Source organism: Oenanthe melanoleuca, chromosome 15 (genome assembly GCF_029582105.1).
Source record: "Oenanthe melanoleuca isolate GR-GAL-2019-014 chromosome 15, OMel1.0, whole genome shotgun sequence".
Classification (NCBI taxonomy): Eukaryota; Metazoa; Chordata; class Aves; order Passeriformes; family Muscicapidae; genus Oenanthe; species Oenanthe melanoleuca.
The window spans coordinates 12,883,736-13,024,876 of NC_079349.1; the positions used below are offsets into that span (position 1 = coordinate 12,883,736).

General features: G+C 53.0%; 1 protein-coding gene and 1 non-coding gene across 2 annotated transcripts; one reads left to right on the forward strand and one right to left on the reverse strand.

The window, feature by feature from the left end:
* The first annotated feature begins 29,899 nt into the window (after positions 1–29,899).
* Positions 29,900–29,972, forward strand: TRNAK-CUU (transfer RNA lysine (anticodon CUU)). The gene has a single exon. It is a non-coding gene; the product is annotated as a tRNA-Lys (tRNA).
* A 22,595-nt stretch (positions 29,973–52,567) lies between these two features.
* RTN4R (reticulon 4 receptor) lies at positions 52,568–109,341 on the reverse strand. The gene is made up of 2 exons (XM_056504598.1): positions 109,070–109,341; positions 52,568–54,614 (listed from the first exon to the last, which is right to left on the reverse strand). Exons 1-2 carry the CDS (start codon positions 109,089–109,091, stop codon positions 53,188–53,190), a joined length of 1,449 nt encoding a protein of 482 aa, XP_056360573.1. The 5' UTR covers positions 109,092–109,341; the 3' UTR covers positions 52,568–53,187.
* Between the last annotated feature and the right edge of the window lie 31,800 nt (positions 109,342–141,141).

Sequence of the window (141,141 nt, forward strand, 5' to 3'; positions counted from 1 at the left end):
AAGGGCTTATCCCTGGGGAATGACCAGGAATTCATCCCTGGAGAATGACCAAGGGTTCATCCCTGGGGAATGAGCAAGGGTTCATCCCAGAGCTCTCTGGACCTGAGCATCCTCCCCTGAAGGGAAAGTCACTGCAGCCATCCTGTCAGTGCTCCCAAACAGGACAGCTCCAGACTCCTTCAGTCCTGTGGTGCTCTGAGCACCTGAGCCAAGCCTGTCCCTGTGCTTTTTCCTGCTCCCATCACAGACCTGGCTGAGGGGAGGCTGCACCCTCCTCTGCTGGGAGCAGCTTCCCAATCTCCATCCATCCGGAGGAGGGGAAGCAGCAGTGAGTCAGGAAGTGTTGAAGAGGATGGGACCAGCAGTAGGTGGAGCTGCTGAAAATTTTTTTTTTTAAAAAGAGCTAAATTTTATTATGAGAAATGAGGCTTTATTGAGATTTAAAAAAAAAATAAAACAAAAACCCAAACATAAAAGAAAGTGTTGATCCAGAGAAAATGTCACAATCTGAGGGAATTATGGATTAAATTAGTCCAATTTTTAATTCTTAAACTCACCCATCCAACATCACAACCTCGGCAGCACCTCCTGCAAAGTCCCACCCCTCAAACTGGCTCTTCAGTAAAACCTGGCCCTGAATGTCCTGCAGAGCTCAGCAGAGAAGATTTTCCAGCACCCCAACTGCTCCCAGGAGCTGCAGACCAAGCTGAAAACGCTCCTCATCTCTTCAAACGCTGCTGATTTTTTTTTTTCCCCCTATTATTATTTTTACACTTCCTCTTTACAAACCTGTCTCAGCACTCAGAGGAGCTGCCACCCACTTCCAACAGACTGAATCCTGCCTCTGATGTTCCCAGGACTCCCCATTCAGCTCCAAACTAATTGATGTGCTTCCTTCACATCCTCACAGTCACTTCTGCTGCTGCCCAGGGGGGGTTTCCTGGTGGCAGACACACGAGGAAATTCCACATTTAATTGGTGTTTCTTGGCTCTGTGGGCCCTTCCTTGATGGAATGTCCAGTGGGATCTCCCAGCCTGGCACCTGCACCCCAGGCAGGAATCCACAGTATGCTCAGGGTGGCCTGGGCTTGATTTTTTAGCTCAAAATTACAAATTCCCACTCCATAAAATGCCAGGAAAGAGCTTTTAGAGAAAGAGGACATTTGGGATGGGTTTTCAGGGCAGGAGGGATCTCAGCACTGCCAGCATTAGGAATTGCACTGGGAGTTTAAGAATTAAAAATTGGATTAATTTAATCCATAACTCCCTCAGATTGTGACGTTTTCTCTGGATCAACACTCTTAAAAAAAAAAAAATCTCAATAAATCCTCGTTTCTTCCTCAAGTCTTTTGGAGTTTGGGCTCTGTATGCAGTGAGCACCTCTTTGCTCCAGAGGATCCTTCACCAGTTCTCTCCTCTCCCACCTCTCCTTTGAAGGATTTTCCTGTGGGCAAGAAGCTTCCCCATGCTCCAGGAAAAGCAGTTCTCAGCATCATTTTAATTTGTCATAAAAACTCCTGTAAAACATGGAGGATTCTAACAGAATAACAGAAAAAAAAATGAGTTTTGTGGAGGTTTTTTGGCAATTCTGGGGTTGCCAATGATTCCAGCAGCCCTCTGCTTGCTGTGCTTCATCATGGAGTGATATTCCCTCATGGCAAAGCTGCTGGAACCTTGGATCAGGCATGTGAGGGTGGAAGTGGCTCCAAAGACAAAGAGCTGACCTGGCCCTGGAGCTCCTGGTTTCACTCACACCGAGGGAAATGTGACATGCACAAGTGGCTGAGGATCCACAGTGCCTGCCAAAGAAAAATGAAATATTTACAAGCTGAGAGGGCTTCAAATGCCCCTTCAAAGCCTGTTCCTCTTGAGAAGTGACACTGTCACTGTCCTGAGGGCTGGAAAAGGAGGGGTGCACCTACCTGGGGCTGTCCAGCTGGAGAACAATTTGGGAACACCTTGGTAAACCAAAGTTTCTGCACTTTAAACTAAGCCCTGTCCTTTGAGCCATCACTGAAGTCACCTTGATTAAGCACATCTGTGAGAAATCCCAAGGGCTCTGTGGGGTGTTTAGGAGTACAGCTGGACAGTTTTTCAGGTAAAGAAGCAATGGGGAAAAAAATTTCCAGGAAAATGGTTTGGCTGAAGAGCCAGGGCCCAGCATCACTAAGATTGTGAAAATTATCCTTGCTCCTGGAAATACACAGTTAAAATACAACATCCTCGTCAGGGAGGATAAAGTCAATGGCTTTAAACCAAAAAAGAGCAGGTTTAGATGGGATGTTGGGAAGGAATTGTTCCCTGGGAGGGTGGGGATGGAATTCCCAGAGCAGCTGTGGCTGCCCCTGGATCCCTGGAATGTCCAAGGCCAGGCTGGACACTGGGGCTGGAGCAGCCTGGGATGGTGGAACAGGACTGGTTCAATAGTCAGGATTAAAACAAGCAGTGCCACTTGCTGGGCATCAGCAAAGACATGAACCCAGGAGAAATGGCCTCAGGGGATGCCCAGGGTGGATAGCAGGAGAAATTTGTGTAAATGGCCTTTTCTGTCCCTTCCAAGCACAACCATTCCCTGAGTTCAATCCCAGCATCACTAAGGTTGGAAAAGCCATCTAAGATCCTCCACATCCACAGAGCTATTGAACATTTCCAGGGATGGCCCATCCTCAATTCCCAATGTTTGCAGCCCTTTCAGTGAGGAAATTTTCCCCCCCATCCAACCTGTTGCTGTGGAAGTTCTTCTGGAAATAAATCATTTTAGGGCAAAGCCTGACATGAAAGGAGTCATCCAAACACCAGTTCCTTTTTCTGAAGGAAAGTAAGTGGAAGCTGGATAAACAATTCATATTGTTCCTCATTAGTTCACACTAATCAGTAGAGTGTCTCAAATAAGCATTTAATTAAGAATTAATGTGGCGGCTGTTATAAAATGAACTATTAATTGGAAAAGGGAAGTTTCAGGTTTGTTTAGGTGCAGGGAACCTGCCCACCCCACGCTTAACTTGATTACACAAGTGCCTTCCAATTTGTGAATTGTTTAATGTATACAAGTCATAAGGACCTGACATTTAACGAGGGAACACTGGCAAATTAATTCCATTCAGGGCTAAAAATGCAGCTTGACATTTGGTGGCTGGGCTGGGGAGCAGGGCCTCCTCACCACAGTTCTGTGTCTCCTGTCCCTACCCCAGAGACTGGAGCTGCCCCTCAGAAGGATGCTGAAGAACCCAATGAGTCTCCCCTGTCTCCTCTTCTTCAGCCTGAAAAAAAAAAAAAAAAAAAAGAAGTGACTTCACATTTTTAGATCTGAAATATGAGCTCCACAGCTGAGCCAAAAACAATTATCCACAGGCTGGAAGTTTCAGGGGCTGAAACTTTCCTGCATTGTTGCCACCTGGATTTGCCAAATGCTTTCAGCAGAGAAGGCAGTAAAAGAGAATTTTTTGGACACGTCAAAACACCTCATTTTCACATTTTCTAGAAGGAAATATTTTGGTTTGGGAATGAGAAAATGCTCTGTGTCAATATTCCCCATGTGACAGCGCTCAGACTCCTTTCCCTCTAAATGGCAGAGTTTTGTTGTCTCAAATTGACAGAGACTTTCCCTGTTAGGGAACCTGTTATTTTAAAAGCCCTGACTAAAAAAGGAAAAATATTCTCTCATCATTCGAGTGAAAGAACTTGAGTGAGCTCAGAAGATTCTAGTGCTCTTCCTTCACTGAGCTCTCTTGGTTTGCATCACCCAAAGCAGTTTCCTTACTCTGCCACTCCCCTCCATTAGCACTTCCCAATGTCACAGCAGCAGCAGGAGGAAGGGGAATGATCTGAAGGTGATTCCTTAGGACCATTTTTAATCTGTTTTTTTTTGGGAGAGGGGCAGGGGCAGTGCCTGGCTCTGCAGCTCCCTTGCTGTGTCTGGTGAGGAGTAGCTGCAGCAGGGGAGAGGGTGTGAATCACCAGGAAATGCAGAGCTGTAAACCCTGGAACAGCCTTACAGCAGCTCCATCTCCCCAGGCTCTGTCCTGACCTTCCAGGTGTCACTGGCTCTGCTCTGGCCTTGTTTATCTCTGGGTTTCTTGGTTTTACACAGGTAATTGTCCAAGCTGCCACTGTTCAGGGTGAGTGCTTGGGCACACTTTGTTCTGCTCCGAGATTCAGCGTTTTCCCTCTGGCTCCTCAGCTGTCTCAGCTCCTTCTGGCACCTCCTGACAGCTCCTGTGCTGCTCCATCCCAGCAGGAGCAGAGCCAGTGGGGACTAAAACCCTCCCTGACAACCTGTGGCAGGAATCTCCTGACTGCAGGTGGGCAGAGCTTTGGCTCCAGCCTCCCCAACACTTCCCTCCAAATGTTCTCAGCTGAGATCACAGCTCTGTGATGCCTCCACACAGCACAGACACGCCTCAAAAAAGGGGTCAAATCTCAGGAGGTTTGGGGCAAAATGCATCAAACCCAGAACTGCAGAGATGTCAAAGCCAAAACTGGGACATCCCACGTAGCTGGTTCTGGTTTGTGCAGAGAGCTCCCAGCTCAGCTCCTTTGGGATTCTCCCTCCTCACTCAGGGCTGGCTTGAGCATCTCCCCCTGGCCGAGGCTCCTGGGGCTGGTTTCCCTCATTATTTGTGGGTGTGTCACCACCAAAGCCAGGGCTGCAGGCTGAGCTCCCAGCATGTCAGCCCCTCCTGGCTGCCCCAGCTGGAGGTGAGAGCCAAGGGTGGACCATGTGTCCCACTGCGAGGAGAGAAGTGGCAGGTGAGTGCTAAAAGTGGTGGTTTCTCACCCAAACAGAGGAGTTGGCAGCAGGGCTCCAACTGCTGCATCCTGCCCATCCACACAAGCCCAGCCTGACAAGGACAGGATGGTTCCTCTGAAGGAGCATCACATAATCCCTGGGCTCCTGCAGGGGCTGAAACTGCTGAAAATGAAGTGCTGGCAAAGCTTTGAGGGTGCAGAACCTTCCTCACCTGAGCTAAAGTGCCCTTTGCCCTCAGAATCCCAGATTTACCAGGTTTTATCTCCTGGATCTTTCCTCCTGGGTTTGGATCTTTTCCAGCTCGTCTGCACAGCAGCTTTTGCCCCAAGATTTGAGTGACCCTCAAGCCCTGAGCTGTCCCCCTGCTCATGCATTAATTCAGCTCAGCTCTGAATGCCTTTTCTCCTTTAGGGGTAACTGCTCTCCCGTTCTTCCTGGCATTCCAGAGCTGCTTCTTCCTGGCTCTGACAGGACTGAGTGAAAGGAGAAGTTTGTAATGTGCTTTCCAGTCAATTGCTTTTAGGAGCTGGATGTGGTGGAAGTGCTGCCTGTGAGCTCCGTGGCTGTGCCCAGCACATCCCGGCTGTCCCGTGCCCAGGGAATTGGGGAACACTCTCCTCATTCACCAGAGAGCACGGAGAAGTTCATGGGCCAATGATTGAGTGCATTCCACTGCTCAGAATTTAATTTCCTCTTGGCTTTCTCCTTGAACGAGGCAGCACATTGCTGCTGCACAGAGTCCAGCTCAGCCTGAGCTCAGCCTGGCTCCCCGAGCAGCCCTCAATCCACAGTCTGTTATTTATCTGGATGTTATTTAGGGAAAACCTCCCTCTTCAGCCTGTGCTCTAGTACAGCCACATTGGATATTGGGAAGGAATTGTTCCCTGGCACAGGGTGCCCAGAGCAGCTGTGGCTGCCCCTGGATCCCTGGAAATGTCCAAGGTTGGACATTGGGGCTGGAGCAGCCTGGGATGGTGGAAGGTGTCCCTGCAGGGGGTGGCACTGCAGGGGCTTTAAGATCCCTTCCACCCAACCCATTCCATCATTCTGTGGTCCTGTGACCCTCACAGGCTCATATTTCAGATCTAAAAATGTGAAGTCACTTCTTTTTTTTTTTTTTTTTTTTTTTTTCAGGCTGAAGAAGAGGAGACAGGGGAGACTCACTGGGTTCTTCAGCATCCTCCTGAGGGGCAGCTCCAGTCTCTGGGGTAGGGACAGGACCAGGGAATGGCTGGAGCTGGGCCAGGGCAGGCTCAGGCTGGAGCTCAGGGAAAGGTTCTTCCCTCCCCCAGAGGTGCTGGCACTGCCCAGGGCACAAACTGTGCCTCCTGTGCAGGGGCAGCTCCTGGGCTCAGCCCTGCCCGTGGCTCTGCTGCCATTGCTGGGCCTGGAGCAGAGCCTGGGACTGCTCTGAGCCCCTGCACACAGAGACAGACAGACAGGGACAGACAGACAGACAGGCACAGGCAGACCCAGGGCTGAGCCCCTCTCTCTGGGCTCCTCTCCAGGCTGAGCCCCCCCAGCTCCCTCAGCCTTTCCTGGGCACCCAGATGCTCCAGCCCTTGCTCAGCTCCAGGAGCTCCTCTCCCTGTCCCTGTCCCTGTTCCTGTCCCTCTCCCAATCCCTGTCCCTGTCCCTGCCCCTGTCCCTGTCCCTCTCCCAATCCCTGTCCCTGCCCCTGTCCCACTGGAGCTCTCCCCATTCCAGGCTTTTCATATCTTGGCTGTTTCTTCAGCACTGAGAGCTCTGTGACAGGGAATGTGCCCTGGATAAACTTCTGGGAAATCAGGCTCTGAAATATGTGCAGGAAAATGGGCACATTAATAAATTTTATTTGAGATTTCAATTTCCTGAGCAGGAAGGGGATGAATTTGATCGTGAATATTAATAATGTGAGGGCAGCAGATGAAGAGAAAGTCTGAGGCTGCCCATGGGAAGCCAGAGGCTTTATCCTGGCAGAGGCAGGAGGAGGCCAGTGCTGCCATCCTGGATTTCTCATCACCTACCCCATCCTGGAGGGTCAGGATGAATCCTGATTTCCTGCCCAGCTCCTCCAGGCTGTGGAATCCCTCCCAGCACGATTTGCCGTTGCTGGAATCCAATCCAGGTGTGGTTATTTGATCCCTGTGCTGAAGGTGATTTGTGCCAACACTCCCATTATTTTCCTAGCAACCAGGGCCATGCCAGGCCAGGCCAACCCATCCACCTTCCACCAATGCTGCTGGAAAAGTTCATCTCCTGGAGCATCCCCATTCACATTAACATAATCTCATTAAAATGAAAATGAAAGTGAACATCAGCAGCGCCAAGGCTGCCTCAGTGGGATCTCAGCAGCTTCTGGAACAGGTAACCTGGGCCTTGTCCTCAGTTACAATGTAAAGATGTGCCCTAAGGGATGGATTCTATCACCATCTGCTGAAACCAGGTGGGGCAGGGATCCTTATCTCTGTGGGAGATATCCTCTGCTAATGGGCAGCTGTTAAACCACATGGGGCAATGTTCTTTATCTTCCCACAGCCCATCCTCCCTCCAGGAGATATCTCCTGTTAATGGCCAGTGAGTCCCAGGGCATGACTGATAAAATTCCATCATCCCACTGGGAGATGCTCCAGCTAGGGGAGGAGCCAAGCCTTTCCTACCCAGATAAAAACTGACATTTGGAACACCAGAGCAGCCCTTACCCACTGGTTTCCAGAGGACAAGAGCTACCAGGATCACTGCCAGGATTTCTACAGGATCACTGCTTTGAGAAGAACATTTCACCCAGACTGCTGACACCACCCTGACCAGCAGGGTGTCAGGTTGTGTTCTGACTCTGTCAGTGGTTTTTCTTTTGTACTATTGCATGTGTTTTATTTTTCTCTTTTTTTCCTATTAAATTGTATTTCTGACTTGGAGTCTCTCACTGGTTTTGATTTCAAAACCATTACAGCCCCCAGGGGATGTCCCACCTTTCCCTGCTGCTGTGGGACAGGGTGACAGCCCTCCCACCTCCTCCCAGCCTCCACTCACTCCATGTTTGCCACCTTCTGCTCCATCTCTGCAGATTCCATCCCTGCTGCTGCTGGAGTTGGTTCATTGCCAGACCTGCTTTGGTCCTGAGGCATTTTTGAATCTTCCATGGGTTGTCAGCCTGGGAGTTCCTGCTATCTGAGAACCATCCTTAGAGCCAGATCCTGCATCTTTATTCCTCACACTTAATCTCAGCGTCCTTCTTTGTGTTTGATAAGGGGTTATTAACAATAACAGAATATCATTGATGATTATTAGGTTTAAATATTGCTTTTTATCCCCCAGCTTTATGACGAGGATTTGCAGAGTTCAGGTTTCTAGGAGGAGTTTATCTTGTGACTCACATTTAAAGAAAATGTAGGGGCTGAAGTGGCCAAATTTTCTCACTTTCAAATGTCAAAAAATATTTTGAAATAATGTTAAACCTTCCTTTTGCTCCTCAGAGTGACCAAGGGCTCCCTGAAGACTTAATTCTGATGCTTTAGTAATATAATTTCCATGTTCTTTTTTGTTGTCTTTTTCCCCTAAGAACCCACAAACTTAAAAAATTATTCTTTTTCTTTTCTCATGGTAGCATTTTATGTTAAATTTCTTGGAGAAGTGCAAACAAACAAACAAAATCTTGTGTAAATAATGAAGGCAAACCTTATTAACCTACATAGAGAGCAGCAGCCAGTGCAGAGATAAAACATCTGCCCTACTTTAGGTGGGAAATCAGGAGAGAACATTAAACCTGCTAAAAACCAAGTGGGTTTTTACATATGCAAATGTGGTGGTGAAAGGGAAAGCTGGAGAATAAATCAAGGAGCAGTTTATGGATGGATAAAGGGGTTGAAGAGGGGTTCAGCCACTGGGATTTGGAGTTGAGGTGTTTGGGGATAGTTGTTGCTGTCCATTACTGCACCATTCTCTGGAAACCTCCCAGAGAGCCCAAATCTCCATGAAATGCCCTTAGGCAGGAATTCCCAGCCCCATTTCCCATTTGCAGACACTGCACAGGGGCTGGGCCAGAGCTTGTACTTTCCAGAGGAAGATTCTGCAAATCACACCATTCCCAGGGAAAGCAGAAATTGTTATAAACAGCAGCAGCTGCATCAATCTCCAAGGCTCCAAATGTCACTCTTACTGTGGATTTTTCCATCAAACTTCCCAGAGAATGCCCTTCTCCCAGATGGATACCACCCCACCCCTCTCCAATGGAGGAAGCAGAGTGATTTCTCAGTGTTTTCCTTGTCTTTTTTTTTTTTTTTTTTTTTTTTTTTCTTCCATGGATTTTGTGTCCACCCCCCACAAACAGAATTTTAGAATGAAGCTCTTCCACGAAGGCTCTTTGATCCATATTCATAGCAGCTCCCTGGCTTATCTCTGAGCACCACTCACACATGCAGCTCACTTGAGCTGTTGCTTTTTTTTTTTTTATGTTTAACATATAAAAGTTGAATCACAAAGTTTCCCAGTGTTTGTTTCTTATGGAAAGCATTATTATTGCTGAAGACACTCCTCCAGAGGTTTTTGGTGTCTGTGTTGTGCTGGATCCGTGCTGAATTTAGATGGAGTGGGATGCAGTGGTGGAGCTGCTCCTCGGGTTAAAGACTGGGTGGGAAACTATGGATGGGACAACCCAGCTCAGCTGTGTTCATCCTCTGGGAGCATTTGGGGAGATGCTGGAAGGAAAGGTCCCAAGTTCAACCAGGTGCTGCACCTGGGGAGGAACAACCAGCAGAGGCTGGGAGGTGGCACCAGTGTCCCTCTGTGCTCCCTCCAACCTCACCCATCCTGGGATCCTGTGATATTTCATTCTTGATAATTCTGACTGGGATGTTGGACCAAACAAAGCTCTTCTGAAGGCAGACTGGGTGCTAAGTCCCCTTATGGAGCCTGAACAACAGATCATCCAGGAAATCAGTCCCTGGGGTGGCTGGGAAGGAGGGGATAAGAGCAGGAGGAGCCTGCTGGGAGGCACTTTGTCATTAGGCTGTGCCTGGAGCCCGTGCAGGCTCGGCTCAGGAATATTCATCCCTTTCACAGGCTTTTACATATGCAGAACCTGTTCTGGTATTTCCAGGGAAATACAGCAGCCTTGTGGCTGCTGCCTGAACTGCTGCGGTGGCCCCAGGGCAGGTGGAGGCAGCAGCAGGAGGAGGAGGAGGAGGCAAGGAGAGCCAGGGCGGTCACAGGGAGCCATGCAGGAGGAGCTGGGATCAGAGAAACGCAGGAAAGGGACATGTCCTTGTCGGGCTTAATGTGGGAATGGGAGTTATGGCCACAGTGGAGAGAAACCAGATTACTCTGAATGGCTCCCAGAGGGTGCCTGGCTCTGTGTGACCTCATCCTCTTCAGCTGCCTAAAACAAGCTGCTCTTGCAGCAGGAGGGATGGTTCCAGAGCATTGCTGACAGGAACAAAGGGCTTTCACCTCCTCTTACCCAGCCAGGAAGGGATGGACACAAAACCCAGCCAGGCCTGTCCTGAGGCTCCCCATGGGATCCAAAGGCAGAAGATTATTCATGCTGCACTTGTCAGGATGCTCAGTGGTCCAGGATGAAAAGAACCAACTGAGGGTCAACAGAGAGAAAATGCAGAGCAGGGAGGATCCTCCAGGAGCACTGACACTTGTCCATGTCTGCCTGGAGCAGTGCTGGGCTGGAGACACCAAAGTGCTCCACCCATGCTCCAAGGGCGCTTACAGTGCCCATGGAGGGTCTGGCTAAACCTTCCTGGAGAAGTGCTGGCCCCATGGAGAGGGACATGGACACATGAGGACAGACTGGAAGTGGCTGGGCCTGGCAAAAACAGGAGGATAAGGGGGGGTCTGAGAGCTGCCTGTGCTTGGAAAGGAGTTTTGTACTGGTTTGAAAGCAAAAACAGTGAGAGACTCCAAGTCAGAAATACAATTTAATAGGAAAAAAGAGAAAAATGAAATACATGCAATAGTACAAAAGAAAAACCACTGACAGAGTCAGAACAGAACCTGACACCCTGCTGGTCAGGGTGTTGTCAGCAGTCTGGATGAAATGTTCTTCTCAAAGCAGTGATCCTGTAGAAATCCTGGCAGTGATCCTGGTAGCTCTTGTCCTCTGGAAACCAGTGGGTAAGGGCTGCTCTGGTGTTCCAAATCTCTGTTTTTATCCAGGAAGGTAAAGCTTGGCTCCTCCCCTGGCTGGAGCATCTCCCAGTGGGATGATGGAATTTTATCAGTCATGCCCTGGGACTCACTGGCCATGAACAGGAGATATCTCCTGGAGGGAGGATGGGCTGTGGGAAGATAAAGAACATTGCCTCATGTGGTTTAACAGCTGCCCATTAGCAGAGGATATCTCCCACAGAGATAAGGATCCCTGCCCCAGCTGGTTTCAGCAGATGGTACAAGCTTAAAGGGTGATGCAGCCAGTTTCTGTGGCAGCAGGGCAAGGGAGAGTTGCCACAGCTTGAAGTAGAGGAGGCTCAGATTGGGAATTGGGAAAATATTGTTCCCTGGGATGGGGGTGGAGCCCTGGGACAGGCCATAAGAGAGGTGAGGAAAGTCTTGGAACAGCTGAATTGGCCAAGATTTATCAAGCTGGACTTGGATGATCCTTGTGGGTCCCTTCCAGCTCAGAATATTCTGGGAGTGTAGATCCAGAAGCAGAGACCTGGTGGGAACAAACCCTCAGGGCTCTATTCCAGCACAGACCTTTGGGACAAAGAGGTCCTGAAGTGGCTCCTAAAGCTAAGGGGCTTCTTGTGAGGAAAGGAGGTGTCAGGGATAGAAAACATCATTGGAGGGGTGTGGACATCTCATTTCTCCTCCCGGCTCTGGAATAATTTGTGACTTTGCCCCTCCACTGCCGTGGGGAAGGAAGGTTGCTGAGGCAAGTTCCCAGCAGCTCTGGTTCTGCAGAACATCCTGGGACACGAGAAGGATGAACAACCTGCAGAAAAAAATCTCATTTTTGGTGCTGCTGCCAGCCCAGTGCCTAAACCCCATCTATAAACCCCTGGTCTGAGGGGTGTTCACATCCTGGTTTCTTCTCCTTTCTTCCCACTGTGCATAGGCTGGAGTTCTCCCAGGGACTGGGCTGTTCCTTCTGTCCAGGAAGGACATTTTATGTCATTTTATCCCTGCCTGCATGACCCCCAGCCCCTCCTTGTTGGCCCCTGCAGACAACAAAACCAGCTGAGTTAAACTGGCCCTGACAGACGTGCTCTGAGATCTTAAATTGTCATTTACAAACGTGCTCTGAGATCTTCAGAAAGTGGTTGGAGGACCTAATTTTAATAATGAAGCTAGAGATACAAATAATTAACCAGCTGTTTCCTGCAGGGTGCTGCTCTCTCATTGCCATGGACCAGCCTTCACAAAAATCCCCCTTCAAAGGGAATGTGCAAATTGTCCAATGGCCATTCAGAGTCCCCCCAGACCTCCAAAACTGAGAGAGCAAGTAAGGAAATCCCAGAGTGGAGCAGCTGTCAGACAGAGCCCTGTGCTGGCTGCACTGTAATTCCAAGGCCAAGGGGAGCAGGGAATGGATGGGGAGAGGATCTGGGAGCACTGCACCCCCTGGGCCTTCATGGACACCCCACCACAGAGCCCTGTGTTTCAGACACTGCTTTGCAGAATCCTTTAAAGTCTGTTGCTTTAAATGTCCTTTAAAGAGATATAAAAATCCTTTAAGAATCAACAAAGGTGTGGTACCAAGAGGACAATGAATCATGGAATGTCCTGAGCTGGAAGCAAACTGTGACCAGAGAAGGGAACCTCCAGCCCTTCTCCTTGTGGGGGAGGAAAGAAACCATATTCTGCTCTCTTTTCCAGCTGCTGGGAGCCAAGTATACCTCCCTCCTCCTCCTCACTGTCAACACCTTGGAAATGTCTCGGTGCCAGGCAGTGCTGGGATGCCTTTTTTATCTGTCACTTGCTCCTCTGAGCTGATCTCTCTTAAATCACTTGGTTTTCTTGGCTGAAGACAAAACTCAGGGGTGCTGGAAAGAAGGGGAGCCAAGGTGCTCTGAGGATTTCTCTGTGGCACAGGGGTCCCACAGGGGCTGGGACGTTCCTCCTGCAAAGGCAGAGAGGTCAGAAAGTGGCACAAAGTGACAAGTGCTGAGTCCCCAGGGACAGGGCTCCTGCTGGGGGGGTTCAGGTGCCACATCCTCTGTCCCAGTCCTTCCTTTTCTTTAAGGAACATCTGCCTCCATGACAAAAATCACGGATAGCTGACAACTTCCTCCCAGAGATCACCCAGTGCTCTGGAATCTTGGAGCTCCGAGGATGGCTGAATCCAAATTCTTGAAGCCAAGCCCCTCTCACAAATTCAATGTTAGCTCTTTGCTCCAGTGCTAAAATCCCAAAAATCTGCCCTTGGAATTCTTGTTCCTGAACAATCTCAAGCCAAGACCTCGGAGGCAGTGTAGGGAAAAGCCCTCAGTTATCTGGAAATGACCCTTCTGCTCCTTCCAGCCTTTTTTTCCCCCTTCCCTTTGCTCCTCCTGCCAGGTGAACCCATTTTATTAATAGCTCTTCATGAAGCCTGGCAGTGTTTGAAAGACTGCAAGGTTTGCATTGGAATATCAATCAGCAGCTGCCTTTCCAGCAGAGGGAAGGTGTGAGGGAAGAAAGAGGGGAGCTCTGAGGATCAGTGATCAATGCCAGCTCCACAGGGAGCTCGAGTTGAGATTTGTTAGTGAAATATTAACTCAGTTCCTGTTCAGAGTGGCTGAGCAGGAGCTGTGCTGAGGGATTGAGGAGCCTCCAGCCACGAGGTGACCTCCAGCACCAGGAGCATCCCTGGAGAATCCCTCCATCCACCCCAGTGCCATCAGCTCATCCATGGCCAGGAGAGAAACTTCCAGGGCTCTTCTTCCAACAGAGATTTTTTGTGTTTTCTGGTGGTTTTTGGTTTGGTTTTTTTTCCAGGTGAAATGTTAAAATCATGCCCTGAGCTGGAGGGACCCCAGGATCATGAATCCCAGCCCTGTCCCTGCCCAGACACCCCAAAATCTCACCCTGTCCATCCCTGGGGAGCCTGGGCAGTGCCAGCACCTCTGGGGGAGGGAAGAACCTTTCCCTGAGCTCCAGCCTGAGCTGGGCAGTGCCAGCACCTCTGGGGAGGGAAGAACCTTTCCCTGAGCTCCAGCCTGACCCAGCTCCATCCTTTCCCTGCTCCTGTCCCTGTCCCAGAGCTGCTCCAATCCTTGCTGAATTCACCCCTCAGTCTCCTCCTGCCAGAATTCCCTTCCTCCTGCCATGGAGGGTCAGGGATATCAATCCAGCCAGTTTAGTTCCAGGCTCTCCTGGCAGGACCCAGGAGGGCACTGCTGGATGGGGGTGGGCAGCACAGAATTGCTTTGGATGCAGTGTGTGTTTGTTTTGTAGAAAACACCATTTCATCAATTTGTTTTTGCCTTTTTTTTATTTCCCCATCCGAACACATCAGTTTTGATGAAATATTCATGGGAAAATTGTTTCTCTGGTCCAGGAGCAAACTTTTAATAAGTGAGTGACAGACTCCAAGAACAGTTTGCCCCATGTTTGGGGCACTGACATCCAAGAAAATCTTTATCCCCCAGAAGGGACTGGAGCACTGAGCTCCCACTCCATGGCAAATCCCTTGCCTTGTTTTTAAGGTTGGCTCCCTAGAACATTTTTGACCTGAGATCTCATCCCAGATCTTGGCAGCTTTCCCAGTTCAGCTTTAACAGAGACTTTCCAGCAAGACATTTCACTTTTGACAAAAAAAAAAAAAAAATATAAGCAAACAAGCAAAGGGTGGCAAAAAAAAATATTGTATTTAGCAAATTCCCTGCTCAGCCTCTTGGCTGTCTCCATCCCAACCCAAAATCTGCTTCTGCTCCTGCAAATAAAGCCTGTTGTGACTGGATACAGAGCTGCTCCTGGCCATCCTTCCAGATGGATGAGCCACAGCCATTGAGAATCTGGTTCTTCACAGCTGCTGGTGCCTCACAGCTCTGCAGGTTTGGGGTCCCTGCAGAGGAATGAGCTGAGCTTGGTCCTGCACTTCACAATCCACTTGGCCCAGGGGCAACAGCACCTCAGAGGGGATGGAGAGGGAGCAGACCCTGCCTGGGGGAGCCAACCAGGCTGTCCTGGATCCTCTCCCTGGCTCTCATGGACTGCAGGAGCTGCTCTCTGGCAGGAGAAAGCAGCACCTACAGGGGGACAAAGGAGGAGAAAAGGAGGCTCAGGGGCTCTTGTGGCTCTGCACAACTCCCTGCCAGGAGGGGACAGCCGGGGGGGTCGGGCTGTGCTCCAGGGAGGAGAGGAAATGGCCTCTAGGGGATGCTCAGGTTGGACATCAGGAATTTCTCAGTGAAAAGGGCAGTCAGGCCTTGGAAGGGGCTGCCCAGGGCAGTGGGACAGTCCCCATCCCTGGAGGTGCCCAAGGGAGGCTGGATGTGGCACTCAGGGCTCTGGGCTGGGCACAAGGTGGAGATTTGGCACAGCTTGGACTCGACCTTGGAGGGCTTTCCCAGCCTCAGGGATTCTGGGGTTCTGTAAGTCCTTAAGGAGCCACCAGTACCAGGCTGATTTAATCCTCCCTGCACACAAATTTTACCTGGATATTGTGGAGCCGTTTCCTGACATCCAAAGGGGAAAAATAAAGATACTGAGAGCAATTTGATGACACCTCAATGCACTGGGTTGGAAAGGGTGAGGAGCCAAAGCACTGCAATTTAAAATTGCAAAATGCCTCAGGAAGGGTCAAGAAATGGAGGGGAAGATAGACATGGAAATATCCAGGGAGCTACATGGAGAACACAGACTGAAAAGCAGAAAATACAGAGAGAAGAATCCTCAAACATGGTGCAGGAGTCTCCAGGATTCTTTGTGTCGGGGTGGACGGTGTGGGACAAAATTCAAACGCTCTGTTGAAGCTAAAGGTTACAGTTTATTATAAAAGAGCCTGTTAGGGGCTGCCCAGCACAGCCCCAGAGCAGGATAAAGAGATAAAAGGGGAGAGAGAGAGAGAGAGAGAAGAGGGAGAGTAAAAGAGAGTAAAAAGGGACCAATTTCCCGTTTGCAATACAATAAATCTTCTTCCATGATGAATATTCTAATTTCCACTAACCAATCTAATACAAAATACAAATCTTACAGCATTTACATGCAGCCTATAGGAATTCTTATATTAGCATAGTGTGTTATATTCTAAACTCTAAGATATAATTTTTTGACCCTGACAAGTCTTTTGTGCCCTTTGGAGTTGCTCTCTGGCCGAGGGCATTGTTTAATCAAGATGGGATTACCTTCAGGGGCCATCCTGTTGTTTCATGTTTATTTAGTAACTCAAGCTTTCCTGTTTTACCTTCCCCAGCACACGGTTAACGTGCTTATGCTGGGAAACATTTTGGGTTCCAGTGCATCCCCTGCCCCACCCTGGATAAACCAGCCTGATCAGCGCTGGCACGGAGGCTCCTCCCTGCCCAACGTGGTTCCCGTGGATTTTGGAGAGTCCTGCTCCCCCTGTCCCCAAGGACAGCAAACATCAAAGGGGACCTGGAGCAGCACAGCACCGAGCAGCAGCAGCTGGGAGCTGAGTTATTAAACATGCCCAGCCTGGCAGATCACACTCTAGCACTTAGCTGGGCTCTAATTAAGAGGCAGCTGCTTGCTCATCCAGGGGATAAACCTGCTAGAAGACCCTGGGATTTCCCTGTGATGGCTGGTTAATGAGGAGCCCTGGAGCCAGAGGGACCCTTCAGCCTCCCTGAGCTGCTCAAGACACTCCCAGCCAGGCAGGGGGTTGGGATCCCACTTCAGCTGAGCTGGAGCTGCAAAGGTTAATGCTGGGAACAGTGGAAGGACTTTTGGAGGTCCTTGCCAACTCCGGAGCTGCTTCCTGCATGGAAGAGCTTGGAATGGATAAAAGAAATCTTGCTGCTCAGAATCAGCCCCTCCAGCCACGAGCTCTGCCTCCCCACTGGTTCTTCTCATTAATTAGTTAAATTTGTATTCGTGGAACACACAAGTTTCCCAACCATGGGCCAAAATCCCACCCTGCTGGAGCAAACAAACAAAACCAGATCCTTCCTTCTCCAAAGAGCTCCAAGTCTGGAAAAAACTGCAGCCAGCCAGCCATGGAGTGTGGTGGGATTATCCTGCCCTGAAGGTATTTTGGGGAAATGCTGGGGCATTTCATGGCACTGGGATGCCAAAGGTGCCTTTTGTATGATTCCCAGAATCCTGGTATGTGGCAAACCCAACTGGCTGCTCAAAGGGATGCTCCTTCTGGAAGGCATGGCATCCATGGACTCAGCTGGGACAGACGGGGTCAGCGTCCCCTTTTCCATCAGCCAGGTGGGATGGAGGATTGCAGGAGCATCCAGGAACTTCATCCATGGTCAACATCCCCTTTTCCATCAGCCAGGTGGGGATGGAGGATTGCAGGAGCTCCACACAGGGTTAGCACCCACTTTTCCCTCAGTCAGATGGGGATGGAGGCTTCCAGGATATTCCAGAACTCCACACAGGGTCAGCACCCACTTTTCCATCAGCCAGTGGGGAAAGACACTTCCAGAATCTTCCAGGAGCTTCACCCATGGTCAACATCCCCTTTTCCATCAGCCAGGTGAGGATGGAGGACTACAGAAGCTTCCAGGAGCTTCCAGGAGCTCCACACATGGCCAGCATTCCTTTTTCCATCAGCCAGGTGGGGATGGAGTCTTCCAGGAGCTTCCAGGAACTCCACACATGGTCAGCATCCCCTTTTCCATCAGCCAGGCGAGGATGGAGTCTTCCAGGAGCTTCCAGGAACTCCACACATGGTCAGCATCCCCTTTTCCCTTAGCCAGGTGAGGATGGAGGCTTCCAGGAAATTCCAGGAGCTCCACACAGGGTCAGCACCCACTTTTCCATCAGCCAGGTGGGGAAAGACACTTCCAGGAGCTTCACCCATGGTCAGCATCCCCTTTTCCATCAGCCAGGTGATAATGGAGACTTCCAGGAGCTCCATACACGGTCAGCATCCCCTTTTTCCTCAGCCAGGTGGGGATGGAGGATTGAAGAAGCTTCCAGGAACCTTCACCCATGGTCAGCATCCCCTTTTTCCTCAGCCAGGTGAGGATGGAGCTGCCAGAGCTCCCCCTTAATGAGAGCAGGGTCGTTAGGGACGAGCAGGTTATTTGTGCTCTGGGAGAGCAGAGCCAGTGCCGAGGGCAGGCTGGCAGGTGCTTCCCATCCCCTCAATAATGAATCACAGCCTCGCCCTGCTGCCCACATTTTTGCCCCAATTCCCAGCCCTTGCTGAGAACTGGGTGCCCAGTGAAGCCAAATTGCCACTCAGCCTCTTCCTCAAATCCAGGCATGGGAGGAGATGGATAAGGAAAAAAAAATCCCTCTTGAATCCCATGTTTATTTATATGCCTAATGTGAAAAATTAAACAGCAAACAAACCCTGCGTCTCTATCAAAGCAAATGGGATGAAGAGGATTTGCAGTGGTTTTGCTCACTGGTCTATTTATGGTATTTCAATGAAATCCATGGATAAATTCTTCCCAGTGTTCCCCATGGGAAAACACAGGCACCCAGGTGTGCAGGCAAAGCACAGCTCTGGGCAGGTAAAGCACAGCTTAAGGACTTCCAGAGCTGGGCTCAGGCTGGCAGCACATCCCAGATCCTGGCTGGGAGGTGGAGGGACCACGGGGATTTTTGTGTAATCCCTCCCGAGGATCTGAGCTCTGGAACCTGCAAATATTTGTCCAAGGTAAGCAAAGAGAAGGGGTTTGCTTGTTTTTCCACAAGCCCATAAAATTCCAGTGTCATAGACATGGTAAGAACTGTTATTTATATTTTTATTTATTTATTTATTTAGATTTATTTATTTATTTATATATGTATGTATATTTATTTATATATATATGTATGTATATTTATTTTATATATATATATATATATATATATATACACATGGCATAGAGTTATCAGCTCAAAAAATAAGCTTTAAAAGAATGAAAACCAATCACAGGTCACAAGTTCTGGCTTTTCCTCAGTGATCCAGAGGACTCAGGGCTAGGGCCAGTTGGATGTGGAAAAATAGCTCAGTAGGAAGAAGAGAAAGTGGTTTTGAGGCTGGGACATGGCTCAGGAGCTGAGGAGAGGAAGAAAAACCTGCAGAGCTGCCCCAGGGGTACTGAGCAGGTTCCTTGGGATGGGAAGGTCTTTGGCTCTGTCACCACATAGAAAGGATGGATGAGAAGTTGAGGAGACTTTGGGAATCAGAAGCTTCAGGAAAATGTTCACAGGGGTGAAATTTTCCCAGATTTCCATGGGAAGAGACATAAATCCAGGTGAGAGGGAGGAGGATTGGACACAATGCTTGTTTCAAAAGGAAGAGAGGTTTGAGTGGACAGCCCCTCTGCAAGGGGCATCCAAGCCTGGGAAGAATTCCTGGTAAAACATCTCATGGCCCACATCCTTCCCTGGGAGGGTGGGCAGGGCTGGCACAGGGTGCCCAGAGCAGCTGTGGCTGCCCCTGGATCCCTGGCAGTGCCCAAGGCCAGGCTGGACACTGGGGCTGGAGCAGCCTGGGACAGTGGAATGTGATGAGCTTTGATGTCCCTCCCCACCCAAACCATTCCATGATTCTAAGGATCAGTGGTTGTCACTGAGGTGCCAACACCAGGGGCTCTGGTTCTGGGTTGGCTTTTCCCTGGGGCTGGCAGAGCTGTTTGGAGTCAGGAAGGGCTCAGAAAGTGCTGAGGATTTTCAGGTATTTCTGTGCTCATTTGGGAATTAAATCTTTGCCATCCCCTGGAAATGGAAGCCCCTTTGGTGCTGAGGGCAGCACGGATCCTCTGCCTCATTAAAACCTTGCACAAGCCTCCCCTTCCCAACCCCACCAGGATCTGAGGATTAGAGCAGAATAAAGGGCTGGGGAGACACAAGAGGAGGAGTTATATTCTGTCCCTCATCTGCCCCTCCAACATCCAGCAGGCAACGCTGCCTTAAAAGGCAGAATTTCTGACGCACTGGGGAGGGGAAAGGTTTATTTTGGGGTTTCCAGCACTGGTGTGAAATTCAAATCTCATTCAGCAGCAGCTGACTGGCTCATTAATTGATTCTGCTGCAAGGCTCCCTCGTTATCCCCCGCTGCCTTTCCCTCCTCTGCAGGATGTGTCCCTACTGGAGTTTGCCACCATTTCCAAGCAGAAAAGCTCTGTCCTGGCACCCCGGAGTGTTCCCTGCTCCCTTCTCCATGCTCCTTCCTCAGCACATCAGATAAATCCCTCAAACCCTCCTGGCTGCCCTGCACTGGGAGTTTAACAGTACTGGTAGGTCAAAGAGCAGGTAAGACAGGAGAGGCAATAACCTGAATCATTGTCTGGCATCTCATAAACCCAGTTTATTTTGATCTGTACTGCCCTGAAATGCTTCATTTTGTCCCTCCCTTGCTCACTGACTTGTGTATTAAACCAGCTCCCCAGGGATGGAGCTCCAGAGGAGCTGGAGTGATGCTGAATCCCAGAACCCCAGAGTGGTTTGGGTGGGAAGGGTCCTTAAACATCATCTCTGCCATCCTCAGGGTTATCCAGGGCCCCATCCCATTCCTTAGGAAAAGCCCTGGGACACCCAGCACCATGTGTGTGTCCATCAGGACTTGCCTGATCCCAGGATTTTGGGAGCTTGGGGAGCACCAGCTGTACAAAAAAAAAAAAAAAAAAATCTGAGTCTGAAGAGGCATCAGCAGCCAGGAAAATTTTGCTTTTAGGGCTGGGTTTTGTCAGAATGAAAATGTCTCTAGAAAATGATTTTAATATTTCCCTCAGCATTTTCTATTATTCATTAAAAAATTAAAGCTGCGGGTTTATCTGAAGTGGTTTTATGAGAAGTTCAACAGCCTGTACAGGAAAAACTTGAGGGAAAAAAGGAGTAGTTTAGGAAAAAAATATTCAATTCTTCATCAAAATAGGGCTTAACTGGGGAAATATTAAGCAGCTGTAACAATATTGGATCAGGAGGGAAATCGCTGCAGACAGGAGCTCATTTCTCTGAGCTGACTTTTCATCAAAGCTCTCCCTTTTCTTCTGCCTCAAAATTTCAGTTGAAAATATGATTTCCTATCCCTACAGGAATCAGGAACTTTCTGAAATCAGTTTGGTTCAGCCAAGGATCCAACTTTCCATCCAGGAAGGGTTTGGGCAGGAACTCCTTGCTCATCTCCCCACACTGCAAGTGACACTGTCCCCATCCCCCAGGTCCCTCTCCTGCACATCCCAGGAGCTGCTGGTGAATTTGTTCAGAAATACTTGCAGTCCCTGAAGAGATCATTAAGCACTTTTTGGATTTTATTCCCTCCTTGCTGTTTTCCTCTTTTTTTTTTCCTTGATTTTTTTTTTTTTTCTGTCGTGAGCATGATGAAAGTCTCACCTGGCACCTGGAATTCCTGTTTTTATTGGGATTTGGGACTCTAATGAGCATAACAGCCTCCCTCAAATATTGATCCTTATCCAATGAGCTGCACATTCATGGGGGGGGGCCCAAAGGTTTTGCCATAAATCCCTGAGCGCTGTGCTGTACACAGAATAATTGATAGCACCTCATCAGTTCTGCATTGGTGTGGCTTTGGGATGGTGCACAGGGACACAGGGAATGCCTGGGAGCAGCACCATGGACATGCTGGGACAGCTGTGCATGAGTGGGTTTAGATCTTTCCCTGCATTTTCCTTGAACACTCAGGATGAATTCCCAGCACATGGGGGAAGTGGATGGAGAAGCCCTCAGCAGTCACTGGGAAGAATCCCCATGGATTCTCCACGTGCAGCATTCCAGCTTTCCCCAACATCAAAGGGCCTCTTTGCTCCGTTCCTAATCTGGCTTTTTCCAAGAGCAAAACCATCCCTATTTTCTGCTAAAAAGGCAGGCAGGTGCTGCTGAGGAAAATGCTGACACTTCCCCTGCTGAAGCAAGAGGTTTTTCATGGAAGCTGTGCCAAAGGCAAGGATTTGGTCAGCTGGGAACCCCTCCCCTGCCTGGCACAGCTGGGTTTGGCCTCGGGCTCTGTGCACGAGGGGGCTCCCAAGGAATTCCTAATTGGAGAATTCAGTGCTGCCTGAGCAAAAAGCAAACAGCAGCTGCCAGTTTCTCCAGGTCTTAAAAGCACTGGAGAGGGAGATTCCTCCCAAGGATAAATGAGCCGTGGAATATTTGTCACAGAGCTGAGCAGCTGATGTGACACTGCCGGGGCTGGGGCTGCTGCAGGGCCAGGCAATGTCCCCTTTTGTTAATGGGATCCTGCAGCCAGGGCTCCCCCAGCTCGGGAGGGCTTGGAATGAGTGCCCAGAGCCCAGCTCCTCCCAGGAGGAGCCCCTGGGGATGTGTTGTGGTGCTGTGTGCCCCATGGACTTGGGGCAGTGGTGTCCTGGTTGGAAGGACAGGTGTCTGCCAATAAAGGCAGGAGCTTCTCTTTGAAATGGAGAATGGAAACCCCCTCCCTCCAAATTGTTATAATTTTGAAATTAAGGGGCTCTCAGGCAAAGATATGGGAATAGGAATAACAGCTCTTTACTAGGAAAATTAAAATAGAAATGCAGTATTACACAGAACAATCCCAAACCCTGCCAGAGTCAGAATCCAAGCTGACACCCGTCAGTCAGTCAGGGTGTTGGCACAGTCCCATTCAATGGTGGCTGCATCCTCCTGCAGGGGCAGATGTGGTTCAGCTGGAGCAGTGCTCCTGGAGAAGGTGCAGTTTCCTCTGAAGCTCCAGGGATGATGTGCAAAGGTCTGGCTTTCCTCTGGGATCCAGTGGAAAGAAGGTGCCTTGGTGTCCAAAATGTCAGTTTTTATCTGGGTAGGAAAGGCTTGGCTGCTCCCCTGGCTGGAGCATCTCCCATGGGATCATGGAATTTTATCAGTCATGCCCTGGGACTCACTGGCCATGAACAGGAGATATCTCCTGGAGGGAGGATGGGCTGTGGGAAGATAAAGAACATTGCCCCATGTGGTTTAACAGCTGCCCATTAGCAGAGGATATCTCCCACAGGGATAAGGATCCCTGCCCCACCTGGTTTCAGCAGATAGAATCCATCCCTTTGGGCACAGTTTACATTGTAACCGAGACAACAGGGAATGCAGATGAGCTTCCCTGTGCTGGGAAAGTAATTTTATCAGTCATGCCCTGGGACTCACTGGCCATGAACAGGAGATATCTCCTGGAGGGAGGATGGGCTGTGGGAAGATAAAGATGATTGCCCAGCTGGTTTAAAGATGGCCCATGAGCAGATAATGTGTGCCAGGAGATCAGGGTCACTGCCCCAGCTGGGTTAACAGATGGGACAGAATCCACATTTCTGATCACACCCTGCACTGCAACCCAAGACAAGTAGGAATGTCACAGCAGGAACATCTCATCACCTCCAGGCTGGGTTTGCCCAAGCCCTCAGGTTTGGGTTGTTTTGGCTCCCAGAGCTGCCTTGGGGCTTGGAAAGAAGTGCTTGGAAAGTTGTTCCTCGGACTGAGGGATTGGCCACGGCCTTTGGGAAACAGGACAGCTGCCACTGCCAGGGGATGTGATGGGTGGATGCTGCTGGGAACCAGGGAGGAAGAAGCCTTGAGGCCCTGCCTTTCTCAGGCCTTTACAAGGCCAACAAATCATAGCAATGATTATGCACCTGCAGGGTGCATGGGAGATGTGATGTTTTGTTAAAGGTGTTGCTTTCTTGGACCTAGGAGTCTTTTCTACTTTGTTTTGCACAAACTCTTTTATTTAAAGCCATGGCTTTGTTCAATAAATTGCTCTTGCTGCATGCAAAAGGGGTCACCTTACTGTGCACAGCCCCACACAGTAACAGTGATTGCACCAGGTCCAGGAGGTGAACACACCTGGAAGAGCTGCTGGGGGTGGAGCTGAAGGGAGAACATGTCTAAAAAATACTCCAGAAAAATTGGAATTTGCCTGCTTTGCCTTCAAGCAGCACAGCCACATGCAGGAGAAAGGTCAGGAAGAGAATCCAGGGCTGCATCCTCATCCTGCTTGGAGGAAGAACTGGGACTCACTGGCTCAAGGGTTTCCTTGGCTCTGAGGGGTGGTCCTGGATGATTCACGCACAGGTGTCAGTACTGGAGCCAGGTAGGGAACTGGAGCCCACTTTGGTGATCCGTCTCAGGGAAGGTTTGGATTTGTCAGACTGGCTGATTCTCTGCTGATCTCATGGCTGGGTGACCAGTGCCTTCCTCCTCCAGACTCAGACTTTTCCTCCTCCCACCTCCATTTATTTGTGGGCTCATCTTCCCTTCCTGAGCCGTCCCCCCCACCCCACACCTTCCCCCACAGCTTTTATTCCTCTGGACAAACCTGCCCCAAGAAAAAGCCTTGAGCTCAGCCCTGGCAGCGGGAGAAGCTCCACACGAATTCCAAAATGTCACTTTGGAAGTTCACACTTCATCTTTTTTAGCTGTGGAGGGGAAAGATCCTCCTCAATGCAAATTAGCACTGCAGCAAAGATGCCAAAGCTTCTTTGCCTCCCCCAGTCGTGGTGAGATTCAAGATTGCTGCATGATTAAGCCCTGGCAGCTTTGCCTCCCCTCCTTTTTCTAAAACAAACATTAAATTATGAAAATAAATGTAAAAAGTCCCTTCTGCTCCTGCAATCTGGATGTTATGGATCCAATGGACCGGAGTCAGAATATAGAAATTCAAAAGGTTACAGAGAAATATCAGCTCTTCATCCTTCATTTCACAGCCTTTAAATCAGGATTAAATGATTGCATTAAGGCAGCTGAATATTAGAGAGGGAATTGGCTGGAATTTTGCAGGAATACTTCTAGTCAGGGAAAGTGGAAATGTGGGGAAAACAAAATGTTTTGCAAATCCACATTTGTTTTGCAGCTTGTGCATTTATTAGACACTCGGGCAATGTCACATTCCTTGGGTTCCCATCATTGTGCTTTTGAGAGTTTGAGGTTAATTAAAAAAGGAGAGAGAGAAAAGAGGATGCCCCAGTTTTCAATTGAAATGTTTGTGGTTTGTCAAACTAATTTTCACTTTAGCTGTAAGAAATTCTTCTTTGAGTTTCTGCTTTTCTGAAAATTTCAGTTTGGCTCTAGCTTGGAATTGAGTTCTGTGAAAAATCTGGGTTTGTACAGAATTCAAGTTGCCACCAGATCCTCTCCTTTTGTTTTTTTCCAGCTCCTCCATTTGCATCCCAACTTTGGGGAGCTTTTGCCTTCAATTACTCCAGTCTATTTTAATAAATACTCAGTCAGCAAATCAGTCTGAGGCTCCTCTCCTTCCTTCCTTCCTCCTTTCATCTGCAAAACCCAGATGAGATCTGCATCAGGGCTGGGAGCTGAAGGACAGGGAAGGGATGTTTTCCACTCCCAGCTAATTTTTCCTGATAGAAGCCTTGGCACACGGTCGTGTTTGGCGTTTTGCTGGGGGTGGGCCATGTGTGGGTGGTTGTCCTCCCTCCCCAGAGGTGCTGAGCATCTCCCTGTGCTGGGAATGCTGCCCAGGGATGGAGCAGAGCTCCAGGGGGACACCTTCCTCAGAGAGACACGGGTTTGAAGGGAAATCCCAGCAGAAATGGGAGAAATCCCAGGTTTTGGAGGAGGGGGGCCACAGGGATGGACACCAGTGCTCCCAGGAGGGTTTTTCCACACCACAACAAATCCATGGGACCATGGCACTGCATCCCTGGGGTGTCCAGGAAGGAGGGAGAGAGCCCAGACTGTGGAGCAGAGCAGGTGCCTCCCATCTCTTCTCAGAACATTTCCATCACCCAGGAAGGCAGCAGAGCGTTTCCATTTCCTGGGCAGATCATAACGGGAAAGGAAAAAAACAGTGGAAAAAAGAAGGAAGAAGTGTGCAATGCCTGACTGAGTGAGCAAAGCTTGTGGGGCTTATCCTACATTTATGGTAGGAATAAAGTAAATATTTCTCTTTCCCAGGAGCAGAAAACCTTCACTCATGCTCCCAACCCTCCTGACAAAGCTGGAAACCCAACAGCCATGGCTGGGATTTGGTGAATCAGCCACCAAGGGGTGAGTAAAGACAAGGAGCCCCAAAATCCTGGCTCCAGGTGGGAATTGCCAAACCCTGGCTCCTGGTGGGAATTCCCAAGCCCTGGCTCCTGGTGGGAATTCCCAAGCCCTGGCTCCAGGTGGGAATTCCCAAACCCTGGCTCCAAATGGGAATTCCCAAGCCCTGGCTCCAGGTGGGAATTGCCAAACCCTGGCTCCAGGTGGGAATTGCCAAACCCTGGCTCCAAATGGGAATTGCCAAACCCTGGCTCCAGGTGGGAATTGCCAAACCCTGGCTCCAGGTGGGAATTCCCAAACCCTGCTCCAGGTGGGATTGTTTTGGCACCAGAGCTGTTCAGTGCCTTTGCTTTGTGCTCCCCACTCCTCTCTCAGCCCCAGCTTCACTTTGGGACCAAGGACAGCCTGGGAGGGAGGGTGGGTTTGTGACCTGGACACCAAGGTCTTGGTCCAGTGCAGGTATTGCCCTTCCCAAAGGAGATTCCCAGGGTGTTCCTCCAGTCCTGCACCTGCTCCTCCAGGGGGAACTGGAAACTGGGGGAGCAGAAATTTATCAGCCCAAATTTATACTTGAACAGCCTCAGCAAATGGAGCCAAGTGGAGAAAGATCCAGGGTTCAGCAGGAAAATCACTGTTGCTGCCTGCTTAGGGATCTCCCTCCTGGCAGGGATCCCTGAAGGGCCCCAGGCCAGGCTGGACATTGGGGTTGGGACAGTGAGAGGTGTCCCTGCCATGGCAGGGGTGCCACTGGATGAGCTGTGACATCCCTCCCCACCCAAACCATCCCATGAATTTTGTGTCTCTTCCCCACATCTCAGTGCAGGTTGTGTCCATGCAGCCTCTGGGTTCCCCTCCCAACACAAGCCAGGTGAGCAGCTGGGGATTTAAATCCCCCTTTTCCTACAAATCATATTAAAAATAACTCCCCTGACATAAAACAACTCGTCAGTGAAAATGTTTCATTTGGCATTTTACCCCAAAAGGAGCAGTTTGACTTCACCAAAATCTCTGTAGAGTTGTAGTTTTGGGTGAGCCTCACACTATTATTTTTTTCTGCATCACTGGTCAAACCCAGGGAACAATTCCTTGCAGGTTCCCTGCTCCTGACAATCCAACAGAGCAGCCTTGGCCCCTGTTTGCAAAGAAGGAGGTGGAAGATGTGAGCTGTCACCACCACACCCAAACTGCTGCCAGCTTCTGCTCCCAGGGCCACAAAAACAAGGGATTTCACAGGAAAGTGAATTATTTTCTGAGCTCCCTTGCCCGGAGCAGTGAGGGTGTGATTCAGAGCATGGATGAGGTTTGGAGATTCGTGGAAAAGGGAAGGGAAATGAGATGCAGGCAGAGCCCACGTCAGAGGCAGCATTGATGTTTCCAGGAAAGGCAGAGCAGCCCTCAATGAGAGCCCAGCACCTCCATTCAGGGCTGCTCCCAATTAGACTGATTACTGAGGGGATCTAATCATGACGGATCCTGGCCCTGAGCTATCGATAATTAAATATTTGCAGTTTCTTAGCGACATCCTGGGGATTTTTTTCCACTGCAGGACAGCTCTGTGCTTGTTGCTGCCACCGTTTCAGCCAACAAGAGCACATAAATCTGAGAAATCTAGAAAATGGAAAGAAATCACATTGTGAGTTCAACATAACAGGGATCTTAGCTGCAGGTCCCATATTTCTTTCTAGCAAATCCCACATCCCTCCTTGCATGGGGGGATCCCAAGTGCAGAGAGCACAGAGCTCTGTGTCTGTTCAGGCACTGTCAGGTGTGCAGTGATGATGGGGATGCAGATTCCAGGCAGGATGGATGGAAGGTGGCTTTTCCTTTTCACTGGTCGTTCTTGGATGGATTTCCAGTGGTTTCCACTGTGTCCCCTGGGGTTTTTAATGTCATTTCCATCTCCTTGGGAAGGGACTGTCTGAGCAACCAAATCACACCTTGGAAGGAGGGAGTGACACCAGCATCTTCTTATTTTTATATCCATGATCAGGAGCTAATTCCTCCTGGTTTGTGGGATGCTGACAGCAGGATGCCCCCAGCAAGCACAGAATATTTGGGATTCAGAGTCGGGGAAGCAGCCTGGCATCTGACACAGCACAACCTTGCTCCTTCTGCGTGAAATGGGAATTTATGGCAGAATTCCCTCCTTCCTTGAGAAAACTGAAGGATTGGGGTCCACCAAGTCAACACCCAGGAACACGTGGGTGGCTCTGCCTCGGGCTGTAATTCAGGAATATCCTAAATTTCCTAAAATGCCTTCTCAGGTTGCTGCCTAAAAAAATCTCTCACTTTGGGCTCTTTGTAGCCCCGGGGCTCTGGGTTTCTCTGCAGGATCCAGCCCTTCCTGCCTGGACTCCCGGGTGCAGAGTGTGTCGAGTTTTCAGAGGTTCTAACAACAGATCGGGAGCTTTTTAAAGAGCTCCTGTTATCAGGAATGGAGTCCCTGCGTCATTCCCAGCCTCAGCCTCCCATGCCTGCAATTTCCTACCCCTGGATCTTGATCTGTGCTTATCTGCGAAATTAGACATTGTTTTGCTATCAGGAATCTGCACCCTCTGGGGGGATTTTTGTGCTGTGCTATTATTCACAAACTTCACTTTAATAAACTGAAGGATGGAGCTGCTTCTGTTTGGCACACTCAGGTTTTCCAAGCCTTGACTCATCCTTGCGAGGCTTTGTCTCCCTTTTGCAGCACAACAAGGTGTTTGAACAATGTGGATATCAGCTCCAGGGGCACAGTTTATCTCTCCCCATTGTTGGATGTAGAAATCACAGCACCTCTTTCTCTCCACTTGGCATTTCCCTATGAATAAATTCCTGGCTCCTGTTCACCATCCCTGTTTCCTTATCTCGGAGTGAGCTCCCATTAAGTTGTTATCTCTGCTCATCTCCCAGTCATTTGTGGGGTCATGGCTTTATCATTTCTCCTATCACCAGTCCAATCTGTGCTGTCTGTGCCTTGATTGAGGCTCCTGTGTGTCTGGTGGGTTCCATGCATATCGATCATGGAATCACAGAATATTCTGAGCTGGGACCCCCAGGATAATCCAGCCCAGCTTTACCCTGCACAGACACCCCAAAATCCCACCCTATCCATCCCTGGCAGCTCCTGGAGCTCTGGCAGTGCCCATTCCCTGGGGAGCCTGGGCAGAGCCAGCACCTCTGGGGGAGGGAAGAACCTTTCCCTGAGCTCCAGCCTGAGCTTGCCCTGGCCCAGCTCCAGCTGCTCCCTGTCCCTGTCCCAGAGATCAGAGCTGCCCCTCAGGAGGAGCTGCAGCCCCTCTGAAGTCACCCCTCAGTGGTCTCCAGCTGAACATTCCAAGTGCCCTCAGCTGCTCCATAAGGAATTCACCGTTCCCAGCTGACCTGGATCTCTCAGTTTTCTTCCTGTAGCTTCCTCCAGCTCAGCTGGGAAGGAGTTAAAAGGTTTTGGGCTGGAAACATCCCCAAGGCAGCAGAGGGTGGGGGGCAGCTCCCAGCTGGGGCTGGACAGCTCCGTGGGGATTTGCTTCACCAGACTTCCCATGTGGAATGACACCACGGGGAAGGAAGTGACTCCTCACCCTCTTCCTCAGTGAGAGGAGGATTTTAAATGATTCCTGTGTGCATTGAGAAGAAGCTGCCAGTTACTCATATCACACCTTTCTCCTGCTCTGCTCTGTATTTTCCATAACGGCTTTTGCCAGGATGTTCCATTTTCCCCTTGCCAATGGAAAAGAGCAAGTCCCAGAGCACCTGGCCACTTTTCCTACAGCATCCCAGGCTTCTGGAGGAGGAATGAGCTACCTGACAGCTCAAAAGAGCCACCCAGACCCTGGAGCTGCAATCTGGTGCCTGTGGGGCTCACAGGGAGCTGCTCTTTTCCAAGGATGGAGCCATGGGAGCCCCTGTGTGGGCTCTGCTCCTCACCCAGACCAGGCATGGCCCTGTGGGCACCACAGCCCTGTGAGTGCTGCAGAGGAAATCAATCCAGCAGCTGCAGAAATCCCAGAGGAATGCCCAGCTGTGCTCCAGGTGGGATATCAAGACAGGCTGTGCAGCTTTGCTAGGAGGTTGGATCCCTGCAGACTCAGGTGTGCTGGGACACACAAGGGGCTCACTCAGGTGGGCACAAAAACACCCCAGCAGCACCAGGAACTCTCACAAAAAATGCAATTAAGAGCCTGGTTAGCTCAGTCAGTAGAGCATGAGACTCTTAATCTCAGGGTCGTGGGTTTGAGCCCCACGTTGGGCGCCAGAGCCCCACGTTGGGCGCCAGTCTGTGGGAGTGTTTGTATGGGATGGACGCTCCTCAGGGACAAACCTGAGCTCTGTACAAGCTGGTGGTACAGCTGCAGTTTATTGTAAGGGTGTGGGTGACAGAGTCCTGCTAAGAGCTGCCAGCCTCAGCCCAGAGTAGGACAAAGAGAGAATGGGGGGAAGAGAAAGAAGTAAGAGAATAAAAGGGTGAGGGGGTGAGGGAGTAAGATAAGAGAGGGGTGGTAGCAGTGAGAGAGAGAAGAGCAAGAGGGGTAAGAGAGCAATTTCCCGTTTACAATACAACAAATCTTCTTCTATGTTGAATATTCTAATTTCCACTAACCAATCTAACACAAGATACAAATTCTACAGCATTTACATACAGCCTATAGGAATCCTTATATTACCATAGTGTGTGTTATACTTTAAACTCTAAAAACTGCTCTTTGGACCCTAGCAGGGTCTTCTCTGACCTTTGGAGCAGAAGACATTGTTCTATCAAGAGGGGATTACTTTCAGCTGGCCATTCTGTTGTCTTTAAGTTATTCAGTAACTGAGGTTTGGTATCTCAAAAGTGGCTTTCATTTCAATCTGGCTCATGGTTTCCATATCCTCAAAATCTAAGCATTCATATTTGTAAGGTCTTCCTGGTTCATCCTTTCCAACACACAGGGGTTTGTCCCTGATCCCTTGGCACAATCCCAGGGGTTTGTCCCTCATCCCTTGGCACAATCCCAGGGGTTTGTCCCTCATCTCAAGGTCAATCCCAGGAGTTTTTCCCTCATCCCAATTCACAATCCCAGGAGTTTTTCCCTCATCCCAAAGCACAATCCCAGGAGTTTGTCCCTCATCCCAAAGAACAATCCTCATTTCCCATGATTTCCAAGTGCTCTTCCTCCAAAGAACCCAAACCAAGAAGTTTCTGCTCCCCATCCCTCCCCACATAAATGAGCATGTCTAATTCCCATGAATAATTTATGCAAAGGAATAAGTTGCTGATAGCAATAAACAGGATAAATACAACTCCCAGAGACCGCATTACCGAGCAGAATTCATTTTTACACAGATATAAAACTGTTATGATCGAGTAAGGGGAGAAATAATGTCCATCAATAACATTCCCTTATTTCCTCATTGTTTTATTTGCACAAAGCTCTGTCTCTGTGGAGTGCCCCATCCATCCAGCTGTCCTGGGGATGCCTAAGAAGCTGTTCCAGCCAGTAGTGGATTAATCATTTCTTATCAGCACCCAGACAGTGGTGGAGGCTGCTCTTGTTTCCTTCTCAACATTAGATCACTTTGAGAACAAGCAGGGTGAGACCTAAACTTATTTCCCAGGTGCTGAAAGCCAGCCTTATTTATAAAATCTGTATTTTCCCGGTTAATAACACACTGGCACTCGGTGCACAAGAAATAAAACGTCATTATTGGACACCAGGAGTGTTTGAATTCCGAGCTAAAAGTCACTGGAAATGCTCAGTGTCACTGGTGGCTTGATTAGATTTTTGTAGATGGGTTTTTCCATTTGGGTCCAGATTATCTTTCCCCATTATTTCCCAGTTTTTCCATTTTGTCATTCACTAAAGGGTTTGAGAGGCTCCACAGACACCTTTTGAGGCAGCATTTATTTACTTAGCTCTGGCTGCATCCTGTGGACTACTCTAATACTCTCCCTTTCCACAACAACCGTTCCCTTCCAATGGACGTGGGGAAAGAGGCCTTGCCTGGGTAACTGCTGCTTTTCCTCATTGTTCACCTGCTTTTCTGGGCTCTGAGCAGCAATCACCTGAAATTTCTGTGCTTTTCTGTTTTGACAGTGGTTTGGGACTGGCAGTAGATTAAAAAAAAACCAACAAAACAAAACAAAACCAATTTGATACTTTGCAACTTTTTAGCCTGATCTCAGATTCCAGCGAGGACAGCATTTGCTAATCAGCACAAATAAGCTCCCTCAGCGGGAATCTCTCTGCTGCTCAGCATGGGGAACATCAGGTCCCTTCGGAGGGGAAACACCTACTCCGGCAGCTCCTAATTGCCGCTGTTAATTGCGGGCTGGAAGCGCCGCCGGCTGCGGTGGTAACGGAGAGATGAAAGGAGAACAAAGGCAGCGGCAAAGTGCAGGGGAGGGGACACTGGGGACGGTGGGGACACAGCTGGGGACAGAAATTGGGGACACAGCTGGGGACACTGGGGACGGTGGGGACACAGCTGGGGATGGTGGGGACACTGGGGACGGTGGGGACAGAACTGGGGACAGAAATTGGGGACACAGGTGGGGACACTGGGGACGGTGGGGACACAGCTTGGGATGGTGGGGACACAGCTGGGGACACTGGGGACAGAGCTGGGGATGGGGACAGAGCCTGGCGACACAGCTGGGGACAGAACTGGGGACAGAGATTGGGGACAGAACTGGGGACAGAGAGGGAAGGGAAGGGAAGGGAAGGGAAGGGAAGGGAAGGGAAGGGAAGGGAAGGGAAGGGAAGGGAAGGGAAGGGAAGGGAAGGGAAGGGAAGGGAAGGGAAGGGAAGGGAAGGGAAGGGAAGGGAAGGGAAGGGAAGGGAAGGGAAGGGAAGGGAAGGGAAGGGAAGGGAAGGGAAGGGAAGGGAAGGGAAGGGAAGGGAAGGGAAGGGAAGGGAAGGGAAGGGAATTGCCCAGCTCTGCTCCCAGGGTTATTCCCAGACCGCCCTTCCCAGGATTTAATCCCACGGGGAGAGAGAAATGTGATTTTACGCCCAAAGTGGTGATGCTAAAACCGAGGTGGCCTCTGATTGGTTTGGTTTTTTGGTTTGTTTGTTTTTTTTTGTTTTTTTTTTTTTTTTGTTTTTTTGGTTGTTGTTGTTGTTGTTGGTTTTGTTTTTGTTTTCCAATTACAGCATTTTCAGGAAGCAAAGAAATCTTTTTACAGTTCTTTTCACAGGAGGATTTCTTTTTCCCCACGTGGAGTGTCCTTCTCATTTGAACTTTGCTCATTTCAAAACCATGGGCAAGCAGAGGAGAGCTCCTCGTGTTTAAAAAGTGAAGTTTTGGGTTTAAATATTCATGGTTTCATAAAGCTACCTTTGAAAAAAGCTGAATTTATCAGGTGGGAGCCAATATCCACATGGGAGAAGCTGTTTTCTCCATTCTCATGGGGTTTTCAGTGGCCAAAGAGAAGAAAAAACCCCCCACTCAACAAAATGCACTTTCAAAGTCTTGTGAAGTTTTCTTTTTGTTTGCTTAAAATAGAAGCAGAGAATAAAAAAAAAAAAAATTGAAAATTAGTGTCAGTCCCTCAAAGCAATTTCCTTCAGAGAAACACTGACTCTTCAATTAAGAAAGACATTTATTTTGGGAATTTTTTCATGCTCCTCCAATTAGCACCATCTAAACAAACACTTGTTTCTGAGTGCAGGACAAAGCAGGCAAATCCACCAATACTGGGTTTTTTACATTCCCACTGGATCTGGCTTCTCTCTGTCCTCAGCCACTCTTTAAAAATCCCAAGGGCATTTTCCTGGGGGAAGGGTGTTGATGACCCACTCCAAACCCAAGTTCTGTTCTTCTGGGACATTTCCTGATGCCACAGCTTTTCCATGCAGAGCAGGGGTGGATTTAACAGCTCCTGCCAGGAATCTGTTCCCAGCCATTTGTTTTCCCATCCCTCCCATTTCGAGGAGCTCATCTGGGCACTGGTTTTACCACCAAGGAGGCCACTTTGACCTTGGGTTGGATTCTGGGTGGTTTTATCTCAAAATAAGGCCTGAGGTGGTTGGTCTGTTGTTAGAGTCAGTGAGTTGGGGGTCTCTGAATTCTTAAGAGAGAAATCAGAGTGCAGGGATTGAATTGAAGCCTTTGGATGGACTGAAGCATATGAAACCACTCACAGATAAAGTAGAGGTGCAAGTTTAAGTTTTAGGATAAGGAAGTAAGTCAGTAAGTAAGTTTTAATATGAGCTCTAGTGTTGTCTTTTGGAGGCCCCAGTGCTCAGGTTCCTCTCAAGGAGCAGCTCAGGTTTGTGGCACCTTTAGTTCCACCTTAGCAGCACTGTGAGGGTGAGCCAGGCTGGGAGAGCTGGGGGTGCTCACCTGGAGAGGAGAAGGATCCAGGGAGAGCTCAGAGCCCCTGGCAGGGCCTGAAGGGGCTCCAGGAGAGCTGGAGAGGGACTGGGGACAAGGACTGGAGGGACAGGACACAGGGAATGGCTCCCACTGCCAGAGGGCAGGGCTGGGTGGGATATTGGGCAGGAATTGTTCCCTGGGAGGGTGGGGATGGAATTCCCAGAGCAGCTGTGGCTGCCCCTGGATCCCTGGCAGTGCCCAAGGCCAGGCTGGACATGGGGTTGGAGCAGCCTGGGACAGTGGGAGGGGTGGAATGGGATGGCCCTTCCATCCCAAATAATTCCATAATTCTGTGCTCTCAGGGCTCCTCTGCCCCTGCAGGTCTGTCTGAAGGGCAGGATGGGCACAGGGGACGCTCCCTGTCCCCAGACAGTCCCACACCTGCCCAGGGGCTGTGCCCCAGGGGGAGCATCCCTCCCACAGCCCCTCCTGGGACCTGCTTTGCAGCAGATTTCAAAGCAGCTTTTTCACTCTCCGAAAGGATGATCAAAGCCTCTCTCCCCTGAGCTGATTCCAGCAATATTCCTCATCAAAAAGCAAGGCAAGAAAAAAGAACATATTTGCCTGTGGTTGTCTTCTAAATAAATCCCCTTCTCTCAGGAGGCTTGGGGCTGCTATCTCACCCCCAATCAGCTCCGGGGCTGATGCTAAAATTCTTATTTTCTCTTCAGCACCTCCAGAAAAAGAATCCCCCTATTGTAGGAATTTGAGATGTTTACATCTGCTTATCTTCCCTCTGATCTCAGGATCCTGTAAGGTTCCAGCTCCCTCTTTACAAGTATCATTAGTTCTGCACAGATGAGTGAGAAAAGCCTCCTTGCAGAGCTGAAACCAGCCCGGCATCCCTGAGCACTCCCACCCTCCTCTCTGCCTTTATTTATTTCTCTGGACAGGCTGGTGGGGCTGAGCAGCCCTTGTGGCAGTGGCTGCAGCCAGACCCTGCCCCTCCTCTGTAACCCCTAAGATCCTGCAAAACGTGATATTCCTACTGAACTTCCCCTTCCACAGGCACTTGGCTGTTTATTGCAGGCACCTGCCTGTGCTGCAGCCCTGCACCATGAAAATGGGAGTTTCCTTCCACCCTGTGCTGGGCAGGCAGAGGGAAGGTCCAGCTCTGGCTTGTCCAGCTCATTCCTGATGTCACCTAACTGCTCTAACAGGACATTTGTGACCTGCCACGGAGCAGGAACTGAAATACAGAACTGCAGGAGCCCCTGGGACACAGCTTCAGCCAGGCTTGTTCTTACTCAGGTGTAAAATTGAAATGTTTTAAATGAAATAGATCATCCCAAAGCCTCGTTCAGGTCCCTTGGACACAAAGCCTTTCCAAGATTCTGTGATGCAGAGGGGATATTTTTAGAGTCATCTGCATCCACACCACCAGGCTGGAGCGTTCCCTACTCCTGCTGCTCCTCAGAGATCCACTGGGGTCCAGCCTGGCACACATCCCTGGGGAAAAGGAGCTGGAAAATTGTGTTTGACTCTTTCCTCTGCTGGCCCAGGAGGAGCAGAGGGAGCCCAGAGCTGGGTGCCATCCAGGGCTCTGTGTCACCTGTGTGGGCTCTGGGAGAGGTGTCCTGGTGGGAACACCTGCAGTGATCTGTGTGGGGCACCTGAACCCTGTGCCCTGGCACCTGCCCAGCCCCAAACAGGACAGCAGGGAGAGCCTGCAGGTGTTGGGGAAGGAACAGAAAAATCTTATGAGTGCCCAGCAAGTAGTTCTGAAACAATAAATGAAATAGAGATGTTGGCACACTTTGACATAGATGCTGAAAACAGCCATGTGAAGGTTTGAGGCCTCTCCCTTTGTTTAGATGATGCCAAATGGCACAAACACCAAAGAACCAACAGACATCCTGTCCCAAGGCTGGCAGGAAAGGTCTGAAGATAAGGGTTACAGATAAGAAAGCCAGAAAACATGGGAATTGAGTAGTTCCTATAGGTTGCATGCAAATATTAGGAAATATTGTATTAGATTGGTTATTGGAAATTAGAATATTCATTATAGAAGAATACTTATTGTATTGTGAATGGGAAATCTCTCTAACCTCTCTCTTTTACCCCTTGCTTTTATCTCTTACTCTCTTACTCTCCATGCTCTGCACTCTCTCTTACACCCACACCTTTATAATAAACTACAAACCTGAAGAATAGAAAATAGAGAGCTCCTGAGTCTGTCCTGACTGTCCAGCCAACAATACAACCCCCACATGCAGGAATTGGGGGATGGATCCTCCCTGTGGTTCCTGCAGCCCAAAGCAGTGCCCCAGCTTGGCTGTGAGCTGACAGCACACTGCCCACCAGTAACACCAGTCACACCAGTCACACCACCAGTTAGCCCCACAGCATCAATATTCCTTGGAACTTACTAAGCAGAGAGTGTCAAAGGAAAAACATCTTTCTACCAGTCCCACCAGTGCCTTGTATAAAACCAAAATCATGTTTCTTCCCCTGTCCTGGATGCTGTGAAATCCCACCCCAAGGTGCTGGCCTGGCAGTGACATCCAGCACTGCCCCCTTCCCCTGCTCCCTGCTGGAGCTGGAGCCTCCAGCAGCTCCAGGTGCCCTGCCCCAAACCATGCCACACTCATCTGCTGGTGAGAAAACACATTTTAATGGAGCAGCCCTGCTCCTGGGAATTATCTCAGGCTGCAGAGCTGCCTGCTTTTATCTGTACATCCATCCTGCCAGGCCCGATGTTATCTGCAAATTTCGCATTTATTTTTAGAGAAGTGATAGAAAAGTTGAAAAGTACAAAGGCTTCAGTGTTTCCTTGCCATCCCGGCAGAAATGTCCCCGTTCAGTGACAGTTTTGTGTTGGCTACTCGTGCTCAGGAGTCTGTTGTCACTTCCCAGCCCATTTCACGTGGATTAGGCAATGCCCAATGTTAATGTTTCAAGCAGAGGATGATGTCAGGTCCCTTTCATGGTTATATCTGTCAGCTGCAGGCTGAGAGGGACTTCAGAGACCTGGAGCCCAGTATTGCATCACTGTGTCCTGCTTTAGTCACATCACACACGGAGGTCCCTGACCCTCAGCAGCTCAGAACCCAAACTGAGGTGCTGGAGAAGTGTCCAAGGCCAGGCTTGGAGCAGCCTGGGCTGGTGGAAGGTGTCCCTGCCCATGACAGAGCTGGAGATGATGAGGTTTATGTCCTCTCCCAACCCAAACCATTTGGGGATCCTCTGATCCAAGTCCAGGAATTCTCTCTGCCCCGAGGACAGGAGCCCAGCAGCTGCACCCCTGCTGCTCCTCCTGAGGAACTCCTGTGCTCCCCCAGCAGCAGCACAACCTTTCTGCCAGACCCTCTGCTTTTTCCTTCACATGAGTGGATTACCCACGGGGAACAGGGAATGGAGTCCTGCAGGGGTTGTGCTCAGCAGCTCTGCTCCTGCCCTGTCCCCAGAGCCCCCCAGGATCCTGCCCTGTCCCCAAAGCCCCCCTGGCTGTTTCCTTGTCCCCAAAGCCCCCCTGGCTGTTTCCCTGTCCCCAGAGTCCCCCTGGCTCCTGCCCTGTCCCCAGAGCCCCCCTGGCTGTCTCCCTGTCCTCAAATTCCTCTGGCTCTTTCCTTGTCCCCAAATTCCCCCAGGCTCCTGCCCTGTCCCCAAAGTCCCCCTGCCTCTTTTCTTGTCCCCAGAGTCCCCCAGGCTCCTGCCCTGTCCCCAGAGCCCCCCTGGCTGTTTCCCTGTCCCCAGAGCCCCCCTGTCCCTGTCCCTGTCCCTGCCCTGCCCCATCCCTGTCCCTGTCCCTGTCCCTGCCCTGTCCCTGTCCCTGTCCCTGCCCTGTCCCATCCCTGTCCCTATCCTGTCCCTGTCCCTGTCCCATCCCTGTCCCTGTCCCTGCCCTGTCCCTGCCCTGTCCCTATCCCTGTCCCTGTCCCATCCCTGTCCCATCCCTGTCCCTGTCCCTGTCCCTGCCCTGTCCCTGTCCCTGTCCCTGTCCCTGTCCCTGTCCCTGTCCCATCCCTGTCCCATCCCTGTCCCTGTCCCTGTCCCATCCCTGTCCCATCCCTGTCCCTGTCCCATCCCTGTCCCATCCCTGTCCCATCCCTGTCCCTGTCCCTGTCCCTGTCCCATCCCTGTCCCATCCCTGTCCCATCCCTGTCCCTGTCCCTGTCCCTGTCACCATCCCTGTCCCATCCCTGTCCCTGTCCCATCCCTGTCCCTGTCCCTGTCCCTGTCCCATCCCTGTCCCATCCCTGTCCCTGCCCTGTCCCGTCCCTGTCCCATCCCTGTCCCTGTCCTGTCCCTGTCCCTGTCCCTGTCCCTGTCCCTGTCCCTGTGCCCCATCCCTGTCCCTGTCCCTGTGCCCTGTCCCTGTCCCTGTCCCTGCCCTGTCCCCTGTCCCATCCCTGTCCCATCCCTGTCCCTCTGGCCCTGTCCCTGTCCTGTCCCTGTCCTGTCCCTGTCCCTGTCCCTGCCCTGTCCCGTCCCTGTCCCATCCCTGTCCCTGTCCCTGCCCTGTCCCGTCCCTGTCCCGTCCCTGTCCCTGTCCCTGTCCCTGTGTACCCATCCCTGTCCCGCTCCCTGTTCCCTGTCCCATCCCTGTCCCTGTCCCATCCCTGTCCCTGTCCCTGCCCTGTCCCCGCAGGCGCTGCAGCTCCGGGCGATGCCCGGCACGTCTCATCCTCCCCGGGCCGATCCCCTCCTGCTGGGCTCCCTCTCGCCGTCCTGCCCACCCAGCAGGGAGCGAGGATGAGGCAGCTCTGCCTCTGACAGCCTCGTCTGCTCCCTGCAATTAACGCTGCCTGCTGTCCACCGGCTCTGGAGGTGTAAACAGGGGCTGTGCCAGCGCCTGGCAGCGCTCCAGGACCGGCTCCCAGTGTCAGCATGCAACAGGGGATTTTCAGTTTTTTATCCTTTATCTCCAAGCTCAGCTCCAAACAAACCTTTAATTAATTCCTCCACAAAGTTCTGCTGAGCTCGTGGCCCCCAGTTCCTCCGGGCTGCTAATTAACCTGATCTTCTCCTTCCCTGCTCCTTCCTCGTGATTGTCAGTTTGCACTTGTTGAATCCTAATGCCTTTGCCTGGTGCAACAATCTGCTCCTGTTCCCCAGACACCTTCGCCCCCAGAGCACAGGCTCCACTTCTATTTTGCTTCTATGAGCTCATGCTCCAGCTGCCTGAGGAGCAGCAACAGCTCCCACTCCTTCACAGCAAAATTCCACTTTTTTCAACATTTCCCCTTAGCTTTGGGAAAGGAAATCACCCAGGGATTGCAGTTTTCCACTAAAATTTTCATTTTCTAAAGCTGTTGTCTTCTGATTTTTCTCAGTGACAGCTAAAGTGCTGTGGATTCATGGAATCATGGGGTGGTTTGGGTTGGAAAAGGCCTTAAAGCTCATTTAGTGCCACCCCTGCCCTGGCAGGGACACCTCCCACCATCCCAGGCTGCTCCAGCCCCAGTGTCCAGCCTGGCCTTGGGCACTGCCAGGGATCCAGGGGCACCTGTGCCAGCCCTGCCCACCCTCCCTGGGTATTTTCCCCAATATCCAATTTAAATCTCCTCTCTTCCAGCTTAAATCCATTCCCTCTGTCCTGTCACTCCATCCCATTGTGAGAAATCCACCAGCATGTTCCTGTTGCAAATGTTTCCTGCAAAAACTTGAGGAAAAGGAATTCAGACTCTTATCAGGTTCACAGATGTCCACAGGCATTTTGGGCATTGGATTTTTTTCCCTCAGCTCCATCTTGACCAAAAGCCCATTGATTTCAGGCAGGAGGCACCCAGGCTGTTCTCAACATGCAAAACAAGAAAAAAAAGAAGCTCCTGAAAGGGATTGAGATGTTTTGGAGACATTTGATTCTTTGTGTGACTCAGTTCCCTGAGACTGATGTGGGAGCACTGAGTCTTCCAAGCTTCTATGCGTGGTGACACGAGGCACAAAAATGTTTGTGAAGCTTCCAGCCTTCAGAGGAGGTTCAGGCTGGATATTTGGAAAATTTTTTCCCTGAAAGAATGGTCAGGCATTGGCACAGGCTGGCAGGGCAGTGGTGGGGCCACCATCCTGGGAAGAGTTCAGACAATGAGCAGAGCTGGACTGCTGGGCATGGCTGGAGGTTGGACCCGATGGTCTTGGAGGTGTTTTCCAGCCTCAGCGACTCTGTGGTTGTTTCCATGATCCTACAACACCCACGGGCACCATGGAAATGCTGAGGGTGGGGCTGGGTGTGCGCCCCAGGGAGCCCAGCAGCACAGGGACACTGAAAAAAAACCCAGAAAAAAAAAAGCCAAGGGGCTGCAGTGGGTGCAGGGGCAGGTGGCACTGCTCACCTGCACCCCTGGGAAGATGCAGGATGCTGCAGCTCAGGCAGTGCAGGAGGGAGGAGAGGGGTTTCTCACCAAGCCCAACCTGCACCACCAGAAGAAGCAAAGGGGATGCCCTGGGACCCCCCTCACCTCCAGGTCCCTCTCCCCTCCTGGCCACTGCTGGCAGAGCTCTCAGAGGGGCAGGAGCAGGGCAGGGAGCAGGCAGAGCTCCCAGGGCTGGCTGGGGACAGGAGCTGCCCTCCACCCACCCCTCTCAGGGACTCTGCAGGCTGCTGTCACCCAGCTCCTGCTCCCACTGCCAAACCAGAAATAGAACCAATCCCACAGCTTTTTTTTTTTTTTTTTTTTTTTTTTTTTTTTTTTTTTTTTTCTGTTGAACACACAGTTTTTGTCCTTCAGTCCTCCTGAGGCGAAAAAAATTAAATTTGGAAAAATGCTGATTTTTCCACTGGGTCCAACTCTTCTGGCCTCAAGGGTTACTGGGATGTTGGGTGGCTCAGCTCCCTGCTGTGACTGAGGCAGGAGCACTGAGACTTCCAGACCACCCTGGGAAGTGGCACTGGGAGCAAAAAAAATGCTGGAAAAGCATCAAGACACTGATGTGGCCATGGGAATGCTGAGGGTTGGTGTGGGGTCCAAATTCAGGGAATGAACCTGCAACCAAAACACTCTCATTAGAGAAATTTGGGGAATTTGCAGCTGTGGCTGCCCTGGATCCCTGGAAGTGTCCTGGGAGGGCTTGGAGCAACCTGGGACAGTGGGAAATGTTCCCTGCCCAGGGCAGGGGTGGGAGCAGATGGCCTTTAAAGCCCTCTCCCAACACAAACCATTCCATGATTTTATAAATGCTGCCTGTTAGCTGGATGCTTGGGATTGAAAGAATAGAAACGCTGCAATTTCGAGAGGTTTTTTTTTGTTATTCTTGTGGGTTTTGTTTGGGTTTGTTTTTTTTTTTTTTAACTTGTATGTCATCCTCAGGGCAGTCCAATCACGAATATTTTGTTTGGTGAAAAGGAGGAGTTTGGGAGCAGCTTCCTGCTCTGACAACCCAACAACCCAGGTGCATTTTGGGCAGATGAAAGGTCACCAACCCCAATCCTGTTCAACAAGCGCCTGGAAAAAAAAACCAAAAACCCACTGGCTACAAAGCTGACAAAAGCACCTCCCTATTTCCCAAGGTTTGAAAGCCTTCCTGGCTGGCAGGGAAGTGCCTGGGCACTGCAGCAAGGAGCAGCAGCCCATTTTTAGTGCTGGGGAATGAGGCCACGCATGAAACGGTGGCTGTGGGAAGAGAACAGAGCTGCTCTGCCACCCCCGGGCTGGGTGAGGTGAGGCCACGGCAGAAAAGGCTGAGATCATTCCCTTTCCCATCTGAAGGGAGGTGTGCCAGGAGCCTGACCCCGTGCAGGGCAGCCCTGGAGTTCCTGCCTCGTTCCCCAAGCCAGGCTTTCCACCTCCAGCTGCCCATCCCGAGGGGAGAAATGCCTCCAAAATCCATTCTGTGAGAGCCCAGAGTGTTCCTCTGGCTTCCCTGGGAGGTTTAACACCCCCCAAAGACCCTCAAGTGAGACCCAGGTGTCTCAGGGGCTGGATTTAGGTCCTTGGAACAATTTTCAAGCTGCAAAAATAAATATAGTGTAAATTAGACTGTAGAATTAGCAGATTTCTAGAATGTTTATATTAAGGGACACATGGCCAAGATGGAGAATTTGGGGTGTGGATGCCTCTTCCTCCTTCTTCTCTGTGCCATCCATGCTGGGTGACATGCTGGCACTTTCAGATTGGATGGGGACAGAGCTGGACAGTTTAACAAAGTTGTGTTGTACTGGAAAATAATTGTAAATACCTAGTAGGTAATTTAGAGTATACAAGGTAAGTCCTGCCTCTGCCAGGCAGATTCTGCCTGTCCAAAGAGCCCCAAAGGAACAAATTTCTTGGGGTGCAAACACCTTCCAGGGACTGACCCCTTTCCCTGGGGAACCCCCCGAGTCCAGCACAGCACCTGGGCTCCATCCCCACCCCGGGCACAGCTGTGGCATCTCTATGGGCCAACACCAGGCAGAGCAGGCCTGGAGCAGGGGAGAGGGGGAGGACAGCCTTAGAATAAGATTATTGGGGAAAGAAAAAAAAAAAAGAAAAAAAAAAAAAAAAGGCAAAAAAAAAAAAACCAAACCACCATGCCCCCTCTCTAACTGAAATGCTTTGGAAATGTGAGAGTTTCTCTGAGGCTGAGAGAGGACAAAGAAAGAGCAGGGCCAGGGTAGTGCAGGGGTGCTGGCTGTCCCCCCACAGCACACCGTGCCCTTTGTTGTGTTGCTGTCCTGCTGGTGCTCAGCCATGGAGCCAGCCCCTAACAGCTGCCGTGGTGATTTCCTAATTGAGTTAACTCGCTGCCTGTGCTGCTGGAGGATGTGCCTGCTGATTAGATAAGAGCCTTGCCCCTTGCAAAACCACATTAAGGGGTTTTTCTGGGTCAGGCTGGGCTGCTCAGCACAGCTCTGGCAGAGCCCAGCCCAAGACAGACACTCATTACAGCTAATGAAGGGGCTGTGCTCTCCTTCCCCCGGGGAGCCAGGGTGGAAAACAGCAGCAACTTCCAGCTGGAAAAGTCTCCTCTGCCATGGAGTCCAGGGTGGCCACCTAAGGGTGCTCAGACTGGCCAGGTCCTGCTGGGCAGGCAGTGAGTGAGGGGTCCCTGAGCTCTGAATTCCCCCAGGACCAATCCCTGGTCCTGCCCAGTGAGTGAGGGGTCCCTGAGATCTGAATTCCCCCAGGATCAATCCCTGGTCCTGCCCAGTGAGTGAGGGGTCCCTGAGCTCTGAATTCCCCCAGGATCAATCCCAGGTCCTGCCCAGTGAGTGAGGGGTCCCTGAGATCTGAATTCCCCCAGGATCAATCCCAGGTCCTGCCCAGTGAGTGAGGGGTCCCTGAGCTCTGAATTCCCCCAGGATCAATCCCAGGTCCTGCCCAGTGAGTGAGGGGTCCCTGAGCTCTGAATTCCCCCAGGATCAATCCCAGGTCCTGCCCAGTGAGTGAGGGGTCCCTGAGCTATGAATTCCCCACAGGATCAATCCCAGGTCCTGCCCAGTGAGTGAGGGGTCCCTGAGCTATGAATTCCCCACAGGATCAATCCCAGGTCCTGCCCAGTGAGTGAGGGGTCCCTGAGCTCTGAATTCCCCCAGGATCAATCCCAGGTCCTGCTGGGCAGACAGTGAGCTCCCAGGAGCTCTGAATTCCCCCAGGATCAATCCCTGGTCCTGCCCAGTGACTGAGGGGTCCCTGAGCTCCCAGGGGCTCTGAATTCCCCCAGGATCAATCCCCAGTCATGGAGCTCAGTGCAGGGCACAACTCTGGAGTGTGATGCTCCCCCAGGGCAAGCCCCACTGGTGCTTTTCTGCTGATCCTCTCTGTTTCTCCCCAGAGGTGCCAGTCCCACCCTGACCCTGGCCCAACCTAAGCCCAGGAGCAGCAAACTCTGGGTCAGATTGTTCCTCCCTGAGTCACATCTCAGATGCATCTCCAAGGTTGCTGAGAGCCAAATTCTCACCAGGACCCAAAGCTCCAGGTGCAGGGCTTGGTGCCTGGATTCCCTGGGATGCCCACAGCAGAGCTGATGGAGTTGGTGGATCATGGAATCACAGAATCATGGAATGTTTTGGGTTGGAAGGGACCTTGAAGCTCATCCAGTCCCTTCACACACCTCCCACTGTCCCAGGCTGCTCCAAGCCTGGTCCAGCCCGGCCTTGGGCACTGCCAGGGATCCAGGGGCAGCCTGTGCCAGGGCCCCTCCACCTTCACAGCCAGGAATTTCTTCCCCAGATCCCGTCCAGCCCTGGGCTCAGTCACAGCACCAGCAGCCCAGGCTGGACACAAAGTGGGTGATGCTGAGGTGCCACCGACCCCCAAGAGTCAGCCCAGCAGGACATTGGGGTGCCAGCAAGCCCAGCTCAGTCCCTCATGTCCTCCAGCTCAGGGTGAATTGGAGGCAAACCCTCCATTTGTGATGGCACAGAACTCAGAAGAAAGGGGTTGTTGTTCCCTTGGTGGTGCTAAACCTGCACCATAACCCAAAGGAGTGGCCAAGGGAACAGCAGGGCTGGGGACAAGCCACAGGGACAGACTGCCACAGCCTCACTCCTGGACTGACTCCTCCACCAAAGCCCTCCCAGCCTGGAGGAGATGTGCCCCAACACCTGCATTGCTCCAGGGCTCAATCCAGAGCCTGGTTCTGCCTGCTTGAAAGCACAGGAGGAGCTGCAGGACATCTCAGCTCTCCCTGGATCCTTCTCCTCTCCAGGTGAGCACCCCCAGCTCTCCCAGCCTGGCTCCAGCCCTTGGAGTGTCTCTGTGGCCTCCTCTGGACTCTCTCCAGCAGCTCCAGGTCCCTCCTGTGCTGGGCCCAGGGCTGGGGCAGCTCTGCAGGTGGGGCAGAGGGGCAGAATCCCCCCCTCCCCTGCTGCTCACACTGGGGGCTCAGCCCAGGGCATGGGGGGTTTCAGGGTTGGGGCAGAGCTGCTTCCCTCACGCTCAAACATTAAACAAACCCCTTTCAACAAGAAATGAAAGTTTGAAAGAGTGAAATCGTGCTTTCCCTGTCAGCCCAGAGCTGGAATTGGCAGCACACGAGCACCTGCCAGGGCTGGGCTGGAGTCATTAGCAGGATCAGAGCCCTGGCAGAGCAGCAGGAGCCTGGACTCGCTGACCTAATTTGCGTCCCTTCCAGCTCCGAGAGGCCTGTGATGTATTTTTAATGAAGCACACACAATAAACTGCTAACATAATATTAGAGGCTCACTTCAAAGCTCCACCAGGCAGGGAAATCAAGGTGAAAGTTTCTGGATTCATCATTATTATGTGTCACTCATCTTCACTCTGACAACCCCTGGGCACACCAGATGCTTCCTTTCCAGCCTTTGGAGCCCACTCTCCTCCTCATTTTCTTTTTTTTTTTTTTTTCCAAGCAAACCAAAAATAACCTGGAAAGTAGAAATCTTGCCTAGATTCCCCTTATACACACATGCATTGTTCCAGCACCACAAAAGGTTTTGCAAGCAGCAAAATTTAGCAGCTCTGGAGAAAGCTAAGGACACTTTAGTCCAGTTTTTGGCCACCTGGGTGGCTTTTAGTTCTGCTCCTTCCCTGAACTCTTGGGACACTTCTTCTCCTCAGGATTTTCTCCCAGGGTGGGCTTGTTGGGGTGTCTGTGCAGGGCCAGGATTGATGATCCTTGTGGGCCCCTTCCCAATCAGGATATTCCATGGTTCTACAAAACCTCTGTTCCTTCTGGGATGGCTCTGGTTCCCACAGTGGCTGGAAATCATCTCTTAGGTTGTTTAAAGCCCACAAATCTGCTGGAAATAAAGAACAGATTGCAAGGGAGGGAGCAAATAAAAAACTGAAGGGTTCTCTGGCATCACCTAAATGTTCCTGACCCCTCCAGCTGACAAGAGCTGGCCAAGAGCAATGTGGTCAAAGCCCAAAAGCACCTCTCAGGTTCTATCAAACCAACAATTTAGAACTTACCAACGTGTAGCATGGAGAAAGCTGGCACTGAACACCTCTGGCAAGCTGGAATTGTTGGGAAATTCCTAAAAGTGACACATAAAGTAAAGCATACAGAGAAAAGTTAAACATCCTGGGTTTTTCCACTCTCACCCCTCATTTAGAGATCAGGTGTGTGTGGGAACGCATTCCCAGACTCCAAGTTGCTTCTCCTTTGTCCCCACATCCCAGCAAGGTCAGTCTGGCAGCAAGGCAGGAAAAGAGCAAAGAAAAGGCATTGAGTGAAATACAGAATGTACCAGCCTGGCTGGGAAACCTCGTTACAATTCCAGCTCTTACTGCCCAAAGCCAACGGGAACATTTAGTCCCGAGGCCTTGAAGTGAACCTGGGATTGTGTGAGTGCCTGGCAGGGGAGAGGAGCTGCTGCTGCCCAGGCTCCTGCCCCTGCTGGGACCCTCCCTGGCAGGCAGAGCCCCCAGCACGAGCTGCAGGCTAGGGGTGATCGATTCCTGCCTGGTGTCAGGACAGGGCAATGTCACAGGGGTTGGTAAAGCCCTTGCAGCTGTGAAACACACTCAGAGTGAGAATCACACGGGATAACCGTGTCAGCAGCTGCTCCGAGAGGTGATCCTACAACCGCTGGCTCCTCGTGACATTTCTGCAAACAGCTCATAAATATTCCATTGTTGCTGTGGCTTGAATGGGAGCACCGGGGAGGAAAGAGCAGCTCTGCCCTTATTGAGCAGAGTGCAGCTCAATCCCAGCCTCAGGCAGCCACTGCAGGGCTGGGCTCCCGTGAGAGCAGCAAGCAGCTGAGCATCCTGCCCTTCTCCTGCTGCAGGAGAAACTTGGGTGTGTCTGATAACCACAGCTGAGCATCCTGCCCCTCTCCTGCTGCAGGAGAAACTTGGGTGTGCCTGATAACCACAGCTGAGCATCCTGCCCCTCTCCTGCTGCAGGAGAAACTTGGATGTGCCTGATAACCACAGCTGAGCATCCTGCCCCTCTCCTGCTGCAGGAGAAACTTGGATGTGCCTGATAACCACAGCTGAGCATCCTGCCCCTCTCCTGCTGCAGGAGAAACTTGGATGTGCCTGATAACCACAGCTGAGCATCCTGCCCCTCTCCTGCTGCAGGAGAAGAGTGGATGTGTCTGATAACCACAGCTGAGCATCCTGCCCCTCTCCTGCTGCAGGAGAAACTTGGATGTGCCTGATAACCACAGCTGAGCATCCTGCCCCTCTCCTGCTGCATGGACAAGTCCAACACTCCCTCCTCACACCAGACTTTGCAGTTGTTCCCTTCCTAGTTGAAATTCCAGGGGCAACACTCCAGAGCAGCCACAGAACAGCAAATGCCAGCGGGACCCAGCCCCAAGCACAGCAGCAGAGAGGAGCTGAGCAGGCAGCAAAGCACTGCCCAGAACAAACAAAGCACTGGCCCTGGCCCAGAACAAACCTCTGCAGGTGGGTCCTGACACAAATAAATCCTGAGGGTGGGCCCTGGCACCAGTAAGGCCCCACAGCAGGACCCTGACACCAGTAAATCAGTGCAGATGGACACTGACACCAGTAAACCAGTGCAGATGGACACTGGCACCAGTAAGACCTGCTGCAGGCCCCTGACACCAGTAAATCAGTGCAGATGGACACTGACACCAGTAAATCAGTTCTGCAGGACACTAACACCAGTAAGGCCTGCTGCAGGCCCCTGACACCAGTAAACCAGTGCAGATGGACACTGGCACCAGTAAGGCCTGCTGCAGGCCCCTGACACCAGTAAGGCCCCACAGCAGGACACTAACACCAGTAATGCCCCACAGCAGGACACTAACACCAGTAAGGCCTGCTGCAGGCCCCTGACACCAGTAAACCAGTGCAGATGGACATTGACACCAGTAAACCAGTGCAGATGGACACTGACACCAGTAAATCAGTGCAGATGGACACTGGCACCAGTAAACCAGTGCAGATGGACACTAACACCAGTAAGGCCTGCTGCAGGCCCCTCACACCAGTACATCAGCGCAGATGGAGCCGCCCACCAGCGAGAGGCTGCCGAGGAGCCCAGCCCGTGAGTCATGCGAGCGGCGCCCGTGTCGCTGCCATGTGGAGTGCAGCAGGCTATCAAAAGCGATGATTTCATCCCAAAAAACGGCCCTGTTTTTGTGCTCGATGACAGCTGGGCCTTTTTGGTACCTGCTGACCTAGAACAAGTCTCTCCACCGGCACAGAAGGTGGGTCACTCTGAGATTTGAAGTGCCTCATCCTTCAGTGAGTGGGCAGGGTGCACTGTTATTTCCATTGTGCCTCTTTTTGCCAAGCCTCTGTTATCCCTATTTATAGGTACCCAGGGATGCAATTCCAATAAGTCTCACCTGCCTCAGCAGTTCCCCCTGCAGTGTCCTACTTATGGCACAAATCAAGGGGGTTCTAATTAGAGTTTCTGGCCCAAGCCGGACTCAAATGTTTGACTTTGGATTTATAAGAAAGGTTTTCACAGATTCCTTGCCCTCACCGTGGTTGTAGGCAGAGTTCCTGCTGTCTCCAGAGCTTCCCACCACCAATCATGAGCTGTGGTCCAATATCATCCCTAAAAAAACTCCTGTCTCTCCTGCCTCTTCTCTGCTCTCCTGCCCACCCCCAGCCCTCAATGACTCTGGATTTTTTTATCCTTTCCTGATTTTGAGAAGGAGGCAGAGCAGCAATAACTCTACTCCCTGACTGCCTAATGATGGGGAACTAATCCAGAAACACAGCTTGGAATTAAAAACCTTTCCAGCCTTCATTATTTCTATGCCTCGTGTTTGTTTGGAGCAAAACTCAGCAGCTCGGATAATCTGCTCTGTGTCAGAGCAGAGATGTGGAAACACAGCTTGCTCACAGGGTTCTGGGGAATCTCTTTAAGAGCAGAGAGCTCATCCCTGTGGAGTCACAGACAGCTGGGAATTTGCCCCAGGATCTTCTTTTGGGGCAGGATGGAGCAGAGTGAGGACAGGTGAGGACAGGAGGTCCCTGACACAACTCTTACTGGTCTCCTTCTTGTGGGATTTGAGGGTTTTCCTTTGGTTCCTCAACTGCAAGGAGTGGGGAGACTCCAGATGATAAATCCTGGGAAAAGGGTCTCCAGACCTAAGCAGGACTCAGGTGAGCTTCACTAAGGAGCTGAATTCAGGTCAGGAAGCTGAGCAGGGGGAGAGCCCCAGTGCTGCTGTCGGGGGGAACAGCTCGGAAATGGGAGCTCCCTGTCCCAGGGGAAGGGCAGGAGAGGCAAAGGCAGCTCCTCCCACATCCAGTGAAAGAGAGGGAAGTGGGGAAACACACACATTTGAGGTAACAGTGGATTCCTCAAGGCTGAAGCCAACAGATACCAGCAGAGCAGGCACTGAGGGGAGCAGGACAGGACCAGGGAATGGCTGGAGCTGGGCCAGGCTGGAGCTCAGGGAAAGGTTCTTCCCTCCTCAGAGGTGCTGGCACTGCCCAGGCTCAGGCTGGTCATATTCCAAAGGCTTGCAGGGGCTCTAGACAGGAACAGGGATGAATCTTCAGGAGAACACAGCTGTACTTGAACTGCCTGAGCCACAGGTGTCAGAGCAGCTCAGTCCTTCCTGGTCCATGGCCAGGATATTTTCCTAATGTTCCAGGACATCTGCAGAACCAGGCCATCAGCAGGGCTTCTTCCACATTGCATTACCCTTCTCTTGCCTCCAGCTTTGATGGGAAAGGTCTCACTGATGGAAATTACATCAGAGCCACAGCATCCCTCCATGAACTTTTCAGCCCGGTGAATCACAATTATCCATTAGCAAAGGAAAAAAAAAAAATCCTTCAAAACCAGTTGGATGAAATTCCACTTCCATAAAATCTGTCCACATCAGGTGTTGTAGCTTGGCAGCAGAGATGGGGTCCCCTGGAGTGTGTGCCAGGGACCCCATCCAGGATGCTGCACATCCTTTGGCATCCACCTCCCCGTGCACAGGCAGAGGAACAGCCCCATCCCCTGTGCAGGATGGGCAGGGGGAGGGAGAGCAGGGCAAACAAACACCTTTCCATGTGACCACGACAAGGAGGGGCACAATCCTCTAGTGGCCAGCTTGGGTTGTTCTTCCAGATGGGCTTGAAAACCTGGGAGGAGGGTTTCTCTCTTGGTTCTGTTCCTGCTTGGAACTACCAGCCAGCAATCCATGGGGACAGATTCTGGAGAATGAAGGATGAGCACAGTGTGTTCCCATCACTGCTGGAGGGTGGTGTGGGGACAGTGCCAGGACAGGGGTGCTGAGTACTGCAGCTCTCTGTGATGATGGGGAGCCCACTCTTCCCAGGGATCCCATCCCTCATCCCTCCTTGTCTCTTGGATTTCATTGCTGGCATCAGTGACAGGAGCAGAAAGTTGAGTGTGACTTGCATGGTGAGAAAGGAAGGAAGAGGAAGGATCCTGAGATGGGGAGCAGCCAAGAAGGTCCTGAGCCCTGCTGGGTGAGTCCCACCCAACTCAGTGACATCTGAGCGTAAAATAAATCTGGGAATATCCAGAAGAGTTGCAGCAACCCCAGCAAAGCACAAAGCAGGAGTGAAACTCCATCTGAAGTCCTTTCCTACCTCACCAATACCAGCACCCAGCCTTTGGAAGACCAAGCTTCTACAGTAATTCCTACTGCCCACTGCATCCCCTTCTTCAATATTTGTCATTCCAATGGCCTCCTAATGGCTGTAAACACAGGAATTGGCATCTGGACAGCAGGAAATCTAGGAAATTAGCACGAGGGACTCTTCTGGGCTTGTGGCCAAGGTATAGTCCTAGGAGCCACTGAAAGCACAGCAGAGCCAAGCTCTAGAAAGCAGGAATGGTGTCACTGGGTTGGCAGAGTGCAGCTCCTGTTCCATTCAGGGTGAGTGACAGGAATTCCTTGTCTGCTTTGCATTGTCCACAGGGAGCCAAACTCCCCGAGATCCTGCTTTGAGCAGGGCAAGCCCAGCTCCCAGCTCTGCCCTTCAGCTGCTGAGGGAAACGCCACCATGTTCTCTTTTTTCTCATTTTTTTTTCCTTTCAGGTTCATCCTGCACGTTTGCCACCTGGTCTTGCTTCCATGGAGCAGGAATTTGGACTACAAGACTCACTAATTGCTGTACAAGGGAGTCACACTGAGCCTGTGACCCAAACAGCAGGTTTCATGGGAGCCAATTACAGCATCCAAAAAATCTTCCAGCTTTTCCATGGGCTTTGGGGCAGTGCTGACCCTGTGATCATGCTGCTCTCTATTCCTGAGCTTCAGATCCAGTGAAGGTTTGAATCCTCCAAGAGTCTCAATGATGCTTTTTGAGGTGAGACAGAGAATGCAGGACCTTGGGAAATCCTTCAGCACTGGCATGGTGGGACAGATGTGAGCAGGAGAGGTAGGAGGTGGCTGGTAAGGTCCCACTGGCTGTCCCAGCACAGGCACTCATTTCCTGCTCCATCCTTCTGGCAGGACAATGAATTCGCACCCAAACACACCTGGAGCCCCTGCAGAGGCTGGATCATGGAGCTGGGCTGGTAGGAATGGGATCTGCAGGTGTCCCAGGGCTGCTCTGCACAGCAGCTCCTGCCCAGCTGGGAGACAGGCCTGTCCCTATCACCGTGACACCAGGGACATGTGCATTCCCAGGGGTCTGTGCCACACCTTTTTGGCAGCCCCAGGGATGGATTTGGAGGCAAATCACAAATGCAGCACTTTGGTCACTCCCTGTCACTGGCCCAGGTGGGAACTGGCTGTGGCAGAGGTGAGAAGAGGCAGCAGCACTCAGGTGGGGCACAGACCCTGCCCCACAGCATCCCAGGGTGGGGCATCCAAGCATCCTCCTGCCTCTCCCCGTGGTCTCTGCTCCCTCCTCATGAGCCATCAGGTCTAGGAGAAGCCTGGAAGGAAGCTCAGCACCAGCCCCAGTGCTGGGAACCCCAAGGGATGCAGCTCCCAATCTGACTTCCACACATAATCCTGGAGCTCCCTTGGGCCTTTCTCTGGCCCCCATGCCCTGCCAGCCGTGTGTGACAGGCTGCTCCTGCCTTCAGAGCCCTCCAAACCCAGCAGGAGAGATGGCTTAAGGACAAGCAGCCTCCTGAAAAGCTGTGTGCCAGCCCTGGGGGTGGCTGCAGTGCCAGGAGGGCACAGCCAGCTCCACCCTATGGCCACTGGCTCCCAGGGGGTGGCATCCACCACCTGTGGACAGCAATGGTTTATTTTCTCAGCATCCCAAGGTCACCCTGGAGATGAAGCCACTGGCATGGTGACCCCAGGGATGGGCATCTGAGCTGCCAGGCACTGTTTGTGGGGAGATCCCCCCCCTGTTTCCTAAATCCCAGCGCTGCTTCACAGGGCTGAGCCCATCTGTGCAGAGCAGGTGAAAAACGGCCCTGCCCAAATCTTGGGATTGTTTCTGACATTCCTCTAGCCCAGCTCTGAGGGGCTGGGCCAGCATTTCCTGCCCTTCTGATCACCCTGGGACCAGAAGGAAGCCAGGAGAAGGTGAGACAGCTTGAAGGGAAGCAGGAGCATGAGCAGGGCATGTTTCACACAACCAAACCCTTTGCTGGCACCACTTAAAGGTTGCATAACCATCTAAAAATGCCTTATTTATCACCGTGGTGTTAAATGCTCAGATCACACTCCACATCCTTTTAAATTTTCAGCTTTTTAGCTGCTCTGAGTCCTTCACCCCTCGCAGACGACAACCGCTTAGGAAAAAGAAATCTTTATTTTATAGTTTTTTTTTTTTGTATACTTGTACACAAGTAAAATAAAATGCATATCTATATATACTGCAATCTTGTGAAAGGGAAGGCAGCATTCTTTAACAAATGTTGCCCATAAACGTGGTGTGAAGGATGGAATGGAGATGGAAAAACTGCAAGAGTCATCAACATAGGATTAAAACAGCATCAAATCCATTACCTCTGCAAATGGGAACCTGCAACACTGTTCAGTGTGATGGCGAGTTACAAACAGATTTTAGACATTCTTTTCAGAGCATTTCTTACACTTTTTTTTTTTTTTTTCCCCTGTAAATAAACCATATTTCTTTACCATCTGCTGTAGCAAAAGCTGCTTTGTGGGCAAGTGCAGTTCCGAAGACCAAAGGTATAATTCACAGGTTTCAGGACAAATAAATTATGTACATCTCAGTATTTGTCTTTTGTTTTGTTTGATTGTTTGTTTGTTTTAATAAAGGCATCCAGTTAAGTTTTGTGTAACAAAGCTTTCTCACGGCGGATGGGAGTCCTGCTTTTGTTCGCAACATTTATGGAGGTCAGCAAAAGTCGAGTATTAAAGTGTGATCAACCCAGGAAAAGAGTTAATTTTAGCAGAACAACAGTAAGCTCCACACCAAGGGGGGGATCAAAAGGCTTAGGCTGAGCTGTAACGTGGAGCTGTTCCCCTGCTGGGTGAGGCGGCACTGGGCCTTTGATCTGTTCTTTTTAGAGCAGCCCTGCCTCTTTTTGGTGGGGACTGTGGAAGGTTCAATGGGCTCTAGAAATTCGGGTCTCAACTTGGTCAAAGGAGGGTCTACAATGCTGGGGAAGGTCCCAAAGGGGGAATCATTTATCTGCTTGTTGCTGCCATTTTTGGAAGGGTCTGTCTCCATGTACTTGGGCCTGGACATGTTCTCCTTCTCCTTGAGGTGGTTGTTGGAGGAGCGGCTGCTGTGGGAGGAGGGCCCCCCCTTGCCCTTGGCCTCGTAGATGAAGGACTTGTCCATCTCTGGCTGGCAGCACTTGGAGGAGCCGTCGCGGGAGCCCAGCGGGGGCAGCCCCGTGGGCAGCTTGCCCGCCCTGGTTTTGGTGCTGAAGACGCTGGTGCGGATCTGGTTGAAGGACTCCACGCAGCCGTCCAGCTCGGAGCTCTGCAGCCGCTTCAGGTCGCGGCCGGCCAGGCGCGGGGGCAGGTGGCACTCCAGCTGCGAGGAGGAGCCCTTGAACTGCCTGAACCAGTTCCAGAGCGAGCGCGCCTGGCAGTCGCAGACCCACTGGTTGCCGTTGAGGCGCAGGTACTGCAGGGACACCAGCGGGGCCATGGTGTCCCCCGTCAGCACCGTCAGGTTGTTGTTGAACAGGTACAAGGTCAGCACCTTGCCCAGGTCGTGGAAGGCGCGCCGGTGCACCAGGCTCACCCGGTTCTGGTGCAGCAGCAGCCGGTCCAGGTTGACCAGCCCGCGGAAGACGTTCTCCGACAAGCTCTTGATTTTGTTCCCGTGCAAAAACAGGTAGGTGAGGTTCGCCAGGTCAATGAAGGTGTCGTCCAGCAGGATCTGGAGGTTGTTGTCCTGCAGGTAGAGGTACTGCAAGGAGAAGAGCCCTCGGAAAAGCCCCGTGGAGAGCTCCAGGAGCCCGCAGCGGTCCAGGTGAAGCGTGTGGAGGTGCACGAGCCCCCGGAAGGTGACGGGGTTGATGGATTTCAGGTTCGTGTTGTCGCTGAGGTCCAGCTCCTCCAGCTTGGTGAGCCCGTAGAAGGCCCCGGGCTCGATGAGGCTGATGTTGTTGGAGTGGAGCCACAGGATGCTCATGTTGCGGCAGGAGGTGAAGCTGGTGGCCCTCACCAGCGTTATCCGGTTGTTGTGCAGGAAGATGCGCTGGCTCTGGATGGGGATCTCCGTGGGGATGGCTGTCAGCCCCTGCTGCTGGCAGCTGATGGTGATCTTGGGCTCACTGTAGCATACGCACGCCCCGGGGCAGGACTCCGCTTCTGACGGGATGTTCAAGCAAAGCACCAAAATCAGCAGTTTGCTTCCTGAGGAAGGACAGAAACAGGGTGGGAATTAAGCAGGGTCATGGAGAGCGCTTCTCTTTGCAGAGGAGCCTGAAATTCCCCCTCCGGGTGTGGCACCACCAACCACAAACAGATGCCAGGGCAGCCGGAGTTTAGAATGTAGGATTAAAAATGGGATTCAACTCAAGAGCTTAAATCAATGTGCACTTGCAGAGCTCCAGAGGAGTCCCAGCACCTCCTCTGCCCTGCACCCTCGGGAGGTGAAAGAGACGGATCAACGCTTTGGATTTGCACGTCCAACGCCAGCCCTGCTCCCAGGATCCGACCTGTGAGAAAAGGGACCGATCTGTGGGGCATTTCCCTCTGCCAGGGCATGCCTGGCCCGGCTCAGCCACTGGAAGAGCACCTGGGATGCATCAGGAAACTCCAGATCCCATCCCAGCAGTGCTACCAGCTCCTTGCTTCGCAGGGTCACGGAACAACTCTGCTACACGTCCCTACACTGCTCTCAAAACATAGCTGTGACTTTCCACAAATAATTTTGGACTGATTTGATCTCCTGGGAGAAATAACTGTGAGACATTCCCAGAATAACTTTCAGGTCAGACCTGCCTGGAGAAGTCTCAGGGCCAAGAAGATCCTTTCCTTCACCTGCTCAAAACAGCCACATGCTCCTGCTTCCTCTCTCCCCATATTTTTTTCCTTTGACCCTGTGCAGCCACCGAGGAAGAGGAGGAAACAGCAGAATTTTCCATCGTGCTGTTGTAGGAGAAAGTCACGTGCAAGGCTTCAGTCAGGGATCCCACCAAGATTCCATCTGTCCCAAGCATGCTGGCAGTCCCATGGGGCTGGGAAACCCCCAGGAGGAACACTATTTTTTTCCTGGAGATGCCCACCCACTTCCCCAGGAGCTGAGCTGCACTGGAGTCCCACGGAAGCATTTTGGTTCCCCAGATTGGCCAGCTGGGGAGCTGGGAATGAGTCTGGAGGGAGGGAGGGGATGGACAGAGCAGCACCTGGTCCAAAGGGACCTGGAGGGTCCCTGAAGGTCCTGCTGAGAAGAGCCAGGCTGCTCCTGCTCTGGTGGGAAGGGAGGCAGTGCCAGCAGTGCTTTCCCAGCAATTAGCAGCCAGTAATTAGTCTGATTCCTCCAAACAGGAGATGAAATGAATGGACAGCAGCCAGAGCAGTGGGAGGCTCTGTTTGGGAATGCCACAAGTGAGCAGGGACACTGTGACTCTTTCCCAGCTTGTCACAGCACCTCTGGCCACAGGACACGTCCTCCCCACTGCTGGGAACCTCGAGCCTAGGGACAAAAGCAGCTTTGCCTCTCTTGCCGTTGTGGGAGGATTTTTCATTTGAAAAACTCAAAACATCCTTCTAGAGTGTTGGTGCCTCATTACGAAGTAAGGAGGGAAGGCAATTTGCAAAAAGCCAGACAGGAAAGCCCAGCAATGCAGAACAGGATGAACTGGGGAGACTGGAGCCACATCCAGCCTTGCAAATCCCTGGGGGGAATCTGAAGGCAGTAGCTGCACCTCCCTTAGAGCATGGCAGGTGGTCACACGGCCAATGAAACCACATCAAACACCAAGAAAAACCAATTAAATCACACAGAAACCTCACCAGATCTTTCCTGAAGGAATAAAAATCAGAAAAGCCAAGGTGGGAAAGCCTCTTTCCTGCAGGAACAGGCCGAGATCCCAGGTTTGGGTGTCAGTGTGGTCAGAACAATTTACAGCGTGTGGTTAATAAATCTGATGTGATCCAATAGTCCAATACAGGCAGGAGAGTCCCATATATCATATTCTACAAGGGATAAAAACCCCAGCTCAGCATGCAGAGATAATTGGAGCCTGATGCTATCAGCTGCTGAGCAGCCCTGCAAGGCAGAGTTTGAGTGCAGTGTTGTGACACATTTTGGCTGCCTTGTCATGTTTTGACGTGTCACGTCCCATTGCACGAAGCACGGTGAATTGAGACAAGTGAAACTCCCTGCTGCAGCTGTGGCACACCAAGAGCAGCCTCCTGGGAAATTAAAACAGTGCTGGCGACTCTCTGGCCATCCCCCTGCAGCTGATAATGAAACCCTGTGGGCAGAGAAAAGGGGCTGTCTGCAGCCCCTCTCATCTGCTCCGTGGTGTGAGTGATGGGGCTGGGGGTGGCACTGGGGCACTGGGAGCCACCTCCTTATGCAACAGCTCCCACTCCAGCAGAACAGCTCAGCCTGGGACACTGGGGCTGTCCCCAGGCTGCTCCTCCCTGCCACGGCCTGGGGACAATCCAGCCACAGCCTGGCTGCATCCCTCAGGCCTGAGGAATAAATGGGAAACAGCAGAGGGATCGCAGTGACACCACTGCTGTCCCAGCTCCAGCCAAGGACATGAAAAATCCATGGAAATCCGTGGAGGGGAGGGGAGGGGAGGGGAGGGGAGGGGAGGAGAGGAGAGGAGAGGAGAGGAGAGGAGAGGAGAGGAGAGGAGAGGAGAGGAGAGGAGAGGAGAGGAGAGGAGAGGAGAGGAGAGGAGAGGAGAGGAGAGGAGAGGAGAGGAGAGGAGAGGAGAGGAGAGGAGAGGAGAGGAGAGGAGAGGAGAGGAGAGGAGAGGAGAGGAGAGGAGAGGAGAGGAGAGGAGAGGAGAGGAGAGGAGAGGGAAGCAGCTGGCAGAGAATGAGCCATGAGCATCACCGTCCCTGTGCCACCACCCCTCCTGGCAGCTGAGCTGGCACAGATCAGCCACACTAGCCCCAGGATCTCTCTTCCCGTGGGAAGCCCCCAGGCCAGCAGGGTCCTGGCTCAGCTCCTGGCCGTGCCAGGGCTGCAGCACCGTGGCTCCAGGAGGGAAGGGGCACATCCTGCTCCGCTCTCCCTGTCCCACCCCGATGCCCCCAGGCTGCCAGCAGCGCTGAGTCAGTGGCACTGCGAGCCAGCAGCACCGGGGAAATTAATTACAGCAGGGCCAGGCTGTGTGCTTTAATTAGGGACCTGGTGTTCATGAGCTGCTCGGATTAGCTCTTTCCACTGAGACAGTTCCTGTCAATCATCCCCCGAAGCCTTTTTCCAGCAGCTTTCCTGCCGTGCAGCTCAGCTGTGTCCTGGCTGATCCATGACACAGCCCAGCCGCTGTCAGTGCCCAGGGGAAGGGCAGCAGTGGATGAAGCCCTGGCAAGCCAAGGTGACACTTTTGTCCCCAGCCAGGCTGGGTGTGCCGTGACAGAGACCCCAGGGAACCTGCCGTGGCTTTTCCTGCTCCTTCAAAATCCCTCTCCAGGGGCTGGTGTCCAACCAGCAGCTGTGCCTGGTCTCGAGTGTGTCCCAGACCCCAGTGGCCACCAAGTGCCAGGAGCCACCCAGACCTTGCACTGGCACATTTTACTTTGTTTTCCTAGAGCACTGGGTTCAGTTCTCTCCTTTCTTTCCAGGAGAAACACCCCCTGCTCTTGGACCAGCAGGACAGGAGACATTCAAGCCAGCTTGGGCAGGTCTTGGGTCAACCTGGGGTAGTGGAAGGTGTCAGGGGGTGGAATGAGATGAGCTTAAAGCTTCTTCCCAACCCAAAGCACTCCAGGATTCTGTGATTCACAGCTGTCACAAGGAGGAGGGAGGTCAGAAGATTCCCTTTCTGCCCATTCCCACAACATGCCGTGCTCAGCTCCCACTGGGGAACAGGATCCTCCCTTCACCTTCCAGATAAATCCATCCCAACTCTCCTCTGCAGCGAGCTCCCACCACCTCCAGCTGGACTCACCCAGCTCAGGACCCATATCCGTGCCCATCCCTGAGGAAAAGGCTCTTGGAATGATACCCATCCCCTCCTCTCAGCTGAGAAACCATCCCTCCCTCTTTCAGAACATCATTAAAACTTAACCCAAGAGTTCCTGTCAAAAGCAAAACATGAAAGAAATTCCAAAACCTGGGACCTTCAGTCCCTCCAAGACTTTGGCTTTGACTTTAGCATTTGCTCCTCCAGAGCCTTCTTAAAAGCCAGAAAGCTCCTTCAGTGAAGAGGCAGCACTTCCCCTTTGCCATCCCCGAGTGTTCTGATTCACGGAACTGGAAGCAATTAAAGTGGGTCCATTATCTGCTCCTCCGCCGCTCCCCCGGGCCATCGCCTTGGCAAACGTGGCCATTAGAAAGAAAAGGCTCCGGGGGCCTCCGACAGATGCTTTGCAAACTCTTTTTTTCAGGAGGCCAAAGCAAGCTGCAGTGTGGTGCCCTTTCCCCGCTGCTCTGGTCTGGATTGATTTGGAGATATTCTAATGTGGCTTTCCTGCAGCAGAGGGTCAATAATCATCTGAGTTCCCCCCTGCTCGGACATAAAGGGAGCACTTTACAATACAAAGCCTTTTGCTGATGCACACGGCATAGCAGGGGCACACTGGAGCTGCCAATTCCCGCTCAGAGAGGGCATTGTCCGAAATATCGCGGGCATCGTTCGAAATTCCGTGGGCATAGCTCGAAATTCCATGGGCATCGTCAGAAATTCCACTGGCATCGTTAGGAATTCCGTGGGCATCGATAGAAATTCCGCGATCATGGTTAGAAATTCCGTGGGCATCGTTAGAAATTCCGTGGGCATCGTTTGAAATTGCGCGTGCATCGTAAGAAATTCCATGTGCATCGCTCGAAATTCCGTGGGCATCATTAGAAATTCCGCTGGCATTGTCAGGAATTTTGTGGGCATCGTTAGAAATTCCGCTGGCATTGTTAGAAATTCCGTGGGCATCGTTAGAAATTCCACGGGCATTGGTAGAAATTCCGCGGGCATTGCCTGAAATTCCGTGGGCATCGTTCGAAATTCCATGGGCACTGTTAGAAATTCCGCGGGCATCGTTTGGAATTCCGGGGGCATCATTAGAAATTCCGCGGGCACCGTTAGAAATTCCATGGGCATCGTTAGGAATTCTGCGGGCATTGTTAGAAATTCCGTGGGCATCGTTAGAAATCCCGCAGGCACCGTTAGAAATTCCGTGGGCATCGTTAGGAATTCTGCGATCATCGTTAGAAATTCCGCGATCATTGTTAGAAATTCTGTGGGCACCGTTCGAAATTCCAAAGGCATCGTTAGGAATTCCGCGGGCATCAATAGAAATTCCTTGGGCATCGTTTGAAATCCCGCGGGCATTGATCAAAATCCCGCGGGCATCATTAGAAATTCCATGAGCATTGTTCGAAATTCCACGGGCATCCTTAGAAATTCCTTGGGCATCGTTAGAAATTCCATGGGCATTGTTCGGAATTCTGTGGGCATCGTTCGAAATCCTGCGGAAATCGTTAGAAATTCCGTGGGCATCGTCAGAAATTCCATGGGCATCGTTCGAAATTCCGTGGACATCGTTAGGAATCCTGCGGGCATTGTTAGAAATTCCGTGGGCGTCATTAGAAATCCCGTGGGCATCAATCGAAATTCCGCCGGCATCGTTAGGAATTCCATGGGCATCGTTAGGAATTCCGCAGGCGCCATTAGAAATTCCGCAGGCATCGATAGAAATTCCGCGGGCATCGTTCGAAATCCCGTGGGCATTGATCGGAATTCCGTGGGCATCGTCAGAAATTCCATGGGCATAGTTCGAAATTCCGCGGACATCGTTAGGAATTCCGCGGGCATCGTTAGGAATTCTGCGGGCATTGTTCGGAATTCCGTGGGCATCGTTCGAAATTCCGCGGGCATCGTTAGGAATTCCGCGGACATCGATTGGAATTCTGCAGGCACCATTAGGAATTCCGTGGGCATCGTGCAAAATTCTGCAGGCATCATTCGAAATCCCACGTGCATCATTCGGAATCCCGCGGGCATCGTTAGAAATTTCGTGGGCATTGTTAGAAATTCCGTGGGCATCGTTAGAAATTCCATGGGCATCGTTGGAAATTCCATGGACATCATTGGAGATCCCACCCCTGGCTGCTCCTGGTGCCTCCCGCCCTCTCCTGTGGCCGCAGGTGGGGCTGTGCCCGTGCCACAGGGAGCTGGGCAGCGCTCTGATGCATTGCAGGTGGAGGTGAATGGAGAGAGGAAGGACAATTGGCTCGGAGCAGTCTGGAGCTTCCCTCCCTTCTGCTGCGGAGAGGATGGAGCACGATGGAGAGGATGGGGAAGCTTTGCAACACCTGGGACAGTCACAGCTGATGGGCAGAGCAGGTCCCTGCCACCCTCAGGCAGCTGCAGCACAACATTCTGGGGCTGAAGCAGGTCCTGGGGCACCTCTGCATCTCCATGGGGATTTTGGAATGTCAAATTCCATCTAACAATGTGCCAGTGTTCCTTTGAATTCTCCTAGTCTGCAGAATTCGCCCAGCTCCAAGGACAGACCCTTCACCAGCCACTTTCAGGAACTCCCAAACCAGAGAGCGTGGTTATCTATTAATGGTGTTTCTCATCAGAACCGAGCTACCCAGTGTCAGTTATACCTTCAGCTACTGGCTCCAAGGACATAACATCCCCCTACACCCGAGCCCAACTTGCTCTTTTGTGCCACTGGTTCCCATTTCAGGGCCATAACTTGATCCAATCCTTCTCTCTTGCTCTTCACAGATACAAGGGGTTGGATGAATACTCCTCCCTCTCTCTCTGTGGCATTCCAACCATTTCTGTGCTTTTTTCTTTCAGGGGTCTCCTCAATGAACCCTTCAAGTGTGCAGCAGGTGACATCTCCCTCTTGACGTGTCCATCACATGTCCATTCTCTCAGGTGGGACAGTCAGTGAGGTCACTGGGGTGAGTGAGCTCTGGGGTTCTGATGGCTCCCCATGTCCAGGAGCTGGAGCTCGAGCCCCAGCTCACACCAAAACACCAACAATGAATCCCAGCAGCCTAAAAAGAGGGAGCTAATTCCCTTTTGGACTCCCCTGAGGGCCTGAGGCAGCAGGAATGGTGTGGGCAGGTTTGGCACAGCTCTGTGTGAGACCTGTGCCAGCCGTGCTGGAGCTGCTGGGGGCACCTGAACCCCACCCCTGACTTGTCCCTGATCCCACACCTTATGGGACTGAATCCAGACCCATTAACCTTTGGGACTGAGGTGCTTGGCAGGGTGTGAGCAGGAAAAACTCCAGCTAGGGTCAGGCTGAAAGGTCATTTTTGTAATCCCAGCAGGGAGGCAGGCAGTGCATGAGCCATCTCCTCACTTCTGTGTTCATCTTTCCCTCTTAAATCACACTCCCTTAATGTGATTTTTGGACTTAATATTGCAGGGACATTTGGAAGGGAAGAAGGTTAAAAATGAGTTATCTGATGTGCAATTCTTCCACTCCATCCTCCCAAACCTCCAGGGGGGTTTGAATGCTGAATCTTCAGCATGGCTCGGGGCTGAGCTCCACAGCTCATTCCAGGAGCACAAACCTCCCCTGGGACAGCTCCATCCTTTCCTGGGATGTGCCAAAGCAGCTCCCACCTGTGGGGCTTCCCATCCCTGCCAGTGGTTCTCCCTCACTCCCAAAATTTTGGCAGCAGCCTGGATTTAGCCTAAGAACATTGGTCAGGGTTATGCTCCTGGTGCTTTGCCAGCATTTCCCTTGGCAGCAGTAGGGAGAGGAAGGAGAAGGGGAGAGTGAATGGTTTGTATTTCAGCCCATTTGAATGAGAACTTGACAAATAGCAGAAAAATTAAAGTTTCTTCTGTGGCCAGAGAGTTTTCATCCTGCTGAATTCCCGAGGGGAATTTCTGAGGGGAAATATCAAGGGAGTCATCAGGTCCCTGGTTAACAATAACAATTATCAATTATTACAGCCCAGGAGTGCCCTGGGAGGCCAGGGAACGGGAAAAGTCCTGATTCCAATAAAAGAAGGTGAAGCTGCAGGGAGCCAGGCCAGGACATTGAGGATCCAGGAGCAGACAGGGGTGGGAATGCAGCTCCAAATAGTGGGAGCCTTTCCCTGGCACCTTCTCCTGGGCAGACACTGGACTGGGGCAGAGCTTCCCTGGCTCCCTACCAGGCACAAAACCTTCTTTCCCCTCCTCAGCATCCTGCCAAGCCCTAGATCCCTGTAGGAATGCTGCTCCAGAGGGTTTTGCTCTACCCCACAGAGTTTCCTCTTGGCTGCAGGGGTGGGAGTTCAATACTCAGACCATGGAAAGGTGCAGGTGGAACTGGGCAGAAATTGAGATGGGATTTTGCAGAAGTTCAGGTGGAAAATTGCAGAGCTTCAGGTGGACAATTGCAGAAGTTCAGGTGGGGTTTTGCAGAAGTTCAGGTGGAGTTTTGCAGAAGTTCAGATGGAGTTTGCTGAGGTTCAGATGGAGTTTTGCAGAGGTTCAGATGGGGTTTTGCAGAGGTTCAGATGGAGTTTTGCAGAAGTTCAGATGGAGTTTTGCAGAGGTTCAGGTGGGGTTTTGCAGAAGTTCAGATGACATCTGCAGAGACCTGGATGGACTTTGCAGAGGTTTGGATGGAGATGGAAGAGATTCAGAAGGAATTTTGCACAGATTGAGATGAAAGGCTGCAGAGGTTTAAACCAGGGGTTCAGATGGACTTTTACAGAAGTTCCCCAGCTTCTCTGGAAATTCCATTTTAGTACCTCCCTTCCCTCACAGGGAACAACAAATAAGGACTTGGCCAACCCACACAGGTTAAAGATGGTATTTAAAATTATTTCCATGAAATCAGGAATAATCTTTGAGGTTCTTAAGCACTGAAAACCTGACCTAGTGATTTCCCATGGATGGGCACAGGAAAATGCTGAGGATACACCAGCCCATTTTGCAGTGAGTGCTCCTTGTGGGGCTCCCTCTGCCAGCTCAGTCAGCACGAGCAGAATTTTCACTCCTCTCACACAATACAGGATAAATCTGCATGGTTGCCACCTGTCCTCTCCCCATTTGTCACACATCTGGAAGGGGAAATCTCTTCACCCTTTAAAGGGAGAAGTTTATGAGGCTAAAGTAAAACATGGAGAATTCCCATGGAAAAGGCCTTTTAGGTGGGTTTGTTCCAGCCCTTGGCTGGACACAGTTCAGCTCTGGTCCTTTCTGTGCAGACAGTGCAGGTCTCAGATGCTGCTGAGACCAAAGCCCCAGAATTCCCTTTTCCTTCCTCAGAACTGTGGGCCTGTTCAGGATGTGATCATGTCTGGAGCTGGAACAACCATGGATCTGTCCAGCTCTCATTACACACAATGCCAACCTTGTCCTGGGATCCTCCCCTCCAGTGTGGCACCACAGAGCCCCTGCACCACACCAGCAGCCTCTGGGAGCACGTGGGGTTTGTGGGGATTTGGCTCAGAGCAGGTGAGATTGACTTGATCAGGTACCAAATCCCACAATGGCAGCAGGAGGAGAGGACAAATTCTCCTGGAGATGCACAGAGCAGGGGCCAGCTGTGCCAAAGGCAGGGACCCGGGGCTGTGGGAGCTGGATGAGAGGCAGAAACAGCCCAGTGCCCACAGGGAAGGGGAAAGCACATGGCCTGGAATGTGCATTTGGAAAGCTTGAGGCACTGCTGGGCAGGAAAAGGGGAAGAGAATGGGCAGGAAGGCTGCAGGGCAGGGGGAGATCCCTGAAAGCTGCTTCCCATTCCAGCTGCAGCTCCACGTGAGAACCACCATCTCATGTTTGCTCCTGAAGGGATTTGGGAAGCCCCAGAGCTCAGAGTCCCAGACTGGTGTGGACTGGGAGGGACCTTAAAGTCCATCCAGTGCCACCCCAGCCATGGCAGGGACACCTGCCACCACCCCAGGTGCTCCAGCCCCAGTGTCCAGCCTGGCCTTGGGCACTGCCAGGGATCCAGGGACACCCTGTGCCAGCCCTGCCCACCCTCCCAGAGAAGGATTTTCCCCCAAATCTGTCCCTGTCACGCTGCCTTTTGCCAAGAGTCCCGTGGCCAAAACCCACGCCCAGCCCAGTAAAGCCAAACCCAGCAAATCCCTAAGAACAAGACCAGAAAAGCAGCTCCTGGTTCCAGCAGTGTGCTGGAGTGGTCCCCATGCTCAGTCCCCTCCTGTCCAGGTGGGATGCATCCAGCACACAGGATCATGTGTGATCCTGCCTCCATTCCATCCCCACCCTGGGAAGAGCAAAGTGACAAAATATTCACTGTGAACCACAAGCAGCTCCTCCAGAAATCAGGATTATCTCTGCCATATCTGCAAAACATCAGGAACAAACAGGTGTCCAAAGGAAGGAAACTCTGAGATGATTTAGGTCTGCCATGGGGCACAAAGTACCTCAGGGATGTTTCAAAACCTTCTCAGGAGGGAGAGTCTCCTGCAGCTCCAGAGCTGGCGTTGGTGGCTGCTCTGTGAGTGACTCAGGGAGAGGAGAGGTGAAGCTCCAGATGGAATTACACCTGCTCCCCAGAGCCATCTGGGACTGCACCCCTGCCAGCTGCAAATCCACCCCCACAGCTTCTGCAAGAGCCCCCTTGCCCAAGGCAGCACTTTCCTCAGCTTTCCTCTCAAATAACATTATCTCAGTTTTTGCTGGCAGCCCCAGCATCTGCATCATGTGGAGTGCAGGGATGAAGTTTAGGAAAGATCCTGGAAGGGAAAAAATTGTTGCCAACATCCCCCATGGCCTGAGTTTGGTCTGTTGTGGGTGCAGAGTGAGCAAAGAGCCCCAGGACAGGGAGGGGGAGAACATTCCCACCCCAGCCTTAGACAAATGACCACAGGACAGAGCAGAATTCTCTCCCCCTTTCCCCTCAGCACCTCTCCCAGCTCCTGGCACACATCCCTGGCTGGTCCTTTCATTCCCAGGTAAAGCTGGGACTGGTTTTTGCTGAGTGTGTGTGTCTCAGGTGAGTTTATCCAACTCCCTGTTTTCCTGGAAACAGGGAAGTGAGCAATGGGGAGAGGATCCCACACCCACCCTGAGATCCCACAGAATTCCAGCAGGGATTCACACCAGGTCTCCATGCCCTGAGTGTGGGAGGAATATTGTTGGTTGGACAGTCAGGACAGGCTCAGGAGCTCTCTATTTTCTGTTCTTCAGGTCTGTAGTTTATTATAAAGGTGTGGGTGTAAGAGAGAGTGCAGAGCATGGAGAGTAAGAGAGTAAAAGATGAGAGCAAGGGGGTGAAAGAGAGCAAGAGAGCAATTTCCCATTTACAATACAATAAGAATTCTTCTGCAATGAATATTCTAATTTCCAATAACCAATCTAATACAATATTTCCTAATATTTGCATGCAACCTATAGGAACTACTCAATTCCCATGTTTTCTGGCTTTCTTATCTGTAACCCTTATCTTCAGACCTTTCCTGCCAGCCTTGGGACAGGATGTCTGTTGGTTCTTTGGTGTTTGTGGCATTTGGTGTCATCTAAACAAAGGGAGAGGCCTCAAACCTTCACATGGCTGTTTTCAGCATTTATATCAAAATGTGCCAACATCTCCCAGGCACGCTCTGCCTCCAGCTTTACCTACCAGGGCAAAATCCCAGTCAGGGCCAGCTGCAGGGCCAGTAATTTATGGATGTTTTCCGGATCATTCATGAAAACAGGGAGATACAGCAGGGTGGATGCTGGATCCTGCAAAGCTCCTGTGCAAGCAGCTTGTTCTGCACTGATCCTCCAGCAACAAGGGCTTTAAGCTGCCTGTTTCCTAATCCATTTAATAACTGTCCATTGATTCCACAGACAGGATATTCTCCACCGTGGAAATCAAGCCTCTGACATAAATCTGAATTTATTATTATAATCCAGATCCATGAGCAGAGGCTGGGGGAATTTGTGCACATCTCATCCACCAGGACATTGGTCCAAGCCAGGGGCTTGCTGGCATTGAGGTGATGCCATCAATAAATAATTGTGACATATAATAATTATATCAGGGAAAAAAAAAAGAAAAAAAAGAAAAAAAAAAAAGAGACAACTGAGTTTAGAAAAAAATCTGGGAAACATAGCAGTGGAAATATTGGTATTTCATGAAACTGTAGAATCAAGAAGGTTGGAAAAGCCCCCTAAGATTTCCAAGCCCAAGTGCCAGCCCAGTGCCATTGAGGCACATCCCAGTGCCAGGGCACAGGTTCTGGAGCACTCCAGGGATGGTGGCTCCCTGGCCAGCCTGTCCCAGGACTTCCCCAGGTCATTTTTCTCTGGATTTCAACACCTTTGATCCTTAGCTCTGTTAACATCTCCTCTTTCTCCCCAGCACAGATCCCGAGCTCAGCAGCCTCTCCTCACCTCCAGGGCTCTCACACTTGTTGCTTCCAACCTTCCCTGCCCCTGGGAATCCTCTGGTTTTGGGTTTGTAAGGAATTAGAAGCAGCAAGTTCTGGCCCTGCTCCCACAGAGCCCTTAGGAAGGGGCTGGAGCCTCCATCCCCTGGGATTACTGTCCACAAACCATCCTGGTTTGTGGAATTTCTTTCCATTTCATTTGCCACCTTTGTTTAATTCACCTCCTTCAAGCACGGAAAGGAGACCAAGGACCAACTGATGTGGGGGGAAATATGAATCATCTCCTCAAAGGAATGAACTGGAGTGAAAATAGGAAGAAATTGGTTCAAATTATGAGTAGAAATTACAGAAGAATCACAGAAATGCCACTGGAAAGCTCAAACCTGCAGGAGCAATAACATCAGGCACCCAAATGGCACCTCATGGGTAATTTATTCATTTCCAAGCAGAATATCCCAGCTGTTCCAGCCTGGAAAAACCTCATCCCAGCAATCTCACAGGGTTTTTTTGGGGGGGATTTCTCATATAATGAAAGCCAAGGAAGAAGAAGAGTAAATCTTGTGGATTTGAAGACAGGAAAAAAACCCATCTCCTTGTGTTCTCCTGCTCTTTTTTTTTTTTTTTTTTTTTTTTTTTTCTGGCAAAGTGAGAGCCAACTCTCCTTTCCCTGGGGAAATCATTTGTGGAGCTTCTGACAGGAGCAAGGACAAGGAGCACAAACACAGCAGGAGCTCTCCAGACATCACTTCCCAAAATGTTCTTGGTGCCAGCCTTGGCTCCCAACCCCAGAACTCCAAAAAACTGCCCAGCCCATCCCCTCCCAGCCTCACCTACAGAGCTGTGTGCCCAGCACAGGAGGGACCTGGAGCTGCTGGAGAGAGTCCAGAGGAGGCCACAGAGACACTCCAAGGGCTGGAGCCAGGCTGGGAGAGCTGGGGGTGCTCACCTGGAGAGGAGAAGGATCCAGGGAGAGCTCAGAGCCACTGCCAGGGCCTGAAGGGGCTCCAGGAGAGCTGGAGAGGGACTGGGGACAAGGGATGGAGGGACAGGACACAGGGAATGGCTCCCAGTGCCAGAGGGCAGGGCTGGGTGGGATATTGGGCAGGAATTGTTCCCTGGGAGGGTGGGGATGGAATTCTCAGAGCAGCTGTGGCTGCCCCTGGATCCCTGGCAGTGCCCAAGGCCAGGCTGGACACTGGGGCTGGAGCAGCCTGGGGCAGTGGGAGGTGTCCCTGCCATGGCTGGGGTGGCACTGGGTGACATTTAAAGGTCCCTTCCAAGCCAGGCCGCTCTGCCTGGGTGACTGTCCTTGGGACAAGGGGCCCCTTGCAGTGGCAAATGTCCCCAGGAGCTGCCACTGCACTTCTCAAACTCACCCCAGCTCCCTGGGAGGTTCAGGTGTGAAATTCAGAAGGAGTTTCAGGCATTTTTCTGGCACGTGAATTCTGCTGCCAGCCAGCAGTGCCAGGGTGCAGATTTCCATCCCAGCACGCAGGATTTGCTCTGCTGAGTGTCCAGGGGTGTGTCACCATTCCTTAACCATTCCCAGCACTCCCAGGAGCACAGTTTGTTTAATCCTGCCAAAGCCCTGCAGTCCATGGAGGAATCCCTGCTTCTGGGAGATCCCAACTCAGTGCTGTGCCAGGCCACTGGGACCCCCATCACACCCAGGCTCATTAGAACTCTCATTAATGATCTAATGAGAAGGGCAGAAAATAGCAGGTTAATTAAATAATAATAAATAAATCTGCCCCTCCTGAGCTGGGGAAGGTTTCAGCTGTATTGGGGATGAGGAAATGTCAGGGAGGGCTGTGGCAGGAGCTGGCAGATGGTTCCAGGCTGGAAAAGTGCTCCTGGTGGGGAAAATGAGCCTCCTTCCACCTCATCAGGAAGGGGAAAGATGAAAGAGCTGTGTGAGAGGAGCTGCCAGGAGCTGAGAGGTGATGCCTGATAATGAGGGAGGGAAGGGGGGGTCTGGGAGGGAATTTTTGCTCTGAGCTTGCGTTGGCAAATGTTACTCATTGCCTGGGGCTGCTGGAGCCGATCAGAAAGAATCCAATTGTTATTGATCCCTGCTCCAGCAGCTCTTAGGGGCTGATGTTCTTCCTCAACCAGGAAACTCAGAGAAAGGGGGAGAGAAGGAGCTTTATCCACAGGAGAACCTGGAGCAGCACGGGTGGAAATGTCTCAATTGTGCCCAAAGAGCTGGAGGATCCTGAAACACAGAGGAAGCAGTGTGGGACAGTGAATTAACCAAGCTGGAGGAGATCCAGGAATTCCAGGGCTCACCAGCAAGGAGATGTGCAAAGAGAGCAGAGAAAAATGTTGTGTGACCTCTGCAGCTCAAATTTACCTCCTAACTGAGCCCTGCCAGGACAGAGAGCCCTGTGTGGGATGGCACACAGCAAAGGCACACCAGGACAACACCTGGCAGCTTGAAAAGAGCTGGGAAAAAAGAAAAAAAAAACAGTAAATTGTGGGCAAAACAGCCTAAAGTCTGTGTCTCAGTGGGACACAATAACTGGCAGTGCCCAAGGACAGGCTTGGAGCAGCCTGGGACAGTGAGGGTGTCCCTGCCCGTGGCAGGCAGTGGAATTCCAGGATCTTCAAGGTCCCTTCCTGCAGGAGTCTTTGTGTCAGGATAGACAAGGACAAAACTCATTCAGTCTGTGCTAAAAGTTCCAGCTGCAGTTTATTGTAGAGCCCTGCTGAGAGCTGCCAGTGCAGCCCAGAGTAGCACAAAGAGATAAAAGGGGGAAGAGAAAGAGCAATGGGGAGGTGAGAGAGGGGTAAGAAGAGAGAGTAAAGAGAGTAAAAGAGTAATTTCCTGTTTATAATACAATAAATCTCCTTCCATGATGAATATTCTAATTTCCACTAATCAATGTAATACAAGATACAAAATCTACAGGATTTACATGCAGCCTGTAGGAATCCTTACATTACATTTAAACTCTAAAAACTGCTCTTTGGGCCTTTGGAGATGCTCTCTGGCCAAGGGCATTGTTCTATCAAGAGAGGATTAACTTCAGCATTCCTATTTTCTTCTAGTTATTCAGTAACTAAGGCTTGGCACCTCAAACATGGCTTTTATTTCAATCTTGTTCATGGTTTCCATATTCCCAGAATCTGAGCATTCATATCTGTAAGATTTTCCTGTTTCATCTTTCCCAACACCTTCCCACCCAGATCACTCTGGGATTCTGGGGTTTGGCTGTGAAATCATCCCTCAGACCAGCACAGCACCACAGCTCAGCTTTATCTGGCCTCCTTTTTGTCATCCCTGCCCGAGGAAAAGGAAGGAAAGGACACTCAGTGCTCCACAAAAAGAAATATTTCAGGAGAAAATGCTTTGAGAAAAAGGGGACAATAAAATGTCACCTTTCCAAGGCAGAGTGTGTCTGTCCAAAATTCTGCTCTCCCCAGAGCCAGAACTTCCCTGGAATCCTCCAAGTTAACCAGCTGCAGTCCAAGTGCTCTCTGAAACCACAGCAGTGAAAGACTAAATGACTTAAACCCTTTTCTAAAGGCAGAGACTTCAAACAAGAGGGAGAAGATATTCAAGGCAAATGTGGAAGTCTGACTACTTAAAGCAGCTCCTGAAGAGCAGAGAGGCAACAAAGCAAGCCCTGAAAAGCAAAAAAAAAAAAAAAAAAAAAAAAAACCAAAGAAAAAAAAAAAGGTGTTAAGGCTTGAGAGCAGCATTAATGCACAAAATCAAAGCAATTTCTCCAAGCTGTCAAAATAATCCCTGGATGTTGGGAGGAGCAGCTCCTCAGCTGGAGAAGGGAGGGATCCCTCCTGCCTGGGGGTGGGAATTCAACCATTCCTGACAATCTCAGTGGGAGCAAAGCCCATGGCTGAGTGGCATTTACAGGGGACTGAGGAGAAAATCTAAACGAGAAAGAGAGAATTGAAAAGCCCAGGCAAGCAGGGACACAAAAGGTTTCTGTTGAGATGCTTGTAAGCCTCGGTGCATCTGAGACGTGCAGAAATTAATAAATCAGTTGTGTGGGGCTCTGATTAAAAAAATCACCCCCTGTATAAAGAAGGGGCTGTCAGCTCCCCAGCACTCATTTGAATCCGGGTTTTGTCACCAGCGAATCTCACCCAGCACCAGCAGCTCAGCACCAGAGTGAAGTTAAAGACAAAAGTGAAATTAGAGACAAAAGGCAGGAAATCAGCGTTTCTGACTCAGGAGCTTTCTCTAAACTCCCTAATCTGAGAAGAGAAACCCTCCAGGTGAGAGGGACAGACACAAGGGCTTCAGCTGAGCTCTGGGCTGGGCTGGAGCATCTGGGTGCCCAGGAAGGCTGAGGGGGCTGGGGGGGCTCAGCCTGGAGAGGAGCCCAGAGAGAGGGGCTCAGCCTGGGTGTGCCTGTCTGTCTGTCTGTCCCTGTCTGTGTGTCCCTGAGTGTCCCTGTCTGTCCCTGTCTATCCATGTCTGTCTATCCCTGTCTGTCCCATGTCTGTCTGTCTCTCCCTGTCTGTCCCTGTCTCTCTGTCCCTGTTTGTCCCTATGTGTCCCTGTCTATCCCTGTCTGTCTGTCTGTTCCTGTGTGTCTGTCTGTCCCTGTCTGTCTGTCTGTCCCTCCCTGTCTGTCCCTGTCTGTCTCTATGTGTCCCTGTCTGTCTATTTGGCTGTCTGTCCCTGTCTGTCCCATGTCTGTCTGTCTGTTCCTGTCTGTCCCTGTCTGTCTGTCTCTGTCTGTCTGTCCCTGTCTGTCTATGTGTCCCTGTCTGTCTGTCTGTCCCTGTGTCTGTCTGTCCCTGTTTGGCTGTCTGTCCCTGTCTGTCTGTCCCTGAATCTCTGTCTGTCTGTCTGTCCGTCTGTCTGTCCCTGTGCAGGGGCTCAGAGCAGTCCCAGGCTCTGCTCCAGGCCCAGCAATGGCAGCAGAGCCACGGGCAGGGCTGAGCCCAGGAGCTGCCCCTGCACAGGAGGCACAGCTTGTGCCCTGGGCAGTGCCAGCCCTGGGCAGAGCCCAGAGAGGCTGTGGGGTCTCCTCTGGGGATATCCCAGAGCTGTGTGCACACAGAGCTGTGTCCTGAGCTCTGGGATGGCCCTGCTGGAGCAGGGAGGTGGCACCAGGGACCCTCTGTGCTCCCTCCAGCCTGACCCACCCTGGGGTCCTGTAACTGTGATTTTGGGGATTGTGAGAATGTGTGGGGCTATAAAGAACAGGGCTCTGATGAAGCAGAGGATGCCACCCATCTTTCCAGAGAGTGGGATATGGATGTCAGCTGAAAGGGCAAATCCCACCTCTGCTCCTCCCCATTTCCCTGGAGCCCAGGGTGAGATTTCCATCCCTGCCCCAGGGAAGGGTGTGGAGGGACTGGGATGGTGTGGAAGGACTGGGATGGTGTGGAAGGAATGGGATGGTGTGGAGGGACTGGGATGGTGTGGAAGGAATGGGATGGTGTGGAAGGAAGGGGATGGTGTGGAAGGACTGGGATGGTGTGGAAGGACTGGGATGGTGTGGAAGGACTGGGATGGTGTGGAAGGACTGGGGAGGGTGTGGAAGGACTGGGATGGTGTGGAAGGACTGGGATGGTGTGGAAGGACTGGGATGGTGTGGAAGGAATGGGATGGTGTGGAAGGAAGGGGATGGTGTGGAAGGACTGGGATGGTGTGGAAGGACTGGGGAGGGTATGGAAGGACTGGAATGGTGTGGAAGGGGAGAGGATGGTGTGGAAGGACTGGGATGGTGTGGAAGGACTGGGGATGGTGTGGAAGGACTGGGATGGTGTGGAAGGACTGGGGAGGGTATGGAAGGACTGGGATGGTGTGAAAAGGCAGCAGGGAGGAGGGACAATGCTGACAATCCTCCAGCACAGGCTGATCTCGAGGCTCAGCTCTCAGTTTTCAGGGCTGTGCCTTGTGCAGTGCCGATGACCAGCAAGTGCTTGTCGCTTTGAGGAAAGCCCTTGTGCCCGCAGTAACTCAGCGCTGATTGCCCGCATTTCCCTAACAGGGCTCGTTTAGGGGTGATTTAACACCCTGGGGAGGTGATTTACAGAGCGGGTGGAGCTGCAGAGGCAGCTCAGGAGCTCCTGCCTGGAACGTGGCACTGGCTGGAGAGCCCGGGACTCCCCAGAAAGGTCCTGGAGCTGATCCATGGCGAGGATAAATCCTTTTCTCCCTCTTCAAGGGCCAGCTCTGGTTCAGGCAGGGTTTGCTGTGCCCCACAGATGCCAGGGGCCGGGTGTGTTTCACTCGGATTTGGGAGGGCACCACTCTGGGCTCCAGCCTGTGGGAAACTGCTGCTCAGGAGGAAACACCTCCCTGGGTCCCCTGAGTGCCAGGGTGACCTGCAGGGGCTTTCAGATGATCCAATAAATGCCACTGAACAAGGAGATGGGATGTGCACATCCCCATGGGGCTGATCCCTCTTTTTTTCTTTTCTCTTTTTTTCTTTTTTTTTTTTCTTTTCTTTTTTTTTTTTTTTGTTTGTTTGTTTGTTTGTTTGCTTGTTTTTTGTTTGTTTGTTTTTGTGCTGACACCCTGGCAAGATGCTCAGTGAGGCCCTGATGGGAGGAGGTTTTGCCCCTGTTTTACAAATCCTCCTTCCCATCCTCTCCTGTCCCACTCAGGACAGCTCTGGCAGCAGAGGATGGGCTCCCCCATTCCTGCCACGGCAGAGGTGCCTGAAAATGACAGGAAAATGATCCCCAGCACTGCCCAGCTCCTCCTGCCCAGCCACATCTTCTCTGACATCCCCAGGAGCAGGTCCCTGCCACGCTGCTGGCAAGAGAAAAGCAGCAAGAATCCAAACTTTCCATGACACATCTCCTAGTCTGTAAGTGTGCTGCCTCTTTAAAACACTCCTGTGCATCCCTGTCTGGAGGGGCTGGAAAGCACAGGGAAGAGAAATAATGAGGAGAAAAGGATCCTGTTAGGAATGAGCAGAACGGGGAGGTTTCTGCTGTGCCACCCTCCCTTTGCTGAGTCCCCTCTCTCCTCCTGCCCTCCCAAACTGGAGCCAGGAGCTGCCCAGGCTCACAGCATCTCTCCTGCCCACCCAGGAGCCTGCTCCTGGCTCCTGGCTGGGGCTGGCAGAGCAGGACCTGGTTTCCATAGCAAACACTGGCAGCCTGAGCTCAGCAGAGCTGAGAGGAAAAGCCTTTGTTCCCCCAGGAAGGGCACAGAGAGCTCTGGGTGGTTCAGATTCCATGGGCTGCCTCCCAGCAGGACCAGCCTGTGGGGCTGGGTTGTTGTTGGACAGTCAGGACAGACTCAGGAGATCTCTATTTTCTGTTCTTCAGGTTTGTAGTTTATTATAAAGGTGTGGGTGTAAGACAGAGTGTGGAGCATGGAGAGTAAGAGCAAGGGGTTAAGAGAGATTAGAGAGGTAAGAGGTAAGAGAGATTTCCCATTTACAATACAATAAGAATTCTTCTATGATGAATATTCTAATTTCCAATAACCAATCTAATACAATATACTCATTTCCTAATATTTGCATGCAACCTATAGGAACTACTAAATTCCCATGTTTTCTGGCTTTCTTACCTGTAACCCTTATCTTCAGACCTTTCCTGCCAGCCTTGGGACAGGATGTCTGTTGGTTCTTTGGTGTTTGTGGCATTTGGCATCATCTAAACAAAGGGAGAGGCCTCAAACCTTCACATGGCTGTTTTCAGCATTTATGTCAAAGTGTGCCAACATCTCTATTTCATTTATTATTTCAGAACTACTTGCTGGGCACTCATAAGATTTTTCTGTTCCCTCCCCAACACCAGCCTGTCAGCCAGGGCCTGCTGGCAGCTTTTTCAGAGGCTGAACTCTGTGGCTCTGAGCTGAGTTTTGCTCCCATTTTATGGATTTGTTGCTCTCCCCAAGGAGCTGAGGCTGTGCCCAGGGGAGGATGGGCTGCCCCACAAAGCACAAACCTGGCACTGAGGGGAGGTGGAGATGGCCACAAGTCCTGTGGGAGGGAAAAACAAGGCACAGGCTGTTTCAGGCAGGCTCTGCAGTGTCCCCTGTGAGGTTTTTGGGGGGCTGGAGGGTGGTGGGGACGTCTCTGGGGTTCCATCCTGGGCTGGTCCTTGGCAGTGCCCCGGGATTGCCCAGCCAGCCCTGCCCTGGGACAGCTGTGACAATCCTGCCCTGCCCCCTGGGCACACCTGGGGGCTGTGTCTGTGTCTCTGGTGGCCCTGGGGTGCCCAGGAGGGGACCCAGGTGACCTCTGGGAGGCCTCACCTGTCCCACAGCTCCCCAAGGGTGGGACAAGCATCCCGTTCTTCCCGTGCAGGACTGGCACAGATCCCTCAGCCCCAGCCAGCCCAGGGCAGTTCCCTGGCTCTGCAATGGCCAGGCACATGGGGCTGGGCACCCTGCAGGTGGAGGAACACTCTGTTTCCCAGCTGGATGCTGCACACAGGCTCTTCCTGCTGGGAACAGCCCCCCAGCACAAGGAGAACTCCAAACTCGCTTCCCAATGGTTGGCTGAAGAAAGGCAGTCAAGGAGGGGAGATGCTCTTTTATGTATTAATTACACATTAACTGATTTCCTCCAGAGCTACACCGGGAGCACATGAAGAATGACTGCATTAATTAGGGAATAAATGACCCTGTGCTCATCCCTGGCAGTTTGTTGGCAGCAAGGAAAAGCCCCAGATTTCACTGCAGAGCAGAACAAGGGGTGACCACACACTCAGCACTGCAGCACTCTCCTGCCAGAGCCCAGGGAACTTGTCTGTCCTCTGGGACCAGCCAGAACCACTCCACAGAATGCTCCCAGCATCCCCCACCTTTGATTTTGGGACCAAGAGATTTTTTTTTTTTTCCTCCAGCTGAATATCTCTGCAGCAGCACATCAGAGCAATGACCAGGGGCAGCTTTCACTCCTGCACAGCTCATCCCCTGCCAGAGCCCCAGCAGCCCGTGCATTCTTAATTGACAGAATTAGGAAGCTTATTTGAAGAATACTTGAGTCCTCAGAGTCTAATTTCCTGCTGTATAAATAATACATCAGCAACAGCAGGCTCCGGGAAAACCAAATAAATAAATAAATAAACAGAACCAAAGGAGCCCAGATGAGAATTCCAGCTTCCATCCCGCTGTGAGAAATCCTTTGCAGAGGCTTTTCACAATGGCCCCCAACTGCATTGTACCATTTCTCGCCTTGTCTGCTGGAAAACCAAGGGGATGGGAGCTGAAAATTATTCTTGGGGGCCTCTCCCTGCAGGCGTGATCACACCTAGTGATGAGCTGGGCTGGCCAAAATAAACATTGCAGCCTCCCAGAGCCCAGCCTGGGGAAACCTGCACCAGCATCCCCAGGAGACAAAAAAAAAAAAAAAAAAAAAAAAAAAAAAAAAAAAAAAAAATCCAAGAGAGGCTCTTGGTCTGTCTCAGGGATCTCGGTTGTTGCATGGTGAACAGGGAACAAAGAGGATTGGGGTCTCAGGAACTTTTCCAGGGAAAAGCTCAGGGAGGGGACCTGGAAAGAAGCCAGTAGGATGTGGACACAGAGTTAGGGTAACACATCCCTTATACCTCTTTAGGTATTGGGTTACAGCAACCTCCCAGTGCTCCCAGTTCAGCCAGAGAATCCCAGACTGGTTTGGATGGGAAGAGAATTAAAGCTCATCTCGTTTCACCTGCTTGCCCTGGGCAGGGTCACCTCTCACCCAGTGTCCAGCCTGGCCTTGGGCACCCCCAGGGATCCAGGGGCAGCCACAGCTGCTCTGGGCACCCTGTGCCAGGGAACAATTCCTTCTTAACATCTTTCCATCTTAACATCTACATCTCTCCTATTTAAATTCAAAACCATTTCCTCCCCTTTCCCAGCTGCACGTCCCACAGCTGGGGAAGCACAACAGGGCTCTGAGAGGCTGGGAGGAATTGAGCAGGGGAGCTCCAGGGGTTGGTGGAAAGTGTTTCTGCAGCACAAATATTTGTGTTCCTGGGCTGTGGGATTTCCAGCACGCACTCGACTCCAGCAGGGAGAGCCTGCAAACACAGGCGTGGTTCCTGCCCTCACCACTGGCTCTGCCTTCCTCCCTCCCTCTGGCTTCTCCCTCACGTCATCTCCATTTTTTCCTGTGCCTGACCCAGGGAATTGTGGTTTCTGGAGGGAGAAAGTCAGCACCAGGTGCAGGCAAAGCAGCCCCTGAGATTGGGAGCACCCAAGGGTGTGTGAGTGACCACTCAGGCTGTGCCTTCCCTTCCTGGAATCATGGAATCACTGGGTCCATGAGCCCATTTCCAGTTGTTAAATTGAAATTTAGGCTTGTCCCAAGGGCTGGCACCTGCCAGGCATGGTGGAGATGGAGGCAAAGCTGGACAGGGTTTTGTTTTTTTTGGGGGCAGTTTGTGTGGTGAGGAGAGCCCCTGCTCAGGAATTGGGTCCCTCCAAGTGTCCCCCAAAGATCTGAGCCCATTTCCCGCTGTTAAACCATATTATATTACAATATAATTATTTTTGCATTATATATGATATTATTTAGCACCCCAGGTTTTTCCTTCTGAGCTGGGACACGAGCTCCAGGCACTTTGGTGATAAATATCAACCTCCTCACCCTGCTCCTGGATCTGCCCCTGCTCAGGAATTGGGTCCCTGCCTGTTTGAGGCCTCTCCCTTTGTTTAGATGACGCCAAATGCCACAAACACCAAAGAACCAACAGACATCCTGTCCCAAGGCTGGCAGGAAAGGTCTGAAGATAAGGGTTACAGGTAAGAAAGCCAGAAAACATGGGAATTTAGTAGTTCCTATGGGTTGCATGCAAATATTAGGAAATATTGCATTAGATTGGTTATTGAGAAAGTATATTTATTAAAAGAAGCCATTGCCTTAAATAAGGCAGTTTGTGCAAAACAAAACACAGACAGATCATTGGTCAGAGAAAGAGACACCTCTTGTCCCAGGCTTCCCCATGGACCTTGAAGTGTTTATCTCTGGTACGGTTTTTTTTTTTATGTTTACATTAAAGGAAAAGGCTCTAGCCTGGGAAAAATCCTGGCTGGAGCTGAGAAAGTTCCATGGCCTGAGAAAAAATACTTAGAACTTGAGGAAAAGGGCTGGCAGGTTTTGCCCAGCAGTGCCCACAGTTCCCAGCCAGCAGAGTGGAAGGCAGGGTTGGGGACAGGAGCTGGGAAATGTGGAGCAAATGGCTCAGACAAAGGGCCCTGTTAGAACCAGCACTGCTGATAAATAATTCATGGCAGAGAAGAGGGGAGTCTCCAGGGAGCCAGGCAGGGATCTGTGAATCTGGATGAGTTTGCAGCGCTTTAATTATGCAAATTGACAAATGTCTCTACACTGGGAAATTCTGCTAGCCCTGCAAAAGAGCAAGAGCTGGGAAATAGCAAGAGTTTCCCAAGGCTGCATGCCCAGCCAGCTGCAGCCACAGCTGGCAGGGGGAGCCTCCCCCAGGCCCCTCTGGAGCTGCTGTGCCCCTTGGGAGGGAGGCAGGAGCATCCCAGCCTGGGCAGTGCCAGCACCTCTGGGGAGGGAAGAACCTTTCCCTGAGCTCCAGCCTGAGCCTGGGCAGTGCCAGCACCTCTGGGGAGGGAAGAACCTTTCCCTGAGCTCCAGCCTGGGCTGGGCAGTGCCCATGTGAGACCTGTGGGCATCTCCTCCCTCAGTGTCCCCAGGGACCCCAAGGTGACTCTTCCCTCCTGGGCCCAACACCTTCTGCCACCAGGGTGGGTTAATTAGGTGCCTTAATTAGGCATCCAGCCTAATTAGGATGAAACCAAGGGCTGGGCAGAGAGCAGGAGATGGGCACTGGGAATCCTGGCTGGTGAGGAAGAGGAGGGACCCGAGGGCAGGGACTCTGCTGTCCCCTCCCTGTGCTCAGGGCTGTGGGCACAGCATCTCTGCAAACCCTTCCCCACATTGTTCTGATACCCCCCACTCCATGGCCAGCTGACGGTTTCATTTCTGAAAACTGATTTTTGCTCAGTATGGAGAGAAAATATTTGATTTTTCTCTCAAAATATGCAGTCCTCTCTTACCCAAAGCCAGACACTGTCACTGAAAAATTAAAACTGCCTCTGAATTATTTTTGGGCTTGTCTCTTTGGAAGAAAGTGGGAGAAGGAAGGAAGGGAAGTGTATCATTGAAGAAAAAAAATGGGGAAATGTCAATGCAAACAGTATTTCATGCAGAAACGCCTGCTTTGATTGAAAATCCATTTTCTTGCAGAATAAATTTTTCATGGAAACTGTGTCAGTGCCAGCTCCAAAGAGGGACAACCTGGAGTGGAGACAAGTCACCTTGTTCCTCTGCTGCTGATTTATGGCAGGCTGGGAGCAGGAGCCTTGACCTGCCACATGCTGGAAAAGGGGTTGAGCCTCCCAGTGCCAGGCTCTGGATTCTGTTCAGATTCTTCCCAGCACCTTGGCATCACATTGCTGGCTGCACTGGTGCCTCCTCAGCAGCTCATCCTCTTCCCTCACATTTTTGGGATGCTGCTGGAGGAGCAGGGTGAGGAAAGGTCTTGAGAGCAATGTCGGATTTGTCTTTACAAACGAGCTGTGGGTCTGCTGGTGGATAAAATAGATATTGAGAGATAAAAGAAACAGTGGGATGGATTCCACTGATTGATGGATGGAAAAGAGATTTGCCTTTACAAACAAACTGCAGGTTTGCTGATAAATGAAATTGGGTATTGGAAGATGAAAGAAGCAATGAGGAAAACCCATGAATTCCATAAGAATCAAAAATTAAAAGGGAGGGTTGTGCATTAGAGGGGAATCTCAGGTATCAGGTGTTTGGGAAGTCTGGACCTCTCAAGTACCTCAGCAATGGGGAAAGAGAGAAGGAAATTGGGATGAAAAGGAGGCTGAGTCCTCCAAAAATCTGAGAGACCCCAGGGGAATGCCCCATGGCCCCTCCCTTTATTTGAATAAAGCAAAGAGAGCTCCTCTGTCTCCTTTTTGGACATAAACCTCTGGTGGATTTTTTTTGTGGATTAATTTTCCCGACAGTCTGTTCAGGGTGCTCTGTTCTGGGCTGGGGGTCACAGCCCTGTCCCTCAGTGGGACACATGGGGAAGGTGGCACCCCAAAATGACCGTGCTCCACATGGAAGGGAATCCTCAGGGACCCCTGCCCGGCCCTGGGGTGGGCACAGCCTCGTTCTGCAGCTTTCCTTGGGGGGCATCAGGGCTGGGGCACTGCTGGAGGTTTTGTATTGGGGTAGAGGGAAAAACAGCCCCAGAGCAGGATTAAAGAGATAAAAGGGGAGAGAGAGAGAGAGAGAGAAGAGAGAGAGTAAAAAAAGGAGTAAAAGAGACCAACTTCCCATTTGCAATACAATAAATCTCCTTCCGTAATGAATATTCTAATTTCCACTAACCAATCTAATACAAAATACAAATTATACACCATTTACATGCAGCCTATAGGAATCCTTATATTAGCATAGTGTGTTACATTTTAAACTCTAAGATCTGATTTTTAGACCCTGGCAAGTCTTTTGTGCCCTTTGGAGTTGCTCTCTGGCTGAGGGCATTGTTTAATCAAGAGGGGATTTCCTTCAGGGGCCATCCCGTTGTTTCATGGTTATTTAATAAATAAAGCTTTCCTGTTTTACCTTCCCCAACAGGGCACCCTGCCCTGTTGGCCAAAGAGGAGAAGACCTCCTTATTTTCTGCCTCAGCACTGCAGACAGGCAGCAGCACCTTCAAACAGGATCCTCTCATCAATCATTTATTGGATTTATGCAGCTCCACTTAGGAACCTGATTTATATTTCCCCTCAATTTACTGCATTTGAATTGTTTGCAAATAGGCACGTGAATCATCTCCTGGAGAAGGGGGGGAAAAAAGCTATTTTCAAGCTTCATTTAGGCCTTTCCAAGCATTAATTTTTAGTTGCAAAGGCTATTTTTTGCTAAATTGGTTTTTAGATCTTGTCTTCCTTGTGCTGGCTTATAAATTTAGTGCTGCTGAAGCAAAAATGAGCAGAATTTGATCTTTTTCAGCTTTCTGAGGCAGGTGCAAGGGCCCAGCCCCGTGCTGGGTTGTGCTGTGGGACTAAGAGGAGAGAATTTGACAGAAGTGCCCCCAGCACAATCCAGCTCAAGAGCTTCAGGACGAGCCCTGTGCTGGATCTTTCCTCCAAGGAGATTACAAATCCTTCAGCTGCACTCCAAGGGTGCTCCTGGAGCATCACCTGGGAGTGCAGCAGGAGAAAAGCCTCCAGCTCAGCTGTTTTAAAGGTGAACTCCTTCCAGGGCCACAGCTTTTGTGGGAGGCTGGTGGCTGATGTTTTATTTAAACACAAAGCCACGAGGTTCCAGCTCAGTTAAACAAATCCTTTGCTGGGAAAATATGCACATATTTTTGACACAAATCTGTGCGTGGCTCCATTAATTCTCCAGCAAAGTGCTTTACCTGCTGGAGCAGATGATAATTCAGCAGTGTAAACACAGCCTTTTAATTTCATTTTGGGATCGCGGAGGGAAACAAACTGATTAACAAAAGCAGGATAAACAATGGTTGTGCCTCCTCCTGTTGGGATTAATGTTCTCCTGGCATTGATGCTGCTCTCCATGCTGATGCCATGCAGGGCTCAGCACACACAAGGACATGGGGCAGGGCCAGCAGGGTGGGTTTGGCTGCCTGGACACAGGGACAGCCTTGGAATGCAAATCAAGCTGTGACAAAGGAGCACACAGGTGGGTGCTCTGCTCCCACACAATTCCTGAATCACCTTCCTGGAGCCCTGCTTTTCCATGCTTTCCTTGCTCTGGAGGTGCCTGGGAGCTCTGCACTTCACACTCTGGGGATTTCCTTCCATCCCTGTGCTCGAGTCCTTCAGCAGCACTGGGAGGTGTCCCCCCTAACCTGGACTTGCCAGGATGGAATCATGGAGTGGTTTGGGTGGGAAGGGACCCAGATCATCCTGTCCCACCCTTCCATGGGCAGGGACACCTCCCACTGTCCCATTGCTCCAACCCCAGTGTCCAGCCTTGGGCACTGCCAGGGATCCAGGGGCAGCCACAGCTGCTCTGGGAATTCCATCTCCACCCTGCCAGGGAACAATTCCCACATGTGCCCCTGGCAGGGAGAAGCACAGAGCTGCTGTGCAGGATCCAGAGATGCCCTGGGGCCTCTGGAATCACTTCCATGTCCATCCCAGCCACCACCTCAAGGAACTTTTCATTCCACTGCTCTTGGAGCTCCCTTACATTGGCATTCTGCTGCTGCCCCTTGAGCAGCTGGGAGGAAATCTCTTCAGTGGCTTTGAGAAGGAATCTCTTGGATAAGAAATGAGACCCTCAGTTGCTGTTTCCTGCCCGTTTGCCTCTTCCAGCAAGAGGCAGTTGAACTGCAGTGGGAAGGAGGTTTAGCAGCACATTGCAGCTCACACTCTACACCAGGCCCTCAGTGCCCCCACTCATCTGAGCTCATTTTTCTCCTCCTTCCCCTTCCACAGGAACCTTTTACTCCTTCACAAAGAACGTGCAATAAGAGCATTCCTGAAATCATTGTTTATTCAATATTTATGACAGCCTTGGAATGCAAATCAAGCTGTGACAAAGGAGCACACAGGTGGGTGCTCTGCTCCTACACAATTCCTGAATCACCTTCCTGGAGCCCTGCTTTTCCATGCTTTCCTTGCTCTGAAGGTGCCTGGGAGCTCTGCACTTCACACTCTGGGGATTTCCTTCCATCCCTGTGCTCGAGTCCTTCAGCAGCACTGGGAGGTGTCCCCCTAACCTGGACTTGCCAGAATGGAATCATGGAGTGGTTTGGGTGGGAATGACCCCTATGACCATGGAGCCTTGACCTTGTGACCCAGACACTGCCCAGGACTGGTGGACTCTGTCTCTCCATCTCCAAATCCACCTGTGCAGGGGTGGTGACTCCCCCCTGTCCTGGTTCCTGCCCCCAGCTGGACCTTGCATGGTGTGGAACATCCCCCTGGCCAGCGTGGGTCAGCTCTCCTGGCCATGGTCATCCCTGAGAGCTGCTGGATTTGGGGTGAGCACAGCTGGGCACAACCCCAGTGTGTTCCCAACGTTTTCCTCACACCAGATCCCAAATGCTGTCCTGCACAGCTCCAGGAAGGGAGGGATCCTATCCCAGACCAGAGCAGGACATCAGTGGCAGCAGGACAGTGGGGACAGGTCCTGCTGAAGGTGCCAGGTGGTCCAGAGCAGCTCTGAGCCCAGCACACAGAGACAGGGCGTGGAAAGCTGGCACAGGTTTGTCACCACCCCACATCAGGGGTCCTGAGCACAGGAACATTCTCAGGAGTCAGAGTCAGCTTGGGGCAGGGCAGTTCTTGCTCTCATCCCACTCCCAGCAGAACTTCCAGCTGAGAGAGCAGAGCACGGAGAGCTGGCAAAGTCAATAATGTTATTTGGGAGCTTCCATTTAAAAAGAATTCTGACTGTTTCAGAGCACCTGCAATGATTTGGGATATTTCTGTTGGCCATGTGATCCACAGGACTGGCACAGAGCAGCTGTGGCTGCCCCTGGATCCCTGGAATGCCCAAGGCCAGGCTGGACATTGGGGTTGGAGCAATGGGACAGTGGGAGGTGACCCTGCCCATGGCAGGGGTGGCACTGGGTGGGTTTTAAGGTCCCTTGCACCCCAAACCATCCCACAATCCTGATATTCATTTCACCAGTCAGCTGCAGGGTCTGTGTGTCTCTGGAGACCAAGCAGAGAGCACCAATGTGCTGTGGATTTTCACACTCACACACCATAAACCAATCAGAAATCCACCATCTGTGGGTGCTTTTTGGTAATTTTAGAAAACCATTTTTTTAAAAAAAAAGAAAAACGACAGACAAGAGCCAGGATGAGATCTGCAGCTTCTAAAAGTTAAATCCCTGTTTCTGCAGCGCCCAAGCAGCTCAGAATCTGGGTCTTGCTGCTCCTGTGAACCCTTTTAAAATTCTTTTTTTGTACCAGCACTAGAGTATTGAAGCACTACAAAGATCATGGGGCTTTCATCCTGCTCTGGCACAGCAGAGGCTCCACGTGGCTGCAGGCAGGTGAGGCAGGACAGAGTGACAGGAGGGAGCAGCTCCAGGTTTGGGATCATTCACATGCACCACCCTCTCCATAGCCATGGATCCCAGAAAAACACTCTGCCTCTCCTCAAACTCACTCTGTCCTCCCAGCAAAGCCCTCCACAAGGGATGGGTGGGCTGAGGTTCCAGCCTCACCTGCTCCCTGCGTGCACCAGGGTCAGAAATGGGAACAATTCCTCTGTGTCCTCCTGCCCTGCCCTGCACACCTCTGGCAAAAACCTCTCTGCAGTTTCACACCCCAACCCTCTGATCACCCTGGCTGCCCTTCTCAGCAGCTTTTTCTTTACTCCAGCATCTTTTCTGAGGCAGGACAATGAGAAATCCAGGGATTATTCAAACCATGGGCATAGCACAAGGCTTATTATATCCATATTAAAAACCCTTCCCTCTTAGTGGCATAAAATCTTTGCACATTCAAAACAAATTGATTCCTTGTTAGCATTAAAAAGTGATCTCAGCTTGCAAGGCACAAAGTAGCTGGAAAATTTCCTGTGCACACAGGCTGACATTTCCAAAGGGAGTGGGATAAAATCAGCCTCGTGCTCTAGCCAGAGGGAACGGGGAAGGGTTTGCTGAGAAAATTTCAATGCTTCAGGTGCCCAGTCCCAGGAAGTTCAGCCTGGAAACTCTGATGGGATAAAACATCATGAGATGGTTTGGGAAGGGACCTCAGAGCCCATCCAGTGCCATGGCAGGGACACCTCCCAGGCTGCTCCAAGCCCAATGTCCAGCCTGGCCTTGGGCACTGCCAGGGATCCAGGGACAGCCACAGCTGCTCTGGGAATTCCATCCCCACCCTCCCAGGGAACAATTCCTCCCCAATATCCCACCCAGCCCTGCCCTCTGGCAGTGGGAGCCATTCCCTGTGTCCTGTCCCTCCATCCCTTGTCCCCAGTCCCTCTCCAGCTCTCCTGGAGCCCCTTCAGGCCCTGCCAGGGGCTCTGAGCTCTCCCTGGATCCTTCTCCTCTCCAGGTGAGTAATCCCAATCTCTCAGCCCTTCCTGACTGGAAAAGTGCTTCAGCCCTCTGATCATCCCAGTGGTGATTGATGATGATCAATCTTTGTGGCCTGGAAGGTGAAATCCCAGCCCCTGGATCTCTCCCAGTGTCTGCATCATTCCTGCAGCCAGACTTTCCCTTTCCCTTCACGTCTTTCCCTGTGCATGAGCTTTTTTAAGCCTAACCTTAAGAAATCAACTTCAGAAGAAGAACAAGTCTCCATAGGAAAGTTGGGAAGCTGCTAAGAAACTAATTAAAGGAACAAGCACAAAACAACCACTTCAGCAGTACCAGCCTCTAAGAGGAGCAGAAAATGAGGGAAAGAAAATGCAGCCTTGCAACATGAAAAGAGATAAAACTAATTTAAATTTTAAAAACTAAAAAAAAAAAAAAAATTATTTATTTTAATTTTTTCTCCCCAGTTGCTTTGTGCTTACCCTGGTTTCTCTGCACACAACAGCCCTGGGCCACAGCTCAGCCACTTCCATCTCACACCCAGGGAATTGTGTGTGAGCTGGATTTTGCAGCTCACTTGGATCAGAGATCCCCCAGCAGGGCCAGGAGCAGTGTCTGCAGGGGGATGCTCCTCCTCTGGGCATGCAGTCATGGACTCCAGTTGGAAAATCCCTCTGGGACCAGCAGCTCCAACCATTCCCAGCTTTCCAGGGATGAACCAGCCTGGGCACTGTCCTGGTGAGCAGGGGCTGGAGAGGCAGGGGACAAGAGCAGCATTCCAGGAAAGAATTGCTTCTCTGGCCCAACAAAACTCCCTGGATTTAATTCTCTGGCCAGGAGGGAAGTGCCAGCTCTGCCCTCTGAGCCAGCTGCCCGGACCAGCCCCCACCTTGTCCCAGCAGTCCTGCTCCTCACACGGATCCCCTGCAGGGATGGGCACTGCAAACCTCCCTGGGCAGCCCTGCCAAGGCTGAGCCCCTTTCCAGGGGGAAATTCCTGCTGGTCCCACCCTGAGCCTGCCCTGCCCAGCCTGGGGCCGTGCCCTCTCCTCCTGTCCCTGTCCCTGTTCCTGTTTTCTGTTCCCTGTTCCTGTTATCTGTTCCCTGTTCCTGTTCCCTGTTCCCTGTCCCTGTTCCCTGTTCCCTGTTCCCTCTCCTGTCCCTGTCCCTGTCCCCAGAGCCCGACCCCCCGCCTGTCCCCTCCTGGCAGGGACCCCAGGGGTCTCCTCCAGCTCCCAGTGCCACATTCCCAGGGTCACTGGGCTCCCCTGACATCATCCAGGGAAACTTGGAGACCCAAACCAGCAGCACAAACCAGTGAGACTCAGTAAAACCCAGTATAACCCAGCACAACTCAGTATAACCCAGTATAACCCAGTACAACCCAGCACAACCCAGTATAACCCAGCACAAACCAGTGAGACTCAGTAAAACCCAGTATAACCCAGCACAACTCAGTACAACCCCACACAACCCAGTACAACCCAGTATAAACCAGTACAACCCAGCACAACCCAGTACAACCAAGTACAACCCAGTACAACCCAGTATAAACCAGCACAACCCAGTACAACCCAGCACAACCCAGTACACAACCCAGTACAACTCAGTATAACCCAGTACAACCCAGTACACAACCCAGTACAACTCAGTACAACCCAGTATAACCCACTAAAACCCAGTACAACCCAGCAAAATCCAGTACAACCCAGTACAACCCAGTACAACCCAGTACAACCCAGCACAACCCAGCATAACCCAGCACAACCCAGTACAACCCAATACAACCCAGTAAAACCCAGTATAACCTAGTACAACCCAGCACAACCCAACACAACCCAACACAACCCAGCACAACCCAGAACAACCCGGTATAACCCAGCACAACCCAGTACAACCCAACACAACCCTGTACAGCCCAGTACAACCCAGCACAACCTAGTATAACCCAGCACAACCCAGCACAACCCAGTACAACCCAGTACAACCCAAAATAACCCAGTACAACCCAGCACAACCCAGTATGACCCAGTACAACTCAGTATAACTCAGTGCAACCCAGCACAACCCAGCACAACCCTCTACAGCCCAGTACAACCCAGTACAACCCAGCACAACCCAGTACAGCCCAGTACAAGCCAGCACAACCCAGTACAACCCAGCACAACCCAGCACAACCCAGCACAACCCAGCACAACCAGTCTCTTCCAGGTCTGCCAGCACTGTTCCCCACAGCAGCCCAGCAGAGGCTGGCCCAGGCGTCCCCAGAGCCTCAGCAGCAGCAGCAGCAGCTGGGGTGCCAGGGCTGTCCCTTGGGTCCAGCTGCAGCTCTGCTCTGTGCCATGCACAGCCTGGTGAGGTGGGAGCGACCCCAGGCCCTTCCCAGCCTGAGCCTGGCACTCAGGAGCTGCAGGGAGATGGGAAAGGTGGAGCATTAAGAGCCCTGGATGTGATTCTTTGCTGAAGCACTCTGGAACTGGAAACACTCAGCCTGCTCTTTACAGAGGCGCTGTCCCAGGAGAGGGCCTGGAGCAGACAGTGGGAGAGGTGGAGTCATTGCCCTCCCCAGACTTTGTCCAGGAGAGCTTCCCCAGCCCAAATCCCATGGAAACACCTGAAATGGACCTTGCAGAACCCATGGGGGAGGAGATTCCTGCGGGAAGCAATCAGAGCCTGCTTGGAGCTTTGTGCAGAGCTGACTGTCACTGCCTTCCCACGTCCCCTGGAGCAGGACAAGCCCCTGGGGAGGGAGATGTGGTGGGACCACCCACAGGGTCAGGTCATGGAATCATCCCAGAATCCCAGACTGGGTTGGGTGGGAAGGGACCTTAGAGCCCATCCAGTGCCACCCCAGCCATGGCAGGGACACCTCCCACTGTCCCAGGGGGCTCCAACCCCAGTGTCCAGCCTGGCCTTGGGCACTGCCAGGGATCCAGGGGCAGCCACAGCTGCTCTGGGCACCCTGTGCCAGGGAACAATTCCTTCCCAATATCCCACCCAGCCCTGCCCTCTGGCAGTCCAAATCCATTGTCTCTTGTCCTGTCACTGCACTGGGACACTCCAGTGCTGACCCCTGCTCCATCCCTCTTCCAGCAGAGCCCTTGGCAGTGATGAGAGGCTGCAGCAGCCAGGCCCAGGCTGCACCCAGCACCTGCAGCTCCCCCGTCAGAGCTCCCTGCTCTGGGTCCTCCAGGGGATGTCACAGCCAGTGCCTGACTCCCCAAAACCGTCCCCTGAAGGCAGGAGTCCCAGCATTCATGATCCCTCTCATTGCTGAAAGCAGTGGTGGGGCAGGCAGCAAAACCCAGCACTGCTCCCAGCCCCTTCTGGAGGACGGGACAAGGGCCCTGCTCAGGCTTGGTGCCTTCTCTCCTCCCAGGTTTCCAGGATTTTGCTGGAATTCCAGGGCAGCCAGAGGGAGGGTGATGCTGGGGGTCAAAGGAGCCCTGCAGCACCTCCTGAGCACACAGAGCACCAAGTTCCACGGCCAGATTGCCCTGGGCCAGCTTTGCCCCAAGCCATTTGCTGCTGAGCCAGCAGGATGGCATTGTGCCAGGCTTTGCAGCCTCTCCTGGGGCTCCATCACACCTCTCAGCTCTGTGCCACCTTTCAGCTCCATCACACCTTTCATCCCAGTGCCACCTCTCATCCCTGTGCCCCCCGTGCCACCCGCGGTCCCGCTGCCCCCATTGCTGCTGTTCATGAGCCTGCCCTGCTGAGCACCCCCTGCCCCCAGCCCCCAGGCAGTCTCTGCTCCTGGTGACAGAGATTCCCAACCCATCCCGAGACACAGATCCCCTGAGAATCTGCTCCAAGTATTTTGGAAATCTCTGCCTTGCCTGCTCTCTTCATTTTGCCACTCCAGCCCCCAGGGTGCAGCCAGAGGAGGGGATTTTGGCAGGGCCATCTCCTTTGAGCTCCTCAAACACACACCTCAACTCAGTTTGCTCCATTTTCCTGTTTTCCTGAACTTCAAGCCCAAAATGGGTCCTGTGGCTGCATTTTTGCTGGTGCAAAGCCTGCTTGGGGAGCACAGCAAGGCAGAGATGCTCCCACGTTTGCAAAGCAGCCGAGATCACATTTCAATGGGAAAAGTGCAGAGTTATTTTTGTTCTTCCTAGGGAAATCTGGGGCGGGGAGAAGAGGGGCTGGAATCTCCTGAAGAACACAAATGCTGGGTTTTCAGCGTCTCTCCTGAGCAGTAATCCCGGTTTTTTAGCAGGATTAATTTCTGATAATCCTGCAGTGGAGTTTGCCCAGGATCAGCTCTTTGCTCAGTGGGTGTTTGGCAGGGTCAGAGGTGGTGTCCCTGCAGCAGGACGGGTCCCTGGGTGCCAGGAGCTTTTTCCTCCACTTATCCCACGTCTGTCAGAGCTGCTGCCAGGGAAAGGACCCATTCCTGCTGGGCAGGAACCAGCTGGGGCACAGCCAGCTCTCCCCCAGGCTCTCCCTGCTGCCCTGACAAGTACAGGGCAGGTAAAACCACACCTGGGCTGAGGAGCTCCCTGCTGGGTGAGCATGGAAAGGGCATTTGCAGTTTTCTCCATGGCCTGGGCTCTGCAGGGTTAAGGAGATGAAGGTCCAGGACTGGCTGTGGATTCCCAGTGTGGGGAGCTGCAGGACACAGCCAGAGAGGATCTCCTGGAGAGGGAAGGTGAATTCACAGCTCAGCAGAACACAACTGACTGGGGCACATCTTCTGTTTGTCAAAATAAAATGTAGGTGCTTAATAATTAATCAGCTGATATGCAAAATAGGTATCATAGCAGAGGGGGGGAGGGGGGAACGCATTGTTCCTTTAGAATAAATATTTAACATGATACAGAGCAGCATGAATTTTTAAAGGCAAGTTTTTGTAACTGCTGGAGCTCTGTTAAAGAGGCAGAACAACTTCAAGCAGCAGTGCCAACTTCTCCAGTGGGCACAGCCATTCCCACACAGGCACTGCAGAGGTGAGGAGGAGGAGGAGGAGGAAGGACAGAAGAGCCTGGGCCCCAGGAACAGCAGATTTTCACCCCCCCTCCTCCTGCAGCCACAGCAAAGCAGCTCTGAAAGTGCATCTGCAGCTGGAGGGGTGCATGGGAAAGGGCTCAGCCCGCCCTGGTGACATCCAAGGAATCCTGCTGATTCCAGGCTTGTCAGGATTCCAGGGAGAGCAGAGGTGCTCCAGCCATTTCTGCCTTCTGGGATGTGAGGAGGTTTGTTCTCCACCCTGTGTGGGGCCCATGGGTGCCTGGGACCCTGCCTGCACCCACCCCTGCTCCCACCTTCCCCTCTCCCCACCCCTGCCAGTGCCCCTGCACCTGCAGCATGGCAGTGAGTCAGAGAGGGATTCATCCTGCAGGGAATGCAGCCTGCTCCACCCAGCTCAGCTCTCCTGGGATTCATCCTGCAGGGAATGCAGCCTGCTCCACCCAGCTCAGCCCCCACAGCTCTCCAGCCCTCCCAGCACCAAACCCAGCTCCCAGCTGCTGGGATCCCCAGTCCCAGAGGAATTCCAGGCACCCCAACCTGCTGGGTGCCCCCAGGACCTGTTCCACAGATGGTTCCAGCCCCAGCTCAGCTCTCCTGGGATTCATCCTGCAGGGAATGCAGCCTGCTCCAGCCCAGCTCAGCTCTCCTGGGATTCATCCTGCAGGGAATTCAGCCTGCTCCAGCCCAGCTCAGCCCTCCTGGGATTCATCCTGCAGGGAATGCAGCCTGCTCCAGCCCAGCTCAGCTCTCCTGGGATTCATCCTGCAGGGAATGCAGCCTGCTCCAGCCCAGCTCAGCTCTCCTGGGATTCATCCAGCAGGGAATTCAGCCTGCTCCAGCCAGCTCAGCTCTCCTGGGATTCATCCAGCAGGGAATTCAGCCTGCTCCAGCCCAGCTCAGCCCTCCTGGGATTCATCCTGCAGGGAATGAGCTACTCCAGCCATCTCAGCCCCCCCAGCCCTCCCAGCACCAAACCCAGCAGAGCCTTTGGCAGCCCTGGGCTGCAGGAGCAGGGAGGGGGCACTGCAGGGGTCCTGCAGGAGCTGGGTGATGAGCTTTGGGAAATCTCCCCTTCTTGTTCCCCGTTCACTGCCAGAAGCCAAAGGGCTCTGGGTCCCACTCCCAGCACTACCTGGCACTCTGGGCAGGGTGAGGTGGTGGCAGGGCTGTCCCTGCCCTGCTGCTGAGGTGAAGGGGTTAAAGCAGTGCCACTGGTGAGTGTTCCCAGAGCTGTCCCTGCTCCCAGGAGCTCCAGGATGTCCCCCCAGGAGACAGGCCACAGGAAAGCTATTCCACTGTGCTTGATATATACCTGCCATAAATCCAGGGGCCATAAATTAGGGTAACCTTCTGCTTTAAGAGCTGTCTGAGTCTGCAAAGACATCCCAAAGTCAGGCACAGCCTTGCTGGAGACATGGGAACTCTGTCCTGGCTTCCCTTGGGAACACAGCCCTGGGACAAGGGACCAACACCCCAGCCCAGGGGGCACAGGAGCTGTGCCAGCAGCTCAGGGCCTGGGGAAAGCCCCAATTTCTGTCCCCAGAGGGGAGCAGGGCTGGTGGCTGAGCTGCTCCTGGTGTGCCCATGGCCTGCCACCCCTCGGGATGCAGCCCCTCTGTCCCTGTGCCCCTGGTTTGAGTGCACAGCATGAGCTCTGAGTCCTGAGGGGTCCCTGTGTCCAAGCTCAGGCTGACCCTCCCTGCCCCAAAGCTGCCACCCTCCCCTCCAACACCATCCCAGCCTGTGCTGGGAGTCCCAGGGACGAGAGCAGCACAAATGGAAACAGATCCAGACTGGGATCCACCCTGCTGGCTCCAGCTGCAGGCTGATGTCAGGAGCACAGCCCTGAGCACAGCCCCAGGGAGAGGATCCCTTCTCTTCTCTTCTCTTCTCTTCTCTTCTCTTCTCTTCTCTTCTCTTCTCTTCTCTTCTCTTCTCTTCTCTTCTCTTCTCTTCTCTTCTCTTCTCTTCTCTTCTCTTCTCTTCTCTTCTCTTCTCTTCTCTTCTCTTCTCCTCTCTTCTCCTCTCTTCTCCTCTCCTCTCCTCTCCTCTCCTCTCCTCTCCTCTCCTCTCCTCTCCTCTCCTCTCCTCTCCTCTCCTCTCCTCTCCTCTCCTCTCCTCTCCTCTCCTCTCCTCTTCTCTCCTCTTCTCTTCTTTCTCTCTCCTTGGGAATTTCTCCTGCCCCAGCAATTAGTCCCAGATTCGTGGATTTTGGATTGGAAGGCACCTTAAAGGTTCCACCCCCTGCCAGGGACAGGGACACCTTGCACCACCCCAGGCTGCAGGAGCTGGGAGGTTGCTGTAACCCAATACCTAAAGAGGTATAAGGGATGTGTTACCCTAACCCCATGTCCACATCCTACTGGCTTCTTTCCAGGTCCCCTCCCTGACCTTTTCCCTGGAAAAGTTCCTGAGACCCCAACCCTCTTTGTTCCAGAGTCACCGTGCAACAACTGAGATCCCTGAGACAGACCAAGAGCCTCTCTTGGATCCCTTCCTTTATCTAATGTAGCTTTAGCTCCCTCAGAGTGAACAGGAGGGAGTCACAGGGTGTTACAGGAGGTGACAGCCAGGACAGGAGGACACTGCCATGGGGCAATGATCCATGAGAAATTCCCTGAGAAAATCGTGCTCCTGGTGCCAGGACGGTGCAGGAGCTCCAGGTGAGAGGGGCCCATCCCCATGGGCTGCCCACTCTGGAGGGAGTTTAACTGATCAGTGCATGGCCCTGCCCACTCCTGGGAAATCCCTTTTGGGCTATCCCTGGATTAAGGCATCCCCAAAACTCCCTCTCTCATTTCTGGCTCTGCTGGGCCAGGGGAAGGTGGAGCTGGAGGTTGGGCTGCACCCCTGGGGTGGTTTGGGAGCTCTGGAAGCCTCAGGAAGGCTCCAAGGCAGTCCTGCCACATCCCTCACTGCGAGGAAGGGGCACCAGGGCTGCAGGGACAGGTCCCAAGAGAAAACACCCCCAGCCCAGCCTGCTCATCTGCTCAGGGATGAGGGATCTGACAAAGCCAGGGAGGTGAGTTCAGGCTGGGCACCATTGTTCTGCCCCAGTCTGAGCTGTCAGCCCCTTGTAAAACGTGACACATGGCCCTGGAAATTCACCTTGGGCACCAAACTGGATTTATTCTGCTGTAAAGAAGAAAGAGACAGTGAAGAGTGGCCCAGGGACCTCCACAGCACTGCAAACACACCCTCAGTGATCTCAGCAAACAGTTTACTTGATTCCCCACCATCTCCTCTCCATCCACTGCCTGGCCAGGCTGGCAGCAGCAGATGAGCTTTAAAGGTCACCACCTAATGATGTTAAGGAGCCATCCTCCCTCCCAGATAAAATACAGATAAAATATAGATTAAATACAGATAAAACACAGATAAAACACAGATCAGTCTGGGGTGTTTCTGACAGGACTGTGCTCGTGGGGAAGATCCAGGGGGATTCTGTTCTCCTGGATGTTCCTGTGGACTCAAAGCCTTTGCTGACACCAGGCTGGGGCCAGAGCCAGTCCCAGCTGGGACTGCTCTGCAGCATCAAGAGCTGTTAAATCCCTGTATCAATCAATGTAGGAACCTTTGGCTCTTGCCTTTCCTGGCAGCTGTGGGGAACCAGAGCAGCTCTGGAGCCACTTTCCCCTGGATTTCCACCCTTTGGGTGCCCAGCTGGAGCTCACACCCAGCTCAGAGGTGCTGAGCATCCATCCCACGTGGGTTTGGGATGTCCCTGTGGGACTTTCTGTCACTGGGGCCCCCCAAATATCTCCCAGTGAGGCTCCCAAGGGATGCTCAGGGCACGTCCCAGCCCTGTTATTCAGCTCTCCTGCCTCTGAAAAGGCCCCTGAGCTCTCCCTGCAGAGCATCCCCCTGTCCCACACACCCTTCCCCAGCCAGGCTCCCCCTCCTGAGCAGCCTGAGAAAAAGGGAAATGCTCTGAGCCCACCGTGCCCAAACTGAAGCAAATGTCTCCACTGGATATTGCACTGAAGAGGATTTAATTTGCTTTTGGCTGTGCAGCCTCTGCCCGAGGATGGGGTTTATAATTTATTCAGCAGCCAGAGCATTTCTGAGTCTGTCAGAAGTTCCTCACAAAGAAAGCCACGGGGGTGGGGGGGGGGAGCGTGCAGCAGAATTTTATTTATATTTTAATTTTTTTAAACAAAGCAAGCAGGGTCAGCTCTGAATTTCTAAAGCATCTGAGGAGTGTGCAGACTTTTAAAGCTCTCCTGAGAGAGCACTCACATCTTTTCTTCCATCCTGGCTTCTTCTGCTCTGCAAAGTCGATCCCTGAAACTTTTTGTTTTGCAAACAAACCAGCACAAACCTGCCTGCCTTGCTCACTGAGCAGCCAGCCTCCAGCCCCCCGTGGTTCCCTCAGCAAAAACAAAGAGCAAATTAACACTCCAGACCTCTCTTTACTCTCAAACAATTCCAGGGGAAAACAGTTTAGCTTTCACTAATGGAGGCCAGGAGTTGAGAGCAGCCTGGGCTGTGCACAGCAAACAAAAAGGGGGTTTTGCCTCTTCTCCCTCTGGGTTTCAGGGCAGCTCCCAGAGGATGATCCCAGAGAGATCCCAGGGGCAGGATGCTGAGGGCTGGACAGACCCTGAGCCCCTGTGGGTGCCCCAGGGAGGCTGGCACTGGTGGCACAGCCCCCTGCACCCACTGCCCTGTGCCCCAGAGCTCCCAAACCATCCCAGCCCCACCCTCCTGCTGCCCCAGCAGGGGCAGAAACCAGAGGGAGCATCTGGAGGATGCCCTGAGCCAGGGATGCCCCAGGAGGGATTCGTACCTGGGGTGATCAGGGCACTCTGGGCCCTGCTTGGGAGGAAGCTGAGCTGGGTTCCAGCCCCTCAGCCACTGTCAGGGCTCCTTGTTTAACCCCTGGATTCTGTCCTTCTGCCCTGCCCAGGTGAGACCCCACCTGCAGAGCTGTGTGCCCAGCACAGGAGGGACCTGGAGCTGCTGCAGAGAGTCCAGAGGAGGAGATGGAGCCAGGCTGGGAGAGCTGGGGGTGCTCACCTGGAGAGGAGAAGGATCCAGGGAGAGCTCAGAGCCCCTGCCAGGGCCTGAAGGGGCTCCAGGAGAGCTGGAGAGGGACTGGGGACAAGGGATGGAGGGACAAGACACAGGGAATGGCTCCCACTGCCAGAGGGCAGGGCTGGGTGCTGGAAGGAATGACACAAACTGTGAGCCTGCTGTGCATAAAGCCAGGTGCTGGGAGAAGCAATGGCAGGAACAGGAATTCCACAGGAATTCCACAAATTGACACAAAGTGCTGCTCACCCAAGGCGAGCTGAATCCCTGGAATTAGAGAAAAGGAGCAGGGACACAGAGAGAAAGGAGGAGGGGTGTGTATGAGGGGTTTGGGGAGGTGACACAGCACAGAACCAACAGCCATGGCATCAGAAAGGCTGGAAAAGCCCTCTGAGGTCCCCAATTCCAGCTGCTCCCCCAGCACTGCCCTGGCCATCCCCCCCATGTCCCCAGTGCCACATCCACGGGGGTGGGGGCTCCATCCCTGCCCTGGGCTCAGTTTTCTCTTCCTCAGCTGTTTCCCCAGATCCTGGGCCACTGGCTGTGTTCAGAGCCCAAATTCCTGATCCCAGCACAGTCCCTGAGCATCCCCCTCTCCAGGAAAGCAGCTCAGGGCCAGCAGCCCTGAATCCAGAGCCCAGCTGTGCAGTGGGGACAAGCTGGGGCTGGCAGGGGCACAGTGACACCAGGCTGTCCCCAGCAGCTGTCCCTGCTCCCTCAGGAAACCAGGATGGGAGAAGGGAAAGGTGCTCCTGGCACAGCCCAGGGAGCAGAACAGGGGATCCAGGCTTGGGCAGCCAGGGGAGAGCTGCATTTCCCAGCAACATCCCAGCCCTGGAGCAGGGAGGACAGAGAAGGAGTAAAGGCCTTAAACAGGACAGATTAATGGGCCAGGGCTGAAATATGAGATTAGAAATTTCAGGATGTGCCTGCATATTCCAGGTGCTCTTTAAATTTGCACAATGCAGTTACTCTGTTATGTGCAGTTTAATTGCCTAAGAAATCCATATCACTCAGCCAGAGTGGGGGCTCCTCCTCTCTCCAGTCTTCATCCAGGTTGTTTTTAAAGATTGGAATGGGAGCTCTCCTGGCTGCAGGGAGTTCACTTGGAGCACAAAGGGATGTGTCCTGCAGCAGAGGGCTGTGGGGTTGGGTTGTTGGGCAGTCAGGACAGGCTCAGGAGCTGCCTATTGTCTGTTCTTCAGGTTTGTAGTTTATTATGAGGGTGTGGGTGTAAGAGAGAGTGCAGAGCATGGAGAGTGAGAGAGAAGAGCAAGGGGGTGAGAGAGAGCAAGAGAGAGCTTAGAGATCAGAGCTAAGGGGTAAGAGAGAGCAATTTCCCATTCACAATAAATAAGTATTCTTCTATGATGAATATTCTAATATTCACAATATACTAATTTCCTAATATTTGCATGCAACCTATAGGAACTACTAAATTCCCATGTTTTCTGGCTTTCTTATCTGTAACCCTTATCTCCAGACCTTTCCTGCCAGCCTTGGGACAGGATGTCTGTTGGTTCTTTGGTGTTTGTGGCATTTGGTGTCATCTAAACAAAGGGAGAGGCCTCAAACCTTCACATGGCTGTTTTCAGCCTCTATGTCAAAGTGTGCCAACACCTCTATTTCATTTATTGTTTCAGAACTACTTGCTGGGCACTTACAAGATTTCTCTATTCCCTCCCCAACAGAGGGGAATGGGTTTGCATGGCCAGGGTGGCCATCAGCCCCTGGGGTTAACAAAATCCGTGGAATCACAGAATTTCGGAATGGTTTGGACTGGGATGGAGATTAAACCCCACCCAGTGCCATGGCAGGGACCTCCCACCATCCCCTTGCTCCAGCCCCAGTGTCCAGCCTGGCCTTGGGCTGCCCACCCTCCCAGGGAACAATTCCTGCCCAAAATCCCAGCCAGCCCTGCCCTGGGGGGTACCAGGCTCTGGGCAGCAATCCCTGAGCTGGAAATCCCTCCTGCAAATCCCCTCAGGTCCCTCTTGGAGGCACTGGGCAGGGAGATCTCAGTGAAAAATCCCCTCTCACACACTCAGCCTTGCAGAGGCTCAGCCAGCAGCTCAGGGATATTTAAGGTTGTTCCTGAGCACTTAATATAGTTTATATTTACAGCTTAATGGCTTTTCAGCATCACTAACTTCCACTCCAGCAAAGAGACTTCCACTGTACTGCCTCTGCTTAAGTGCTAACAGCATCTCCACATTAATAAATATTTCAAAAGGGTGGAACTCTGAGCTGCCCTGGCTCAGCTGGGGATGCCATTTGCACACCAGGGGATTCAGAGGAGCCCCTGGATCCCAGCAGAGCTGCTCCTGCCCTGCCAGGACCCCTGGTGCTCCCACCCCTCTGCCCTGCCCTGCCAGGGCTGGCCTGGGCTCACCCCAAGCCCTCAGCTCTGCCCCCACTGCCCCTGGAACTCCCTTCCCCCCCCTGCCCCCACTCACCTTCACCTCTGAGCCCAGAGGGGCTCCTGTGTGCTCACACAGCTCACACCCCAAAACTCCACACCCCAGACATCCCACAGCAACCCCAAACATCCCACAGCAACCCCAAACATCCACACCCCAAAGCTGCCATGTGCATCCCAAACCTTCCACATCAACCCCAGACATCCCACAGCAACCCCAAACATCCCACAGCAACCCCAAACATCCCACAGCAACCCCAAACATCCACACCCCAAAGCTGCCATGTGCATCCCAAACATTCCACATCAACCCCAAACATCCAAACCCCAGACATCCCACAGCAACCCCAAACATACCACAGCAACCCCAAACATCCCACAGCAACCCCAAACATCCACATCAATCCCAAACATCCAAATCCCAGACATCCCACAGCAACCCCAAACATCCCACATCCACCCCAAAGCTGCCATGTGCACCACAGACATCCCACAACAACCCCAGACATCCACACCCCAAACCTCCCACATCCACCCCAAACATCCCACATCCACCCCAAACATCCCACATCCACCCCAAACATTCCACATCCACCCTAAACATCCCACATCCACCCCAGACATCCCAAGCAGCCCCAAACATTCCACAGCAGCCCCAAACCTCCACATCCACTCAAACCTCCACATCCACTCAAACCTCCCCACAGACCCCAAATGGCAAATATCCAGCCTGGCTGAGCTGGGCTGTGCAGGATCCAGCTCTGCATCAACCTGTGGATTTCCTTTGGACATTTCACAAAGCTGAGCTGAGGGAGAGCCTTGCCTTGCACAGGGAGAGATGAAAACCCTCTGCTGTCCCCAGTGCATGCTCACATCTGCTGTGCACAGCATTATCTGCCTCAAAGAGGGGAGGAAAGAAAGAAAGAAAGGGGAAGGGAAAAAAGGAAGTGAATGGAACTCAGGATGCCTTTCATTTCCCAACAATGTGCAGCAAACTGTGATTCCTATTCATTAGGAGAGAAGATTGACATTCATTAGAGAGAGCATTAAATTCCTCATTCTTCTTCTCCCCTCAAAATTAATCCACAGAGGGTCCTACCCAGTCCTTTCAATATTGAATTTCTGCAGTGGGTTTTTTTCCAAGTCAGCCAGGCAATTCCAACAGGACACACTTCTCCTGGAATGGGAAAACAGCTCCACAGGGGAACCAGCAGCTCAGGTTTACTGCTGAAGGAATTTGGGAAGCCCCAGAGCTCAGAATCCCAGACTGGTGTGGACTGGGATGGATTAAATCCCACCCAGAGCCCCCCTGCCACGGCAGGGACACCTCCCACTGTCCCATTGCTCCAGCCCCAGTGTCCAGCCTGGAACTGACCATTCCAGGGATCCAGGGGCAGCCACAGCTGCTCTGAGCACCCTGTGCCAGCCCTGCCCACCCTCTGAGTAAAGAATAAATCAGGTTTTGGCCATTCCCACCCATCAACACAGCTTAAAGATGCTCCTTAACATGGTCTGCATGAAAAGAGGGACACATTTTGCTCTCATCTTTGGGATGAGCTTCTTCTCTCACTGCTTTTCACTGTTTCCTATGGGTGAGCCCAGGAAAATCCTGGGAAATCCGGGAAAATACAGATGTGGCAGGCCCTGCTGCAGTGGGGATGTTCACAGCAGCCTTGCTGTGAGCTGGGGATGTTCCAGTCCCCACCTGCACTTGGGAACATTCCCTTGGGTAAAGGACCCGTGGATCCTGCCTGGCCACTGTCCCCTGAGTGCCACCACCCCTGCCAGGCTCTGGGGTGTCCATCCCCACCTCTGTCCTGCATCCCTCTCATCCCTCCCAGCCCTCCTGCCAGGCACTGCTGAGTTCATTGGCATTAATTAAGGAGATGTGGGTACAGCTCGTGGTGGATTTGTACTTGCTCCTGTCTGACTGTAGAGCAGTGCAGCACACACAGCCCAGCTCCCACCTGCTCCTAACTAGCAGCCAAAATCCAGGAGCACAGCAAATCCACAGGGACCCAGGCTGCTCCCAGAGCCTCTGGAGGTGTCAGTGAGTCCCAGACAGCTCAGGCTGCTCAGAAAGGCACCTCCAAGGCATATCATTGCTTCCAAACACTTTTTGATTCTGCTGCTTCCCAAAACCCCTCTGGGAGCTGGGAAATGAATCTATTTTCCTGTTGGAACCCACCAGGTGGACATTGTGCCTTGCTCATTATGGGCATTATTCCTCAGGGAATCAGAACCACAGCTGGATTTGGAACAGCCCCAGGGAATCACAGAACCACAGCTGGATTTGGAACAGCCTCAGGGAATCACAGAACCACAGCTGGAACAGGAGCAGCCCCAGGGAATCACAGAACCACAGCTGGATTTGGAACAGCCTCAGGGAATCACAGAACCACAGCTGGATTTGGAACAGCCTCAGGGAATCACAGAACCCACATCTGGAGCTTTTAGGGTGTGATTTCACCTCAGTGTCCCCACTGCTCACACCCCAGCAGCCCAGGCTGGAGCACCCAGACATCCCCCAGGGCTTTTAGGGTGAAATTTTCCCCTGTCCCAGCTGTCTCCATCCAAATCCCTCTGCAATGCCCCCAGGTCACACTTTTCCCAGCTCCCAGCAAATCAGCAAACCCAGTGCTCAGACTTTGTCCCTGCCAGCCCAGCTGGCCACCCCCAAAGCTCAGGATTAACTGTAAGCCTTGAGAAACTGTGGGAAAGCCAAAAACAAACAGAGCAGAAGCAGAGCATTTCCCACTGAGAGCCATGGCTGGGGAAAGGCTCTCCTGGGTGGCTCCTTGGGGCAGCTTGGGGCCATTCAGTGTGCAGATGTGTCTCCCTTTCACCCTGGGGAGAAGGGACAGGGGCTGGATGTGCTCCCAGGGCTTTCAGCTCTGCCCCCAGCAGGGGATGCAGCCTCAGGGAAACAGGAGCAGTGCTGGAATGATGTTTTCCAGGCCCACATTGCTCCCAGTGCCTCAGCAGCAGAATTGGTGTCACTTTGATAGAAGCTGGGTCTTGGTAAAAATTTGGGAGAAGCAGCTCCTGGGGGTTGTGGGTGGCATCAGACCCATTGCCTGGAGTTCATAAATCAGCTTGTGCCAAAGAACCAAGCTCTGCACTCAGCATGTGGAGGGACTTCAGCAGGGACTTGGCTGCTCTCAATTATGATTTTGCCCAAACTGAGACAAGCCTTGACTGCTCAGGAGCAGGAGAAAGCAGTGCCACAAATGCAGCTGGCACGAGGGGCTGGAATTCTCCATGTCTGTCAAAGGCAAGCCTCAGCTGGTCTGTCTTCACCTGAGTCAAAGGTGAGTGGGGACAGGATTAAAGAAATCCATCAAATTCAGCCAAGCAGGGACTTGTGTCAGGGGAGGTTTGGGTTGGAGGTCAGGGAGAGGTGCTGGGCACTGCCCAGAGCTCCAGGAGCATTTGGACAGGGTGGGAGCTGAACTTGCAGGCAGGAGCTGCCAAATCTCCTCCCTCCAGCCCCCAGGAGCCATCTCCAAAGCAATTCCTGCCCAGCCACCCCACAGCTGGATGTGCAGATGTTCAGGGCAGCAGCAGGAAATGCAGCACTCCTGCAAGCCCAGAGCATCCCTGTGCTGCCACAGAGTGCTCCACTCCTACAGGAGGGGGAGGAAACCTGTTTGGAGACTGCTGAACTGGGCAGGGGGACAGAGCCAGAGAGCTTCACCTCACCCAGAAACTGCCCCAAAGTGCCTCCAGCCCGGGGCAGGGGTGCTCTGAGCAGCTCAGAGGGCAGAGCTGAGCACCAAACTCCACCCAGCAGGATGGGGGATGCTGACAAATGTGGGATCCTGATAAATGTGGGATCCTGATAAATGTGGGATGCTGATAAATGTGGGATCCTGATAAATGTGGGATGCTGATAAATGTGGGATCCTGATAAATGTGGGATCCCGACAAATGTGGGATCCTGATAAATGTGGGATGCTGATAATTGTGGGATCCTGATAAATGTGGGATCCTGATAATTGTGGGATGCTGATAATTGTGGGATCCTGATAAATGTGGGATCCTGATAATTGTGGGATGCTGATAAATGTGGGATCCTGATAAATGTGGGATCCTGATAATTGTGGGATCCTGATAAATGTGGGATCCTGATAATTGTGGGATCCTGATAAATGTGGGATGCTGATAAATGTGGGATCCTGATAATTGTGGGATCCTGGTAATTGTGGGACCCTTATAAATGTGGGATGCTGATAAATGTGGGATCCTGATAATTGTGGGATCCTGATAAATGTGGGATCCTGATAAATGTGGGATGCTGATAAATGTGGGATGCTGATAAATGTTGGGTGCTGATAAATGTGGGATCCTGGTAAATTTGAGACCCTGATAAATGTGGGATGCTGATAAATGTGGGATCCTGATAAATGTGGGATGCTGATAAATGTGGGATCCTGATAACTGTGGGATGCTGATAAATGTGGGCTCCTGATAAATGTGGGATGCTGATAAATGTGGGATCCTGATAACTGTGGGATGCTGATAAATGTGGGATGCTGATAAATGTGGGATGCTGATAACTGTGGGAGCACCCCCAGCACACGGGCTGCTGTCTGAAGGGACAGGGACAGACAGCCCTCTAGTGTGAAGCCAATGCTAACCGTGTTTGCACTGATCAGGGCCACAGCCACGGGGATGTGTGCTGGGGAGGGAGCCTGGGCTCAGGGACAGGGGGTTGCTCCCACCACAGCTCCCAGAAACGTGCCAGGGCCACAGGGATGTGCAATCCCAGATTGCCAGACTGGGTTGGGTGGGAAGGGACCTTTAAATGTCACCCAGTGCCACCCCAGCCATGGCAGGGACACCTCCATTGTCCCAGTGCTCCAGCCCCAGTGTCCAGCCTGGCCTTGGGCACTGCCAGGGATCCAGGGGCAGCCACAGCTGCTCTGGGAATTCCATCCCAGCCCTGCCCACCCTCCCAGGAAGGATCTCTCCTGCCATCCCACTCTCTGCCAGTGTGAACCCTTCCCTGTCCCCTTGCAGTGCAAGTCCTGTGGGTCCTGGTGGCTTCCAGGTGACCATTTCTCCCTGCAGAAGCAAATCCCACATTCCCAAACTCTGGATCTGACCTTACCCCAGCACCCCCAAAGGGTTTCTGAGAGCCCAGCCTGCCCAGCAGCTCCTGGCACATCCCATGGCAGCAGGGAAAGCTGAATTTGGGGATTCAGGGATGTTTTCCTCTGTGCTGCAGAGCCAGGCTGGGTTCCCACCTCCCTGTGCTGTCCCACCATCCCTCACAGCCTTAGAGAAGGATGCACGATTAAAATCAGTATTTAAAGCCATCAAAGAAGCAGAGGCAAATCTGAGCAGCCCCACAAGTCACTGTGACACAAGAACCCAGGGCAGGGCTGAGTGCTGAGCTGCAGCACCCAGAGCTCGCTTTGCCCACAGCCTTCAACATTTAATGAGAACACACCAGCTTTAAACACTTCCCCAACCCCAGGTCGCCAAATCTGTCACTTTGATGGGAATGGTCCCAGTCTCAGGCTAATCAGTCACTTTTACTTCCTCTTTAGTAGCTAAAGACGCAAATGAACTCCCAGAAAACCTCACAGCTCCAGGAGGAGGATTTAGCAGCCAGATGGTTCTTGCAAAAGATTGGTTTTCAACAAAAAAAAAAAAATAGAAGTGAACCTGTTTCCCCCCTGAGCAGCTCACGGGAGGCGAGGTGACACATCACACGGGGAGGTGTGACATTAATCAGGGCACCACTTCTGCCACAGCGCTGCCCCTCCCCGAAGCACCGCGAAAATCAGAATTATCTCCAATAACGGATCAATTAGTGCAGGGCACTAATTACCCCCTGTGCTCAGGGAGGAGAGGGAGGGGTCACACTGGAATGCAAACATCCCTTTGTTTCCAGAGAAGCTGCAGCACAGAGAGAGAGAACAAAGTGCTGGAGACCACCAGGACCCCCAGAGTGTGGAGGGAACGTGTCCAGCTCCTGTGGGATGCAGAAAAACTGGGATGGGCTGGAAATTCCCATCCAGGCAGGGAACCTCCCTCTGCTGCTGCACCCATTTGCTCTCTCTGGGCTGTTCCAGCTCCGTGTGGAATTGCAGCTGGGGCAGGGATCAGAGCTGACAATGAACACCCTGCAGAGCTCCCTGCAGCAAGGACAGGAATGCTGGACAAGGAAATCCTGGGAGTCAGCTCCAGCAAAACAAGCACCGTGGGCAAAAAGGGTTTGGATCCCCTCAGGATGCAGGTCCTGGAAGGAAGGAGCTTGGCTGGAGCTGGGGCAGCAGCACAGGGAGCAGGTCCCACTGCACAGGAGATGTGCAGGGTGGGAGCCCTGCACTCCTGCAGAGCTCTCTGAGCCACTGCTGGGTGACTCCTCAGCCCAGGATGAGCAGAGATGATCAGAAGCCTTTAGGGTGTCATAGAACCAGAGAATCACAGAGTGCCAGAACAGTTTGGGTGGAAGGGACCTTAAAACTCATCCAATTCCCACCTCCTGGCAGGGACACCTCCCACCGTCCCAGGCTGCTCCAGCCCAGTGTCCAGCCTGGCCTTGGGCACTGCCAGGGATCCAGGGGCTGCTCTGGGCACTTAAACCCTCCCAGGGAACAATTCCTTCCTAATACATGTCCTTGTATGTCCCACAGGGTCAGGCAGGCTGGGCTTGGCCAAGAGAAGGTGAAGGGAGATCCAATTCCAAGATGAGACTCCAAGGCAGTTGGAAGGATGGCAGAGCCAAACACACCTGTGTGTGTGGCCAGGTGACACAGCAAGGAGCCACAGCCAAGAGCTGCAGCTTGGGAGCTTCAGCTCAGACATCAGGAAAAGCTTTTTAGTCAGTTCCAGTACTGGGGGAGGCCAGCAAGGCTCTGTCACTGGAAGTTTCCAAAGCTGGGACACAGAAATCCAGCCATAGCTCCAGGATTCTGGGATTTGTCCAGGTTTGTGTCCCCAGAGAGGTCCCTGCCCCTGCAGGGTGTCAGGAAAGGTTCCCAGCACAGGGTGCATCTGAGGACTGCAGAGCTCCAGGGGAGCTCAATTTAATCACCATTGATGTGGCACACCAGGCTGGGGCAGCTGGAACCAGTCCACACAAAACTGGCCAGGGGCTCCATCCCCAGGAGCAGCCAGCAGAGCAGACAGAACAACATCTGCAAGGGTGTCCCTGCTGCCACCCTTAGTGTCCCTGTGCCACCCTTAGTGTCCCTGTGCCACCCTCAGTGTCCCTGCTGCCACCCTCAGTGTCCCTGCTGCCATCCTCAGTGTCCCTGTGCCACCCTCAGTGTCCCTGCTGCCACCCTGGTGTCCCTGCCACCCTGGGTGTCCCTGCTGCCATCCTGGGAAAGACATCCATGCTGGACAGGACAAGCCCTGAGCAGCCAGACCTGGCTTTGAGCCCAGCTGTGCTTTGAGCAAGAGGTTCTTGAGGTACCTCCAGAGGTTCTCCAGGTGTATCCAAAATATTCCATGATTCCATGAGTATTTCAAGAGTTGTGAGCCTGCCCTTGCCCAAGCCATGCAGACAGGACCCAGCACTGCCCCTGCAGAGCCAGCAGGGTGCTGCCTCCAGAGGCTGAGCCCCCCAGAACCTGAACTGAAAATCCAGCACTGGAGCCTTTGCATTTCCTAGTTCCCAGTCTCCTTGATGCTCTGCGTGTGCTTTTGGAGTGTCTCTGCTTTCCTTGACAACCAGGGAGGATTCCAAATAAAACTCAAGTGCTTTTCTAATCCCCTGGTTGCAGGAGAGGGACAATAAATGCTGGAACATCTGCTGGTGCTGTTGATCAGCTGCGGTGTGAAGCCTGGGAGGAAGGTGAGCCAGCCTCAAACATTTTGTGGATGCAGCAACTGCCCTCAGGAGATGATCAGTCCTGTCACCTGGCACTGCTAAAGAGGTGATCAGTGACTGCTCAGACCTCCACATTTCAGCTCTGGGCTGAATTTAAGCACATCCTGAGTCCCCTGGGACACGACTCAGCATCATTCTCCGAGGGGCAGTGCTGGAGGAGCTGAGACCACACCACAGAAAGGCTCATTGACCTGGCCAAGGACACGCAGAAGGCAGGAGCAGGGCCAGCCCAGGCTCCAGAGCTCTCCAGGAGCTGTGTGAGAGCAAAGCAAGCCGGGTCAGAGTGTGCACACCTCGGGTGTGCCGTGCCCAGGGCGTGGTGGGAGCTGCACCCAGCCCAGGGGACACACCTGGTGCACACACACACACCCCTGAGCTCACACTAAGGTGATTCACACACCCCAGCCCGTGGGTGCCAGCAGGCTCAGCCAGACACAGCTCAGGCTGAGGTGAGTTTGCACATCTGAGCAAACTCTGCAGGAATTCCTCCAGCATCTCTGCACGAGCACGGCAGGATCCACCCCCGGCCCCTTGGAGCTGATTAAGACTTCTCAGCACCATTGTCCCCTTTTCCCTCAGCCTCTGGAAACCTCCAGGAGGAGAAGCTGGGCTCTGTGTCTCAGCAGCCTCCCTCCCACACCCGGTGTGTCTGTGGTGGAGAAGCCCTGACACCTGCTGCTCGCAAATCCCAGAGGATCCACCTGGCTCTGGGACACAGCACAGAGCTCTCACCACGGCCAGGAGGGACAAACTGTCCCAGAAACACCCAGCTGTCTCACAGCCCCCCTGTGCAGCTTCCCTTCCCTTCCCTTCCCTTCCCTTCCCTTCCCTTCCCTTCCCTTCCCTTCCCTTCCCTTCCCTTCCCTTCCCTTCCCTTCCCTTCCCTTCCCTTCCCTTCCCTTCCCTTCCCTTCCCTTCCCTTCCCTTCCCTTCCCTTCCCTTCCCTTCCCCCAGCTCACAAGATGCAAAACGTGGAAAATTCACACCTGTGCTGCAGGATTTTGTGGATTTTGGTTATTCCTTTGGAAGGCTCAATGGCCACAGTCATTGTTGGAGTCAGAAGAAGATCACACAGCAGCCACAGGCTGAGCAGATGGAACAACCATTCCCCCTCCCTGCCACTCCAGCCCCTGGGGCAGAGCAGAGGGAGATGCTGTGTAAGGAACTGCCCCTTCCTCCTTCCCACTCCTTTCTGGGCTCCCAGGAGGTTTTTACCCAGCCAAGCCCCAGCTCAGGGGTCTGATGGAATTAACGAGGGGCCTGGCTGGTTCAGCACGTGCTGAGCCCTCCTCATTTTCTCACTGCTTCTCATTAACTCCTCCTCTGGCCCGGCTTTGTCTGGGGAAACATCGCAGATCCAGCAGGGAGCAAGGACAGTTCAATGCCCAGGCACCCAGTGGTGCAACAGCACCTCCACCTTTTTGCCCTAAAATCCCTCTTTAAGCACGTTCCTCTTTAGAAAACCTCTCCAAACACAGCCTTTGATGAGCCCATGGAATACAGGTCTGAGGTCTGTGCTGCCTGCTGGGAACAGGGGGACAAAGCCCAGAAAATGCAGCGGCTCCTCGATAAAAAATTTACATCATAAAAGATGGGAAATACAGAATAATGCAATGAATGGTGTTTTCTCTCAAGAGGGGAAAAAAAACAGCTACTCTCACATCGGTGATGTTGATGTAGGTTCTCATATTACAGGGGTTTGTATTCAGGTAAAAAAAAAAAAAAAAAAAAAGAAGCATAGAAAGCCCTTTTTCAGTAAAAATGAATTGTGTTAATAAGGCAGCAAGTGCTGAGAACAGGGAAAGCTCTGCCTGTCCAACTGCCCCTGGTGGCTATTTCTGGCTTACAAGGCACTTGAAGCATCCTGGCAGCCCACAGTGGGAAATATAGTCCAGATCCTGCAGGATGGACACTCAGCTAAACAGAATCCCCCTGGTTCATAAGGACTTTCCAGCCAAACCTGCCAGCGAGCCAGGCTCCAGCCTCTCCCAGGAGCAATTCATAAACCGCAGCAAAAAAGCAAATAACTCAACCCCGAACCCCTCCAAGCCTTGTTCTATAAATAAAGCCGTTGTAGCACGGTTTTTATATTTCATTATCCGCTCGCTGTCGCAGCCGGGGATGTCCGTGCGCGGGGGGAGCAGCGCTGCAGCAGCAGCGGGGACGGCAGCGGAGGGGACTGGGGTGTCCGCACCACACCCAGAACCTGCACGCTGCTCTGCCAGGGGACAAAGTCCCCTTTGTCACACCGGGCTCGGCCCCCGCTGAATGGAGCCGCGGGTGTCGGGTCCGCTCCGGCCCGGGGAGAAGCGGGCACCGCAGCCTGGCCCCTGTTTTGGGGGTGCCCCCCGAACAGCAGCAAACGGGCCATTGCGCGTTCCGCGTCGGCACAAAGCCCCGCAAGCAGGCGGTGCATCACAGCTCGCATGTGTCCTTTGACGGCCACGAATAAATCAGACAGGGTGCCCTCCAAAACAGAAGGGAAAATGAACGGAATCGGCGTCGCTGGCGGGCACGGGGAGCGAGCTGGAGGCAGCAGGGTGCGAGCACAGAGCTCCGCACGCCCCGGTGTCCCCGGGCAGCGCCGGGCAGCGCTGCAGCTCGCACCGTGGGCTCCTCGCTCCAGCCAGGAGCTGCAGTCCGTGGGCCGGGCTCCCAGCAAACACACCCGCGTGGCACACGCTTCCCGAGCTCGGCAGGTGTCCCCCCGATGGGGCCGCATCCCGCTGCCCCCCGAGCCCGTCCCGCCGTGCCTTGGCTCGGGGGGCTCCGACAGCCGAGCCCTGCCCCAGCCCGTGGCCGGGAGCAAAGATTATGGCCAAAGTCCCTGGAAAAGGGCTGGTTCAGGCAGACTGTGCCGGGCTCCGAGCCCCGTGCCTCTCCCGCGGCGCAGCCAGCCAGTGGAAGGGGTCCAGCCCCTGCACCCCCAGCACCCTGCCCAGCCTCTGGCTCCCGCACACGAAGCGGGGGAACCCTAAGCGAGGGCTCTTCGGGGAGTCCCCACCGCACCCCGGGACCCGCTGTCTGCGGGGCGCCCGGACCCTCCGCAAACTTCCCGGTCCGGAGGCACCGCGAGCGGGACGGGCTCGGGCAGCGCGGCCGGAGCATCCAGCGGCCAGGCTGGGAGCGGGGGAACCGGGCTATGAACGGGGGAACCGGGCTGCGAGCGGGGGAACCGGGCTGTGAACGGGGGAACCGGGCTGCGAGTGGGGGAACCGGGCTGCGAACGGGGGAACCGGGCTGCGAGCGGGGGAACCGGGCTGCGAGCGGGGGAACCGGGCTGTGAACGGGGGAACCGGGCTGCGAGCGGGGGAACCGGGCTGCGAGCGGGGGAACCGGGCTGTGAACGGGGGAACCGGGCTGCGAGCGGGGGAACCGGGCTGCGAGCGGGGGAACCGGGCTGCGAGCGGGGGAACCGGGCTGTGAACGGGGGAACCGGGCTATGAACGGGGGAACCGGGCTACAAACGGGAGAGCCGGGCTGCGAGCGGGGGAACCGGGCTGCGAACGGGAGCCGGGCTATGAACGGGAGCCGGGCTGTGAACGGGGAAGCCGGGCTGCGAACGGGAGCCGGGCTGCGAACGGGAGCCGGGCTGCGAACGGGAGCCGGGCTACGAACGGGGAAGCCGGGCTGTGAACGGAGAAGCCGGGCTGCCCCATCCCCTCTCCCGCCCGTCCCGGCCCCTTCGCCGCGGGATGCGGGCTGGGGACGCGCTGCCCCCAGAGGTACCAACTTCGCCCGGTCAGCCCAAGGCCGAGCTGAGCCGAACCGAGGCTGGGCGGCGGCTGGAGCGGGCTCAGCCCCTGCTCCCCCTCCATCCCGCTGCTCCTTTCCACGCCGCTGCCGTGCTCCGCGGGTGGAGCCGAGCCGTGCCCGGCGCTCGCTCCCCTCCGGCCTCGCCTCCGCTCCCGCAGCCGCGGCGCTCCCGCTCCCCCCGCGCCCTCCCCGCCGCCTTACAGCCCTGCCCCGGCTCCTCTTCCCCTCCGGGACCTTGGTCACTCCCGAACAGCCAAAGGGAAAAAAAAAAAAAAAAAAAGTTGCAGCGAGGGAAGTTCCCGGCGCTGGGCGAAGTTGGGGCCGCGGCCGCCGTGCCCTGCCCGGGGGAGCCGCGGCGGCGGAGGGCGAGCGGAGCGCACCTACCTTCAGCTATCGCCCTCTTCATCTTAGGGGTCGGGGAAGGCACGTCTGGAGGCGCAAAGTGAAGCGGCAGCGGTACAATCCTTGGGAAAGCGGGGCAGACCCCGGTGCCAAACTTCAGCCCGAGCGGGGAGCGGCGGCGCTCGGGGAGGGGGGGGCGCTCCCGCTGCCGGCGCCCTCGCTCATCGGGGGAATGAGCAGCCCCCGAGCTGGAGTCAGCATCCAGGCGAGGCTCCCCCTCCCTGCCTCGCCTCGCCTCCTCCTCCCTCCGCCCGCCCGCCGCACGCTCGGGGCCGGGGCTGCGGCGGATCCGCGGCGGGGAGCGGAGCCGGCTGCGCTGGATCCCGGCGGCGAGCGGCGAGCGAGCGCGGATGGAGAGGCGATGAATGTTTTATGGGATCATGTGGTTTGACGTGAGAGGAATCAGCCTAGATCGGATTTACTGGCTGGAGGAGTGAGCGGGAGGACGGGGGAGCCGGGCACGGGCTGGCGGGGGGAGGAGGGGCCGCTCCGGCGGCGGCGGCTCCGCGGCGGAGCCCCCGCGGTGCGCGGCCGCGGCCCGGGCAGGGCTGCGGGGCCGGAGCCTCATTCCTGGAGGAGAGCTGCCACCTAAAGGAAGCGGCGGAGAGGAACCTCCCTCCCGCTCCCTGCTGCCCGCAGCGCTCCCGCACCGCGCCCGGCTCGGAGCTCCTCGGGAGGCACCGGACGCCTCGGCGGGTGTTCGCCCCTGCTCTGGATCTGCGCACCGGGGAGGCGGCGAGAGACATCCGAGCCCGCCGTGCCTCCTCTTCCTCACCAGATTCGGCCGCTGCGGGCGCGGAGCTGCTGCTTCCCCGAGGGAGGGATGTCAGAGACCCCTGAAGGAGAACTCTTCAGCTCTTCCCTGCGGCTGAGCCCTTGGCCATCCCTGCCCCTGGGGACCGCTCTCCCGCGGGCAGGAAGGAGAGCGGCTCGCCTCAGTTTACCCCGAGAGCACGAGGGTCACACTGCGGCTGGAGCGGGGTGAGGCTGGATTCCCACCCTGCCGACCCTCCCGCAGCCTGCAGGGACAGGGGCTCCTGCACAGGCAGGTCCCACCTGCAGCCGTCCCATCTGGGAAGCAGAAAGATGGATTTTTATTGAGTGAACTCATTTGCTCAGTGGGGAAAGGAAAAGGGAAGGATTGTGCCGGGGAAAGCTGAACATCCACAACACGGGGAGGTGGTGACTCTGTCCCTGCTAGTCAGAGAGGTTCAGCTGCCACCAGATCCGTGGACAATGCGTGTGTATTCTGTGAAAATACCCCTGGGAACTCTGCATGCAGTCCTGGTGCCCCCAACACACGGGACATGGAGCTCTGGGAGCAGGTCTGGACTGGAGACAGGCTGGGAGCTGGGATTGTTCAGCCTGGAGAAGAGAAGGTTGTGTGGAGACCTCCCAGCACCTTTCCAGGGTCTGAAGGAGGAAGCCAGGGAGGGACTTTTCTACAAGAACCGGAGTGTCAGGACACAGGGAATGACTCCCACTGCCAGAGGGCAGGGCTGGGTGGGATTATTGGGCAGGAATTGTTCCCTGGGAGGGTGGGGATGGAATTCCCAGAGCAGCTGTGGCTGCCCCTGGATCCCTGGCAGTGCCCAAGGCCAGGCTGGACATTGGGCTTGGAGCAGCCTGGGGCAGTGGGAGGTGTCCCTGCCCACGGGATGAGCTTAGAGCTCCCTTCCAGCCCAGTCCATTCTGGCATTCTACAGTGTGTGTTTATCTTTACCCATGTACACCAGCTATAGAAATGCTACTGCATTCATTCCTCACTTATGGTTTGTCACCCCAATATTGACCATCTCTTCCAGCTTGCCCTCAGGGTTGGTGTTGTGACCACATCCCTCCAAGGCCTGCCCAGTTTCCTCTTTTCCATGTAGGCATCACTGCAGGATGAGCCAGGGTTCAGTTTCTCCCGTGTGCAGCAGCCCTCTCACCACACCCAGAGTTTGGGGTGCCTCAGCCCATCTGTGGAAAAGAAACTCAACCAAAGGCACCCAACTGAACACTTGGGGCAGATGGAGGTGATGCACTCAGTGTGGGCTTTATTTGTGCCAACAGCCTCAGCTGGTCCTTGGCTCAGAATCACGGGATGGGTTGGATTAGAAGGGACCTCAAAGCTCACCTGGGTCCAATCCCACTGCCATGGGAACGGATTGCTTCACCAGGTCCTTGGAACCTCGTCTGAATCTGGTCCAGAAGAGCTGTCCAGACACCCTCTAGCTGTGCAGATGTGAAGTTCTGTACAGCCTAGAGCCCCCTGGAGAGGGCAGGTGGCACCTGGGGAGGGCAGGGGGCTCCCTCTGGCCACTCTCTTTCTGCTCCTCCAGGATGCCAGGGTGCAGAGATGATTCCCTAATCCTCTTCCTTCCCACACCTCCAGCCCAGCTCATCCCCCAGCGTTCTCTACCCTTTCTGCTTGCCTGCCCCCTTCCCTCTGTTTGCTCTGGCTGACTCCCAGCTGTGTCTGCCCATCCTGGATTTTCCAGGAGCCCTGGCCACACTTAGTGATCAGGGGAGCACTTAATGAAGGTGCTGCTGGAGGAGCCCTGGGTCACAGCTGGGCCACAGCTGGGACACTTGGCTCACTCCTGGGTGCTTGGGCCAGTCCCTGGCAGCTCTGCCCTGCAGGAACAGAAGGGTTTTCTGGGAATGCCAGGATGGATGAGGTCTGGGGAGAGACAGGGACCATTTCTGTGCAACCTGCTGCAGCACACTGCAGCTGGTTTATGGACATCTTCTGGGAGGGAGGATGATCCCACCCTGCCCTGCTGTTCCTGCAGTGGCAGCACAGCTAGCACAGGTCAGCAATGTGCTGCTCCTCCCTTTTGAACACACCTTCAAGCACTCCTGTTCCAGCAGTGCCCTTTGACTCCACCATCCCAAGTCGTGCAGCAGGAGAGAGAGGTCACTGACGTGCAGGGCATCAAAATAGCTGCAGAAGAAAGGACCCAGGAGCTGGAATTTCCTGGGAGAGGGCAGGAAGGTGAGCAGGAGCACTGAAGGAGTTAATTGAAGCTCTAGTCACAGGCCTGAAAATTCCAGGTTGTACCAGGGAGGCGGCGGCTGCGTGGCTGACATTTCTGAAAGGTTAATCTGGAAACAGAGAGCACATCTGCACAGGGGCTGGAGATTGCTGCCCCTCCTTGGGCTGTGTGGGCCAGAGCTGTCACCCAGAGGTCACTGTGAGGCAGCCTGGGCTGTGACCTTGTGATGCTGCACAGTGTCCTCGGGCTGCCTCTGCTCTGTGCCCGTGCTGGACACCTCTGCTTCCCAGTTCTCCACGTGCCAGGGGGTGTCCAGCAGGAGCTGGGGGAAGGAGGGGTCTCCCAAGCAGGAGATCTCCTGAGGGAGCCAGGCTGCTCACAGCTGCAGTGGGAGTAACTCTGGAGAGAAGCCAGTGCTGCTCGAGATGAAGACACCTTGCTTTGACTGGATAATTATACGTTCATCTCTACCTAATGCTTAATCACACTGGGATCAATTCTCTTCCTTCACGCTGGGAGTCTTGTTTGCCATCCCTCCTTGCTTTATTCGCCCCGGGGGTGTGAGTACAGGGGCCCCAAAGGATTTAGGGCACATTCCTGGCCCTGAAGTGAGGAGTGGATGTGGGGAAATAGGACACATGAGATGGGAATTCATTGCCCTTTGCTGTGCTCACACCCACCTCTTTCTTTTTTCATGGGGTCTAAAGGAATTTACTCCTGAACCCCAATATTGAATGAAGTGTATCTTGTTCTGGCCCAGTAAAGGCTTTTCACCATTCTTCCCCACAGCCTTGTGGCTGCACCTGTCCCGTGTGTGATGCAGCTGGGAGCACCTGAAAATGTCTCTGAGAGGAGCAAGGGGGCAGGAAAATGGCACCAAAAGGCCAGGGGGTTTTTTCTCTTTCTAATGGAAGTGGGACAAGATGCTCTTGTAAGGTCCCTTCCAACCCAGCCCATCCTGGGACTCTGTGTTGTGTCTGTGCCCACAGGAGAAGGAGGAGATGTGCAGCCTGGGCAGCCAGCAGAGAGCCATCCTCTGGGCCTCTGCAAGTCACCCTGCAGAGGCACAAGTTCAAACTGGCTGCACCTGCTCTGAGGCCAGGCTGGGCAGCACAGGGCAGACACAAATACTGAGCTAAAGGGCTCCCCAGAGCCACCACCACTGCACTATTGATAGAGTTTATGTTTGACACCTTCTGCCTGCTGACTCCTGTGAAGGGCACCCAGACCATGGCTCTTCCCTGGACTTTTGCAGCAGCTGGACCAGCCCCTGCAGCCTTCAGGGGCTCTGCCCCAACAGGGCTCCTTGGTCAGGGGAGCACACAGGGAGGATCTGTGCTGACAGCTTCATCCAGGCACCCAGAGCAGCTCCTGCTCCATTTTCATCTGATGCACCCCAGTGGGCAGAGAAGTTCTGTGCTGACGGAGTGACTCTTCCAGCAGAGCAGAGTACAAAACTGAATCATCCTACCTGCACACAAATATTTCATATTAATATTAATATATAACAGATATTTCACACGTGACTGTGTGAACAGTTGATGGGAAGTTGTGGCAGGTGGGACATTGTTCTGGGATCGTTCTCCAGAACACCTCAGCTCCCACAGGGCGTGCACGACAGACAGAAGGAGCCCAGCTGACCACAGGAGGAATTTCCTGGGGAAGAGGAGGAGCAGGCACTGATCTGCTCTGTGACAGGGACAGGAGCAGGGAGCAGCTGGGGCTGGGCCAGGGCAGTGCCAGGCTGGAGCTCAGGGAAAGGTTCTTCCCTCCCCCAGAGGTGCTGGCACTGCCCAGGCTCAGGCTGGAGCTCAGGGAAAGGTTCTTCCCTCCCCCAGAGGTGCTGGCACTGCCCAGGCTCCCCAGGGATGCCCAGGGTGGGATTTTGGGGTGTCTGGGCAGGGACAGGGCTGGGATTCATGATCCTGGGGTCAGGCATAGGCACTGAGGTCTGTGCTGTTCCATGGGCTGCTTTGCTCCTCCTGCCATGAAAATCTGCACCAGAGCCAGGCTGGGCAGGGCAAGGAGAGAAAAGCTGCCCTCCTGTCAGTGCAGCAGCAGCCATCCCCCTGGCTCTGCTTCTCCCAGGAGTGAATTATGGCCCTTGCAGCTCCTGCTCCGTGATTTCACTCACATTTCAGGCCTCTCCTGCCTGAGCAATGGGGTCGGTGTGGACGAGTTGTTCCTGTAAATCATCCCAGCACTGCTCCAGCCTGACACATCAATCCCCTCTGTAAAAGGTTCCCACCTGGTCCTGGCGGTGCTGCTGAGATTGGGATGTGCCAAGAATCCTTCAGAAGGCTGTGCAGATTTATTCAGGCACCTCTTGCAGAAAGCTGCTCCCTTTCCAGCCTTGGGCAGACTCACCTGGCTGAGAGCTGCCACTGGGCTTGGAGCTGCCCTGAGCTCTCCCTGCACTGGCTGAGAAGCAGCTGAGAACAGGCAGAGAATCCCAGAATTGTTCAGGGAACACCTCCCACCATCCCAGGCTGCTCCAGCCCCAATGTCCAGCCTGGCCTTGGGCACTGCCAGGGATCCAGGGGCAGCCACAGCTGCTCTGGGAATTCCATCCCCACCCTCCCAGGGAACAATTCCTGCCCAGTATCCCATCCAGCCCTGCCCTCTGGCACTGGGAGCCATTCCCTGTGTCCTGTCCCTCCATCCCTTGTCCCCAGTCCCTCTCCAGCTCTCCTGGAGCCCCTTCAGGCCCTGCCAGGGGCTCTGAGCTCTCCCTGGTTCCTTCTCCTCTCCAGGTGAGCACCCCCAGCTCTCCCAGCCTGGCTCCAGAGCAGAGAGAACAGAAAGGAGGGAGAGGGGGGAGAAAGCTTCTTTTTAAGATTTATTTTATTCTCATTGTCCTGCTCTGATTTTTGGCAACACAATCAATATCCCCAGTTTCATGTTTGTGCCTCTGATGGTGACCAGGGAGGGATCTCACCCAGTGTTTACCTCTCCCTTTATTTTCTCTCCCCTTTCCAGTTGCAGAGGGCACTGATAAAGCAGCTTTGGTGGGCACCAAACATCCAGCTGGGTCCAGCCCACCCCAGAGATTCTGCAGGTGCAGGGGGAGCTGAGGGGAGTGGGAGAAGTGCAGCACAATCTGAATGAAGACCTGGCAGTGGAAGCTGTTCCTGCTGGGAGTTGGGCCAGGGGAGCCCTGTGCATTGCATGGGTGCTGGAGGCTGGGCTGAGCTGGGAACGCTGAGTGTCCCCCAGGCCACCCCAGGGACCCTGGAGCCTGGCACAGCCTTGGCCTCTCCATTTCTGCACCAGCCACTCTCATCCCCACCCAAAAGCCAAACCTCCAGGCAGGCACAGGATCCAGCCCGAGCCGGGTCTTGGGGTGGGGAGCCCTCCCAGCACCCTCCAGTGCAAGCTGGGACACACCCTGCACAGCCTGGGCTGTCCCTGCACCGCCAGCTCTGTGTTGGTGTGCCAGGTTACAATGTAAAGCTGTGCCTGAAAGCACATCTTTAAACCAGCTGGGCAATCATCTTTATCTTCCCACAGCCCATCCTCCCTCCAGGAGATATCTCCTGTTAATGGCCAGTGAGTCCCAGGGCATGACTGATAAAATTACTTTTCCCAGCACAGGGAAGCTCATCTGCATTCCCTGTTGTCTCGGTTACAATGTAAACTGTGCCCAAAGGGATGGATTCTATCTGCTGAAACCAGCTGGGGCAGGGATCCTTATCCCTGTGGGAGATATCCTCTGCTAATGGGCAGCTGTTAAACCACACGGGGCAATGTTCTTTATCTTCCCACAGCCCATCCTCCCTCCAGGAGATATCTCCTGTTAATGGCCAGTGAGTCCCAGGGCATGACTGATAAAATTCCATCATCCCACTGGGAGATGCTCCAGCCAGGGGAGGAGCCAAGCCTTTCCTACCCAGATAAAAACTGACATTTTGGACACCAAAGCTGCCTTTTCCACTGGTTTCCAGAGGACAAGAGCTACCAGACCTTTTACAGGATCACTGCTTTGAGAACACTTCATCCGTACTTCTACCACCACCCTAACCAGCAGGGTTAGGGTGACTCTATCAGTGGATTTTCTTTTGTACTATTGCATGTATTTTATTTTTTTTTCCCCCTGTTAAATTGTATTTCTGACTTGGAGTCTCTTACTGGTTTTGCTTTCACACCAGTACAGTTGGACACAGTGCCAATGAGTGGGAAGAGTCCTGGGAGCAGCAGGTGAAGAATGGCTGCTCCAGCCCAGTCAATGCCTGAACATTCTTGCTTTTTATGTATTTTTTATATATTTGTGACTTTGTAGACCATTAATATGTGGCTATACAGCTCCTGGTATTTTTCCTATCCTTCCTCTAGACTTCAGAGTAAGAAGCTAACCTTCTAACACATTTCTGAAATACTGTTTAGTCTTATTTTTGAGTAGAGGACCTATAAGAAAAACATTCCATTTTCTAATCAGAATTTGAGAAGACATAACAAGAAGTGGGGCAAAGAAGCCTTGGACCAAATCCAGTGGGGCAGCACCTGGGGGAATAATTACCTAACCAAGTGCTCTTCTAATTGGACAATATTTGTTAGATATGCTAATTTGTTAAACCTATAAAAATTGTAAAAGTCCAATACTGGGACACCTGGAAGCTTCCAAATAAAGGTCTGTTTGTTGTGTTGCTGTTTTAACTCTGTTACAAGAGTTTCCTCTTTTGATGACAGGCAGCACAGTCACGCTGGTAGGATCCAGCTGGTGTCGCCTCCCAGGACCTGTCTGCTCTGAGCTCTGTGCTCCAGGGGCTCTGCATTCCCAGGGGCAGCACATGGTGGGGGTGGGATCCATGTAACACGTGTGATCCATGTGTTTGCTGCGTGTTTTCCTCCAACCCAATGGTGTCTCCACTGGGGTGGAGCTTGGGATGGACATTGCTGCCCAGATTTCCTCTGCCTTGAATTACTGGGACTTCTCCTCCTCACTTTGTTTGTTTTCCATTTCCTTGTGTGTTTTTAAGGCTGACTCCTCCTCTCCCAAAGCCCCTGGCTGTCCTGGCAGCTGCAGGGACTTGCAGGAAGGCTGCTGGAGAGCACTGGCAGAAAATGAACGTGGAATTTGTGGCTGGGCGCAGCCACCCTTGCAGCCCCATCCCGAGCGTCACTGAGATCTCACAGAGGAATGAGAGCATGGTAGCACCACCTGACCAGTCACAACAGCTCTGATTTCAGATCTGCAGTGCTCCCAGCAGAGTTAGCAAATGAGCTACAGACCAGGAACTATCTGCAAATAGTTTCCAATAATGAATTGAGGTGCGAAAGCTGCAATCTGCTCTGAGACAATCTGTAAACAGAGGGAAGGAAAATTCACCAAAATAAATTATTCATTTCAGATTACTCCTCTAGCTCATGTCTTAACTTGAAAATCTCCAGGGCCTGCCGAGACTTCTGGGGATGATCCTGTACCTTGAGCAGAGCTGTGTTGGGGCAGGCACAGGGACGTGAGACAGACCAGGGCATCCCATCAACACCTGGCCAGCTCTTCTCCCCCCACTGATGGGGATTTGCTACCAAACATGGACCAGCTCCATGGCTTGTCCAAGGGCACTGAAGGTAAATCTATTCCAGGCCAAAAATTGGATTCTTCCCCTTTGGCTGCTGCCATCAACAAAGAGGAAAAGGAGCAGAAACCAAAGCAGAGGTGGGATGGGCAATGAGGGAAGGAGAGGGCATAGGGATAGGGGAGCAGGGCAGGCTGGAGGCAAATCACAGCAGGAATACTCAAACAGCTCAAATCTGGTGGATTTGTCTTTGATCCAGGTTGGCAGTTATTGTCCCAGACTCCCATGATAACAGCAAACACCAGGGTTTGGCCTTTTGGAGCTGCTGCTGTTAGAGCCCAGCTAACCCTGCTCACCGACTCTCAATTCCTGGGGCATTATTGCTGCTCTGGACCACAGAGGTTTTCCAGGAGATGTGCTGGAACTTTCAAGGCTTTACAAGAACTATTTCAGCTTTAAGAAATAACCCCAAGAAAATGCATTTGGCACTGTTCAACCAGCTCTTGAAGGCTTTAGAAACATCCCTGTCAAGGCCCTGGCTTTGCTCTGCTGGCAAAGGACAGGGGAACATTTGGGAACCCAGTTCCACAGGGCAAGTGACAAATGAAAGTCATGGAATTGAGTATTTTGGCAAAAAACCACTGAGTACAGTGAGAAGGAGGTGTGGCTTTGGCAGCAGCCTGAGCCTAGAAGAGCTCCTGGGATTAGGCCACCTCCTGAACCCCCCTGGCCTGGTGGCCCCTCCATCATCTACCCTTGCACAGGGCAGTGCAGACACTGAAGTGACAGCTGAGAACTGCTCCTGCAGAGTGTCCCCAGGAAAAGCAAAGAGCCCACGTAGCTTCCTAAAGCAAGAGGTTTTCAGGAAAAGACAGAAGGCTGCAGGAAAACAGAATGCAGCTCTGTGGGAAGGCTGCATGGAAATCAGCTCCTCTCATTGCAAACTTGACTCTCTGCAGCTGCTAGTTCAGAGGCCTGGCAGCAGCTCCCAGAGCTGGGAATCCAACGCCCTTGTTGCCATGCCCTGCAGGACCAGCACTCCCCAGGCTGTGCTGGCCACTCCTTGCAGAAGGGATGGCACTCAAGGTACTCTGGTCACACTGCTCCTGCTGGAAGATGCTGTGGGAATGACACACAAACCTCATCTCCAGCAAACCTTCCACATTCCTGACAGGAGGAACCTCACTGGGGCCCCTGCTCGCCCTGGGGCTGCTGTTTGTGCCACCTCTTGGCTGGGGATGTAAAATGGGCAGCACTGGGATGCTGGTTTGGGGGAGTTTGTGTTCCAAAGACCTCAAAGCCCTGAAGAGCACCTGAGGATTCCCCCCAGTGCAGGCTCAGGGAGCTGGTGCAGGTGTTCCAGATGTGTTGGGCGTGAGCTGGAGGGGTTCTGGCACTGCTTGGACCGGGGCTGTGTCCCTGTTTGTGGGACCCAAAGCCATCAGAGGGTGCTGGCAGCAGGACTGGGCTCCTTCACAAGGAGATAATCTCCTGTTTGCTGGCTGTTTGCAATTAGCAGATGAATAATCTGTTCTTGTTGATTCGACAGGGACGCTTGGAAAGGGGACAAACAGCGTCCCACCGCGCCCAGCAATCGCAGGAGGGAGGAAAACGCGGGCACAACGCTAATCCCCAGCAACAATCCCCTAAATGTGGCGCTGCTGGCACGAGGCAGGCGACAAACAGGGACTGGAGCAGCCGCAGAGCTGCTGGCACCAGGCAGGGCACCGGGTGTGGCTGGAGAGAGGGGTCAGGGAGGGCAAGGGCAGGTCTGGCCCGGCTGCTCAGAGCAGGGGGTGCCAGCCCACAGCCCCCGTGGGAGAGCTGCTTTCTCGGCGTCAGAAAATCAAAGCCATTTTCAGAAGGAGAACAGATTTTGGTTGGGAGGTGAGGGAAGCGGAGGGCCAAGAATAGAAGGGAACAGTGGGCGGAATTCTGACTCCCTGCTGCATTCAAAGTAAAGTACGGGACAAGTTTCAGGGAGGCAGCGGGGCAGCCCTCGGGGGAGCTGGCAGGGACACAGGGGCAGGGACAGCACCAAGCAGAGCAGCGTGCAGCCCTGATCTCCAGCAGCCCCAGAGGCAGCAGCCACAGCCCCCTCTCGGGGATTTCATGGGATTTTACAGCAGGAGGTGATGCTGGGTGCCAGCGCTGAAGCGGGTTTTGTTTTGGGCATGGAATGGAGAGAAAGCACTCAGGTCACGGAGCGCTGAGCGCTGTCCGAACGCGGCATTTTGGGGGCTCGTCCGGGGTGCACAGAGCCAGCCTGGCCTGCAGAGCCGCGCTCACACGGCCCGAGCCACGCAGGAACTGCACTGGGCTGGCAGGGATTGGGATCAGGGGAGGCAGGAACTGCGCTGGAGCAGCTGGGATTGGGGATCAGGGAGGCAGGAACTGCGCTGGGCTGGCAGGGATTGGGATCAGGGAGGCAGGAACTGCGCTGGGCTGGCAGGGATTGGGATCAGGGGAGGCAGGAACTGCGCTGGGCTGGCCGGGTTTGGGATCAGGGGAGGCAGGAACTGCGCTGGACCAGCCGGGGTTGGGAATGCGGGATCAGAGAGGCAGGAATTGTGTTAGAGCAGCCGGGGTTGGGGATCAGGGAGGCAGGAACTGCATTGGACCGGCCAGATTGGGGATCAGGGGAGACAGGAATTGCGTTGGAGCAGCCATGTTTGGGGAATGCGGGATCAGGGAGGCAGGAACTGCACTGGAGCAGCCGGGAACTCAGGGATCATGGGATGAGGGGAGGCAGGAATTGGAGCAGCCGGGAACTCAGGGATCATGGGATGAGGGGAGGCAGGAATTGGAGCAGCTGGGAACTCAGGGATCATGGGTTGAGGGGAGGCAGGAATTGCACTGGAACCGCTGTGAATGACAGGCTGAGCAGAGGCCATCACCCTGTGCTCCACTGTCACCTCCGTCCCCTCCAAGGGCAGCACGGCCCGGGCTTGGCACAGGGCTGCTGCCATGGGCTCTGTGTGCTGATCCATGAGATTCTGGGAACATCAGGCAATGCCAGCATGAGGCTGAGGCTGCTGCAGCTGCCAGGCAAGGCAGCTCTGAGCATTTCCATGCTGCAGGAACTGCAATTTTGGCTTCTTTTCTCCATAAGAGATGCCTGCAGGGCTGGAGGCTTTGCCCAGAGTCTGCTGGACGTGAGAATCTTGGCCCAGGGTCTGCTGGAAATGAGAATCTTGGCTTATTCACAGAATCCCAGAATCACTGAGGCTGGAAAAGCCCTCCAAGGTCATTGATTCCAACCTGTGACCGATCCCCACCAGCCCAGAGCTCTGAGTGCCACATCCAGGCCTTCCTTGGACACCTCCAGGGATAGGGACTCCAAACCTCCCTGGGCAGCCCCTTCCAAGGCCTGACCCCCCATTTCCACGAGGAAATTCCTCCTGATGTCCAGCCTGACGTTTTTCCTGAGCACTGCAGCTCTGGGGCTGTTTGCAGGTGGGCTGGAGGTAGAGGCAGCGTGCAAGATGTGCTGCTGCCCTGGGGAGGATGGGCAGGGCTGAAAGGGACTTTTCCCAGTGGAACAGGTGGTGCCAAGGCCATGTCCCAGCTCTCTCTCTGTATCAGGGAGCAGGGCATGTATGGAGGAGCCCCTGGCAGCCCCTGCAGGTGGATGGCAAGGACAGCAGGGATTCCTCATCCCTCCTCCTGGGCTTTTTCCAAGGCCAGAGCCCAGCTGGCCCTTTGGCTAATGCCCCCCACCCCCCATGCCTTTCTCACCTTTCACAGTCCTGCTCTTCCATTCCCCCCTGGGCTGCAGTCCTGAGGACAGGGAGCCAAGGAGAACCATTACACCATGGAAGAGCCTGGCTGAGGTTAAATCCCACCCAGCCTCAGCTCCTCACCTGCAGTTTCCTACCTCAGAATAGGCAGAGGGCAGGAAAATGGGACTAAGCAGGTGCCCAGGTGTGTGTGTGCATGGCTGGTCCCACCTGTGCCTGGGTTCCCAGCAAGAGGAGTCCCTGGGAACTCCTCCATCTCTCACAGCTGCTGCAGGAGCCATGCTCAGCTCTGCTCCAACACAGCCTTGTGGAGAGGGGCTCTGCCCTGGAAAGCTGCAGCCTGGGAAGCTCCTGCAGCACTGCCTGAGTGTGGAAGGGTTTCTGGTGTCTGGGGCTGCTCTTCCTCCACAGCCCCAGAGGGTCTGTCAGTCACATGGACAATTGGTGTCACCCTGAAGCAGCAGAGAAGCCACCTCTGAAGGGCACCTGTGTGAGTGACAAAGTGCTCTGAAAGACATGAAACATCCTCCAGTGGGGGAAGATCACTGAGAGCTTTACCAGACCTGACTTGAGGAGCTGTTTCAAAGCATTCCACACGGAGCTTGCAAATATCTGCCCGTGTTTGCTGTTCCCTGGCAGAAGTGGGTGGTGGGTGCAGCTCCTCCTGCAGCGCTGCCAGGGAGCTGCTGGAACATCTCAGCTCTGCAAACCACGCTGTGCAGCGTCCCTGGGGTGGCCCTGGACAGGGAAGGGGGGCTCCAGGAGCACAGGGAGGCTCTGAGCCAGGCTGAGCATCCCACCAGCCCTTCAGCTCCCGGTGGGAGCACTGTTTCAGCTGGATGGAATATCTGATGTTCATGCTGCCCCCAGAGCAGGATGGTGATGCACTGGGAAATAGAAAACCAGGAGGAGGGAACCTCTCTTAGCCTCCAGTTCCAGGAGCTGTTCCCCTTGCCAGGGAGGGGGAAAGACCGAGGGGGTTTTCCTGCTGAGCCAGGGCTGAGCTGAGCACCTCTGAAGGAGGAGAGGGGCTGGGGAAGTCTCCAAAGCTCCTGGTGTCCCCTGAGGTTTCCCTGGCAGCCCTGCCCAGGTGTCCCGACTGCAGCAGGTCCTGCGGTGGGCTCTGATCACTCGTGATTTTGGAGAGCCCTGCAGCACGTCCAGAACATCTCCCAGCGTGTTCCCGGCCCCACACGGGTGGTGAGCAACCTCACAGCTCCCGGCAAACACAGCCTGATAGCAACAGCCTAAAAAAAAATAAAAATTAAATAAATAAATAAATAAATAAATAAATAAATATTTAAAAAAAAAAAAAAAAAAAAAAAAGAAAATGGATTTTCCCCCTTCCTTTTTCAGGAATTCTGGCAGGATGTCAAAATGCTCCGCTGCCACTCAGAGTGGAGAGCTCTTCCCCGCGCTCCTCTGCCAGACCTGGAGCGATGGCAGAGCTGATTTTGGGCAGCAGAGCGGGAGGGGAGGGCTGGGCTCGGTCCCCGGGAGATGCTCTCAGTCCCACGGAGGTGTTTACAGGAGGGAGCGGAGCCAGCTGCCATCAGCATTGCAGATCGGGCACTTGTTAGCACGCTGCTTCGCCCCTGCTTTACAATTTGCTAATAATAAAGCGATTGTTCCCGGCAAACAAACGCCCAAGATTTATGCCTCGCTCACAAAGGACTCCAATAGATATATTGATACCCTGCGAAGCTGCAGCGGGGAGAAGGATTGAAGAGCTGCTGTTTACTCGGCTCCATCCAGCTCCTCTATTGATGACTGGGAGGCATTTATTTCACCGGGGACAGAGCACTCAGAGCTGCGAACTCCCTGCCAATAGTGCCATATTTAGGGTTATTATATCGCCATAAAACAGCTTTATGAGCCCATGAATACCAGGGCACGTCGATACCCATTCTGCACCATGGCTGTGCCTCCTGCCTGCTGGGGCTGGCAGAGCCCAGGCAGCCCTGGAGCCCAAAAATCAGAACTCCCAGGGGCAGCAGAGCACGGAGGGAAGGAGCCAAGTGTCCACAGGAGGAACTTCTTGGGGAAGAGCAGAGGGATCATCTCTGTGGTGAGCAGGAGCAGGGAGCAGCTGGAAAATCTGTTGGCCAATTTCAGGGTCCTTAGGTGGGAGCTCAGGGAAAGGTTCTTCCCTCCCCAGAGGTGCTGGCACTGCCCAGCTCAGGCTGGAGCTCAGGGAAAGGTTCTTCCCTCCCCAGAGGTGCTGGCACTGCCCAGGCTCCCCAGGGATGCCCAGGGTGGGATTTTGGGGTGTCTGGGCAGGGACAGGGCTGGGCTGGGTGATCCCAACTCAGGATATTCCGTGAGCCTGTGGTTCTTCTGTGAGAGGAGTTGCAGCCCCAGGAAGGACAGACAGGCCCTGCTGGGATCCCCTGGAGGGGTTGTGGCTGCCACAGCCCAAACATCCCCGTGGGGCTGGGCTGTCCCTTCCCCCATTCCCGTGTTCACCCACTGCACCCACCCCAGGTGAGCCCCCATTCGCCACACCTGGAGTGAGCCCTGTGGGTGCAGGAGGGGGCACAGCCCTGTAACTGCTCCACAACACCTCTCCCTGTCAGCTCCCGTCCTCTCTCACGTTTTAGCTGCTAAATAATGCACTAATGGAAAAGGAAACCTTAGCCAGGGCAGCCAGGTTAAGATGCAGAGCAGCCACAGCGCTCAGCTTGCATCTTCTGGCTCCAAATGCTGCATTTCTTCGCTTTATTTCTTTGTTTTGTTTGGGTTTCTTTGCAAGGGCTTTCCAAGAAGAGGAGATGGATTTTGACTGAAGCACTTGAACTTTTGTTATCAATGTCCTTGCAATAAATTTTGGCTTCAACAGGAAGCTGCTGGATCTAAAACCACAAAGAGAGGAACCAAAGCACAGGAAAGACTGAGAGGTGCCTTCAGCCTTTTGAGAAGACTCTGTTAGGATGCTCTAACTTTTGGGTTGTATTTTAGCCCAACTTTCTGCTCACTGCTGCATTCACCTTCAAGGGAGAGTAGCCTTTCTCTTTACAACCTGAGAGAGTTTTATTCTGCCTATTAAATCAGTAATTAGCACTTCATTTAGCTGGGATCTCCAGACAGTATTGATTTGTCAGAGGTGGAAGGATGGAGCCTCTTTCACTGTGGTTTTGGGCACAGAGTCAAGGGGGCTTCTTGGCTATTTAAAGGTGCATTTCCCATGCAGAGGGCAGGCAGGATGGGGCAGAGGGGCCAGGGAGGGTTTGTCACTTATTCCTGCACTGTTCTGCCCAAATCCCACTGGCAGGACACTCCCTGCAGGAGGTTCCCATTCCCAGCCAGGCACACTCACGATGTTCTGCTCTCCCAATCCCCACAGACCATTCTCAGAATCCTTGGGGTGTAAAAAACCTTTCCTGCAAGGCTGTGCTGCCCAGGGGGACTCCAGGCTCAGGGCTCAGCTCAGCCAGTGCCAAAGTCACCCGTGTGCTTCAGCAAGGACTTGTGATTCCTCTGCAGAGCTCTCAGCTGGGTCTGGAGGGAGAAATGAGTGTAGGAATTGGGCCAAGGAAAGGCAGGGGTCCCCATCCCTGGAAATGCTGAAAGAATGAGAATTGGGAACGTGGCTTAGTGGCCATGGGGGGATTGGATTGAAGGTGGGACTCGACCTCAGAGGTTTTTCCAAGGTAACAGTTCCTTGGATGTGGGGAAGGAGCCTCACTGATGTTTGGGTGTCACATTCACTCTTCTTTCACCTGAAGTTTAAACCAGAGCAAAACCCTGTTGGGAAAGATGGAACAGGAAAATCTTACAAATATGAATGCTCAGATTCTGAGAACACAGAAACCATGAACGAGAATGAAATGAAAGCCACGTTTGAGATGCCAAGCCTTAGTTACTGAATTACCATGAAACAATGGGATAACCAGTAGGGGTAATCCCCTCTTGATTGAACAATGCCCTCTGCCAGAGAGCAGCTCCAAAGGTCAAAGAAGATTTTGCCAGGGCCCAAAGAGCAGTTTTTAGAGTTTAAAGTGTAACACACTATGGTAATGTAAGGATTCCTATAGGCTGCATGTAAATGCTACAGAATTTGTATCTTGTGTTACATTGGTCCTGAGGGTCCCTCCCAGGGACGACATTCTGTGATTGTGTGATTCCTTAACCTGACTCCAAAAGGAATTCACACAATCTCAGAATACCCTGAGCTCAAGGGACCCCTCAGGATCACCCAGCCCAGCTTTGCCCTGCCCAGACACCCCAGAATCCCACCCTGGGCATCCCTGGGGCAGTGCCAGCACCTCTGGGGGAGGGAAGAACCTTTCCCTGAGCTCCAGCCTGAGCTGGGCAGTGCCAGCACCTCTGGGCAGGCACCTGGGGCACACCTGGGATCCAGAGGAGGAGGATTAAGGGCATGGGAACGCTGGAGCTCAGCAGGAGGCTCTGCTGGAGGTGAAATGAAGGAAGGAGGAGGCTCTGAGCTGCCAGGGCTGCCCAGCTGTGCAGGGGATTAGCAGCTCAGAGAGGCTTTGCCCACAGCTGTGCAGCACAAGGCAGAACATATGGAAAGAAAAAAGCCTTTACAAATAATCCTAATCTAATCTGGGGCTGCAGGCTCTCTGCACTTGCTCACAATCACACGTCACAGCAGGCAAACGGGGTTCCAGTGCCACAGCCACACCCTCTGGGTCACAGGGACAGGTCATTGTCACTCTGGGCATCTGCATCCCCCAGCCTGGCACTGCCCAAGGGCAGCTCAGTGAGGATCCAAACACACAGATTTACAAGATGCCGTCTCGAGATAAAGCCTGGAGGCATTTAAGGGATTAAGGGACTTAATTTGTTTGCACCAGCCGATGATCTTTCCATGGCAGGGCAGTCCCCTTGGTGCAGTGGAGTGCAGGGAGGTGACAAACTGCTCTGGGCTCTCCAGAGTGGGGTTTTTAACTTGACAGAACCACAGAAAAGTCTGGATGGGAAAGGACCTTAAACCCATCCAGGCCACGGGCAGGGGCTCATCCCAGGCTGCTCCAGCCCCAGTGTCCAGCTGTGCTGCTCCTGGGGGATGTCAGACCCCTGGGGGTGACACCAGGGGCTGTGGGATGTGTCCCTGGTGGCTGTGCTGCTCCTGGGGGATCTCAGACACCTGGAGCTGTGGGATGTGTCCCTGGTGGGCTGTGCTGCTCTCCTGGGGGATCCCAGACACCTGGAGGTGACACCTGGAGCTGTGGGATGTGTCCTTGGTGGATCTCAGACCCCTGGAGCTGTGGGATGTGTTCTTGGTGTCTGTTCTGCTCTCCTGGGGGATCTCAGACACCTGGGGGTGACACCTGGAGCTGTGGGATGTGTCCCTGGTGGCTCTGCTGCTCTCCTGGGGGATCTCACACACCTGGAGCTGTGGGATGTGTTCTTGGTGTCTGTTCTGCTCTCCTGGGGGATCTCAGACACCTGGAGGTGACACCAGGAGCTGTGGGATATGTCCCTGGTGGGCTCTGCTGCTCCTGGGGGATCTCAGACACCTGGGGCTGTGGGATGTGTCCCTGGGGGATCTCAGACACCAGGGGATGTGTCCCTGCTGGGCTGTGCTGCTCTCCTGGGGGATCTCAGACACCAGGAGCTGTGGGATGTGTCCCTGGTGGATCTCAGACCCCTGGAGCTGTGGGATGTGTCCCTGGGGGATCTCAGACACCTGGGGCTGTGGGATGTGTCCCTGGTGGCTCTGCTGCTCTCCTGGGGGATCTCAGCCCCCAGTCCTGCTGCTGCCAGCACTGGGAGGGTTTCCCTGGCACCAGCCTGGGCTGGGGCTGGTCACTGGGCAATCAGGGGGAGGAAACACTGATTGCACCACCCCAGGAGTTCAGAGCTGTGGGCAAACTGCACCACTGGGAACCCACTGAAAATCCACCAAACGACAGGAAAAACCCCCTAGTTTGTGTGTTTCCAGCCAATTAACCCAACATTAATGGAACCAAATTGGCAAGGACCCATCTCCTGCCCCTGGGGGCTGCAAGAGCTGAGCAAGAGGGGCTGAGCAGCTGGCAGGGTGGGCTCCAGGCAGGGAGTTCTCCATCCCAGATGGGCTCAGGACCTGCCAGGCTGCTGCAGGAGCTGCTGCCCAGCTGGTGCTGGTGCTCACAGGCTGCTCCTTTCCTGCTCAGGGCCCCTGGCTGCTGCCCCCAGCACGCTCAGCAGGAGCCCCACCAGCAGCTCAAGCAGCTTGGAGTTAAATTTGTGGATATTTGTGGCTACTGGGAAGTGGATTTATCTTTAGCAGGGCTCAGGAGCAGGGGAGGAAGGAGGGGCAGAGGGCAGAAGGAAAAAAAAGTGTGGAAAATTCGAGGACGTTCGGAAAAATCTCTAAAAAATCTGATTTTTTTTTTAATCAAAAATTTTAAGTAGAAATGAAGACTTTTTAAAAAAAAAATACTTTTGAACTCCCAGGTTGCCTGGGCTTTTACAGGAGAAGCAGAACAGCCTTGGTGTTGTCAGTAAGTGCCCAGCCCTGCAGCTCCCAGTGCCCAGATCACTGTCCTGGGGTTCAGGGACAGCCCGAGGTCGGTGGGTGTGTGGGAGTTCTGATTGTTCCCTCCGTCTGTCCCTGTCTGTCTGTCTGTCTGTCCCTGTGCAGGGGCTCAGAGCAGTCCCAGGCTCTGCTCCAGGCCCAGCAATGGCAGCAGAGCCACGGGCAGGGCTGAGCCCAGGAGCTGCCCCTGCACAGGAGGCAGAACCCGATGGTCCTTTGGGTCCCTTCCAGCCCATCACATCCTGTGAATCTGTGAGAATCATCTCCAGCTGCCCCCTCCGAACACACCCTCCCTTCCCAAGCTCCCCAGCTGCCCGTCTGTGCCTGGTTTGAGGAGGTTTCTCCCATCCCAGCACTCTGGGACACACTGGCACCCACTGCAGGATCACTCCCAGGCTCTGCCAGGCAGCCAGGGCTGGACATTTCATCAAGCACTGTCACCCCGTGCCCAGCCAGGGCTGCTGGCAGCGCTGGAGGAGATGGAAATGTAACATTTGAATGAATGGCCCTTTAATGACACCAGGCTCCCTGCCCTTTCTGTGCCTGTGCAGAAACAGGGAATGGGAATGGAGCAGCTCCAGCCACACCTGCTGCTGGCTCCTGCTCTGACAGAACTCAGCAGCTGGGGCAGAGCAGGGGACTCCTGGTCTGCAGCCCCAGGGAAACGCTCCCTGCCAGGGCTGGAGCCCCTCTGGGAGTGCCTGTCCTGGCTGGGAATCCAACTGAAGCTCCTGGATCCATGCAGAAACCTGGCAGGAGAGGCCGTGTCTTAGGCAAATGCAGCATTTGAGCTGCACACTGAGCCCAGCTCTTCCAGGGATTGCATCCAAGCACAGGCTTGGCCTGACCTTTTTTTCCTTTTTTTTTTTTTTTTTTTTGGGAGGGGAGCTCATTCTGCTCGGAGAGAAGCACCATCGGAGTAGAATACAAAAGCTTTGAAAAAAAACTCCTGAAGAAATGATTCTAAACCTCCTTTGTAATCCTCAGCTGGGAAGCAAATTCTCTGTGCCCTGGGCAGCTGAGCTGACCCTGGGAGCTGGAGGGGACATGGCACACACACATCTCCTTGCCCATCTTCTGCCCCTTTGGGAGAACAGCAGGGCCTGAAGGGGCCCCAGGAGAGCTGGAGAGGGACTGGGGACAAGGGATGGAGGGACAGGACACAGGGAATGGCTCCCACTGCCAGAGGGCAGGGCTGGGTGGGATATTGGGCAGGAATTGTTCCCTGGGAGGGTGGGGATGGAATTCCCAGAGCAGCTGTGGCTGCCCCTGGATCCCTGGCAGTGCCCAAGGCCAGGCTGGACAGGGATTGGAACCAGCTGGGACAGTGGGAGGTGTCCCTGCCCATGGCAGGGCTTTAAAGGGCTTTAGTGTCCCCTGTCACCCAAACCATTCCATGATTCTATGTGTAAATCCAGGATTTTTCTCACCAGTGCTCAGTGGAGGAAGGAAATGCAGATAAGGCACCAACCAGGGTTTGACACGAGACCTTGGAGAGTTTGCTATTGTCCTTTTAGCCAACGGAGGAGGTGAAAGGAGCCAGGAGCTTTGACAGGGATTTGTTAACTGGGGCAGTCTCCAGCAGCCAGTCCGGAGCTGTGTGAGCAGGGTGGGAGGCAGGGATGGATTCCTGGGGCTCTTTGCCTCTTGTGGGGATGAGTCAGAGCCTTTGGGATCAGCCCTGGACAGGGGTCAGTGAGATCCCAGCAGCTCAGGGCTGTCACACACCTGGCACTGGTGTCCACCCTGCCACTAACTTCTCTTCTCTTCTCTTCTCTTCTCTTCTCTTCTCTTCTCTTCTCTTCTCTTCTCTTCTCTTCTCTTCTCTTCTCTTCTCTTCTCTTCTCTTCTCTTCTCTTCTCTTCTCTTCTCTTCTCTTCTCTTCTCTTCCCTTCTCTTCCCTTCCCTTCCCTTCCCTTCCCTTCCCTTCCCTTCCCTTCCCTTCCCTTCCCTTCCCTTCCCTTCCCTTCCCTTCCCTTCCCTTCCCTTCCCTTCCCTTCCCTTCCCTTCCCTTCCCTTCCCTTCCCTTCCCTTCCCTTCCCTCTTCCCTTCTCTCTTCCCTTCTCTCTTCCCTTCCCCTTTTTCTTCCCCTGTGGACAATCCTGGGCACTGTGGAAAGAAAAGTAAAATATCTACCTGAGAGATACCTGTGCATTACTGACAATTTCTGTGTTTAATCCCAGGGAGGAGCAGGCTCAGGAGAGGATCTTTGCTGTGCAGCTGCATTCAGCCTGAGGGAAGAGCAATCTGGGGATCCAGCTCCGTGTGTCCAAAAATTGTAAAGTATTTGTCATGCAAATAGGGAGAACAACTTAAAACCTTCACAGGTGTGAAAATCAGGAGCAGTGGCCTAGAAAACATCTCCTGCTGGGAGAAGGAATTCAGTCACAGTCACCCCTGGCCTTCCAAAGCAGGGGTGCTGTTAGAGGTGCTGCAGAGGGAGCAGGATCCCATCCCTGGGGAGGGAATGAAACCCTGCAGCAGCCTGCTTGGCTGTCCCTTCATCTCACAGTGAGGATCTCTGCCTGCTCCATGGCCCAGGGCTGCCCCTGCACACTCACCTGGCTCAGGTGCCACCCTGCAGGTGCCTGTCAGTGGGGAGGGGCTGCCCAGGACTCACCCCAGCCAAAAGGAGCCAAAAGGAGCAAGGGTTAGGGAGTTTATAGCTCCTGCTTTTCCAGCCAGGAGTCCCAAGCCTGAGTGCTGGGCTCTGGAGGGCTGCCAGGGGCCTTGGAATCCAGGCAGGGATTTCTTCTCCCAGGGGATTCTCTGCATTACCCATTCTGACAGTGTGGCAAAGCAAAAAGGAATAAAACTGACTCCAATCCATCACAGCACCACCAAACCCTGGCTGTGCAGTTTGTCAGGGACACAAAACAGGAAACAAATATGTGCACAAATGTTGACATTTACCAAAGATCCTTTTCTTTAAGGTCTCTGCTCCGGGGACTGCGGAGAGGCCCTGGAGCTGATCCAGGCTGGGATGAGTCAGAGCTGCAGAGCCAGGCTGGACAGGAGCCCTGAGCCTGGCTGGACCCCCATGGATCCTGGGGAAGCAGGAATCTCCAGGGACAGCCACAGCCCCTCTCCTCCCCCAGGCCTGTTGGTTTGGGGAGTACAAACTAAGAGGGCACAGGGAGGGGTCAGCACCCACACATTTATTGTCTGAAGGATGTTGGGACTTGAGAGAATCCCAGGATGATTTGGGTAGAAAGGGACCCTAAAGCCCACCCAGGGCCATGGCAGGGACACCTTCCACCATCCCAGGCTGCTCCAGCCCCAGTGTCCAGCCTGGCCTTGGGCACTGCCAGGGATCCAGGGGCAGCCACAGCTGCTCTGGGCAACCTATTAACCTCATAATCCTCAGCTTTCAGAAAAAAACCAATAATTTCTTCTATGGAGCTTCTCAGCAAATCTGTCTGAAGGAGAAGCACAGGGTTAAATCCCATCCTTTGGAAAGAAATCAGACCTGACACAGCAGTGACATTAGGACAAAGAGAGGACAGCTGTGGGCCAGTCCTGCTCTGCTCCTTTGGGGAAACAGGATTCCCAGCAGGCAAAGGACAAGTGAGAATTTGGTGTTATTCATGGGCAAATGTTTGAATCTACTGAGATTCATCAAGCTTTGGGTGTTGCCCCATCCCTGGAAGTGCCCAAGGCCAGGCTGGATGGAGCAGCCTGGGACAGTGGAAAGTGTCCCTGCCCATGGCAGGGATGGGACTGGATGAGCTTTAATGTCTCTTCCAACCCCAACAATCCTTATATTAGCATAGTGTGTTACATTCTAAACTCTAAGATCTAATTTTTGGACCCTGGCAAGTCTTTTGTGACCTTTGGAGTTGCTCTCTGGCCGAGGGCATTGTTTAATCAAGAGGGGATTTCCTTCAGGGGCCATCCCATTGTTTCATGGTAATTCAGTAACTAAGGCTTGGCATCTCAAACGTGGCTTTCATTTCAATCTTGTTCATGGTTTCAGAATGTGGGCATTCACATTTGCAAGATTTCTCTGTCTCATCTTTCCCAACAGGTCCAGGAATGCTCTGACCCATCCCGTGGTGGGGAGCTCTATGCTGGGATTTGCTGAGGAGCAGAATCCCCCTGTGCCACAGGCAGGATCACCAACCCACAGGTGCAGCATTTACAGGTGAAGGGATTCATTAGTTTTCAAGTCCTTAGTGTTCTCAGGAGCATCCCCATCCCCACCTCTGTCCTTGTCCCCAGCCCCAGCCCCATCCCCACCCCTGTCCCCATCCCCATCCCCACCCCTGTCCCTGTCCCCATCCCCATCCCCAGCCCTCCTTTCCCAGCTGGAGAAGGCTGCCCAGGCCTGGCAGCTCTGATGATTCAGCCCTCAGAGAGCTGTTCTCTCCCAGCCCCAGCTGCAAGAGTCAGGGGATTACACAGGACACTCAGTCCTGAATGAAAAGCACATCACAGCCAAGCTTGTGACTGCAGAGAAAAGCTGGAAACACAATTCCTAACATCAGAAAAAAAAAAAAAATAAAAGAAGGCAAATAAACACCACCTGAGTTTATTAATTTTTAAAATCTCATTATTTTTGGACAGCATAATGTTGTCAGGGACCTGAGTCAAGTGTTTGGAGCAGCAGGAGTTGACGAGGGAGCTCTGGAGTGCATCTGCCAGGGGCTGGGCAGCTCTAAATGAGGGGTTCTGCATTGCTTACAGCCTCAGCTCGTTGGCTGCCAAATACTGAGTGGACTCCACGTGGTGTTTTCCCTTTCTGCCGTGATGAACTTTAGGCAAGAGCAGGCTGGAGGAGGCAGGCATGCCCTGAGCCCAGGGAAATGGTGCAGTTACTCCCTTGGGGCTGTTCTTGCCCTGCCAGGACCCAGCCTTGGCCCTCCTGAGCTGTCCTGGGTGCTGCCACCCCAGCTTCCTCCTTGGAATATTCCCTGCCTGTGATGTTTGCCATCCCCATTCCTGCTGTACTGGCAATTCCCAGCTTTCTGTCAGTGGCTGAGGAGGCAGAGCTGCCAGAACAGCCCCAGCCTGAGCAGGCTCTGCTGGAGCAGTGGCCCTGATCCACTCTGACCCTGCTGACAGAGCCTGGCAGCTCGCAGGTGGATTCAGAGTCTTTGGGATTGGTCTCAACCAGGGCTGGGATTTAAATTCTCTGTGCCATTTCAGGCTTCCACATCTGGAAGTGAACTGGTCTGGACTAGACAGAAAGCCCTTTGCCATGAATCCAGAGTATCCAGTGCTGTGCTGGGATGCACCTGCCCTCAGGAGTGTAACTGGTGAGCTCAGGCTGCCTTAGGGTTCCCCTCCCTCCCAGGAACTCCTGTGTCTCTCCCTGGACTTGGCCTCAGCTTGCACCAGCTCTGCTCAGCACAGTTTGCCAGTGGGGATGTGGGAGTCCAGAGTATTCCTCTGGCTTCCCTGGAAGGTTTAAGACCCCCCGGTGGGGTCCCCAAAGACCCTGGAATGAGACCCAGGTGTCTCAGGGGCTGGATTTAGCTCCTTGGAACAATTTACCAACATTGAGAGAAGAAATGCAAGCCACAAAAATAAATAGAGTGTAAATTAGACTGTTAAGAGTGTAGAATTAGCAGATTTCTAGAATGTTTGTGATAAGGGACACATGGCCAAGATGGAGAATTGGGGGTGTGGATACCTCTTCCTCCTTCTTCTCCGAGTCATCCATGCTGGGTGACACGCTGGCACTTTTAGATTGGATGAGAACAGATCTGGACCATGTAACAAGATTGTATTGTATTGGGGGTCATTTGTAAATACCTAGTACGTAGTTTAGAGTATAAAAGATAAGTCCTGCCTCTGCCAGGCAGATTCCGCCCTGGACGTCTGGCGAGCAGACCGCTGTTCACTGGGCAAAGCATTCCTGAGATAAGGAACAATAAACAACCATGAAAACCTCTAAGAACAGCTCCTGCAGTCTCTCATCAGTGGGCATGGGAAAGAGCTGGGCTCCAAACCACCTGCATGTCCTCCAGAGGTGATCTCAGGTCTGAGGAGACACCTCAGGGTGTGACACCTCGGGATGTGACATTTGGCGTCCCTGGGTGGGCTCGAATCACCAACCTTTCGGTTAACAGCCGAATGTGACATGAGGAAACCTCCCTGGGCACAGCCCTCGCCCCTTCCCCACTTTCCCAGCAGGAGCTGGGAACAGGCTCAGCCCAAATATTTTACATCTCTCCAGCTGACCCCTGCCTGTGCCTTCCTGTTTTTCTGGGATGAACGGGCTGGGGTGATGCTCTGTGTCCCGTGGCTGGGCTGGCAGCAGAGCCCGGGCTGCAGCTGGCAGGGCAGGGCAGGGAAGGGAAGGGAAAGCAAAGGAAGCTGCTGGCTCAGGACCACAAGGTCATGAATGAAGCTCTGTTTTCCTTGAAACACCCCGAGGCTGCTGACTGCAGGGCAGGCTCAGGGCTGGGGGTGTGTGAGCCCGGGGCTGCTGCTCAAAGTGCTTGGAAACACCTCCCAGGAGGAACCCCAGCTCCCCTGGAACTCTGGGGAAGATCAGGGCTCTCCTCTTGGAGTGTCACCGTGCCCCATTCCACTTCCCATCTGGGAATCATTCCCCCCTTGGGGTGACTGAGACTGTGACAGAACTCTGGCTCGCTGTGTGAAGTACAAAACAGGCTGGGAAGATTTTCTCGTGGTTCCCATCGTGCTCCCACTGTTTCATGTCAATATTTTCACCCTCCTTGCCCTTCCCTGAGCTGTGCAGTTCTCCCAGCACAGCTTCTCCTCCCAGCTCAGCACTGGGAGGGGAGGCAGAGCATCCCTGCAGTGGGGGGTGCCTGGAGATGTCCAGGCCATCCAGAGCCCAGTTTTGGCAGAGGAGGAGTCTGTCTGCTGCAACTCCCAGGAAATTGCTCCCCTGTTTGGTGGGGTGGGACAGTGGGACAGCCTGGCAAAGCCTTGCCTGGGGGTTAAACCTTGCTGGGGTCTGACCTCCACTTCCTCCCAGCACAGTGATCCAGAAGGGTGAACCCATGAGGACAAGGGGCTGAGCCATTATTTCATGTCCATCCCTTCCCCAGGCACCAAACACTTCCCCCTGCCCTCAGGCCATGGTAGCTCAGAGCTCTGCCTGCACCCTGGGCAGTTTTGTCCAGAAAGAAAGAATAAATAGAAGTTTTCTGAGCTTTGGGAATAGAATTGGCATAAAACTGGTCAGTTCATTGTGCCAGTGTGCCCCAAGTCCTGGTGTCACCAGTGAATGGATGTCACCAGCCTGGAGCATGCAGGTGTCACCATCCCTGCTGGGCTGGGCCTTGGCCAGGGACACTGTCCTGGAGCCACTGAAATTGGCTCTGCTGGACACGGGGAAAGCTTCTGGCAGCTCCTCACAGTGACCCTCCCTGCTCCCAAAACCTGGCCATGCAAACCCAGAACACCCCGTGAGAAACCCCACATTGCTCACCAACCTGCCAGCTAGGGGTTGTTATTATTATTATTATTATTATTATTATTATTATTATTATTATTATTATTATTGTTATTGTTGTTGTTGTTGTTGTTGTTGTTTTGTTGTTGTTGTTGTTGTTCTTATTGTTATTATTATTTTCAGTTTTCCTTATCAATTCTAACCTTTTCTTGCTGCACTTCATGCCAGTTACCAAGAATCTTTCCCTGCCTGCATTCTGTCCATGTGACATTTTTATTTTAACAGTTCCTTCCCTTTGCCACTAAACCAGCTCAGACTTTCAGGCAAAATCATCTTCCTTTGGGGTGAAATCCTGACCTAATCATCCCTCATGAAAGAACTCCATGTCTTCATTCACGTTTTTTTTAAATTCCAATTCCCCTCCAAATTAATTCCAGTGCTGGTTTTGCCCAGCTTTGGGAAATGAGTCTGTTTAAGGCACGGTGTGAGTGCTTATAGACATGAATTGGTGGGGACTGCTCTCTCTTTGCCTATATTAAAGATAATCAGGTCATGATCATGGCTCCCTAGGCAACCACTAACTTCCAGCACGGTGATTAATTAATCTTTATCCATCATAACGAGGCCCAAAATAAATTACCCCGCGCTGGGTGCAGTGCCTTTGCTGTTAGATAATGACCATCTCTAATGTGCAATAACACTAACGAGCTTTGACTCCTGCCTCGGCAGGGCTAGCATTTCTCTCCGTGCTTCACCTGGGGGCTGCAGCTGCTGCTCCTCCTCCTGCCACAGCTGCCTGGAGGAAATCCCACCCCATTCCCAGCAGGAGGAGGAAGGGGAGCGGGCAGATCCTTTTCCAGGCACTGGGGACTTCAGAGGGGTCCCGTGTACATTTGACATGCCAAGGTGGGATTCCAAAGCTGGCTGGTTCTTCCCAGAGCTTTGCCTGGATTTTCCAGGTCTCTGGTCTGTATTTTCCTGCCACTGAGGGCCAGGAGACAGATTGTGGGGAATGCTGATGTTTTCATTCCCGAGGAAAGGGTAATGGAGCTCTGGGAGAATGTGGAAGGACTTGGTTCACAGTCACGGAATGCTCTGGGAGCTCAAGGTGGGAATTCCCAGGAGTTCCCAGTCCCAGGTAACTCTGTCTGCTGGCCATGAATCTCCCAGCACTTCCAGTGGCTTCTCATCCCTTCCAATCTCTTCTTCTTCAGTTCTGTGCCCTTCCTCTTTTCTGTCCCATCCTGTCCCACCTGCTCTTCGCTGTCCTCCCTCTGCCACAGCCCTGCCACGCTTCCCCAGCTGCCCTGGCTACTGAAACCATTCCATGTCCTCTCCATGCCTCTGCTTCCCACACACTTCTCCTGATGGATTAACTGAGCACAGAGAACACACTGCACGTCCCAGAGTGGCACCTGTGGAACTCTCCTGACATTGAGCACAGGCAGAGCCAATGCCAGCTTCAATGAGGAATTTGGGGAGGGAAGAAGGGAATTTGGAGCCTGTTAAGCCTTCACTTGTAACAGCATCTCTTACTCGCTTTTCTCCAGCCACAGAAACCCTTAACAGAGCAAAGCCCCTTGTCTGAAGGCTCAGTGACGTTATTACAGAAAGCAATAACTGTGCTTTTGGGGCAGGGGGAATAAATCAATGCAGTGATACCAGGCTGAGGTGCTGCCGCTGCTGGAATTTGATTCTGCTTTCTATGAGGCAAGACAAGGCTCAAATCACGTTAACATGGCACGAAGGAGCAGCAAAGCAGAAAATCTGTCTCTGGTGAGAGATCCAATGGCAAGGCAGTGCTGGAGGAACAGCTTCAGTACATCCAGTGAGGCAATCTTGGGGACCTGGCAAAGGGACATCAGAAACCTGCTTAACCATTCCAGGGCCTCAAAGGATGCAGTTACACCCAGCAAAGCCAGGATCCTCTGCAAGGAGGGAAATAAGCGAAAAGAGGAACAAAAGGGGAGGAAAAAAGCCAAAGAAGCGAGAGGAGCTGTACAAGGCTCTGTTCCTATCATCTCCAAGCCTTGGTGAGCACTGAACTCCTCCCTTCTGCCAGCGTTCCTCAGGAGCTGGGTGAGGAAAGGGTGGATTCCTCAACCCAGAAGTGCAAGGTCAAAGAGCAGAGATCAAGTCTCACAGACCTTGATTGTCTTGAGGCATCATTTTGTTACATCGCTTTTTAGAATCACAGAATGTCCTGAGCTGGGAGGGACACCCAGGATCATTCAGCCCAGCCCTGTCCCTGCACAGACACCCCAAAATCCCACCCTGTCCATCCCTGGGGAGCCTGGGCAGTGCCAGCACCTCTGGGGGAGGGAAGAACCTTTCCCTGAGCTCCCACCTAAGGACCCTGAAATTAGCCAACACATTTTCTCCAGCAATTCAGCCCTGCCCAGGCCAGGTGTCCATTTGTTTCATGTTTGGCTTTCATGGTTTGGTCTCTGTGCCCTTGGAGGAGAGCTCTGTCAGATTTTGGACAGCTCAGGCTTTCACGCTTCCTCCCTTTCCCAGGAAAACCCTGGCTGTGATGAATAAATCCTTCGGAGGAAGTTTTACCCTGCCCCTGCTCCTGTCCCTGCGGGACTGCCCCTGGCTGGGCTCCCGTCCCTGTTCCTGATCCCGCACTCACTCCCGTCCCTGCTGCCGGACCCAGCCCCGCTCCTTCTCCTGTCTCTGCTCCCGTCCTTGCTCCTGCCCCGTCCCCTGCTGTCTCCAGTCCCGCTCCCCGCTCCCGTCCCGTCCCCGACCCCACTCCCGTTCCCGCGGGAGGGAGGGGGATGCTGCCCCTGGCTCCAGCCCCGCACTGGGATCCCGGGCACGACAAGTGGTTTCACAGGGATAAAAATTCCCAGGGACATCCCCCAGGGAAAGTTTTACAGTGGTTAAAGTTGTATGTTTTTATAAATGTTCTCGGTTGTCTGTAATGTTAATTGTTAATGTTAAGTTCTTGGCCCCATCCTGTTTTCGGCCCCAATTGTCTTATCCCACATCCCTTTCCCCTCTCGTGGGGTTAATGCCCTCGCTGCCTCCCTAAAATGGCGCCTGTGACAGAGGAGGAGTGACGTCATGGAGTACATGCAAATGAAAGATGCAGAGAATGCTGGGACACCATTCAGAGCTGAAACCCCTAAAATAACGAGCCCAAATAATATTTAAGACTGAAAATGGCGTTTTACAGCTGGGAAAATAACGAAGAAGGCAAAATCACCACCGGAGCTGCTCGGTTTTGTCGCCGTGACCTAAATAGCCCCCTATCATCAGGACCTCCCCTTACGGGACCAGGTTGCATGAGAGAGAAAGAACTAGTGCTGTTTGTGAAGATGGAAATAAGGTATGATTTTTTTTTTTTTTTTTTTTTAATTATGTTTTGGGAGCAGCAGGGGTGTGTGCAGCTGTTTGGGTTCCCAGGCCATAGCTGATTGCCTGGCCCGTTTATTTCGCTGGTTTTGTCTTCAGGTGTTGTTGCAATCCTGCAGAGAGGCCAAGGGATGCTTTACCCTGTGGATGCTCCCCTGGCTGAGGCAGGCACTGCAGTGCAAAGCCCTTAGATATTGAGAAATATCAGGATTAGAATATCCTGTGTCACTTCTTACACCTGTAAATGTTTGCATGAGCACTTGGAGCTCTCTTTCAAGGCAGAGGGTGTAAGATCCAGCTCATCTAGAGCCTTGACAAAGCTTCCTCCTACCAGGAGTGTCCCAGTACTGATCATTCAGTGAAGGACACTCTCTACAGCCCAATGAGAGCCTGGTTTTGGCAGGACCAGCACTCAGCGGACACTGGAATTGTTGGCAGAGTAGGAAATTGGCTGGGAGAGCCCAGGGATGCCCAGGAATGGCTCCCCCAGGATAGACTCTGGGCACATTTCTGAGTTTGCAGCAGCTTGAACGCAAATTGAATTTCAATGAATGAAAGAAAGCAGAGAGGAGGAGGCAGTGGGGGAGAGGAAAGGGCTGGGAGCTCTGGGAGTCCAGCTCTGAGGAGTGACCAGCCAGCTCTCCCTGATACTGATCCCTGGGTGAGAAATCCCACGGGAAATTGAGGAGTTCTGCTGTCAGCTGTGCCCAGGATCATTTTACACATTCCTGGGGTTCCTTAACTCCATTCTACATTCTGTTTTTCCTGCTGCCCAGGGCACACACCAGCCTCTCCTCTCCCCTCCCCTCTCAGATCCTAGTGTCAGTGGGAAGAAGGGATGCATCTGGGAGCTGCTCAGCTATAATTCTTCAGACATCTCCAATAGCAGAGGCTTCCCTGAGCCCTGAAAGTGCCAATTCAGCAGAAAGCTGAACACACTCTTAAATCAGGTTTTGGGTGCTGAACACTCTTTCATCAGGTTTTGGGCTGATTGTGCACAGGATTGTTCTACTTCTCCCTCTGGAGGTGGGTTTGGAAGAGGCTTCCTCCTCAGGCTAATCATGGCAGAAAGCGACAGAATCTGAGTTCAGGACGAACATCTGGGCTCTAGCGCCCGCCCTGGAGCATCTCTGAGTTCCAGGACCGCCTCCAGGGTCTACCTGTGCTGGGAGCTGCTGCTGGATCAGGGGATGGGAGAGCAGCCCCTCCCCAAGGGTTAAGCTGTCCTGCTCAGAGGATGAGTTCAGTTACTTCACATCATCTGAGACTCTAATGAAACCTCCTCTCTCCATCTGAGGTAATCTGCCTTTGATCAAACCCTCTTCTCTGCTGATGAGAACACAGCACAGTAATCAAGGAGCTAATCTGAGCCAGAGCAGAAGCCCAGACCCCTCACCACCCTCATCTGGCAGCTTCCTCATCTCCCTCTCCTCCCTGGTACTTCCAGAAATCCCCCTGGGTCCTGCCCCTGGGTCCCATCCCTGAATCCTGCCCCAGCCCCACCTGGAATAGCTCCTGGCAGGGCCCTGGAAGGCCCTGGGCTCCCCAGACTGAGAGCAGAGTCCCTACCCACACCTTTCCTTGAGTGAACTTTCTCCAAAGATCAGAGGGGTTTTTTAATTTGAAATCCAGCTTTATTAGAATGTAAACTTGAATAACCACATTTCTGGGAGAGGAGGAATTGAGAGACGAGGCCAGATGGAATAGAAATAAAAAAGCTTGTAAGCAAATCTTTTCTTACCCCAGTTTCCCCACAGCTGGGCCTTTACCCCTGGTTTGGTTTAGTCAGTGGCTGAGTTGTAACAGATTCTTTCTTATCCTCATTTTGTCCCTTTCTGTCACCTCACCCAAACCCTCATCCCAGCTGAGAAAATGTCATCCCACTGCATGGAAAATGCACTGTGCAGGATCAGGATGGGGGACTTGGGAATAACAAGATGCACCCTGGTTGCTCTGCTGCTGATAGAAATTACAGCTCAGACAGGAATCTCCTTTGCTTTCCTGTTCTTCCTCCCTCAAAGGAAGGAGAGAAGCAATTTTGTGGGAATAAATACATAAATAAATAAATTTTTTTTAGGAACATACCAGGAGCCCTTGCTCCTTTCATAACATGAGCTGTGATCCAGAGGTGATGCCCAGGCCATGCGGGTTTATCCCCCCTCCCTGGAGTGGTTCTTGGCGTGGCAGAGCTCATCACAAGCATTGAGCAGCACTCCAGGTGATGAACGAGCTGCTCTGCTCCCAGCATGATCCACATGCTGTTATCCCACATGCTCCCTTCCTCGGGTGAGCACTTCCCACTGAAGAGCTAGAGCTGGGCGACTTGAAGATGCAAATTCAGGTCTGAACATCCAAGGAGAACATGGAAGCAAACACTCCAATGGCTGCAAGGCTTCTCACAGAGAAAGAGGCACCTGAGCCTCCTCAAGCACCTGCACCAGGGAGTTTGCTGAGCTGAGCCCTGGGAGCAGTCCTGGCCTCACACAGAGTGCCAAGTGGTGCTTTGCTAAAAATGGAACATTTTCACCCATTTTCAGAGGTGGAGAATCTAGGAGTGCATCCCAGGGCCCCATCCCCAAGCAGTGAAGCTCAATT

What these genes read in the sequence shown, in the direction of transcription:
- RTN4R (XM_056504598.1), bottom strand. Translation starts at nt 109,091, where the DNA reads ATGAAGAGGGCGATAGCTGAAG. An exon ending in GAAGAGGGCGATAGCTGAAG is followed by an intron (nt 54,615 to 109,069) that starts GTAGGTGCGCTC and finishes GTCCTTCCTCAG; the next exon opens with GAAGCAAACTGCTGATTTTG.